The sequence below is a fragment of the Labeo rohita genome, chromosome 16 (genome assembly GCF_022985175.1).
Source record: "Labeo rohita strain BAU-BD-2019 chromosome 16, IGBB_LRoh.1.0, whole genome shotgun sequence".
NCBI classification, from domain to species: Eukaryota; Metazoa; Chordata; class Actinopteri; order Cypriniformes; family Cyprinidae; genus Labeo; species Labeo rohita.
The window spans coordinates 23,138,968-23,283,146 of NC_066884.1; the positions used below are offsets into that span (position 1 = coordinate 23,138,968).

The following is a 144,179-nucleotide window of genomic DNA, read 5'->3' on the forward strand; positions in this document are numbered from 1 at the left end:
TGGATTTTTATCATTATAGGGTGGTTGAGTACACACACTGCCAACACACATTTATGTTCAAACAACATGTGAAAGTGAATTTTGCATCCCATGACCCCTTTAAGCAAAAATGGTCAGGTCAAAGTGTCTGAATAGCTTTTGGTCCCAAATTTTTATCAGTTTTACTGGCAGTCCACTGTATGAAGACTTCTTGGGTATAATATGTCACAGTTTACTTTATTTTGCTATCCTCACTTACATAAATTAACTATAGTGTCCTGCACCCACTAGTAAAAAAATTTCAAAGATTACATCTGGTGGTGGTTTTTGGTTAGACTGGGACGACACTAGCTTCAAAAGTTTGGGGTCAGTAAGATTTTAGGATGCATCAAATTGATCAAAAGTGACAGTAAACAAATTAATATAATTAGCAAGATGTATATTTCAAATAAATGCTGTTCAAAAAAGTATCACAGTTTCCACAAAATTAAGCAGTATACATGTTTCAACATTATCATTACTATCTACATTGTTTCATGAAATTTTTCTTGAGCACCAAATCAGCCTATTAGAATTATTTCTGACTGGTCTTGTGACTATGATTAATGTTTCTGCTGAGAAAATAAAGACTTTTAAGTTCAGTCTTACGTCCAAACACAGAACACCGGGTTGCTTACGAGACACTGTTGACTGCCCAAGCGCAGAGAATATGGAGGACAGCTTACAACCAAACTAACTGAGGGCCGAAACTATGGCAATCCAGGACTGTCAGTCAGCAGCCATGGGTGGGGCCTAAACAATGTGATGTCACACTGCTTAGAGAATCAAAAACGGCATGCCTAATGAGACTGATTTGGTTTAATGAGGATTAAAAAATAAGGAATGAGTGGATTTTTATTATTGTAAGATGGTTGTGTTCACACACTGCCAACACACATTTATGTCCAAACACCATGTAAAAGTAGATTTTGCATAATAAGTGCCCTTTAAAGTAGTGATGGGAAGTTCGGAAAATTTTACCGACTCGGACCTTTGAGTCTCGTTCAGCAAAATGAACGAATCTTTTTTCGAGTCATTTGTTCATTTTAGCAAAATATAATTAAAATGTTACGTGTTACTTCCCTAACACATCTACTGCTTACACAAACATTGATCACCCTACAAACAAGACAAAACTATAATGCTATAAGAAACAGAAAAGATTAATTCATTGTTTACCTGGGTGTTTAGTCTATGATTAGCTCACCTCACCTCTTATCTGACAAGTTTTCGGGTTTGCGTCGTTCGTTCATCACGTGACAGCCCCATAAACTAACCAATGCAGTCTGAAGCGGAAAGAGAATTGATTAGTTTATCTCTCGAGTCTTCGGGTTCGAATGAAAATGAACAAATCGTTCAAGAACGACCCGTCACTACTTTAAAGGTGCTGTATGTATTTTTTGACTCTACCAAAGCATAAAAACTCCATAATACATCTACAAGTATACAGGCTAAGTTCGCATACTCATTTCTCAGAAAAACAGAGCTACAGCCAGGTATTCTACTTTGAAAAATGCTGGGTTATTTTTTTTAACCCAAATGCTGGGTTGAGTTTGGTGCACTTCTTCAGCGAAATATAGGTTTGTATACATTTTATTTCATTTATAAAGTCTTTACTGTGCTGTAAATTATATTATTTTATGCAACGGAACATAAAAGTACAAGATGTCAGTCAGCTGCGGTTTCACATTCATTACAATACCAAATTTAATTTAATTTGATGTTAAATTATGTTCTCTAATCTTAGTACAGTTTATTATAGGGCAGGTACAAGTGAAATGCAAGGCCTGAGGTTCGTAGTTCCAGCATGCTGGCACAGATTTTGGCAACACCGGCACGAGAATTAGCATTTTGGTGAAAAGTGATTACAGAGAATGGTTGAATACATTACAGTTCAAATGCTTCTTTTAAATGTTCAATTTTATTTATTTTTAAAAAGCTTGTTAAACATGTTAAAGTGTATGTAATATTGTAAAATATGCTGTATTCACCCAAATAAATTTAATTTGGTGAATAAGAATTTCTTGCTTAATATTCAGTGTTAATCTTTTGATTATTGCTGTTGACTTTATAATTTTATGTGTGATTTTTAAGCAATAATTGACTTAAAACAACCCAGCATGTTGGGTAAAAACATTTAACCCAGCATGTACTCTGTCCAATATTTACCAGCACTGAGTTGCCAAATCAAACAAGTTGGGTTGTTTTTAACCCAGCATTTTTTAAAGTGTATCATTCATGATGGTGGAGGAAACAAATTTGTCTTTATTACTATCGTAACATTTCACAATGCTTTTCTTTCATAGTCCTGAAATCATAACAATCCCGTAAGCAGTAAAGCAGGTGTGCTGTATATACAGTAATTCCGAATATACAGATGAGAAGAGATAATCGTAACGTTTAGAGGTAGACTTCATCTTTGTGGCCACAAATAAAAAGCTTGTGTGTACTTGTGTGTTTTATAACATTGTTTTATAATCTATCAAAAATCCCTTCAATAGGACTCTTTGTGAACGGCAGCACGCAGCAGGGTGTGAGTGTGTGTCAACATCTGTGTGATATCTTGGAAAGCCCTCTGACATCACCTGTTAAACTCCACTGATGCGTTCTCATTCAAGTAAATTACAGCGTGCCATTTGTAAATCATTCAGGGGGCGGAGTTTGACGCTGAGCCAAATGACAGCTTTCTCTCCACATCAGTGGCTGCTAGGGCAAAGAAAACATTAGGGATCCTTCATTCTTGCTTTTATCCCTTCAGTCTTAACAGGAGATGACATCGACGTTTCTTCCTCCCTTTCTGTTCAACAATATTACGTTATCTTAAGAGGGTATGGGAATTTATGTCTCTTGTTTCTCCCTTACTCACTGCTTCTTACGTTTATGCAGATGACCGCAGTCATACGACAAATTAGTCTCTGTCTTTTCCCAGACTCCTCCCAGAACTGATCCATACACATTCGGCCCAAATATAGAGAGACCGATTCCTCTTTTGTCAAGACTGTGTGTGTTCTGGGTGGGAGGCATATGGCATGTGCTTGCTTAAGGCCCGGCGCAGTTCAAATGATGATGTAACGCCAGGAAACAGGGGGAAATCAACCCCGGCGGTCCTGTAATCCGATCCCTCTTTTTTTTATTTCATTCTTGCCAATATTGAGTAAGTTTATTAAAGCCTAAGACAATGACTTGACACACTTTTTTGGTTCAAAGCTATTAATTTATTCAAAAATACATTAAATCATATATTAAATGACTTGAATACAAATATGTTTAGGGGCTTTAAGTCAAAAATGTCCTGGTGATATGACTGTCTTGATATCATAATGAAGAAATTCTCATTATTGACTAATTTTTAAAAAATATGTCATATCAAACCTGTAAGACCTTCGTTCATCTTCGAAACACAAATTAAGATATTTTTTATGAAATCCAAAAGCGTTCTGACCATGCATACTGACAAGTTCAAGGCCCAGAAAGGTAGTAAGGACATTGTTAAAATAGTCCATGTGACATCAGTGGTTCAACCGTAATTTTGTTAAGCTACACTGTAAAAAATAAAAAACACAATTTGTTGAGTCATCTTAAAATAATTTGTTACCCTGCTGCCTTAAAATTTTAAGTTCAGTCAACTAAAATAAGTTTATTCAGCTTGAGATGTTAAGTTGTACTAAGTAACAACTTAGATATTTGTGTTTGCTAAACTTAACAGATGGGTAAGTAACCCAGCTGCCTTAAAATTTTAAGTTGATTCAACTCAAATATATAAGTTGTCACTTAGTATAATTTAACATTTCAAGTTGAATAAACTTTTTTTGAGTTGACTGAACTTAAAATTTTAAGGCAGCCAGGTTACAAATTATTTTAAGTTGACTCAACAAATTGTTTTTTACAGTGTACACTATAAAAAATGCTGGGTTAAAAACAACCCAGCTTGGGTTATTTGGCAACCCAGCGCTGGGTAAATACCGGACAGAACACATGCTGGGTTATTTTGACCCATCTGGTTGGGTAAAATGTTTTTACCAAACATGCTGGGTTATTTTATTTAAGTCAACTATTGTTTCAAAATTATTATATTTCTGGCTTTAAATGGACTGGAACTTATAAAAAACATACACAGAATTACTAGAGGCAACAGCAATAAGTTTAGCAAAAGCAAGAACACATGGACAAAATACGAGACAAATTGAATTTATTTGGGTGAATGCGGCATAATATTATATAAATTTAAACTTGTTTAACAAGCATTTTAGAAATAAAAATGTAACATTTAAAAGTAGCATTTTAATTTCAGTGTATGTAACCGTTCTCTGTAATCGCTTTTTACTGAAACAGTGCTAATTCTCATGCCGGTGTGTCGCCGAAATCTTAGCCGGTGCAGGGCTGCTGTTCACCGGGTTAATTGCGAACTTCAGACCGCGGCCTCGCATTTCACTTGTAGCCATACCCATAAACACATAAGCTACCCATAAACAAACAGTACTGACATTAGAGAACATATTTTAACATCAAATTATATTCAACTCCGTACTATTATGAATAAAATTGCTTTACTTTATGCAAGGCAACAGGTGTTGCCGTCACGCAAAGTGACCGCTGCTAAATAACGGCTTTATACAACAATTTCTTTTCTTCCGTACTACGCATCCTTACTACCTTTTTGGGCCTTGAACATGTCAGTTGCGTTGCTGTCTTTGCAGTGTCAAAAGCTCTTGGATTTCATCAAAAATATCTTAATTTGTGATCCGAAAATAAACATAGATCTCACAAGTTTGGAACGACATGAGAGTGAGTAATTTATGACAAAATTTTCTCCTCTGACAGAATAAACTTCTAATTTGCTGCTTATTAATAGTTAGTAAGGTAGTTAAGTTTGGGTATGTGGTAGGATTAACGTATCTAAAATATGATCAGAGTAAGGCATTAATATGTTCTTTATGAGTAATAAACAGCCAAAATGCTTGTAATAATAATAGTAGCATAACCCTTATTTGTCATTGACCTGCCTGTCCATGTAATTCTGAGGTAAACTTGAGGTCAAGGTGGGCGACCTGTGCAGGAGTCACCAGTAGGCTCAATGTAATTTGCAGTGAAAGTCCAGTGCATTGTTTGTTAAAGACTCTGATCTGACATCATTGGCGGCTTGGTGACAGACAAACAGAGTGTTAGAGGAGCTGTCATTGATAGGATTAATTCAGGTTGAGTCATGCTGAGGTCGGTGAGCCTGATCCAGTCACAATTGTTTGAGTAATGCTGCCCTACTGTACCGCTGAGTGTCTGTTTACTTCATCAAAGCTTTGACTCCATTCTCTTCTTTGCTGTACTCCTCACCTCTGCCTTTCTCTTAATCCTCCATTCCTTCATCCTCCCCCTTTTCCCAGCTGTCTGTGTGTCTTCAAAATTTTTTACATGTCTGCCGTCCGTCAGGGAAATTCCCTCTATCTATGACTCTGCCATTCCTCACATTCCTTTCATACTTACAAGGACAAGAAGATGAAATGTGCTTGAGTGTGTGTGCGTATGAAGGGGTTTAATGGAGCGTGTCAAGCAAGTGATAGAGAGGCGCTGAGTGGGTGGTATTAGAGGAGTTTTTAGGATGAGGACGTCGTGCTTTATTGAACCTCTTGACCGTGCGAGGCTAATAGGCCATGTAAACATGTATAAATATAGAGCGGTCATTATGACATAAAGTACATTTCATTGACAAACACAGAGGGAAAGTGAATGAGTAAGATGGAGTGGGATTGTTTCACCTTCGAAATGCCAATACCGTTCATACCGTAAACTCTGACTTCCTGTTACATGAGACTGACCTTTAAATAAAAAGGTTGTTTTTCAAGGCCAGCTGAAATAGTTATGTGTATATTCACTTATTCGGTCCAGAGGGCACTTTTCAGTGGATAACTATTAAATTATGTCATGTATTTATGACCCATGAGAGTTTCATTTGGAAGACAAAGTAAGATATTTTTTTAAAAATTGGAGAGATTTTTTTCCCCTCCACTGAACGTCCATTACACCAAAATGTTTAAGAAATTCAAACAATAAATACTGTTTTGTGGCTATTTAATGTGACGTGACAGATCGCTGTAGCGCCTCAGTTCTCTTTATTAGTTAAAGCATGAAATGAACATTAATGAACATCATAAGGTATCTTGTTTCAATGGAAGAAAGACATCAATACACACTATTTTTCACCTTAAAGTCCACTGAGGTTAATCTACTCTCCTGTCTGGTTTGCTTGTCGGACAGAAGTGGCAGATTCTGCATTATGATTGGTCAGATCCCCTGTCAATCAAACTTCCCTTTCGCAGGGAAGGGTCAATTGTGTCACATACTTTTTTATTTCTGCGGAGGACTACAAGATATTTTGAAGAATGTCCATAAAATGTAATTTTGTCATTTTTCTAAATATCTTCTGTGAAACACATTGGTTTGGAATGTCATGAGGGTGAATAAATGATGACAGAATTTTCTTTTTTTTTTATATTCCTTTGACATGCATTTCATGACAAACATTAAAGACTAATAACTTAACCTCAGAAGTTCTTGCTTCCTGTGATCTACATTTAGTCATTGAGCAGAGGCTTTTATCCAAAGGTGAATGATCTGTTACTAAAATTAGACGCCAGGTATATTTTGACTCACCTAAGCTGTAAAATGCCTGTTTTAACTTAATGCTTGACTGATTGACAGGTGAGTAGGCGGTCCTTTGATGTTGTCTGTGCTGGATCTACCAGCAGCTCCTGAAGTGATGAGTGAGAAAGGAACTGAATATGAATGCACTGAGCTAGTGGAGAAACGCACATCCATGTTCAGCAATGGGAACCACTGGCAAATCTGTGGCACCGCAGGCAAAGAGCCATAACCACCATGAGGGTGGCATCAGACCCCACATGATTATAGCTCAGAAGACAAAACACGAGTTACCAAACAATGACTTGCTGACAGCTGGGTCTACCAATGACTCTATAACAGTGCCAATGAAAAGACTGGCATAAGAGGTAGCTGTCAAAGAGGTTTAATGGCCTCCTGAGGGGCACAGTGATAACTGTCCCTCCCTAAAATACCGGTATAACTGCTTACTAAAAACTGAGATGATATAGATTTTGTGTTGTTTGGATTATATTAAGCGATTATAGGCTACTTCACATATTGTCTTCTGGAGCTCTCTTAGATGGGATGACATGAGAAGGATAATTGCTTAAAGGGATAGTTCACTCAAAAATAAAAATTCTGTCATTAATTGCTCACCCTCATGTCGTTCCAAACCTGTAAGACCTTTGTTCATCTTTAGAACACAAATTAAGATATTTCAGATGAAATACGCAAGCCTTCTGACCCTGCATAGACAGCAACACAACTGATACATTCAAGGCCCACAAAGGTAGTAAGGACATTGTTAAAATAGTCCATGTAACATCAGTGCTTCAAACGTAATGTTACGAAGTTTCGAGAATACTTTTAGTGCGCAAAGAAAACAAAAATAAACATAGCTGCAAGCAACGATTACCGGGGTTCAGGCGCTTTAAGACATTTAAGCACATGAAAAATTTTTGGCAAATCCTGCTAATATACCATAAAGATATGATGTTTTTTAACATTTATGACTATTATAGCACCAGCTGTGGTCCGATCTCCTTAAAACCTTGCATGCTTGCTTAGAATCACCTGTCGCATGTGCTTACCAGGTTTTGTGAAGTTTTGAGTTTTCATTTAGGCTTTATAGGCTTTTTGGTAAATTTGGACAGGCCTCTTTTCTAAACGACACCGTTTCTCTATCATATAAGAAATGGTTTAATTGACAGCAGTGGAATGAGAAGTTCTGTCATATGACACATGCATATGTGTGAAAACCATGCAATATACAAATGTTTAAGAAATATGTGATATCGCCCCCTAGTGGCTAATTTCTTTTACATTTCTCACAGACCTTTAGGCCCACGGAGTTTCATTCCGATTGACCTCCGTTAACCTTGTCTAATAAGTGCTCAAATTTCAAGTGCTCATCAGCCTATGGTGGCCATGTTTTTTTTGATATGCGAATGTCCTTAGCTATGGACGTTTTTAAGTTTTTTCCCTCTTCTAGCACCGCCAAATAGCCAAGCTCTGCGACTTTTCTCACATGACCTCAGATTCAGCTCTTACATACGTGTTGTGAGTTTCAACTTAGCTCTGATAAAAAAAAGTTTAACTTTTTCTGATAATTACTGACATTCACTGTCCAGAGAATCTTCCTGCACTGATTTGGTTCCGACCTGGCGAAAAACCTCAGACTAGTGCACAAAAGTATGTTTTTCGAAAAATGCAAAATATTCCAAAATTTCACCAGGATGATGGACTAATCGACATGAGACACTTGAGCCTGCAACAAACGGGTTAGGAGGTATGAGCGAATTCATCCTTTTGATCGCTGTAGTGCCCCCATCAGGCCATATGGGGCGAGCCTTGGTGATGTTGTAGACGGTATGAATACTACCATCCCTTTAAGTTTCAAGTGCTTACGACTTACGGTTTGGTCCGCATGATCAGTTTTATTTGGAGACTGCTGATCCTTGGCCATTCTAACAATTACAGTGGGGTTTCCACTTTAACTTTATTTAAAACTTTCTTCTCTTCCATGTCAGTCTCTGTCATGTGTTCACGAGAGTACCTGCTGATTCACTGATCTCACATGGACTATTCTAACAATGTCCTTACTACCTTTCTGGGCTTTGAACATGCCATTTGCATTGCTGTCTATGCAGGGCCAGAAAGCTTTCAGGTTTCATAAAAAATATCCAAACTTGTGTTCCAGTGATAAATGAAGGTCTTCCAGGTTTGAAACAACATGAGGGTGAGTAATTAATGAGAGAATTTACATTTTTGGGTGAATTATCCCTTTAATGCACAATGGAAATGCCCAGTATACTGGAAAGTAGAGATTAGCTGTCTTTGTTCTTTGAGCCGATTTAGTGTGGGACTAAATGGCACATTTTTGCAAGAGGTACGGATGCTGGTTGGCATTAGTCACACGACTGAGAGCATGAGAATGCCCTCCAAAGGCTTCCCTCTTTCATATCACAGGGGTCAGAATGAAAACCCAGTCAGTGGGGCAGTCTGATGACGTTGGAGCATTCCAGGAGCTTTTGTCTCTTCTCGCCTTCTCTCCGTCAGCTGCCATCAACCGTCCATCGTATCTCATCCTGCTTTATCTTTATTTTTCCTTTCCTCTGTTTTTGAGCAGTGAGATTCCTCCCTTAAAAAACACACTGCCCTCCAGTTAGCCCTCTGTGACGCAGGAGGGGAGCAAAAAGGGGTCCAGTAAGGGGAGGGTCCAGTGCATGTGCAACAGAAGGTCTCCAGTAAAGGAAGGGTGATGAGTTTGGCCTTTGGCCGCTCGTGACGCTTCTCTCTTGTTAGCTATCAGACGAGCCTGACAAAGACATTGAGAATGCCTAATGTCTCCCGGGTGTTTTTTTTAGCTACAAAGAATGTGCTAAAAATAGCCCCACTCAGACTCGTTGTCTTGTATTTTTCTTTTGTCCCATCAGTCTTTAGTTCTTTTTCAGCTGCCCTTGCTTAAATTAGAGAGGGAGACAGAGAGAGAGAGAGAGAGAGAGACATACCATGCTAGTGACCAGACCTGTTTACATATTTCACTCCTGGTTCCATCCGCTTGTTTTTGTTATTGTTTAGCAGCCCCGGTTTATGTTTAGCCCTCTCCTCCAACACCTACTCTTCCGCCGAGATAAAGAGAGATGGAGAGGCGGTGAAAGACAGAGAGATGGGAAAAAGATGGAAGTCAAACAGGCATATACTGCAATAAAAATACATATCTTGTTTCGCCGTAAAACATCTCTTTAAACAAGGATGTTTTTAAAAAAATGTTTTTGTTTTAAGATTTTGGTGATTTGACGGTTTATCACAGTTTTTTCCCCTCACTGTGCCTTTATATTATTCAGACTGTGTAAAACAGTAGCATGATCAGTTTTTATGTAAGTTAGATTGTATAATTTCAACATTTAAAGCAAAAACAGAATCTAACCTTAGCTTTGTGATTTCATGCTACATAAACATATCTGAACGATAAAAAAACGGGCTGAATGAGACGCAAATTCACTCTTGTGACAGCAAGTGGCGCTTATAGAACAGCAGCGTTATGGCGTTTCCTGGCTTACTACTGTAAACAAAGCTGTGCTGGGCTTTTAACTACTACATTAGTATGCATTATATGGAGGTAAGATGAAAATACCATCTAAACTTTTCTGAAGACAGTCGGTTCCCCTCAGAGATACATTCATATAAACCCCACACCCCCTTTTTAGAATTTTCTTCCTACATTTCAGGCATCCTGAAGAAGCAAGATTTTCTCCTCTTTGCGTCCATCTTCAGCATTTCTGGCTTCTGCTAATGGCCAATACGGTTGGTTTATTTGCCCAGTTGAAAAATTAGTTGTGTGTTATTATTAGTTCTAAAAGTTTTCAACCATTAGTCTGAAGTGAATACAGTTAACAGTGATCTTCTCTCAATTAACAACGTTGTATATAATGCTTACGCACTCGTACCAGTTTTTTTTAAAAATTCATACGTTTGCGTAATTGACCATTCGCAAAGAACTTTACAGGTGATCTGACCAATCAAAACGGCCGAATTGGGCATACAAATCAGACAGGAGAGTAGATTAACTTCGGTGGACTTATGCTGCGTTCACGCCATATCGTAATTACCGTAATTTCAAGATGACAACACGTGATGTTCTGATTGAAGCTGTTCACGTCCTCAGACTCAGAATTATGCTTTTTTATGGCAACACTATCAATAGGTGTGTTCGACTTAACGCAGCGCTGCGCAGCCCGATCAAATTCTGACTTGAAGCCGTGCATGCCGGTTAGAAATTTTGTCGGACTTGAGGTGGCACCGACGCCTCATGAATGTCACGTGTGCCATCAAAGTACCGCGATAGCGATTCGAGAGCAGCCAACTGACTCAGCCGCTGCAGTTTCTTCAGAGCGGCTGCAGGAGCTCTGATGACCACATGGCTGTTTCACGATTGGCCAGATTCACCGCATGACAACGATCACGTGTGTTTTGGGTTTATTCAAACATCCTCAAGACCAATAATGCTGACAAATCAGTGTTTTTAGAACAATAAAAGTGTTTTTACTGTAGTCGCAATGTTATATTCAGTCACATTTATTCATAAAACACTGATAAAAGCATATATAACCCCATTTTATTAGTATTTAAATAGCATATATTTATGTTGATCGTTATTCTTGTTCTGATGGCGCGGTATTAAGCGCTTTTGAAAAGTCTGTATTTGATAAATACTGCATTTAATTCACTTCATTTGTGATAGTGCGTGCAAACACCGCGAGAGCGTCACTAACGAGAGTAGAAAGTGTCCGACTTGAGGCCTCCGTTTTCAACTCCACCCCCGACTGCTCTCGGCTACTCTCGTTGATCGCCGTCTATAGCCGTAGATGAAGTCGAACACACCTAATGCCTAAACAGAGCCTACGTTGGTCAGGTGGTACAGCGGTCATGTGGTACAATTCGTAGCTTTGTACCACATGAACGCTTTTTACAAGTTGGAATCTCGTAATTACGGGAATTCCGATATGGCGTGAACGCACCTTTAAACTTGAAAAATCGTGTGTATTAACGTCGGTTGATATAAAATACGTTCTGAAGCTCATTTATGTTTTTTCGTGTTTTAAGCAAATAAGAAAAAACGATCAGGGGTGCGTTTTCCAAAACCATCCTTAGCTAACTATGGTTGTTTGTTCCATTGAAATCTATTGGTACGATGGAATTTACGACCATAGTTGCTTTTGGGAAACGCACCCCAGGTCAGGTCTGTCATGACACATTAAAGAGCCACAAACGGTGTTTAATGTTTGAATTTCTTAAAAAATGAAACATTTAAAAGCTGAGACCTTGTTTCATGAAGTAACCTGCTCTGTCTTATCTTATGTTGTCAGTTTCCTCTTTGCTCCTTGATGTTTTTTTTCACTGCATGAGAACATGATGTGTATTGTGAGAGCGGCATTGTTTGTCAGACATGGCAACAATAACTAGGGAGGACAGGTTTTTGGGAAGGGTCAGTTTAAACCAGTTTACCATTTGAACCGGTGTATCACCCAGCAGTAGTTTTGTGAGAAGAGACTTGTTTTTAAAGAATGTTGTTGTTTTTATGTTTTGTGATAGTTGTTCACGAGTCCCGTGTTTGTCTGGAGCACTTCAACTGCCCACTGTTCTTCAGAAAAATCCTCCAGGTCCCGTTAGGTTTGAGATCCATCTTTTCACACTGAGGACAACTTATACACAACTATTACAAAAGGTGAAAATATTTATTGATGCTCAGGAAGGGAATACAGTGCATTAAGATTGAACTTTTAAACAGGATGATGTGTTTTTTTTTTGTTTTGTTTTGTAAATATAAATTTTTTTTTTCAGAAGCTACATACATGTTTCTCAGAAGACAAAATAGGTCAAAGACTAAACCTTACCAAATTCTATTACATTCATGCTTCAAAACTAAATAAATAAACTAAAAAGATACATAGTCTGAAAATAAATCATATACTTAACTTTTTGCTTCTTATGTAAATGCTTACTGTTTTTTTCCAAGCGAGAAAATGCTTTTTGAGACAGACTGGGAAGTGATGGTCTGAGATACAGACAAGACACACACAATGACAGGTGAGGAAAGAATGTTTAAGCCGGCTAAGAGCGGGACAGTTAGCATTCCTGTGTTTGTATACGTGTGCTTTAACAGACTGAACTGAAGTCTGCAAAATGTTAACATGCTCATGAGATGAACAGATGAGACGCGGGGAAAAGGGGGTGAGTGTGGAAAGACTTGCCCACCCTGTAAAACGTTCCTTTTTGCGTGGGTTGTCCTCCATCTTCCTTCTGTTCTCCTACTTTCTTCCTCTCTCTTGGTCTTTCTTTGACCTGTTGCTCATTCAAAAATGTCATTGTCCTGGTGCATGTTACAAAAATAGTATGTGTTAGTGTAAATAGATGGAGATGAAAAGAAATCGTTGCTTTTGTTTCCTTTTTTCCTAGTTAGCATTTCAATATTTCAAGTATTTCATTTCACCTACTGACCTGACCACAATGCACACTCATTCTTTTTTATACCATCCTAATGTCTTCCAGCAAGCAGCTTGCATCAGAGTGTGTGTTTGTGTGCGTCAGGGTAATATCTGAACACTCCTGCCAAGCTCTAAGGACCGGAAGACAGCTACTGCCGCGAATGATTTACAACTGCTTATTACCATTTAGGAGAATTTTCGTAACCATATTGAGCCAGAGTTTGTAAGTGTGTGTTAAGGAAATAAAATATCATCTGGACATTCCAGTGCGTCAAATTCTAAGAGATCATTTCTGTTGAGTTTTTAGTTGTAATCTAACTCTGTAGGTGTGTGTATGTGTGTGTGCAAGACACTTGGCTCAGTTACATGAACTTTCCTTTTTGTGTGTGTGTGTGGTGAATTATATGGCTGAATATTGATATTGCTTGTTTTTTTTTTATGTTTTATTTAATTAGATTTTTATTCATTTGAGTATATTTTTGTTACAATGCCCAAAATAAACTCTTTTTCAAGTATTCCTGTAAATTATAAAGACATTTTTAAACTTGGAACTTAAGAGAATATTACTTTGAAAAGTTTTATAACGTATTATATTTGTTAAATAACTATTGAAATAGCAGATAACAGTTGAACTATGCAGTTAATTGATATTTATTTAACCAATGTAATAATCAACTCACCAAAAACTGAAGTGTTGAATCATTCAAATGACCTACTCAAAAGAGTCATTTGATTGTGAATCAGACTACACTGGTCATGCTATACGTTTTTGATTCACTTACACTGGTAATGCTGTTTGATTTTTATTCACTTTTATTCACTACCAAGAACCAGTTCATAAGAGTTGTTTAATTGTGAATCAGACTACACTGGCCACCGCTGTATGTTTTTGATTCACTAACAAGAACCAATTCATAGGAGTCAGTTGCTCATGCGCTACTGCACTGGTAGCGATGTTTGATTTAGATTCACTAACAAGATCCAGTTCATAGGAGTCATTTGATTGTGAATCATATTACACTGGTGATACTGTATGTTTTTTTTATTAACTAACAAGAACCAGTTCATTAAAGTCAGTCAGCTGTGAATCAGACTACACCGGTGACGCTGTTTGATTTTGAGTCACTAACAAAAACCAATTCATAGGAGTCATTTGATCATGAATCATAGTACCCTGGTGACGCTATTTGGTTAAGACTGACTAAGAAGATCCAGTTCAAAAGATTCATAGGAGTCATTTAAATTTGGATCATATTACACTGGTGACACTTTATGTTTTTATTCACTACCAAGAACCAGTTCATAAGAGTTGCTTAATCGTGAATCATACTACACTGGCCACGCTGTATGTTTTGATTCACTGATTCACTAACAAGAACCAGTTCATAAGAGTCAGTTGATTGTTGATCAAGGAAATGCTGTATGTTTTTGATTTACTAACAAGAACCAGTTCATAGCAGTCATGTGATTGTGAATCAGACTACACTGGTGACACTGTTTGATTTAAATTCACTGACAAGATCCAGTTCATAGGAGTCATTTAAATGTGGATCATATTACACTGGTTAATTGTACTACACTGGTGAAGCTGTTTGATTTTGATTCACTAACAAGAACCAGTTCATAAGAGTCAGTTGATCATGAATCAGACTACACTGGTGATGCTGTTTGATTGTGATTCACTAACAAGAACGATTTCATAGGAGTAATTTGATCATGAATATTACTACAGTGGTAACACTGTTTGATTTAGGTTCACTAACAATATCCAGTTCATAGGGATAATTTAAATGTGAATCATATTACACTGGTTTGATTGTGAATCAGACTACACTGGCCACGCTGTATGTTTTTGATTCACTAGCAAGAACCAATTCATATGAGTCATTTGATCATTAATTGTACTACAGTGGTGATGCTGTTTGGTTTTTAATTCACTAACAAGAACCAGTTCATAAGAGTTTTTAATTGTAAATCAGATTACACTGGCTACACTATATGTTCACTAACAATAACCAGTTCATAAGATTCAGTTGATCATGAATCAGACTACACTGGTGACGTTGTTTGAGTTTGATTCACTAACAAGAACCAGTTCATAGGAGTCAGTTGATCATGAGTCAGACTACACTGATGACGCTGTTTGAGTTTGATTCACTAACAAGAACCAGTTCATAGGAGTCAGTTGATCATGAATCAGACTACACTGGTGATGCTGTTTGAGTTTGATTCACTAACAAGAACCAGTTCATAGGAGTCAGTTGATCATGAATCAGACTACACTGGTGATGCTGTTTGAGTTTGATTCACTAACAAGAACCAGTTCATAGGAGTCAGTTGATCATGAGTCAGACTACACTGATGACGCTGTTTGAGTTTGATTCACTAACAAGAACCAGTTCATAGGAGTCAGTTGATCATGAATCAGACTACACTGGTGATGCTGTTTGAGTTTGATTCACTAACAAGAACCAGTTCATAGGAGTCAGTTGATCATGAATCAGACTACACTGGTGAGTTTGATTCACTAACAAGAAGCAGTTCATAGGAGTCAGTTGATCATGAATCAGACTACACTGGTGATGCTGTTTGAGTTTGATTCACTAACAAGAACCAGTTCATAGGAGTCAGTTGATCATGAATCAGACTACACTGGTGAGTTTGATTCACTAACAAGAAGCAGTTCATAGGAGTCAGTTGATCATGAATCAGACTTACACTGGTGACGCTGTTTGAGTTTGATTCACTAACAAGAACCAGTTTATAGGAGTCAGTTGATCATGAATCAGGCTACACTGATGACGCTGTTTGAGTTTGATTCACTAACAAGAAACAGTTCATAGGAGTCAGTTGATCATGAATCAGACTACAGTGGTGACGCTGTTTGAGTTTGATTCACTAACAAGAAGCAGTTCATAGGAGTCAGTTGATCATGAATCAGACTTACACTGGTGACGCTGTTTGAGTTTGATTCACTAACAAGAACCAGTTCATAGGAGTCAGTTGATCATGAATCAGACTACACTGGTGAGTTTGATTCACTAACAAAAAACAGTTCATAGGAGTCAGCTGATCATGAATCAGACTACACTGGTGACGCTGTTTGAGTTTGATTCACTAACAAGAACCAGTTTATAGGAGTCAGTTGATCATGAATCAGGCTACACTGATGACGCTGTTTGAGTTTGATTCACTAACAAGAAACAGTTCATAGGAGTCAGTTGATCATGAATCAGACTACAGTGGTGACGCTGTTTGAGTTTGATTCACTAACAAGAACCAGTTCATAGGAGTCAGTTGATCATGAATCAGACTACACTGGTGACGCTGTTTGAGTTTGATTCACTAACAAGAACCAGTTCATAGGAGTCAGTTGATCATGAATCAGACTACACTGATGACGCTGATTGAGTTTGATTCACTAACAAGAACCAGTTCATAGGAGTCAGTTGATCATGAGTCAGACTACACTGGTGACGTTGTTTGAGTTTGATTCACTAACAAGAACCAGTTCATAGGAGTCAGTTGATCATGAATCAGACTACACTGGTGACGCTGTTTGAGTTTGATTCACTAACAAGAACCAGTTCATAGGAGTCAGTTGATCATGAATCAGACTACACTGGTGACGCTGTTTGAGTTTGATTCACTAACAAGAACCAGTTCATAGGAGTCAGTTGATCATGAATCAGACTACACTGGTGAGTTTGATTCACTAACAAGAAGCAGTTCATAGGAGTCAGTTGATCATGAATCAGACTACACTGGTGACGCTGTTTGAGTTTGATTCACTAACAAGAACCAGTTCATAGGAGTCAGTTGATCATGAATCAGACTACACTGGTGAGTTTGATTCACTAACAAGAAACAGTTCATAGGAGTCAGTTGATCATGAATCAGGCTACAGTGGTGACGCTGTTGAGTTTGATTCACTAACAAGAACCAGTTCATAGGAGTCAGTTGATAATGAATCAGACTACAGTGGTGAGTTTGATTCACTAACAAGAAGCAGTTCATAGGAGTCAGTTGATCATGAATCAGACTACACTGGTGACGCTGTTTGAGTTTGATTCACTAACAAGAACCAGTTCATAGGAGTCAGTTGATCATGAATCAGACTACACTGGTGAGTTTGATTCACTAACAAGAAACAGTTCATAGGAGTCAGCTGATCATGAATCAGACTACACTGGTGACGCTGTTGAGTTTGATTCATTAACAAGAACCAGTTCATAGGAGTCAGTTGATCATGAATCAGACTATACTGGTGACGCTGTTTGATTTAAATTCATTAACAAGATCCAGTTCATAGTGATTTATACTGGCCACACTATATGTTTTTGATTCACTAACAAGAACCAACTCTTAGGAGTCATTTGCTTGTGAATCATGTTCACATTGGTAACACTGTATGTTTCTGATCCACTAAGAACCAGTTCATAAGAGTCATTCAAATGAATTTGAAATGTGATTGCATGCAGACTTCATCTTATATTTAATTTACACTAAAATATTAAAATATTACTTCTTCTGCAGTGTTTCTATTGCTGAAATGCTGAAAAGCAGTACAGTAAACACTGGCACAGAAAAGGATGATCTTTAGATTTTAAGAATCAAGAACAAATAAAGATTAATCAGAAAATCAGTTTTTTTTTTACAAGCCCTAGTGTATTTATTGGCTTGTATACAGCACATTTATTGACTGAATATCATTTGGCAGTCCAGAGGTGCAATCCATCAGTGTTTATGTGTGGTTTCCTGTGCACGTGTTTTCTTACAGGCTTGTGTCTGCAGCATTGTGAGACAGATTCTGAGACGTCACTTTATTGCCCAATGATTATCTTCCTGCAGTGTGTCATTCTTTCTCTATCTCCCCCCTTTTGCTTTTCCCATGGAGCCATTAACACACTCAGTTGCTCTCTGACGTCTGTAGAGGGGCACACGGGTTAGGAAAGGTGAAGGGGGTTTGCCAGATTGTAGATGGTCAGGACACACCCCTTTTTTCTCTGCAGTACAAAGAATGGGAGCAGTCAATTAGGGTGAAAGGACGTGAACAACATCCTGTCATAAGAATTATCTTTCTTTTTTTCACTGTATTTATACATCCTCCCACACATGCACACATTCATCTTCCAGCAGTCACTCTCACTCTTTTTTCCTCCTTCTTTCTCAACACCTCTGTCATTGTGAAATTCCCTTGAGGGTTTAGATTGTAAAGAAGTTATTCATTTATATCAAATCATGCTTTTGCAGGTATTTAATGTCATATGCTGCTCTGCCAACTGTTGATATTGGTGTGTGTGTGTTTTTGACTAAAGCTGTGATATGAAGAACTGCACGTAACATAATCATAATTATATGGCCTAAAAGGCTGTGTTTTGAAACACTGGAGAACAGTGTAATATTAAACAAAGTTTGATTTATTTTACTGCTAAGTAATTTAAACATCCTTACTTTTATCGAATTGTGTTATTACCTATTTAGACCAGTAGAAACATGTTCCATAACACTGAATAATAAACAAATAATTATTCATCCCCCAACACACACACACATTGTTAAACTAAAACCTTCAGCATTTCTAAAGGAGTTTTCCATTCGAGAAACTAAATGGTTCCACAAATAATGGTTGTAATTGCACATGCAGTTTGGCAGTAAAAAACAAAGTAGACTAAAACCAAATGATGGTGAACTGCTGTGAGGTTTTGGCTTGGGAAATGAAAGTGTGATTATAATTATGAATGCAGTGCAAAATGTTAGCAAGTGTTACCAAATAAGTGCAGATGGAGACATGAAATATTGAGCTGAGTTAAAATTATTTTAATATGTTACATACTGTACATATGTGAATTTGGAAGACACTTTCATGCAAATTGATTTACATTGCTGATATACTTTTGATCAGTTAATTTGCTCAGTACTGTTTGAGCTACATGAACTTGTATGCAAAAAAACATAAAAAAAGAGTTCTTTCTGGTCCTCAAATCTGATTGGCTGAGAGGAGTGCAATATTCTAGTGATATCGCAACCGTTTCACCATTTGTATCAACCCATTTGTGGTATTTCTAACAGCCAGTGTCATGGTGGACGCACAAATCCACTATAATTATATAAATAATACAGTTTTTGTGTCACAGAATCTAGTTTTAAGAGTTTTTAGGCAAGAATGTACTTGTTTAGGCTTCAAATATACAGTTTGTTAATAAAGATAACATCTATTTGAAAATATACATTTGATGATTTCAGAGATGTGAGCTTCAGGGTGTCAGCAGCCATTCAACACTCATGAACCCACTGAGAGCAGCCTCACCTCGGCCAGATCTTCTGGAATTTGGTGCTGGCTCTGATGTCTCTATATGCCTAGACATGAGATATAATTCATTTTGGGTAAATCTTAACGGACAGCCTTTTGTCTCATTAATCTATTATTTGTTCCAGAGCAAATCATTTTGGCTGAGGGTAAAAGAGACAGCAGTAAAGACTTTTATGTTGATAGAGACTGAAACAGGGTTGTAAACATGTTATTTTTACCTACAACAACAGCTTGTAAGATGCAGCCAACAAATGGAGTGAGCAGCGTTGTCATCGGAAATCACCCTTAACATGAAAGGATAGTACAACAAAGATATCGCTTTTCTCAGTGGACATTCAAACTAATGTTTTATTGTGAATATGAGATGGAGCTGAAGAATGAATGCTGTATCACACTCTCTCAGTTCATCTCTCTCTCATAATACTCTACATAATACAGTGAGCTTTTTATACAGTAATATAATAAACTTTTAATGAAGCAACTCACCATTCCTTTGTTACTAGTTCTAAAGTGATGTTTTTGAATTAGTAACGGAGGCTTGGGCTCAGCAGTTCACTTCCAGAACAAAAATGTACAGATAATTTGCTCACCCCCTTGTCATCCAAGATGTTTGTGTCTTTCTTTCTTTAGTTGTAAAGAAATAATTTTTCTTGGGGAAAACATTCTAGAATTTCTCTTTATATAGTGGACTTAAATGGTGCGCCCAAGTTTGAACTTCCAAAATGCAGGTTAAATACAGCTTCAAAGGGCTCTAAACAATCCCATCTGAGGAAGAAGGGTCTTATCAATGAAATGATTGGTTATTTTCTAAACAAACTGACAAATGTTATACTTTTTAAGCTCAAATGCTCGACTTGTCTACTCTAATGAGATTGGAGTTTTTCGACCTACCCTAACTGTATTGACCCGGATCACACAGAGTTCGCATGCACATCGCAGAGAATAGACAAGACCAGCGTTTGAGGTTACAAAGTATATCAATTTGTTTAGAAAATGATCCCTCAGCTGGGATCGTTTAGAGCCATTTGAAGCTGCATTTAAACTGCATTTTGGACGTACAAACTTGGGAGCAATATAAATGCAATATCACACTTGTAACTGTGCGATATGGCTAAATATGGGCACGCTGTGATTACCTATGGCTGAATCACAGTCATGCCGGTTTACAGCCATATTGCTTGGGTACAAGTGTGATATTGCTATTTTATTTACAGTATATAAAATCCCACAACACATATATTACTTTATAGATTTTGTTTTTATCAGTAATGTACTTTGTGGTGTTTTGTGTTACATTTTCTGCTATTTAGATAATGTTTATTGCATTATTTTAGTTTTGTTGTTATATATTTTATATTTCGAATCTAAATGACTAAATTACTGTTTATTTTAAGTTTATTTTAAACTTTGCACTTCCACACACTTTCATTGTAGGAAAAAAAAAATCACTTTCACAGTATGGAAAAGTACAACCAGGACATTCTGCTAAACTTCTCCACAAACTAAAGGTATAAAAGAACATAAACAATAATTAGGCATTTTTGTGTAAACTCTTCCTTTAAAAATTCATTCGCACTGTTCAAACACCAGCTGAACATTATTTGTAAACTGAAACTGAAAGGAATAGACTCTTTCTTTCTCTGTCTTTCAAGTTTCATTTATTTGAGTTTAACTAAGTTAAACCATCAGTCTGAAAAACAGCTTTTCAACAGTAGTTCTTAAACTCAGCATTTTAACCACCTGTTGAAATTCATTAGTGCCTTAATTGTTCCAATTAAGCTTCTGCCCTCTTGCCTAGGGTGCTGACACATCAAAGGAAACCATTAAAAAAAGACAACAAAAACCATTTCTGAGTTTGTGAGCATGTTGGCCAATGAAACAGTGTGTGTATTATTGCGTGCTGCCGTGTATGTGTATTTGAGGAGGGGAGGTCTGGCAGCGTGTGAATGTGGACATAATGAATGTGTGTGTGAGTCTCATAATGGGGGATATTACAGTAATGAGGTACCAGGATGTCTGGACACTTATTGCTCCCCACCTGTGTCTCACTTCCCCCGTCATCGAGGAGCGTGTGTGCGAACGTGTGGGAGTTTGTGGGTAATGTCTATGAGGTTAGGGACCGGACAGCTCAGACTACCGGTCTTTAGTCCGGTGCGTTCAATGATCGGTGATGTGACGGGCTGAACGTCAAGACCACACACTCACACTCACATACGCATGCATACAGCAGAGCAATCACTGCTGATTGGTAACCCACTAACACACCCACACACATAATCAGACACACACGCCCTTTGGATTAGGGACTATAACAGACTCACCATCAGCCACCCAAGAGACCCCCATCAGGGCATGCAGGCAGAGAGAGTCGGTGAGTGACTAACTTCACTCTTTCTTTTATTCTTTTCCCAGCTGTGTCTTCAAACAGGCCTTTGATGTGGGAAATTAAAAGAGCGAGTGTGTCAATATCTCCCTCCATCCCTCCATCGCTCCTGCACACTCATCCATTTCCCTTCCTTCCATCTCTTCCTCTCTCCCCCCTTTCTTCTTTATGGCTGACCCAACAAAACCAGAACGTGACCCTGCAACCGCATTACCTCCGCACACCCTTGTATGTCTGTGTGTGTGTGTATGAGTGTATGAGAGAGTGGGAAAATTAATGGTTGAGTGCGAACAGTGCTTTTTGCATGCATAAGAGTGAGTGAGGGTGTTGAAACTATCAAAACTGTGTGTGCATATTCAGTCCCCCACTTTGTTGGGTTAAAATCTAAAACGTGTTCAAAAATACACATAAAACTGCTATTTACATATAATGGTGACTATAGATCACTACGGTTTACATTTCTGAATAACAATTCATTTTAATAAAGAAAAAAGTCATAATAAAGAAAAAAGTATTATATTCTTGAATTTTTGGACTATTTCTTAGAATAGTAATAAAAAAAGTAATATTGTTGCCAAAAAGTAAAATATGTCTGCCAAAGTTATGTGGTACAAAAAACAGACCCCTGAAGATCCTCATGACCGTGTGTCTGGGTCACTGAGTTCAATGAGTTTCTCATAGTATCAAATAATTTGACCTTTTTATGACAACCCAAGGTCATGAAATGTCAAAACAATTGCCCAAAAAATTAAATTTATGAATTAATAGTTCCTGATTTTTTTAATGACTGTCATGAAACTGTCATAAAAATCAGTCATGAAATAAACACTTTGAAGTGTAAAAAGTATAAAAAGTATAAAAAATTATATACATTTTTTTATAATGAAAAAACCAACATAAACATGATATAGATGTATATGTGTGTGTGTGTGTGTGTGTTGGTTTTTATGTTATGATTATATATGTATGCATTATGCGTGTGTGTTTGTATGTATATATATATATATATATATACATATGCATGTTTATGTTGGGTTCATATAGAAAATATTTACAGAATTTTTTAGACCTCTTAATATTTATTTACATTAATTATTTAATGACTGATTATATACGATATATATGATTACACCATGATTATGATTGTATGTGTGTTGGTTTTATGTTATGATTATATATATGTATGGATTATGTGTGTGTGCGTGTGTGTGTATGTATGTGTATATATATACATATACGTATATATATACAAAATCAGTCATTACATGTAAACTTCATACTTGAACTTCATACTTAATTGTATGAAACCAACATTAATATAAACTATTTTTTCTTTATCTTTATATGTGTATTTATATAACTACAAGTGACAAAAAAATGAAGAACTGTGAATAGGATCAGAGCATGACACAGGCCGGATTCAAACCCCAGTGCCTGTGAATTACCCACTGTGCCACGGCTCCTGTGATCCCCCACTTTTTGTTAAATAATCATTCCCATACCTTAACGTGTCCCCCCACCCCCACCCCCCGCACATGTTTCAAGTTGTTCCTACACCCCTGAGCGAGTTTTTCTTCACTTTTCGTGAATCTGGAAAGGTCAGCTATTAATGCAGCATGTGTATTTAAGGTTGCATTAACCCCTCACCCATACTTTCTCTCTCTGTCTGGAAACTCCTCTCTGCTTCTGTTGCAACACTGTGCTATGCTTTATTGCATGTGACTCCGTGTTTCCAGTGCCGTGCACTGGTTTCTGTATATGCTAAATTAACCTTCCCCCTCTCCCTCTCTCTCCCAAACTCTGCCTGTCTCTCTCTTTTGCTCTTGAAGGCTTAGTGCTAATGTTCTGCAAGTTCCCTAACTGTTACTATGCAACACTTACAGGCCTTACTATGCAACACCTTTCTCTTTTATTCCTTTTCTCACTCTTTCCTTTACCCTGGAGAGAAAGAAGGGGGAGCGTCAGAGAACGAAAAGAGTGGAAATAGGATGGAAATAACAGACTGCTGTCTCAGGAGCGAAGTTTGAATAAGCGTGTGTATATGGTAAATATGCGCAATGCAGCTGCTCTCCTTACATTACATTATGCAAATAAACTGTTTATTTATTCCTAATATAACGGAGCCGAGAGAAAGACACAACGAGAGAGTTATGAAACTCAGATTGACTGATATAAAAAGAAACAATGGGCTTTTTAAACTTTTGCAGTGATAGAGGGAGAGAGGGGAAGAGATCTGCAGATGAAAAGATAAAGAGATGGACGATTTGATTGGCATAGATCGCGTAGCGGGATGGAGCAGAGGAAGAGAGATAGCAGGAGAGATAGACAGACCTACAAAAATGATATTGCCAGCGGGGAAAAAAAATAAAAACAACAGAAACGTCTCTTTTTTTCTTTCTTTCAAAAAATTCGCAAAAGCAGACAGACAGTGCCGAGGGGCGGGAAGCGCGCTCTGAGGAGAAGGCGAGTGTGTGTGTGTGTACGTGTGTGTGTGTGTGTGTGAGTGTTTTTATGAATGAAGTGGTGACTCAGGATGTGTCATACCCCCGTCTTTATAAAGGAAGTTTTAAACAAGCCTAAACATTTCACTTCGCGAAAAATTAGACTTACCCTCGCATCCTTCTCTCTCTCTGTCTCTCCCTCCATACACCTCTCTGACCCTCGCCGTGTATCTTTCCATCCTCACTCGCGTTTGTTAAAACTAAACAAGTCTTGGGACTGGACAGAGTCAAGTTTTGCTGCCTTTTTTCTGGTTCTCGCTAATTCTGCACTTCTGTCATTCATTCATTTTCCTCCTCACCTCACGCTCGTCCTCTGTAAACTACTGTCGCGAGCCGTTCGCGCGGATACTGAGAGAGAGAGACGAACTTTGGAGCACGTGACAACATCTGGAGCTTCATTTATTTATTAATTTCTACACTTCGGTTTGTTTATTTATTTATTTATTTTCCCGCCTATTTATTTGCAACGTATCTACTTTTTAAAACAAGGACCTGGACAAATATGAAATGTAAGTGTCACATTGTTTATATATTCGCTCTGTTGTATTTTCTAAGTAGGCTACATTAGTGACTACACCGTCGCTAATTTGCTGTTTACAGTGTTGCGGATGACACTTGTTGCTGTAACCGTTTGTAATTAAAACATTAACATTAACTCGCTTAACATAAAACTATGTAGTTGTGTAAGCATCCCTGCTGAGTACTTGAACTGACAAGCCTTTATTGCCATTTACAAACGCGGGGCTTTTTGATGGAAACCTGTACGGGTTGTAAGTGTTAATGGGTAAAGTTAGTTTGACAGGATAACGGCTCGAGGCGCTCGCGGTTAGTTCATTAGAGAAGCATTTATCATGTCGACAGTAATAATGGATCAAGTGTTACTCGCTCAGGGCGCACAGCAGCGTCAGCAGACCGGTTCTTCTCCTAGTGTGATGCAACATGTGTGATTTCCTTCGCCCCAAAAAAAAAAGATGAAAGAGGTGTCCTCTGGCTGAGACTCTCGATATGCTTTTCGGACGTGTGGAAACACGGTCCCACGGGCTCTTGGGACGAACATAGGAGTGGTGTTTGTAGCTGTGCATCAATGATTTGCTCTCCTCCGCAGTGCTGGGCGACTCCTCCTCATCGCTGCTCCTGTCCCTGCTGTTGGCTCAACTGCATCTGTTAGCATCTGCCTTCCCTGCCCACCCTCGGCGGATCCAGACTGACTTTGACAAGCTGACCAATCAGACCAGACACCTCCTGAAGCTGACTCAGGATCTACTGGTGAGTTGATCTGGTGTGACACCAGGAGAGGAAGTTCACACACTGTACTCAGAGATGCTGATGATGATCAGATCTTGATCTTGAGCCTCCGAACAGCTGGGCTACAGTAATGCTCCTTGCAAAGATTTGTGGACAGGAATTGGCTTATCTCTCGCGCTTTCGCTCACACACACACAAACATACGCACACACCGATCGGCTTTTCATTCAGCTGGCTCATATTAGAGCTGAGATAGCAGATTGCGGTAGCTTTGAGTCCATGTGGGAGCAGATAAGGCTCATTACTGTAGCCTCTATCTGACTAAAAAAAACACAGATCCCTGGATTCAGGCCCAGCAGCAGGGCCGACATCCCAGGCTGCATCAAAGCCTTGCAATGTAACGTTCTTAAACTTGCAACCTAATGAGCCTGAACCTACGGGATGGGGGGTAAACACGAGCCTTGTGCTCGTAGACCATCCGAGAGCAAAATGCTGTGGGCTTTACTTGGGTTTTTGTGGTTGCCATGCGATGGAGATCGGTACTTTGAGGGTCTTGAACCCACATTGCACCCCTCACCTCTTCGAGGCCTCCCTTACCTACCTCAGAAACATAAACAGATCCGTGTTCCCATGGTTACTTGGAAGTCCTGTTTACCAGCATGGGTGAAGCACGTGGCACGGAAAGGTGAAAAGTACAGTGCTGCCTTCTATGAAGTTCCACTGTAAATGAAAATGTTAACAGATGTACTGCTTAATGGCGTAGCGCGTGGCGTGATCATTGGTTGGGGTACGATTACAGATTGTTGGAGTCGCTACTAATAGTTCACTCATAAATGAAAATCCCGTAATCATTTATTCACCCTCATGTCATTTGAAACCTGTGTGACTTCTTTTCTTATTTCTTGTGTACATGTGTTCTTAGTACATGTGCCCAGTGTTGTTTTGGAACCCACAAAATTACTTGAAATTAAACTGAAATGAAAATATCTTTGCACATGTGAACTGAAGAAAGAAAGTCATACGGGGTGAGTAAAATGATGACAAAACGTCCGTTTTGGGGTTTCATTTCTACTGCCTTCAGATGTCACTTGTCATGTTTTTGCTGATCTGTTGACCACGCAATGGTTTTTTGATTCCAGTTGACGTTGAGATCATGTGTACAAGGTCATGCTAACTCCAACAATTACTCATTTCGAACACGACAGATTTTCCTTTGAGAACAGAGAATCACCTGATCCGAATCCATCGCTTATAAAACCGAGTCCAGATGCCACCTCCTGTGCTTCAATTAGATACAATAACACAGGGTTGCGTGTGTGTGTGTGTTGTATATAAGGGTGTTTTGCGTCTGCCGCCTTGTGTATGTGCACCAGATGTTACAGCGGAGAACCCTATCAAAGACCCCACTGGTGACAAAAGGGCCCGACGCACTTTGAAAAACATTTTGTTAGTTTTTCAGTGACATGAAGCATTTATTTTGGTTTCTTTTCTTCTTGCACGGAGTTCCACTTTACAGGGGTCAAGCCTAGGAAAGAAAAATAGAATGGGAGTCGACGGAAAGTCCCCACAAGAAAGCTATAAAACCCGATGTGTGCGTGTATGTACAGAATGTGTTACTGTTACTTGTGTGAGGTGGTGAGAGTGTGTATACATGCGATGTTTGTATGACCGTGTGTGCGTGCCGGTGAGAGTGTGCGTGTTGTAAATAGTTGTGGTCTGTGTAGGTGTGGGGCTGCTTGTTTAGCTTTCGGTCTCCACAGCAAAGTGTCCTGATAAAAATCACTCCGATTTATCACGTTCCCGTATTTGCATTCAGGAAGACAGGAGGAGGGAGGGCGCAAGAATCAGTCGAGTGAGGTCATGATCCAAACGGAGAGGGTGGGGGGGGACAGGGGACAAGCAGCCGAGGAGATAAAGAGATCAGAGAGCTCTCTGGATGAGAGGCGCTCAACAAGGTTCGTGTGTGATGATAGTGCCACTGAGATGAAGAGCGATGAGGTATAGGATGGAGTGTGTCATCGTTTGGCTGATATTACGGAGCCTAGGTAGAGAAATGGATGGATTCAGCTGAGGGAGCAGAAGTCCACAAAAACAACAACAAATCAAGGAAAAAACACATCATTCCAAACAGTGTAAGAGTGGCGATGGAAAGTTGGCTTGAGCGCGCTATTATTTTCGTCATGCTAACTTCTGATTGGTCCACGACGTTGTTTTCCTCTGCTGATGGACCTTCGACGACACAAAGGGCGCATTGCACCTGTCACATTATCAGCACTCGTTAGCGTTCACAAACAGCCCTTCGGATGACTCGTAAACAGTCTCCGCTCCATTCACGTGGCAGCCGTATTGGGAACCGGGGATATCGTAACGCATTGTCTAAACACCGGCGGGAGCAAGTTAGGGTCACTCTTCGCCCCTCTTGTGATACCTTAGCAACACCTGAGATTGTTTCTGTCTCCCTCTAGTGCCAGTTGAAGGCAGTGCATCCAGGCACTGAGTGGCCCATACGTCATGGCACCTTTTTTTAGTCCTGACCCTGGAGTTTCCCTGCAGCCCAGTGTTGTCTATTCCACATCAAACTCCTTAGTCACTGCATATGTTGTTATTCTTCCTCTAGAAAACATCCTGTGGCTTCAGGTCACGAACTTTTATTGTCTGGGTTCAGAAGTTAAAGCCCGGGGAACTCTGGGTGACTGCCGTTCCCTGTAATTCCACGGCCGGCGGTTCTGCTAGTGGAAGCCAGTCGTTTCATTTGTGGGACAACTGTTACTCTTTTGTTTTGATTGTTGAGTTCAGAACTTAGGTGCGGACGGAGGAAAGTGCAATGAAGTTTTCATTCAGAATGCAGTTTTTCTTTTCGATTAAAACCTGTTCTGTTTTTCTGTCCTTTCTTTTCAGAAAGACCCGGTGTTTGCCACAGAGATTGATCACCACAGGTTCAAGTCTCTTCCAGCGATCAGCAGCAGAGTCAGTGACCTCAGCACTCTGGAGGTGTGTATGAGGACAAATGGACCTTCACGCTCCCATTTATTATAGTTATTTACTTATTTATCAGGCCCAGGGCCCAAGGTCCTTTAAAGCGTGGGTCCAGTAGTTGCATTGCTCTTTGTATCTGTACATCTCTGTACGCAATGCCATGTTCTTAATTGTCTTACTAATGTTGTTTCTTTCTCTTTTTCTCTCTTGCAGTTCAAGCCTACTCTTTCTCAGCTCTATGCGGACTTAAAGTCCTTTGAGCACCATTTTGAGTGGCTGAACAAAATAACACGCAAGCAGCAGCACAGCTCAGTACCAAAGCTGACAGACATGATCTCCCACATTAAGAGCCTCATACACTCCTTACAGCGTCAGGTAAATGCTCACACACACACATCTTGTAGCAAACAATATGTGCAGTTGTTACCAGATTGGCTTATCCATTGTTTATGAAACCTATCCACATTTTTCTTCAACGTGGAAGTAAGTCAATGGGAGAGATGGTTCATTAGCTATAGGGAAATAACGAGAAGAATAACAACGTGCAAATGATACAATTGTTTGCACTGCAAACCACTCATAATTAAGATAATGCATTCAAATAGTATGGTAAGATACACCAATTTGCAATATCAAGCAGCGAAACGAGCAGTTTTGTACAGCTAAAAATAGCTGGATGCGGATGAGACCGGAAGCCAGACCCATAAAATGTACAAATGGCTGTGCCCACTCAAAAAAAAACAAAGGTGGATAAACTGAAGATGTATTGTATTATACACTACTGTTCAAAAGTTTGGGTTCAGTATGTATTTTTATTAAAGGTATCAATACTTTTATTCAGCAAGAATGTTGTTTTAAAGTGAGATTAAAGACAAGTGATGCTACAACAGTGTTCTATTTTAAATAAATATATATTTTTTTAATTTTCTATTCAGTAAAGAAAAAAGTGTCTCATGGTTTCCAGTAAATATTAAGAAGCAAAACATTTTAACATTGATAATAAGAAATGTTTCTTGAATGATTTCTGATTAAAGATTGGAGTAATGGCGGCTGAAAATTCAGTTTTTTCATCACTGGAATAAATTACATTTTAAAATATATTAAAAAAAGAAAACAGGTATTTTAAATTGTAAAAACATTTCACAATATTACTGTTTTTTACTGAATTTTCAGTTAAATAAAAGCGGCCCTGGCGAGCATAAGAGACTCAAAAACATGAAAAAATCTTACTGAATCCAAACCTTTGAATGGTTGTGTATAACAGGATATATTTAAAATATTTTATGTAATATGTATAAAAGTATTCAAATTAGGACTGTCAAACGATTAATCGCATTCAAAATAAAAGTTTATGTTTACATCCTATATGTGTGTTTATATTCAGAGGTGGACAGTACTCAAGTACATTTAAAAAGTATCTGTACTTTGCATTTTTTACGGCATTATATTTCATAAATAAAAGGTTTTTTTTTTTTACCTTTAATACTTAGCATTAAAAATGTAGCATTTTCTTGTACTCAGGTGAATCTTTGAATTACTTTTACTTGAGTAAAAGTAAGAAAGTACTACATTTCTAATGTAATTAAGTATTAAATTGTATTTAATATGAAACATCAGCAAAAAGTACAATATTATGCTTTGGAATATTGTGAAGTGAAGTTTTGTAAAGAAAAACACACATACATGTATATATTTTAAAAATATTTCTATGTATATATGTTTATACTTGTATATAATTTAGATTATATATATAAATATAAAATATTTTTTCCTTAATATATACATGCAAGTGTGTGTATTTGTATATACATAATAAATATACAGAGTACACACTTTTATTTTGGATGTAATTAATCGTGATTATTCGTTTGACAGCCCTAATTCAAATACATAAAGTCTCTTGGATGCATGGAAGTATAATCAGTGCATTAACGATTGTATTTTTTTTCAATTTCAGATGAATCGAGCGGAGGCTCCCCGGGTCCCTGTTCCCTCTCCCTCGCTCCCACCCAATCCCTCCTTTCACTGGGAAGTGGTTCAGTCCTCTCAGGAACTCCTTCAGCAGTTCAGGCTCTTTTGTGACTGGGCCTCACGAGTGTTCCTGACCCTTAAATCGAGATTACCAGCATGAGGAACCTAAAAAACATTGGGCGGTAAACTGTCTCCTTTACAAAACATCAAAAAATGGCCAGGACTCGATCATTAATATAGTCCAGGGATGGACTGGCCATAGGGTGCTCGGGGACTTTTCCCAGTGGGTCGGGTCAACTGGTTGAAAAATAGTTTTGATGTCAGGGCGGAACATCTGAGTAACAGGAGGGTAGTTGAGTATTTCAACTTGTTCTCTCGTAGCCATTCACAACCTACTCATGATCACTCTCGTTCCAACCACCACCGCTTTGCGCTTCCGAACCAATCATGAGCATTTGATTAACTGAAATGTAGTGCCATAGAATTATGACCTCTCAAAAAAAGTGGTCCTGTCCTAAAAATTGAGCCATATAAAGGGACAGACTAAACCATCTGATACGTCTTAGATAAAAGTGATGCAAATCGTGACAACGATTTTAAAAATCCCTGAATGCTATGTGTGAAGCTGTGGTGGTGGATTATCTGTGGTGGGTTGTGATGGGCCGTGTACGTCCCAGACTGATTAGTTTTTAGTCCCAGTCCATCCCTGTCGCAGTCTGAAGCCTGATCAGTGAAGGAGTCTGATCTGAAAATTCCAGTGCACTCCAGTCGACATCCTGCTTCTGACGCTCCATTTAACCTTAAACCTTCCTTTGCCCTTTCTTTTTTTTTTTTAATACAATTTCATTTTTCAGAACTATTTGTTATTTATGTATTTATTTATTTATTGACTAGTTATTTATTTGATGATATTATTTATTTGGTTTCTTGATAAACGTGTCAACATTCTTTCATTTGCAAGTCAAGAAGTAAAATGTACTCTCTTTCTTATTTTCCCGTATCCATCCGCTTCTGTACCACACACAAAACCACATGTACGACAGCGCCATTTCATGTCTTTTATTAAACTGATTGTATTTTATACAATTGCATTTCCTTTTCACTGTTACCTAGGTTACAATACTCTGCCACTAGATGTAGCAATATTTTGGGAGTGTAATGTATGTCAGTGCTGAAACACTGACCTGAACTTTGCTTGTCTTTCTTTTCTGTTGTTTTTTAGTTTTTGCACAGCATATTGGGGTTTATATTGTTTATTGTCAGTTCTGTGATTCAGGAACATGTTTCGATAAACCTTATTTTAAGCAACATAAGAAAAAGACAACCTAAGCCTTAAAATACTATGTATTGTGATACTTTGGTACTGTAAAGCTGTACATACATGCTGCCGAATGTAAACTGGTATATACAATGAGTGTATACGTATCATATTGTTTTCTATAATATATAAGTGCAGTGCTCTATCAATGTGTTGCAAAATCAACATTACTTTTTTTTCTTTCCCTTCCTCTTTTTTTTACGATTTTGATACAGTATTTACTATTTATTGATATGATTATTATTACGGTTATTATTAATTATAATAATTGTTCAAATTATTTATTTTTGCGAATCAGAAGCAAGACTTCTGTCATGTTTTGTACTTTTTATACTACTCGCCACCAATCATCATCTCTGTTTAGGTTGGTTTCTGTGTCTGCATAGACTGAAAGTTGCTACATGATTGTGCACTAAATATGCAAAAACTGGCTGTGTTTAACTGTGTGCCTTCTGAGAGACAATAAAGGAATTTACATGTAAACTGTAGACATTTGGTTGTTATTATCCATTGTCGAAATATAAATGTAATATACAGTGGTAGTCATACCCCTTCATTTTTTCACATTTTGTTATGTTGCTGCCTTATGTTAAATGCTTTAAATTACTTTTTTCTACATCAATCTACACTTCATACACCATCATTTCAAAGCAAAAACAGAACTTTGTGAATATATGAAAAAAAAAAAATAAATAAAATAAAAAAGCACATTGCATAAGTATTCATACCCTTAACTCAGTCCTTAGCTGAAGCAACCTTTACAATCTCAAGTCTTTTTGGGTATGATGCGACAAGCTTTGCACATCTGCTTTTGGCAATTATCTGCCATTCTTCACCTCTCAAGCTCTGTCAGGTTGGATGGGGGCAGCTGCACATTTTCAGCTTTTTCCAAAAATGTTTGATTGGGGTCAAGCCAAGGCTGTGGTTGGGCCACTCAAGGACATTCACAGAGTTGTCTATAAGCCACTCTTGCTGTGTGCTTAGGCTCATTGTCCTGTTGGAACATGAATTTTCTGCCCAGTCTGAGGTTCTGAAAACTCTGGACTGGGTTTTCATTAAGGCTATCTCTATATTTTCCTGTGTTGAGCTTCCCTTTTACTCTGAGAGTCCCTCAGCTCCACAGCATGAGGCTGCTACCAGCATACTTTACATCTGGGGCTTGGTTTTTGCTCTGATATGCATTTTCAGCTGTTAGACCCTTTTATAAAGACATGAGTTTCTTTCCAAATCATACCTTTTCTCGAAGTGTAGTAACAAATATTAGCAATATGAATGCTCCTGAGCTCCGCACGTCCTGATTTTGCTGAGTTAGATGTGTTCCTGGGTCAACATATTTTGTTGACCCTGGAACAACATTTTAATCCAAAAATTTAATCTTGACCACATCCCTACACCTAAACCTAACCTTACCCATGAGTAAACCCTAAAATCAGTGGAAATGATAGATGAATGACACTGATGTACAAGCACCAAACACTGATTGTGAGCCTAAACTTCACAAAAACTATAAACTGTTTTTCAAATCTGATTGGTTAATCACAATGTTGTTCCAGGGTCAACAAAGATGTTGATCCAGGAACATGTCGTACTTGGTAAAATCAGGTTCTGCCCTGAGGCAACATTTCAACTGTCCTAGATAAGGGTATGAATACTTATGCAATGGAATCATTTAAGTTTTTTTTTCTAATAAATTTGCAAATATGTTAAAAACCTGTTTTCTGCTATGCCATTATGGTGTATGAAGTGTAGACTGATATGGGGGAAAAAGTCATTTAAAGCAGTTTAACATAAGGCAGCAATAACAAAATTTGAAAAAAAAAAAAAATGAAGGGGTATGAATAGTTTTGCAAGGCATTGTAATTATGAATGGTACAATTAAAAAAAGTGGGATATGCCTTTAAAACATAATAACTATTCTTTATTTTTGAGTAGGCCTGCGTATTTTCTTAATGTGGGGTGTAATGGCATACAGTATGAGCACACTCAGCAAGCGATGACGTATGGGTTAAACTACATTAACCACAAGCCATTGCGCAGAGCCAAACCAGTACATAAAAGATAATTTCTTTGTCTACAAAGCTGAATTTAGACTTATCAAGGAAGCGATGTTTGTATAATAACCTAGTGGGTTTATTCCTTTACGTTTTTAAACAAAACCACCGACGATCTATGCACAATTTAATAAAAAGTTCGTCACAGTATTTTTTTGGACCAATGAGACGAGCCAACAGGGGACGAGAACGAACCAATAGCCGACGACTTTACTGAGAGGCGGTCACAGACGGGCGACTGCTGGTTAGTTTGTGCTCTAGATTATTGTTAAGGTTGTGTGGACTATCACTGCGGAGTTCGGCCTTATATAATTACATCAAAAACGGACACTTCACAGCAGTGAACCAAGGCAATAATACATGCATAGAATAATGCACTTATTCCGACAAATATTGTGACGCTTGAGAAACGAAGACATGGCTGGGATGGATTCGAGAAGGCCGGCTCGATACAGCGCAAATAATTCAACAAACAGCCGATAAAACGACCCACTTTTACTTGTATGGAAACTAAGGGGTGAGTTCGCTTTGGCCAGTTGAAGGCGTTTGTCTGCATTTTGTGTTTGGCTTTTTTTTCCATTTCCATGGGACAAGAAGGCAGGAACACACAGATAGATAGCGGGTGAGGGAGGGGGAGTGAAGCAGGAGGAGGAGGATCTTTAAAGGGGAAGGTGGATCAACACTCAGATGGTCTGTTTACTACTGAGACACACTGAGGATCATCACAATTACTCGTGGGAAGAAGTCTTCTAGTTCTCATTTCTACGACAGTCTGTTACCTAGTTTCATATTCTGTTTAGCACAGATTATGTCACTAGCATAACATTTTGAATTAAAAGTTGAATTAATTTCAGAATGTTTTAGATGTGCTTAGTTTTCGCTTTAATGACACCACAAGTTTGTTGCATTATCCAAGGAGCTTGTGTTTCATTGGACGAAGAACGTTTGACCGTCTATACAAAGCAGTTTGCACGACCAGTGCCACACATTTGCTTTATTAGTGACCTTATTTGCATTATAAGATTTCTTCATTTTGTATCCTCCAAAAATTCCAGGCTTAAAATACATGGAGTGTAGTCTCAGACATTCAGGATGAACTGTATATTTTTATTTACAATATGTCAGCAGTTCTCTGCTTTAATATTTGAAATGTAATAGTTAAAAATGTATTAATATTACCATTAATTACGTTTAAGGATTTGATGCTGATGGTCAGCAGGCTTGCCTTTTATAGTGTTTCTAAACGTCACTTAAATTTCAATGGCTTCATGTCCATGGCAGGCAATAATTCATATCACAAAAACATTCTGAACAGAACAAACCATGTTGACCCTCATTTGCCTCAGTGTGTGGTTGTATTCATAGTTTTTAAGCACAAGGAAATGTCAGACGAGCGACGTTGACATCTGCCTAATTTGGCTTGCTTTCACCAAGAGCCAAAATGCTTATTTTTAAGGAATATTGTACCCAAAAATAAAAATTTGCTGAAAATGTACTAATCCTCAGGCCATCTTTGAAACAATTTGGCGAAATTTAGCCTTACATCACTTGCTCATCAATGGATCCTTTGCAGTGAATGGGTGCCGTCAGAAAGAAAGTCCAAACAGCTGATAAAAACATCACAATAATCCACAAATAATCAACACGACTCAGTGAAGCGAACAGCTGGATATTTGTAACATCTAGCATTAAGACATTTTTAACTTCAGAGAACTTTCACTTCATTATGGACTGGTATTTTGGTTAGAAATGATGGTTTGAAGTTAAAATGCCTTAATTATGTATTTGTTTCTTACAGGAACACAGCGTTTTACTTAAGACATTAACTGATAGACTGGAATCATGTGGATTTTTATGCTTTAAACTCTCATTCTGACGGCACCCATTCACTGCAGAGGATCGATTGGTGAGCAAGTGATGTTGGGTCGACCGATATGTGTTTTTCAGGGCTGATACCGATTATTACAGTTTAACTATAAATGTCTGGTGTAAAAATGAAAATTAATCTCAAAATTAAGAAGTAGCAAGGGTTCTGACATTTTTTTTTTTTTTTAAATGCTTTTATGTTATTTTATTGGCAAATCGGTTTTGAAAATGACCAATAACCATAAAAATGCTTACTATCAGCATTGATAATCCGTCGACCCCTAACGTGATGTAACGCTAAATTTCTCCAAATCTGATCCAATGAAGAAACAAACTAATCTACATCTTGAAGATGATTTTCATTAATGGGTGAATCCTTTACATACATGATTATATAGTAGTTGCATTTTATTATCAGCTGTCCCCAACATCTGAAAAGAATTTTCCCATTTTTTTAGTTGTAACACACCAGTTGACAATCACTGTTACTCTTAAATAGTGTTTGCATTTGTATGAATCATAAAAATGTTTACATTTGTTATTACAGTTCTATCCACTAAGAAGGAGACGACAGTACCAGACGTTCTGCCTCAGAAAAGATTCTCTGGCTGAATTCAGAGAGAACTGGCCCAAACTGTGCTAAATGCAAGCCATGGCTGCCATAATTAGAGCAAAACTACAAAACGACTGAGGTTCCTTTACTACAGCCCAACTTTTTCCTCACCAGTTGTGATGGCCAACACTGTTGCTACTCTGGTGGTCCAAACCGAACTCTTACCTTCTCAGACGCCCTCCTCCCTCTCTCCTTTTCCTTCCCTCCTCCCCTCTGTAGAAGATGGAGAGGAGGATGGAGAGAAGGGAGAAGAAGAGGGCAAAGAGTCAGGAACAGTCGGGCTCACAGGTGACATGGTGACATCATCAACACCTCCTGTTGCAGCAGTGGCTCAAAACCCAGAACATCCATTCCAGTGTTTGGACTGTGGGAAGAGTTTTAAGTGGTCATCCAGATTGGCACATCATCAGAGGAGCCATAACAATGAGAGGCCATATCGTTGTAACCTTTGCCCTAAGGCCTTTAAGGGCTCATCTGCCCTACTATACCACCAGAGGTGAGAGCATGCAGGGTCACACAACACTGAATATTGTATATGTATAAAGATGTGATTCTGTGGTGACTGTTTTTGTTCTGTTACATGCTGTTCACCACAAGGTTCTTAATAAAATTGGTTTCGAATGTTGTTTAAGGTCTCATTCTGGAGAGAAGCCGTATAAGTGTGATGACTGTGGTAAAGCATTCAAACGCTCTTCTCTTCTACAGGTGAGCCGTTCCCATCTTTATGATCCAGATACAGTTGAGATCAAAAGTTTACATACATTGCAGAATCTGCAAAATGTTAATTATTTTACCAAAATAAGGGGAATCATACAAAATGTATGTTATTTTTATTTAGTACTGACCTGAATAAGATATTTCACATAAAAGATGTTTACTTATAGTCCTCAAGAGACAATGGCTGTATGATTCTGAGATTCATCTTTCACACTGAGGACAACTGAGGGACTCATATGCAACTATTGCAGAAAGTTCAAACACTCACTGATGCTTCAGAAGGAAAAAACAATGCATTAAGAGGCAGGGTGAAAACTTTTCAACAGAATAAAGATGTGTACATTTTTCTTGTTTTGCCTACATATTATATTTTTCATTTAATATTGCCCTTCAGATGCTACAGAAGATACATACATGTTTCCCAGAAGACAAAATAAGGTAAATTTACCCTAAAGTTCAAAAGTTTTCACCCGCCAGCTCCTAATGCATCGTTTTTCCTTCTGAAGCATCAGTGAGCGTTTGAACCTTTTGTAATAGTTGCATATGAGTCCCTCAGTTGTCCGCAGTGTGAAAAGATGAATCATACAGTCTTTGTTGGAAGGGTTTCAAATACACAAAAATGACTGAAAAGGTAGTAAGGACATCATTAAAATAGTCCATGTGACATCAGTGGTTCAACCATAATTTTATGGAGCTATGAGAATACTTTTTGTGTGCAAAGAAAACAAAAATAATGATTTATTCAACAATTTCTTCTCTTCTGTGTCGGTCTTTGACACTTGTTCACAGTAGGAGAAACATGCACGTGGTGCTGCTGATGCAGGAGCTGGCATTCTGACGTAGAAGATCCATCTCTCTTAGTTTATCTTCCGTATATTCTAGTTCAAATAAGTAAGGCTGGGCAAAAAAAAATGCAAGTCATCGTCTCTGTCGAAATCTTCAGACATGTTTACAAAGACTGTTTTATGAACAACGTACATCTTCTGCTGCATGTTAACAAGACGCAGCGCATCTGGGTTCTACATCAGAACGCCGGCTCCTGTATCAGCAGATTATTTGATCAATGTCCTTACTACCTTTTTGGGCCTTGAATGTGTCATCTGCATTGCTGTCTATGCAGGGTCAGAAAGCTCTCAGATTTCATCAGTTTAGCTTTACAAGTTTACAACAACATGAGGGTGAATAATTAATGACAGAATTTTCATTTTTGGGTGAATAATTCCTTTAATGTGGCAATGCTGAATAAAAGTACTAATTTCCTGTTTACCTTCTATCACAATGGTTTATACATCTAGATTCATCGGAGTGTGCATACAGGCCTTCGCACTTTCCAGTGCTCCTACTGCCCTTTGACCTTCAAATGGAGCTCACACTACCAGTATCACCTTCGCCAGCACACCGGTGAATGTCCGTACCCATGTGACAGCTGCTCCAAAGCCTTCAAGAACTCTAGCAGCCTGCGTCGCCATAAGAATGTACACCTGGGCTTCAAGCCTTACGTCTGTGACGTCTGCAATAAAGCCTTCAGTCAGTCCACTAATCTGCGACAGCACATGCGCATACACACGGGAGAACGCCCGTACGTCTGTGGGGATTGTGGGCGCAGCTTCACACATTCGTCCAACTTGGCGCTGCATCGCATCTCTCACATAGAAGGAAAGGGAAAAAGCGCTGGGAAGGCTGGAGGGGCTGGTTCAGGATCAGCAACTCGAGAGATGGAGGTGGTGCTGACGGAGGATTTGAACACGGTTGGGATGAGCATTTCTGAAATGGTTGGACTCGTTGGTGGACAGGAAGGAGGGGTCGGACAGGTATTCCTGTCTCACAGTACATCCTCGCCTGCTACCTCAGGTACAGCCAATCAGAACATCCTGCCACAGCTGACGCTCACACCTACTTCCTCCACTGTCACGGGCTCAGAGCATATTCACATGAGCAAGGCTGACACAGGTGCTAGTGTTTTGCTGTTTAGTTGTGGCAGCTGTAATGAGACATTTTCAACACAGAGTCACCTTGAGGAGCATCAGACTCTACATCTAGATAGCCTTGGCCCAGCAAGTGCTGGAGGGGTTGCTGCAGAAAATAGCACGGAGGCTGAAGGAGGTGGAGTGTCACTGGTGGGGGCTACACCATTGTTGGCAGACTTTGAAGAGGTTGTTGAAACCACCACAGTTGCAGATAATGGGCAGACGGCGGAGTTACTTGGTCTGGATGCTGTTAGAAATGAGTCAGGACAGGCACAGTATGATCTTCTGCAGACCTTCACTGCATCCGTGAATCAGATGCCCACTGATGCCAGTGTGTCAACGGCACAAGCTACAACACAATGTGCCTACTGTGGGAAAAGTTTCAAAACCAGCAGTGGACTGACCAGACACGTAGCTCAGGTGAGATCTCTTCTGGTAAACAGAGAATATTTAAAAAACAAACCCCCGTTTCTCATAACCTCTTTCTTTTCAAGGCCCATCCTCTTGCTCTATCCGAGTCGCGTTCTCAGTTCAACTGCTCGGCATGTGACCGGTCCTTTCCTCTGCTCTCCTCTCTGCTCAACCACCAGCATTCCCACACTCCTGAGCAGAGGCTGCTTGCTGAGGCAGAGGCAGAAGCAGAGATCGTCTGCCCCTCTCTCTCACTGCCCCTGCCCTCCTTAAAAAGAGATGGAGAAGATGGAGAGAGGGAGATCCATGTCAGTCTGATTGCGGTTACTGAGGAAGGTGAGAGACGAACTGCGAAGCCGTCTGCCAAAGCATCAGGAAAGGGAGCTAGGAGAGGCGGAGGCAGCAAGACATCTGCCACAAATAACGGTAAGAGTGCCGCAGTGGATGCTAAATGATTTTTGGCTTTATATTCAAAATCTGGCATCTCTGATTGTGGTTTTATTATTCTTATTTATGCTTTTAATATGCAGTATGAGGACCTTACATTACCTTACATGGGATAGTAAACACCCTTTTGCACACAGTGTCAACAACTCTCATATTCATCCCACAGCTGTATTTCTGTTTTCATTCTATGCAGAGAGGCCATATCGCTGCTCTGAATGTGGAAAGTCATTCAAAGGTTCATCAGGACTGAGGTACCACATGAGAGACCACACTGGGGAGAGGCCGTATCGATGCACAGAGTGTGGCAAGAGCTTCAAAAGGTCATCACTGCTTTCCATACACCAAAGGGTAAATACAGCTTACATGTTTTGATTTGTTTTTGCGCAGCGGCAGTATTAAAAAATTGAGGTACTGAGGTCATTGCATCATTAAATCAGTGATGTAATGTATTAATTTAATGCCATTTTATATGTTTTGTAATAATATTTATGGGCTCATCCAGTTCACAAGTTCAGCTCACCAACTCTGGTTTGGCCACAGCAGGTAAAGGTTCACATATAATGTACTCACCCTATTGTCATCCAAGATGTTCATGTCTTTCTTTCTTCAGTTGTAAAGAAATAGTTTTTTGAGGAAAAAAATTCTGCATTTTTCTCCATATAATGGACTGATATGGTGCCCTGATTTTGAACTTTCAAAATGCAGTTTAAATGCGGCTTCAAAGGGTCTTATCTAGCGTAACGATTGGTTATTTTCATAAAAATAATACAATTTATAATACTTTTTAATGTCAAACGCTCATCTTGTCTTACTCTGCCTAAACTGTTTTTTTCCGGTTCATGACAGTTAGGGTGTCGAAAAACTCCCATCTCATGTTCTCCCTCAACTTCAAAATTGCCCTATATCGCTGTTTCTGCCTTTTTTGTTAAGGGTGTTTGATCTTCTTTGCATGTTCACTTTGCAAAGACTGGGTCGGTACTTTTGTGGTGATGTAGGATGATTTTGAAATCATCTTCTTCCTCGGCTGGGATCATTTACAACCGTGTTTGGGATTGTTTGAAGCCACATTTAAACTGCGTTTTGGAAGTCCAAAATCGGGGCACCATATCAGTCCATTATATTCAGTAAAAAATGCAGAAATGTTTTCCTCAAAAAACATAATTTATTTTACGACTGAAAAAAGAAACACATGAACATCTTGGATGACAAGGGGGTGAGTACATTATATGTGAATCTTTGTTTTGGAAGCAGACTTATGAAGCACTACTGCAAACAGGAACAAGTATAGACCAATTCGTAGTAGACGGCACAGTTACGTCACTTGCAGCTGCACGTGCATTGTGGTGGCAGAAAAACACTGGTAACAAGCGGACTGAAACCGAAAAATCCACGGAATAAGAGATTAAATGTATTGTTGTGCCTTTGGATGTCAGAATTGGAATGCAAATCATTTTTATAGAATACTGTCATCTGAATAAGTTTGATTAAAACAATAGGTCTACATATTCACATATGCAGTTCATAGGGAACATGTTATTAGCCCTATAGTTACAGCATGAAATTCTATTTAAACCTATAACATTTTACATCTACCTGTTTGTCACAATTCTGACTTTTTGTCTCGCAAGAGTTATATCTTGTATTTCAGATTTTATAACAACAATAGCGAGTTTGTTAATTCTGAGGGGGAAAAAACCCCCCAGAAGTGTGGGATATAAACTCGAGAGAATGACGAGTTGATTTTTCTTATCAGAATTGTAAGATATAATTTCAGAATTGCAAGAATATTCAGAATTTTGAAATATAAACTCAAATTTAATTTTTTTTATTCTTTTAATTCATGGTTTCCATAAACTGCTACTTGAAAACTCTTATTTTCATGTACATTCATAGAGTAGAATATTAAGGGAAGCGTCTTAGGCTACGTTTACACTAGTGCATTTTCGTTTTAAAATGCATAACTTTTGCTACAGTTATGCCTGTCATTACTCCAGGGTTTTCGAACCTCAAAAATGCTGCAGACCCCATTTTAGTTTGACAACTACAGGGTTTTGTTTCAGTGTAAACAGACCAAAACGGAGACTTTTGAAAACGATGGCTTGGCTGCCCACTTTCGCTCTGCGTATCCTTGACGACCCTGAAAACAATAACATCATACTCATGTGGTCATGTGTCATGAGTTTTTGGTTGTGTAATGTACACGGAGATCGTTTCTGAAATGCAGTGAAAACACCAGTGTAGGATTTTTTTTCATTTTAAACAGCGTTTTAAAACAAATATGCACTATTGTAAACTGGGCCTGTGTAGTAATGACGGCAAGAGGCAGAGTGAAACCTGCGCACTGCGCAATATATTTTTTGGGTAATGTTTTTAGCTGCTTTTCACTTTTGGCCAAAAACCAAAAATGCCATTTTCAGCCGATAATTTTCAGCAGCCAAAATTTTGGTGCATCCCTACACTAAAGGAAAGCTTACCAGTGACTTGCATCTCACACAAAGCGATGTAGCGCATGAGTTGTAACAACTACACATATAATACTTTTAGTATGCTTTTATGGTGCTTGTGTGCATGGGGAATGGCCAGTGCAGCTTTGTTTATGAATGACAGAATTTTTATATTTCCTTAATTTTGTTCATGTTTTCTGAGCTGTAAACCAAGATGACTATTAAAACATTTCAAAAACTGTTCTCAACCCATCTAGGTCCACACAGGTGTGAGGGCTTTTCAGTGCCCCTACTGTCCGCTGACCTTTAAGTGGAGCTCACACTACCAGTACCATCTTCGCCAGCACACCGGTGAGCGGCCATATGTATGTCAGGAATGTGGCAAGTCTTTCAAGAACACCAGCTGTCTCCGTCGCCACAGTCAGCTCCATTCTGGGCTACGTCCACACGCTTGCTCCGTGTGCGGTAAGGCTTTCTCTCAGACCTCCAACCTCAAGCAGCACGAACGGACACACTCCGGAGAAAGGCCCTTTCAGTGCTCCCAGTGCCACAAGAGCTTCACCCACTCATCCAATCTGCAGCTGCACCTACGCACACACTCCTCGCGCAAGGACTTCAAATGCCAACACTGCGGAAAAGAGTTTGTCATGCTCTCCTACCTGCAGAGGCACTTGAGAACACACAGTTCTGGGGGTGCAGTAGCCTGTGCGAAGGAAGCAGGAAAGGTGGCTAAAGGTAGCGGGGCTTCGGAGACGGCAATGCTAAATTTAAACTTGAATGTACCCGGAGGACTTACCTCATTGTTTCCCACTGATGGCAATTCCACATTGATTCTTTCACCCCCAAATCTGGACATACCTCCAAACACATCACAGAATTATTTCATGATCCAGACAACTTCAGGGTTGCAGTTGATCCCACTATCCAATCCCACACCAACACAGCCAGCTCCTCCCCCTCCACCCCCTCCTCCCCCACCACCACCTCCACAGACACAGAATTTCCTGCTTCTCCAGTGCCAGTCCAACAACGGAAACCAGCCTAGTCTTATCCTGGTTCCCACCGCATCCAGTACAAACACTCTTCCCACCCCTTCAGAACCACAGACCCTCCCCCTGGTGCAGACCATTCCGGCAATGCCCCAAGTTCTGGCAGCACCCCAAACTCAAATTTCAACAAGTTTTCAACCAGTTCAGACACAGCAGAGATTTATTTTGACCAATAATAATGCTCCCCTCATTACTGCCCAGCCCCAAAGTGCACCGACGATTGCTCGTCCCATTTTAGGCAGCCTCGGTCGTAGCCGGAAAGGAGGAACCAGGCGTGGACGGAAGCCTAAAGCTGTTACCCAAAAAACAGTTCAGACCACACCGGTTAAACAACCATTAATGTTATCAGCTACACCTTCCACATCTACTACAATATCCAGTGCCACTTCTGTTGCTTTAAAGCCAGAGTTCCCACAACTTAATGTTAACGATCCTCCAGCTGTGTCACCTGTCAGCACTAGCCAAGTACATGAAAGCTCTTCAGTTCCTACAGCTAGCATTATGTCAGAGACGCCAAACTCCACACTAACAAACAGTTCCCCCATGTTAAGCAGTGATCCAGAGAGTGTTCCAGTCGTAGAGAAGGCTGTTGAAGAAATCTCAAGGGAGCACTTTGTTCTGTGCCTGAATAAAGAAATGGAAAATGGGGGACAGGGAAATGGGATGGAGGTGAAGGTAGAGATGGAGGGAGGGAGCGATGCAGGGCGGTCTTACGTCTTGCAGATTGAAGGTGAGGGCCAGCAAGAAGAGGGAGGGAGTAGTGAGGGAGGAGAGAAGTCTTACGTCCTCCGTTTTCAGACGGAGGGAGAATGCGAAGGAGATGCAGGAAAAGAGAAGACTGAAATGGTCTCGCTTAACTTGCTGCAAGAGTGGACAGGACAGAGCGAGGGGCATGGAGGTGCAGATGCAGAGGGAAGTGTTGAAGTAGGGAAGTCTTTTGTGCTTCATTTCCAAACAGAGCCTCAGAGCGAGGAGGACATTCAGCCAAACTCGGGCTTCATAGGAGGCCCGGGTGAGGATCTCAGACTTTCTTGCCATCCGGGTCAAGCCTTGGTGCCTCTGGAAGGGCAGGATATGGTATTTGAGCTTGGTGATGAGACAAAAATGGATGGAAGCACCAGTCCGGGGGATAGCGTTCAGATGATTGCACTGATAGAAGGCGAAGGCAACGGTTCTGGGGCAAGGGGGAGTTTTAAAGGTGCTGTTGGGACAAACTCTGGGCAGATGGAGGGAATCTTCCAGTTAGAGGGCGGAGAAGGCATTGTTATAATTGAAGTTAGCACCAGCAGTTTGAGAGAGGGCGGAATAGAGGCAACAGATGTAGGACATACGTTAGCGGAAGGAACTGAGGATAAGCAAGGTAATGATGCACAAGGGGCATGCGAGGAAGTAATGTCAGAAGAGTCGAAACTTGCTGAGGCTGAGAGCATATCGTCGGAGATGGGATTGATTGGAACTTAGGCTAAGTATGGAAAGCTCTAACTGACTGGCTTTAACACAGTTTGCACCTCATGACACTGTTTCAAGTGCAAAATGGCACATTTGTTTACCACATCCAAACTGGATTCATTTCAAGTAATGGTTCTGTTATTCAAAAGTGTTCCTTTTGGACTGTGATTTAATGGTTTTAGAGATTAGGAAGATGAAAATGTAGCTGTAGGACACGACAGGACCTATGTTGAATTTTACATAAATCATTAAAGACCTATTTGTTGTTCCACACATAGACATCCTTAGAACACCACAGTGTCTTCTTCCTAAGCTGTTGTCCCCCCCCACATTGTGGGGATAAAGCATATTGCTTGGTAGTTACAGTTGTTCACCTGGCCCCTACGGGGAGCTATTTCACAAACCACAATCATCAGATACAGCCCAGCCAAAAAAAAAAAAAAAGATTTCTAAATGAAGGAAATCCCTGGTTCTCTTCTACATCCAGGGTGCACTGAAAAGAGAATTTATAAACTAATATGAAAAATGAACTATATTCAGCTACGCTGTCATGTTGACAGTGACTGTACAAAGTGAACTTTTGTAAATAAGTCTACTCTGTTTGTTTTCATTCTTAATATTGGTACTAGGTGACAATTACCAATAAAAATAGGTATGAATGTCAGTATGTGTGTTTGCTGTTTTCTCAGAACTTAACAATATTGATTTTACTTCATATTTGTTTTTTTACATTCATACTTTTGGTAAGACTTCATTGATACAGTTAGTAACTCTATTTGATATTGCTGCAAATCATTTACAGACAGAGATACGCTTTGCTCTGCTATATGTAATACGTTTTTTTAAAAAAAATATAGATTTGACGCGCACATATATGCGTCAAATCCATACAGGACGCATGCGCTCTAGCGTCGAACGCTTATAGACCGCTAGGTGCGCATCTAGACTACGCAGTTTGCGTAGGGTCGTATTCCCGGATGAGGATTGGTTGAAATTACATTCCATGCGGGAAGAACAACGCTGAATCCCTAACTCCCTCAAACACTGCAAGTAACATCGACTAGAGAGAAGGGCATTTTTGCATCACCTTGCTTTTAAAGCACTCACGGCGCCTCTGAATATTAGGTAAGTAGGTCACGCATGCTCTATACATTTCAGCCATTGATTGAGCTTTAAAGAAGGCGGTGTTTACCATATAAGGGATTAAATAAGCGTGGTGACGGAGCAAGCTAACGGTACTGCATGCTACAATAAACCTGTAAAATGCTTCTTGAACAGCTGCTCAGTCGGAGAGACGCAGACAAGCCAGAAGTTGTTTTTCATAAATTTTTGAGATGCAATGTAATATTACATTCTCATGAGGCAATCGTACATAAACCACAAGTCTGTCACGTTAAACTTGTCCTTATTTGCATGTACTCAAGAGAATTTAACGTTTGTTTGCAACTGCATTCTCTGCAGTGTAAAATAATATCAAATTGAGTGAATTTAAATTTCCTTATGTTGATTAATGTGTGTATTTTATGTAATTATTTTTTTAATTTTTGCATTTATTTATTTTTTGGATAATGTCTCTCTCAGGTAAAATGGTTAGATTGGATCTTGGTGATGTATCTCTGCGCAGGATGCAGGAGAAGGACATTGATGCTGTAAAGGCTCTCATCAAGGTGCGATTCGACATCATAAAGGCCTATATATAAAATATATACGTACACACACATTTCAGGCCGCTATCATGTTATATAGCAATATCAAAGAACTTGGCGGATAGAAATAATTATGCACCATGGAAAGGTCAGTGAGGTACATATACGCACCAACACTGAAGAATTTTTTTCTTTATATGGACTCCTCTCGTTCTATATTTGATTGCAGGAAGGATGTGAAGGAACAGAAAACCGTTTGATTCTTTACCTTCTGACTCGTCCGCTCGCTCTTCTAATGCTGGCCATCCTTTCTTCCATCCTCCGCTGTGTGCTGCACTCTTTTATCTTGGCCTTGGTCATTCCTGTCTTCATCTTCATCATCTTTCTCAAACTCACAATACCACGGTCGGTGGGCATCTTGGGCTCCAGCAGGCCGTACTGGGACTACGTGGGTAGCTCTTACCATGCAGACACCGAGCCAGATCTACCCAATCCTCACGCTGGCAAAGCCAAACTGGAGAAAACCAGACGGCGTAAAAAACCCAAAGAAAAGGAGAAAGACAAGACGAGTGAGAGAGAGCAAGTGGATGAGGATGAGCTGAAGCAGAGGTCAAAGGTTGCTGGTGAGGTTTGGGTGGCGGACTCTGATGGGGAGATTATAGGATGCGTGGCTAGAGACGGTTGGAGTCGGGATGGTGTTTGTAGGATCTGCAGGCTGGTGGTCCAGAGTTGGTATCGCAGAGAGGGACTGGGCAGATTGCTGGTGCAAGGACTGGAGTCCAGAACAAAGCAAAGCGGCATACGGCGGGTCTATGCCCATGTGCCATTTCCATCCAAAGTCGGAGAAGCTTTCTTCAGGAGGCTGGGTTATCGTCTGCAGGGCGAGACTGCAGGGACTATGGGAGAGGAAGAGGAGGAGGATGATTATGAAGAGCCGGAGAAGGGTTGGTTGGGTTTCCCTTTAACTAAAGTGTTTGTTAAGGATCTATAAGTCACACTGAAACAGGAACAAAAGGCTTTATTTGCTAGAGAAGGCAACATATCATTTAAGGAATATTCTGGGTTCAATACACATTAAGCTTAAAAGGATAGTTCACCCAAAAATGAAAATTCTGTTATTAATTACTCACCCTCATGTCGTTCCAAACCTGTAAGACCTTTGTTCATCTTCAGAACACAAATTAAGATTACCACGTTGAAGAGCCAGAAAGGTAATAAGGACATCATTAAATAGTCTGTGTGACATCAGTGGTTCAACCGTAAGTTCACAGAGTTACGAGAATACTTTTTAATGCGTTTTAACAGATTGAAAACAAAAAAGTGTAGGAGACTTGTTAGTTCTATTTGAGGTAGGATTATTTCACGATTAGATCATTAATAAGGCTGAAACAATTAGTCAACATTAGCGTCAACGTAGAAAATAATTTGTCAACAAATTTTTTTGTGTTGAGTAGTCGTTTGATCTCATAGTCTAGTAAGAACTAGTTCAGGACTGTTTTGATTATCATAATCAAAACAGGGTTAAACGCAGAGCACAAATTCCGAGTATGGGTCACCATGTCACGTCCTTTCCTTTCCTTATTTTAAGAGAGATTATGTTGTGAATAAAGTAGTTTATCAAAAAAAAAAAAACCTTTATTTTGTTTCTTATCCATTTGACTTACAAAAGGAGATGTTAGGCAGAATGATCTGTCATTGAGTTGTTGTTTTTTTTAATGTAGCTAATTAAATGGTGAATGAGAGTTTCTCTGTTTGACATCTCATTTTGTGTGCCAAATATATTTACTTTAATTATTTTATTTTTACTATTAATTGAATAACAATTGCACTGTAAAACATTAAAAAAAACACAATATGTTGAGTTAGCTTAAAATAATTTATTACACTGCTACCTTAAAATTGAATTCAGTTCAGTCAACTCAAATAAGTTTAGTCAACTTGAAATGTTAAGTTGTACTAAGTAACAACTTAGATATTTGTTTGCTAAACTTAACAGATGGGTAAGTAACCCAGCTGCCTTAAAATTTTAAGTTGATTCAACTCAAATATCTAAGTTGTCACAGTATAATTTAACATTTCAAGTTGAATAAACTTTTTTGAGTTGACTGAACTTAAAATCTTAAGGCAGCCAGGTTACAAATTATTTTAAGTTGACTCAACAAATTGCTTTTTTACAGTGTGTAATCACATTTCTAAAAGCTGAATAGATTACCTTTATTAATTTGTTAGAATATATATAACCTAATATTCCGGGCTAATTGCAAAAGCTGAATAATCAAAGTCACTGATTAAGCAGTGAAATACAGTAATTGACGATTAGTCGATTAATCGTTCTGGTAATAGATTCATTGATTATCAAAATAATTGTTTGTTGCAGCCCTAATCAATAACATACATTTAGAAAATGGATCATGTAATGCCGACTTAAAAGACATTTCAACTCATCCCATGTTTTTTGTGGTAATCTACATTATATGCTGTTAATTGAGCTTAACTCATCTTGAACCTGGAATATTCCTTTATAAAAGCTTAGATTTGAGATTTATAAATAGATTAGTTCTTTTTCACATCGTCCCAGTGAATCACTGACACCACAGACAACCATTCTGGTTTGCCACTGTATGTATGATCTTATATGAATTATTTCTATTGTTGCATAAGAGCATTTTAATGTTTTTGAACCATAAGAAATCATCTCGGGGTTTCAAAGCCTGAGCCATGAAGGTATTAGTTTAGCTTTAACCTGAAAGGACAATCAGTCAGCTGACTTATTGTTCATAGCATGGATTGTTTTTTTGTTTTTTTAAAGAAAAATGGACAAAGATAGTGATACATATGTTTACCTCATTTATTTACCTTATTTATTTATTGTTGTATTTATGAGTGAATTTGAGGGTTTTTGTGAAAACCTTTTGTACGTTTTCCTTGACTGATGAATGAGCTTTTTTAATGTATAAATAAAAGTTTTGCCCTCCAAGTTTCTCATGCCATTCAATTCTGCTAAAACGTCTTAAGTTCCAACTGTACAAATGAATGTTTTTGTACTAGGCATGGTTATCTCTTTTTCTGCTTCACTGATCTTTCTCTACCAATGTGTCTGTGGTTTTGCTGCACTGAAATAGTCTGATAGATTTTACTAGAAGCAAACCTAGGAACAACACTATATAAACTTATTTCAAATTGAGTTCAATCTCTCATATCCAGCCTGTTTGCTTTAAATTTTGCTGCAAAATGCACTGCAAGTACAGTTAATTCCCGCACACTACTCTAAATGTGTGTGTGGGTGGATACAGTTTAGTGACACTGAGTATATTTGAAACTAAGAGCTCATGCTCATGCTCTGTGGTTAGCTTAAAACACCAGCTATACCTTAACCACTCACACTACTACCCAACAGCACCTAAGCCTGTCATTCACCACCGGATGTTTATACAGTTCACAGTGTGGTTGGGTTAATGCTCACCTGCAACAGAAAGCTGCATCGTCATGTTTAAAGCTTTCGCTGCTAACTTACCCAAAAAAGTAACTATTGTTTAGAAACCACACTCTTGTGAAAGAGAACAATTTAAAAATACTTGTTAAGAATACACTTTAAAAGAATATACTGAAGTGCAAACTGAATGCACTTGATTGCATTTTAATTGCAATTTAATGGTAATGCATTATAGTTTAAATTAATATTAAATGCAATCAGCTGAACTTTAGATGGCTTTTAGACCCAATTAAAAATGAAAATCCTTTCATCATTTACATTCTGAAGAATGCTGAAGATAGCCATTAACTTTCACAGTATGAAAAATAAATACTAAGGAAGTCAATGGCTACCGTCAACTGTCTGTTTGCCAACATTCTTCAAAATGTTTTCTTTTGTTTTCAACAGAAGAAAGAAACTTACACAGGTTTGGAAGTGAAGGGTGAGTACAAAATTGATGACAGTATTTATATTTTTGCGTTAACTCTCCCTTTAGGTGCATTTCATATGTAATTTCATAAATACTGAAATTGCAATATAGTATGTTTAAAATATATTAACTTTAAATTTAATATCAAATACACTACAGTTAAGTACTTTACATGTGCTTTAGTATGTTAGTCAGTACATCGAAATAAATGCACTTATTCAAGATTTTTAAAACAACCAATGGAAATGTACTTTTAGGTAAAACTTTTGATTCAGTATTTTAAAAGTGCATGAAAGTTCATGAAAGTATACTCTCTTTATTCTTAAATTACATTTTTTTCTAGTGCTGTCAACTGATTAATTGCGATTAATCGCATCCAAAATAAAAGTTTTGTTTACATAAAGTGTGTGTGCTGTGTATGTTAATTATCTATATATAAATACACACACATGCATGTATATATTTAAAAAACATATTGTTATATGTTAAAAATTTTTATATGTAATATCAATTGCGTGAATATAAATATGTACATGGAAAAATGTAAATATTTTCAAAACATATGCTATATGTGTGTGTGTTTATATATACATAATAAATATACACATAATAAATATATACAAATATTCGGATGCGATTAATCAGTTGACAGTACTACTATTTTCAAAATATTTATAGCATTTTTAAGTTTTTTTTTTTTCTTAAATATGCTTTTAACATTTGAAGTATATTACAAGTGCACATTCAATACAATTAAGTGCACTTCTTTTTCACTAGGGCATTTCTACAATCTGGGACTTTCACCTATTAAAGCAAAAGAGATTACTGATATAACTAAACAGCTTATGGCAATAGACATGCTAGGCCTGTTGTACTCATTTAGCTGATTTTGATATTACTGTCCTCTGAGTATTATGCATTTCTAGGTTTAAATATAGTTTCAGGATGATTTGAACTGCTACCTGGAACTTTCTACAATTTATCAGACCTCTTCGGTGTACTCACATTTAGATCTATAAATGAATCCACTACGAGGAGAACCCATGACCCTTTTTTTTCTTCAGATGGTGTCGTGTCTTTGTCATTCACATGCACAACTCTAATGTAAAACCCTGTTTTAGTACCAGCCACCAAGTTTTCAAAGGCTGCAATTGTGTTAGTCAACTAATGAGCACAATTACTTCATCTTTCCTTTTGGTAGCTTTTGCAAGTCATAGTGGCGGGTTTGTTGTGGAGGAGCTTTTGTTGTAATGCACAGAGCTGCTCAGGCAATTGAACACCTGCTACTATATACCCCTAACCGATGTGTAACTATTATTGTCGCCAGGAAACAGATGTGAGTTCATGACTCTGGAAAGTAAGTGTGTTTGGAGTTGTGGTTGATTTTGTCTGCACGATGGGCTTCTGTGTGTGTGTTTGCGTGTGTAGGTGGGTGTGCTTCGGAAAATATGACTTGGCGTTTCCGGCCAAGATTCGATTCATTTGTTGTGCCCCTTGACACAATATGGTGGTCTTCATTGCCCACCCGAAGCGAGAAACAGGAAAGTGGGCTATGGGTCACCTGTGAGAACCAAATGTTAAACGTTCTGTCACCATTTACTCACCCTCATGATGCTCTTTCTTCTGCAGAACACAAAAGAAGATATTTTGAAGAACTGTTTTTGTCTGTACAATTAAAGTCAATACATTCCTAAAAACAAAGATTCTTTATCGAGATCTATGGTTTCAAGAACCTTTAACATTCATGAAACCTTTCCAAAGTTCTTTGGAGAACCTGTTGTAACCTTCGTTCCCTTTTGGAGCCTTTATTTTTAGGAGTGTATGGTCATAAACAATATTGGACCCCACTGACTTTCATAGTATGGACAAAAAGCACAGCCATTTAGAGGTGCGGAAGCGCACTGCAAGTTTATAATCTAATTAATAAATGTTAAACCTTGCTAACATTGTTAAAAGTACATAGTGAGTGACTGATACCATCACTGTCATGAAAAACACTTGGTTCGCACTCACAGTTTTAAGGTACATGTTTACATGTACTAGCCAGTTGTGGCTATAAATGTCACACAATATGATATTCAAACTCATATTAGACACTTTTAACATTGAATAAAGCTCATAATCTGTACCTGAGATTATCATTGGCATAGTTTGTATGTTGTCGTTCCAGCCACGACGTAGCAGAAATAGAAACCGTTTCTAGAAACTTCCCGTGTCGCCGTCACGGCTGCATAGTTCGGACAAAAACTCGCGTCGCGTGTAGTGCGTTTACACTAGCAGCGACTTCTGTCGGGGCTGGCGACGAGGTTGCTAGCGGGCGTTGTCACTACTGGTTGCCTTGGCAGCGAATCAGGTTTCTTGCCGCTAAATACAAACATTTTGGAGGCAAAAGACTAAATATAATATAAATATAATTAAATCTGTACATACAAACAAAAACGAATGAGAAGCAGAGCCTACTTTTTTTCTTTGAGTATGTTTATCTATGGCTGAGAGAGGAGAACGATCACATGAGCTCTACCGTCTTCTTTCCTATTGGCTGTCGCTCCCGAAAGTCGCTCTTCATTTGCATAAAGTTGAGGGATTCTGAACTTTGTCACGTCGCTGGACACGCCCCATCCGGTCGCCAACGGTCGCTGTAGCTCAATGTCGCACTTGTCGCCGGAATTCACCAGCTCTCCATTGAAATGAATGGGATCGTGTCGCCTTGTCGCTGCGTGTCGCTTGTAGTGTGAACGGGGCTTGAACGGGGCTTCAGCCATAGATAAACATACTCAGTGGAAAAAAGTAGGATCTGCTTCTCATTCGTTTTTGTTTGTATGTACAGATGTAATTTATATTTATATTATATTTAGTCTTTTGCCTCCAAAATGTCTGTATTTAGCGGCAAGAAACCTGATTCGCTGTCAAGGTAACCAGTAGTGAGAACGCCCACTAGCAACCTCGTCGCCAGCCACTAGCGACATGCATCGACAGAAGTCGCTGCTAGTGTGAACACAGCTTTAGGTACACTACACGCGACGCGACAAACAATTTGGCTGTCCACACTGGACGCAACACGACAGAATCAAACATCAAAATGCCATTTCAAAACGGAAACGATCCTCATCTTTACTGGCGTTTTCACTGCGTTTCAAAAACGATCTCCGTCTACACTACACAACCGTAAACGCGTGACCATTCAGGGGGAATACATCATCAAGAATGTTTTATTTATGATAAGTAACTGTAGTAAAATTTACTGTTATTCCTTGGGGTGTAAAAACACTGTAATTTCTTTAATGTAACCACTGTAATGGTTACTTTTCTTAAATGATCCTTCGAAATGAGACGAAACAAATGAGCTGTCAAGGATACGAAGAGTGAATGTGGGCAGCCATGCCATTGTTTTCAAAAGTCTCTGTTTTGGCTCTGTTTACACTGAAACGCAACCCCAGAGTATTCAAACTAAAACGGAGTCTGCAGCGTTTTCGAGTCTAAGTTTTCGAAGGTCAAAAACGCCAGAGTAGTGTAAACATCAGGCGTAACCGTAGCAAAAGTTGTGAATTTTAAAACGAAAACACACTAGTGTTAACGTAGCAGGACAAAAACTCCAATTAACATGGAAAAGATACCTTTTATTGCATATCGCGGTGTCGCATCACGTGTAGTTAGGACACGTGTAAAATTCTGTTCACACTAAGAACGATAACTATAAAGATAACGATAAACTTAACCATATTAGCGTCACCAACGGAAGTCTGTGTATTCTAAGCGATGCTTGTAAGACGATTACTAAGACGATTTTTAGAACTATGTCTTTATCGTCCTGGTGTGAACAGGCCTTAAGACATTCTTCAAAATATCTTCTTTTGTGCTCCACAGAAGAAAGTTATACATGTTTGGAGCAACATGAGGGTGAGTAAATGATGACAGAATTAAATTCTTTTGTCAAATAATAATTAGTATCAAGCGTGTATATCATAATATTTATATTTGTCTTAAAAGTGTAGTCTTTTTCTTGATAACACACATCAAAACAAATCATTAGCAGTAAAAAAAAAAAAAATCATGAGAATCAGCTTTAACGGGAGCAGGACCTACAATATATTCTTTTCTCTGTTTTCCCATGTAATACACACATAGTGCATTGTGGTAAGACCTCAGAAAGACTTGTGGTCGGAAGGTAAATCATGGGAGCAGACAGATCTCTTCCAGATGTTCGAATTCAGACATACACACACATACACTTGAGAGGGAGCTCATTGGGGAGCGGTGATTTCCCTGGCCGCAGAGTGCATGAGAGGGTGAAGTCGAGTGACTGGAGACAGACAAACACACAGGATGCCAACTTTAAAGTCACCAGGAAACAGCCAAAGACAGCTGCAGACAGCAGCAAATTAACAAGCGTGATGTAGATCCTAAACCGGGCGGATTCGCCCGTCCTTCTTGGTACCTGTGCGTTGGTGTGCATGCTTTTGTGAGGGTTAAGTGGCATTTTGGAAAAAAGCCTCTGGGAAGGTGTCTCCAGGGATTGTGTTGACCTCCTGTAGTAAAACAAGGCTTTCACCCCGTTTTTATTTCCTGTGGGAAAAACTAAACAAGTGGAAAGGGTGCGGATGGAGAAAATCTGAGCAAGAGAAAGAAGGTATATGGGAGTGTTTGGGTTGTTTTTTGGAAGTGTGTGGGAAAAATGAAACGGAGGCTTCCCTGACTGGGTGCAAGAGATCTGGAAATTTCCAACTGGCTTTGGTTATGCTGTTGGCAGCAATTTCTGACGCACATTCTGGAGCAAAAAGGTTAGAAAGCACGTCAAACGCTTAAGAGAGTAATATGCGGTTAGGGCAAGGTCAAGTGCTATTGTATAAACTTGGAAAAGTGATACACAGTTTAAAAATCTGATAAATGCATGCATCCATTATGCCATCCAATTCACAATCTACAATGTCTGCCGGATTATCATGATTTACACTGGCTTTTGTTTGTGCAACAAAGACTTGCTCTTTTACATATCTCTTTAAATATCACATGCACAGGTTATTGAGCTGTGTCGCTGTTTAAATGCACCTCAGCCCTCCCAAACAGGTTTGAAAACTGTTTTCACCCAATCAGGGACCCTCTTTCTTACAGCTATATGTGCATGTCATAGATTTTCTATACCTCCCTCTTCCTCAACCCATTTTTAAACTCTCACTGACTTTCGCTTGACTAAATGAGTTAGCAAGTTTCGACTTTCGGAATGATCAGCAAGCTGGACAGGTAAGTGAAAACAAAACAAGTGATAGTGAGAGACAAGGGGGATTTTCTTTTTTAGTCTGTGTAGGCAAAATCAACTGTATATTCATTAGAATTGATAATGATATTTATTAGAGCTTTATTAATTAAGAAATAAATTAATGCTTTGATGTCATTCAGTTTAAGAAGTGCAAGTGCATTGACATGTTTATAGATTTTCTCCAGTTTCAGAAGGTGTAGACTGAAACTGATAGATATTAGTCTGTGAGTGATTGTGGGATTGATTTGATGCACGTTACTATGAGTCTATATTTAAACGCACATGGTTAAGAACTTAACTGAAGTCTCAACTCAACCGACCACTGACAGCTGCAGGTGCCGCGGTCGTGCTAAACAATGCGGTCATTGCAAAATGCTATAGGCGCATAATTCAGTTTCTGAATTATTCAAAAGCTGAGATTGAGAAGCGAAATATTTAAATTAAATCAAACAATATTTTGGGTCCTACTTTATATTAGATGGCCTTAACTACTATGTACTTACATTTCAATTAATCATTTGGTGCAATGCACTTATTGTGTACATACATGTTTTCACATTGTACTTATATTTTTAAAAATACCTGTATGTAATTAATTTCTGTAATTACATTTATAATTACAGTGTTGACCCTTACACCTTAACCCACCCTTAAACTCACCCATACCACCAAACCTGTCTTAAACCTTACCCGTATCCCACCTTAATAGAAGCAAAAGTGTTTTGCAATACAATATGACAACAAAAAGTACATTGTACTTATTGTTTTGATGTAAGTACATAGTAGTTAAAGCCACCTAATATAAAGTGTGATCATATTTTGAATTAAAATATAGTTTAATATATTTAAAAGTTGCATTTGTTTAATTTGAAACAAACTAAAAATTAATTTATATGCACAATATTAAAATACAGAAGTTGTTTTTTATCAATGTTCTACAAAAATACTATTCTAAAACAGTATTTTGGTCTCTTTCACTATACAAAAAATTAATGACAAATGTATACAATTAGTAACAGAGTGTCATATTTTGATATAGTGTGCTCATGACCCAGAGGAAATTTATCTTCCATTATAAGAACGTGCGCTGGGCCCGAGGGAGAAACGAGACGCACCTTTGTTTTGTAGTGAAGAGACGCACCGGCCCTGATTCCCTCTCTTTTGATTTCGGACACCTGCGTAATCGTTCCGGCTGCCACGTAGAGGTGAGGGAAAGATGAACTGATAATGTCAAAAGATGAAACATAATGCTATTATTATAGAGCCAAAAAAACCTTTCCTCTTACTCATTGTTTCTCCATCTGTAACTTTTTCTCCTGTTTTGTCTAAAGCTGCTCTTCTTGCGTCACTTGGGTGCGTTGTGTCCGGGGCTGTGGGGTTCCAATGTGGACGGTGCGAGAATGTGTTACGCAGTGACCTGGTTCTGCTCCTGGTCGCCCTGCTCTAAATGCGCTCAACAGCTTGCCCACTTCCTGTCGCAGACGCCCAATCTCCGTCTCAGAATCTTTGTGTCACGCCTTTACTTTTGTGATGAAGAGGACAGCGTGGAAAGGGAAGGACTGCGACACCTGAAGAGGGCAGGAGTGCAGATCTCTGTGATGACTTATAAAGGTAAATAAGGAGGAAATGGGTGTGTGGTTAACATTATTGTGACATAATGTGGCAGATTGCATCGTGCTTGTAATTTATTAGATTCGGTTTTGTTTCTAGACTATTTCTACTGCTGGCAAACATTTGTTGCACGGAAGGAGAAGAGTTTTAAGGCCTGGGATGGCCTTCATCAAAACTCTGTCCGACTTGTTCGAAAACTCAATCGGATCCTGCAGGTTGCAAATTTACCACAATTTTAATATAACCTTTCTGCTATTACAAGAATATTATGAATACTTTAGTAGCATTTGTGGTAGTAATCCACATGCAGTATAAATGTAAACATTTTAAAGAGGTCAAAGGTCATAGCATATTTGTCAGAGCTAAATGACTTCTCTTCTTTTTCACTGTAGCCCTGCGATACTGAGGATCTGAGGGACGGGTTTGCTCTCCTCGGCCTATGATCACAAATATGAGATTCGCAAATCAATGAACACTGAGAAATGTACTTAATGGGATGAAGAGAAATGGTGCTGTACGACCTGAGACTTGAATCCTTTGACTTGAATCTGACCTAATTCTTATCATGTACTGTATTGTGTGTAGCATTAATATGATTATGTTGGATGTCAAAATAAAAGCTGTTATTTGACATGAATATTTTCAAAGTGTTTTTCTGTCTGGGTTAAACCAGTATGATTCGTAGCTTTAACTGGCCTAGGAAGACATACACTGCCAGTCAAAAGTTATTGAACAGTAAGATTTTTAATGTTTTAAGAAGTCTCTTCTGCTCACCAAGCCTGCATTTGTTTGATCCAAAGTACAGCAGAACAGTAAACAAATTTAAATATTTTTTACTATGTAAAACAACTGTTTGAATATATTTTAAAATGTAATTTATTCCTGTGATTTCAAAGCTGAATTTTTAGCATCATCAGTCACATGATCCTTCAGAAATCATTCTAATATTTTTGACTTGCTGCTCAAAAAAATGTATTATTATGAGGATGGTGAAAACAGTAACATTAAAAATCTTAAAAACTTTAAAAAATTAAAAATCAAAAACTGGAAGTGTACACACTATAGTTTAAAAGTTTGGGGTCAGTAAGAAAGAAATTCATATTTTTTTAAAGGAATTTGTTTTTTTTATTTAGCAAGAATGCATTAAACTGATCAAAAGCAACAGTACAGACATTTATAATGCTACAAAAGATTTCTATTTAAATAAATAAATGTTGTTCTCCACAAAAATATATATAAAACATTTTTTTAACAGATAATAATTAAAAAAAATAATAATTAACACTAAATCAGCATATTATAATGATTTCTAAAAGATCATGTCACTGAAACTGAAGAGTAATGACAGAAAATGACAGAAAATTCAGCTTTGCCATCACAGGAATGAATTACATTTTCAAATATTACTGTATTTATAAACAAAAACAAATAAATGCAGCCTTACTGAGCATCCCTTATGAAAATTATGGTTTACTACAAATAAAGCCAAAAAACCATGGTTACTATAGTTAAACCATGGTAATTACAAATTAGCCATGGTTTTGCTACACTAACCATAGTTAAACTACGGTATTTGTAGTAAAACTGTGGTTATACAAATGGTAGTCAATACAAAAAAAAAAAAAAAAAAAAAAAACATTTTCGTATAGGATAAGAGATTGCTTTAAAAAATATTTCAAAACAAAGTAAAATAAAATGTAATCTGCAAGTTATATAACTTTAGGAAGGTATTTGCAATGTAAGTATTATAAACTATATGTAAATACATTAATATGGTACTATTTAGTCATTTGTAACAGGGTTACACCCACCAAGAGGACCTTGGCCAGGACGTTGATGAGTGAAGCCCCATCCTAGCATCCTAATTTTACCAAACTGGGTAAAGTAAGTATTAGTTGTGAAATTCGTACATACAGCAGTTGTTTACACAGCATATACATCATGTGTATTGTTGAGCCTTTTATGTTCAGCGCGGGGGACTCAGGAAGTGCAAAATGTTTATGCAAATCTGCCCACTCTTTCTACTGTTTATTAACATTTCTTGTTTCCGGACAGTGAGTGGACAGTGCATAGGCTGCTTTCATGTAACATGACTGGTCTATCCGCTTGCGTAGGTAAGTGTTTTCCCCCCCGCAGATATGACGTTTATTAGCGTATAAACTTATTAGAAGATAAACATAACCAGGAAAAAGCACAAACTCAACAACTTACCCCGCATATCTCTCCTGTTCATATTTGTTTGATATAAGGTGCAGCTTTAAATCACTGTGCTTTCAAATGTCTGCGTGTTAATTCGTTTGGTTTTATTCCAGCTACCAAAACATTTTTTTTTTTTCAGACATGTATCCCGTTCAACTTGTGTCCAGTAGGGGGATCTGTTTCCCATCTATGTAGTCCTGGAAACCAAGTCTGACTCAATTGCATTAGGCTGGATCTAAGTTGGCAGTGGTAACTGAAAAGGTGTCAAGTTCTTCATCCAGAAGAAAATAATACTGTTTTGAATCAGACTGTCAGATACTATATTTTATTTATCTCCCTTACCTGGTAGTCCTCTCATTCCATCCCCATCGATTTTTCAGAGTCATTTCACTTAAAAAGCACCTATTATGCCCCTTTTTACAAGACGTAATATAAGTTTCAGGTGTCCCCAGAATGTCTGTGAAGTTTCAGCCCAAAATACCCCACATATCATTTATTATACCATTTTCAAAATGCTTATTTTGAGTGGAAGCAGAAACACGCTGTTTCGTGCATTTCTCTTTAAATGCAAATGAGCTGCTGCTCCCCGCCCCTTTTTCCAGAACAGGACTGTGCTTTTACAGCTTACAGTTTTTATTATCATGTCTACTGCATCGAAAACATGCATTTTAAAGCCATTTCAGTTTAAACTTATATACGGTCACACCGACGGAGGCCACTCCCACGATAGTTGATTGACATTAGCATCTTACCTCAGATCAGCTGTAACAGTCAGACCTCCATTGTTTCAGTGTTGGAGCAAGGATGTAAATTAGACAAGAATATCTGCGATTGAGGTGCTCTGTTGCTGGATGTAATAGTGAGTATAGTAGTTGTCATGTGAATGCGCCTCCCGATCTACATAAACGCATCTATGTTCACGCAAATCATTCGTGATCCAGCTTCACCTACAGCAGAAGTGAGTCTAAGGTTTTTTTTTATGAATCTCTGCAATCACCTTTCCTAACAACGTTAGGAAATTTTGCGGCTAAACACGCTAAATGCGGCTAAAGTAAACAATCTCTCAGAGCAGCTCATCACACCACAGAGAGAAGAGAGAGGCGGGGCCAGCAGAGCTCATTTGCATTTAAAGGAACAATCCCTCAGAATGGTATGATTTTTGCAGAGCTGATTTTGACAAGTTAAAAAGGGTGTTGTTTTACCAAAGTATAGTATAGACTTTTCAGTAAGACCCTAAAGAATCATATCAACTTGGGCATCCATATCAACTTGGGCATCCAATGACCCTTTTAAGAAATTATGGTTTTTGAGAAAAGCATTTCAGGATTTTTCTTCATATAATGGACTTCATTGGTGCCCCAATTTTGAACTTCCAAATGTTTTTAAATGCAGCTTCAAAGTGGTCTAAATGATCCCAGCTGAGGAAGAAGGATCTTATCTAGGGAAACGATCGGTCATTTTTTTTAAAACATACAAATTTGTATACTTTTTAAGCACAAAAGCTCGTGTAGCACAAGCTCTGGGATGCGCATCTACGACACTACGAATCACGTCTAAGTTCATTGTCTGTGTACTCCGGCTCAAAAAGGTAGAGTATGGTGAAAAACTCCATCTCATTTTCTCCTACAACTTCAGAATCGTCTGACATCATTGTACCTTTTTGTTTGTAAACAATGTTTGACTTATATGCGCTTCCTTAGTCTTTGTGCGTTCGCTTTGTAAACACTGGGTCTGTAGTTCCGCGTGACCTTTCGATGTGATTCTATAGTACGTAGCATCATGGACGTTCATCCCAGAGCCTGTGCTACATGAGCTTTTGTGCTTAAAAAGTAAACAAATTTTTATTTTCCAAAAAAAAATGACGATCGTTTCGCAAGACCCTTCTTCCTCGGCTGGGGTCATTTAGAGCCCTTTGAAGCTGCATATAAACTACATTTTGGAAGTTCAAAATCGGGGGAACCAATGAAGTCCATTATATGGGGAAAAATCCTGAAATGCTTTCCTCAGAAACCATACTTTCTTCACAACTTGGATGATGAGGGGGTGAGTAAATTTTTTGTAAATTGCTCTGAAAGTGGAGTTCTTTTTTAAAGGTGCACTAAGCAATTTTTGCCAAACGATGTTGATATTTGAAAGCACCAAAACAAACACACCCATAGCCCAACAGGGCCTCAACCCTATTTTGATATCTCCGCCCCACACATATGTACACAACCCTGGCATAATGACGATTACAGAAACAAGTTAAGATGACACATAAGCATATTTAAACAAAAGCCAACACAGACAAGTTATGTAAAATAATGCAAAATCAATCAATCATTACTCACCTATCAAAAAGAAACAACACAACCCCAGCATTCGATTCGAGCCCTTCCCACTCCTTGAGTCCTCTCCACTGCTGGAAAGTTGCTCTGATATTTACGCAGGTCCTACCTCTTGCCTGATCTTAACCCTTCTTTTTAATGTTTTGTTCCTCTGATATTTTCCTCTTTTTATCTTCCAGTTCTCTCTATCTATAGGCGATCTGCTAATATTCATCCTGTGCACTCATATTGAGCTCTCTCTTCTCTCTATCAATTCAAGACACGCCCCTTACTGCTGATTCGCTACAAGTGTGTTTTGGGACATGGTCCGACACTGCGGTCAAAAGTGTTTTTCAAAAATTGCTTAGTGCACCTGTAAGTAACAGCAGCGTAATATACACCTATACAGCTGTCTATGCTGTTAATGTGACCCAAACAATAAAATAAAAGCAGAAAATCACTCAGTGTTTTGGACTGAATAACATCTATAGCTTAAATATGAAGACACTGAATGCGTAAATGCTTGTGTGCAGCTCGCTCAGGGACAGGGGTCTCTGCTAATGCGGCACTGTCCGTCAACAATTGTGAGTGGGGCTTGTAAAATGTCACATTTTACAGATAGCTCTGAGACACTGGGTATGATTTATGGGGATTAAAAAAAGGAGCGGGTGGTATGTCTCATTATAGGGTGGTTGTGTACACACACACTTATGTTTAAACAACACGTAAATACGAATTTTGCATAATATGTGTCACACGTGTAATAGACCTTTCTCACATTTCTGGGTTTCTCTTAGCGGACGTCGTCATAGTTGGGTAAAATGGACCCTTTTCACAAGCCTGTGATGATGCGTTTTAACGGTCATTATCATCATAAATCCTTTCAACTTTTTTATATTTTGATTTTTAAAAATATGTATGTGCATTTATAACACTATATGGTAAATTTGAGACTGTTCTCTCTTTTTACTGCCAATATCAGTCTCTCTCAATTTTTTTTCCTTTGAATGAAAGCCGTGAAAACACTATCGTGTAGTTTTTCTTTTGTTATTTGAGCAAATGGGAATGCAAAAAATATATTTGTGGTACTCTCCCATTAACCGCTATCGGATTTTACCCAACTATGACGATTTCCGCTATGTGAAACCCGGAAATGTGAGAAACGTCCATCCGAGAGCAGTGAATGGGAGAGTACCACAAATATATTTTTTGCATTCCCATTTGCTCAAATAACAAACAAAAAACTCAATGATAGTGTTTCCCAACTTTCATTGAAAGGAGAAAAATAGAGAGAGACTGCAATTGTCAATCAGAAGAGAGAACAATTGAGAGGGAGTTCAATCTTCAACTGGCTGGCAGGAGCCGCCACTGGCAGGTCACGTGACCTGCCAGTGGCTGGTGGCAGCTGCCAGTCTGATTCTGATAGGTCACGTGACCTGCCAGTGGGTGGTGGCAGCTGGCAGTCTGATTCTGATAGGTCACGTGACCTGTCAGTGGCGGGCTGACTGGCAGCTGCCAGCTGGCAGTATGCCTCAACAAGTTTCAGCAACAACAGATTTTCAGCAGATTTTGTGTTTTGTGCTTAATTTCGTCTTGTGAACCTGTTCAGTTCTTTATTTTTAGCGCGATTAAAGTGTTTAAATGGCGGTGATTCTGACTGGTAGGTTAATGCCGCTTCCACTGGTCGCTCAGTCAGACAGCGGCAAGAGCGCTCCGAGTTCAACGCGTTCTCTACCACTCCTCGTACAAGGAAGTATATTATTTCATGATTATTAATATCTTCTTATGGGTCTTGTCTTTTAATTTGCTGACGTTTTATGGAGTTTTATTATGAATAAAGTGCTTAAATGGCCGTGGTTTCAACTGGCAGCTTATCGGTCTTTGTCAGTCACGTGCGTTTATTATGTGTGATGTCACCGAGGCGCCATTTTGAAGGTATCGTTGCATTGAGCCGTGAACTGAAGGTATACAGAGCCGTAAAGTAAAGACCGTTTAAATCATCATACTGGAGAAACAGAAGCAAACCAAGTAGATATGGGACCGAGATAATCTCAGCAGAAGTTTTAGGAACCGTAACTTATATAATTTGTCATTAACAATTAACACTGATCCTTATTAAGGTTACTTGACCGCAAAAAGTAGAGTGCTGCCGGTGTTCAACCTCGTTGGAAATATGACATGCTCTTGTTTACGGTATAAAAACGTATATTATTTACTTACAAATACACTTATATGTTCTGTTTTTGTCTACCATTGATTTGCACATTCCCTTATACCATTAATACCATTAAACTTTACCCTGTTTGTTCAACATTTATCGTACTTCTTTTGGCTGATAACAAGTACTGTTAAGGAGTCAATCAAAAACACATTTATGAAAATGTCATTATATATACTTTATTATAAATACAACACTGTGTTAAAAATCAGCTTAAAAATGCATAACAGAAGATGTGACAAGCATGATGAACATCAACATACTGCTAAGTGGACACAGTGCAAGTACTACAAAGAAAGTTGAATAATAATAAAATGAAAATAAATAATAAAATTAATAATAATGTGATGATGATGATTTGATGCTTCTGCCAAACATTTCTGATGACCCTTTCTACATGGATATTTGTAAGTGCTAGATGATCTGTCAAATAATTAATAATTTGTAGGTAGAACACTTTCTGGCACACACTTTTACACTGAATGGTTTTTTCTGTGAAAATCTCAAACCAGTCAATCATCGCTATACTGTGTCCAAAGGTAACTACAAACTAATGAGGGATAATTTTGTGCCTGTAACAGTTGTATAAAACAGTGTTTGTGCAGGCAGATCCAATCTGAGCTGCATGAAGTTAACACAAGTATTTAAAACGAAGTGAGAATTTCCCTTATGTCTGACACGAAAAGCAGTCAGTTTTCGTCTGTGTACACCCAAGTTACATTCAGTTTGTGGCATCGAGTGGTGTCTTGTGAAGTTGACTATCTCCTCCAGCCTTCAGTGTGAAGCTGACCATCTCCTCCAGCCTGTGGGTCATCATCTCAGCTGGCTGCAATGTGTTTTTTTTCTTCTTACAGTTTAGTCACACCAACCTATATGAAATACAGAAATACATAAAAAATAAAAACATTACAAATGTATTTTAGTTAGGTATTCAGTTAAGTATTTAGTTAAGAATTTCAGTAGTGAAATAAAATAAATCTTTGGCTGTCTGTTTTAACCAGTGCATCGTTTTAAAAACCTGCTATTCATTCTTAAGGTATTGTTTTCGTTATAATGTACTGATTCAAATTAGTCATCAATAATAATTATTTTACCACTAAATAATAATAATCGCGTATGAACAGGCATCTGTGGTGGGGGGGCGGCGCCGGCGCAACCATCAAACATATTTCAAAGGAATCCTGCGCCATGTCCCTGACCGCATCACTGTCTTTACTGGGTGCTTTTAGGGAATATTTGCATTTATCCACACTTGTCATTACGCCGTATACCTGCACTACACCACTGAATAGCATTGATATCCCAAAACAACATGTGGATATAACATTAGGTACTTAAAAAAGAGAAAATAAGCACAAACTAAAAAATCGCTTACTTACCTTTATGAAAATGTCGAGGGCAAATATGATGATTTTGCGTATCACCGCTGCTATATGCAGGCCATCCGACGCTTCTTGGTTATTTCCGCTGTATGTTGTCTTTCAAGTGGGAGAATTCTGTAGTACGCATACCATGGACACTTTCCTATCCCATGAGGCTCCAGGAGAGGAGGCGTCATATTCGAAAAATGGCGGAAAGTGGAGACGCGGCTCATTTCAAGTGTAAGTACCTCAGGAAAAAACGTTGTTTATTGTGATTAAATTACTAAATATCTAAATATTATCTAAATAAACGGATGACTTATTGAAAGTTTAAACATTGTAAATCGAAATGTTATTTGATAAATAATCTAGAAGCTGTCTATGAAGGCGTGATCTGCGAGCAGCTGACCGACGCCTTCTCTGAGCTGTCTGTCCAATCAACGTTAAAACGCCGAACATTGCCGGTGCCGGTGTTCGTGCAGTGGAGCGGTCTCTTTAAATTTTCGCGCTGTTGTGACGACGCATGACACGTGGATGTAGTACGTCCGAATTCCATTCATACTACCCACATTCATACTATATAGAACGTACTTTTTAACGGTCGGGTAGTACGTTCATATTTAAATGTAGTACCTACTTAAGCAATATGCGATTTCGGACACAGCAAAAGTCGCTTCCTCTGGCAGTTCAGTCAGTCAGCCGCCAGAGCGCCCCGAGGTTAACGCGTTCTTTACTACGGAGCCCCTTAAGGGACATGGTGGTGAAAAAAATCAGAGTGAGTGAAAAAAAATTCAGGGTGGGAGGAAAAATATTTTTCAGATTTTTTTGCGTTCTCTCGCAAAACATTTGCGTTCTCGCAAAACTTTCGTTCCCTCAAAAATTTTGCGTTCTCTCGCAAAGTTTTTTGCGTTCTCTCGCAAAGTTTTTTGCGTTCCCTCGCAAAACTTTTGCGTTCTCTCGCAAAACTTTTTTGCGTTCCCTCGCAAAACTTTTTTGCGTTCTCTCGCAAAACTTTGCGTTCTCTCGCAAAACTTTTTTGCGTTCCCTCGCAAAACCAGTTGAGTTCGGACAAACACTATCTGTTTACTTTACAGCTTGTAGTGGTTCCTACATTGCACGTTCGCAATTGAGCGACTCATAGAGTTTGATTCTGAACTTGGACTCAAGTAGGCTATTATATAAATACATCAAGGCACGATTTTGGTACATTCTAAAATGTAAAACACTGTAGGACCAAGTTCAGTACACACCTTATATACCAGAATAGCTCAGTATATAAACGTAACCCGCTAAATTGCACGTTAAGCGTATCCCCCAGAAAGAAAAATTAACGGGATAATAGAGTATAAAAGGCCGAACTCGGTATAGAGTTTGTTATACATTTTAAATGTAAGAAAGCAGGTAAGCCCCGAATATGAACAGAAAGCTCTCCAATGTACCTTAGCTTAATATAAGAAGACAATGATATAAAAAGCCAACATTTTATGTTTTATTAAAAATAGGCAATTAATGAAGTAATCCATTAAACTAGTGGTTCTCAAACGTTCCAGTAGGTGGCGGCATGTCACTGTCTTAATGAGCAAGGCGTCCCGTCATTCATTCATTCATTCATTCAATAACTAAGCAAATGTTTGTAGTTATGAATGGGTGATTAATCACGGACTCTCCGAATGGTTCAAAGCTGCAGATTAATTCAGAAACGAAACACCGCTGTTGCTTGGAGAGACGCCAGTTCTGTTGCGGATTTCGTTGGAACTATTATTATTTCGTTAAATATAACAAACATGTGTTTAAAATGTAGGCTACATTTAAAATGTCACTTAATATTACCCTTTTTGTTGAACTGCTATATAAAATAAATGTTGCATTTGCAGTCGTTTGGATATTGCATTCTCCTATTTTAAACATGAAAAACAATAACTCGCACAGGGTATTTTTCTGTATGGAAGACAGTTTTATATATATATATATATATATATATATATATATATATTTTTTTTTTTTTACAGTTTTTATATTTCAGCTGTTTGATCGCGCTGGCGCCTCGCAGCCTGTTCATTATTGAAATAATACACAGAATCACCCAAACAGATACAAACTTACACTAGTCAGTTCAAATAGTCTGTATTAGTCTGTGTCGTACAGCGTGAGCACCGGTCCAATCCACTGCAGCACATTTTTGTTCACTATGATTTTTTCATGTCGATATTGGAACGTACAAAGCCCGGTTAATTTAATGGTTTAGCTGCAAATACATTGTGAATATGGAAACATTTGGATTTGTGCTGAAGGAGAGCCATACGTGAGCCCATACTTTCAGTTTCGCTTTAAATTATTTCTTTTAGTTTATTTATAGCTATAAGCTTATACCTATTATTATATACTGCATTATATTATATGTATTCATTAAAAATGAATAAGTTATAGTTTTTTGGTTTTAGTTTTTGGTCTGTTCTGAATACGGTTAAATTTAAAGGATTTGCTGTGAAGTGCAGGGAACTAATGGCCTAGGCTATGTGTGTTTATAATGTTGGTATTATAACACGCTGTAGGCCTGCTGGTAGTATTATTTCTGAATAAAATGGGACTAACAGGCTACGTGACTTGTTTGTTTTATTTTTCCTTTCAAAAACTTATATTTTTTTTTTTTAAACAAGCAGCAAACAAATTAACCATGGTTACTATACTTAAACCACTGTAACTACAAATACCGTCTTAATTCGTCCATTAGCTTCCATTAAGCGTTTTCTGTATCCTAAAGGTTTTCTGTGGGAAGAAAAGCAAGTTGCATTTATGACTGCTTTATTGAGAGTAATGCTATTAATATTAAAATTTTTATTAGTATGAATAGCATTTATTAATACCGAATTGGGCCTCCGCTGTCACTGTTTTAGTACATTAATCCACATTAAGCGTTTTAGGATTTTCCCAAATCGTGCCTTAAACTATAAGCAATTAAATGACTGTATTTCTATAATAGGCCACTTGAGTTCAAGTTCAGTATAAAACTTATATGAACCGCTCCGTTGTGAACATACTGAGCTGAGTAAACAGGAAGTGTTTGTCCGAACCCAACCGGTTTTGCGAGAGAACGCAAAAGTTTTGCGAGGGAACGCAAAAAACTTTGCGAGAGAACGCAAAAGTTTTGCGAGAGAACGCAAAAAACTTTGCGAGAGAACGCAAAAGTTTTGCGAGAGAACGCAAAAAACTTTGCGAGAGAACGCAAAGTTTTGCGAGGGAACAAAAAAAAAAAATCTGAAAAATATTTTTCCTCCCACCCTGAATTTTTTTTTCACTCACTCTGATTTTTTTCACCACCATGTCCCTTAAGGGGTTCCGTACTTTACCACTCTTACTACAAGGAAATATATTACTTCATGATCATTAATATATTCTTATGGGTCTAGTCTTTAATTTGTCGACATTTTATGAGGTTTATTATGAATAAAGTGTTCAAATGTTCTCAACTGGCAGCTTATTGTAGCTTCCACTGGCAGCTCTGACAGCCGCGAGAGCGCTCCGAGTTTAGGCGAAGCGTCAGTAATTACTTAATTGCTTAAGCAACCAGTCGTGATCACGTTCATTTGACCTTTTTAATTGTGGAAAAAAACTAAAACTTAAGTCATACTAAAGAACAGAGTCATAAGAATACATTCATAACAATAAAATAGTGTGTTTCCTTGCAGCGAGAGTGACAGAGAACGCGTTATACTCACAGATCTAAAGCGGTTGAGACTGCCAGCCACGAGCCCGCCACTGGCAGGTCACGTGACCTGCCAGAATCCGACTGGCAGCTGCCACCAGCCACTGACAGGTCACATGACCTCAGTGGCGGCTCCTGCCACCAGTTGAAGATCGAACCCCTACTGTAACAATTTCAAATTTACCGTCCCACCCATAGACGCGGCATTAGAAACACCATCGCATTAGCGTTAACTAGTTTTTTGTAACTTAATGAAAATGTGATATATAATACAAAGAATAGTGTTAGAAATGTACATACATTTTTTAAAAAATCAAAATATGAAAAAATGTCAAGGATTTATGATGATGATGACCGTTAAAACGCGTCATCAGTCTTGTGAAAAGGGTCCGTTGGTCATTTAGCTAATCACTTCAGGGGAAAAAAAATAATGATCACTTCAGAGATGTTTGGTACAGTTGTCTGAACTCTTACCAATTTAATAAGATTCTAATGCTTAAGCCAAAATGTGTCTCTTTATCTTTTCTCTGTCGTACTTTCTCCCTCAGGTTGGTGAAAACACATTTGTCAAATGCGTGTGGATGGCAAACGTGAGAAGCTACTCAAACAGAAAACAGGAGAAAGAAAACAATGGCGAAAAAACGTAAATAACAGAGTTATTTCTGTCTTCCATCTGCTCACATATCAGTAAACATATTGTTGACATATTGTCTCAAAAATGTGTTATTCATGACCGCAATGAGATCAGTAAACAACCTCAGGCACCAGGCACAAGCCTAAATCAACTTATTGCGTCATTTCTATTATTTATCTCCACTTATCAAAACAATGAATTACTCAAAGGACACACTTGTAACACAGCTGTTGTGTTTTCCGGACAGGTCTCGTGTTCATAGCAAGTTGCCTGCTAACTTCTTTTTATCATGTCCCCCTACCGCCCCCTACTGTTTCATTTGTGTTTGACTTCATGGCACTACATTTAAATGTGCCTTTTTGTTGTGTTAAAGATGAATTAATTTAAACACTGAACACATATTCTGGTAGTTTCCAGTTGAACAGGACATCCTAAAACATAAAGGACATCCTAACAAATAAATAATGATAGTGCAAAGCAAATTAGCCAGTTAGTTTTACTATAACGGCACAATTCTTCAATAAGACCCATGAAAGACTGATCTTTGAGAGTGAAAATATAAACATTTTTATTTGCTATTGTGCATTTTGTCTTTTACAGTGATTGGTGTGGACAGATACAGTATAATAGAAGAATATGAAGCAAATAGTGGTTATAGAGGCTACTTTAACATTTAGCACCAGAGCTATGTGTTGTCATGGCCTTTGTGATCCTATTAAAATAGAGTCTTTAAAAACATTTAGACCATCAAACAAGCTTATTTCAGTTCCAAGCACAAGCATTAAAAATGATAAAAAGTGATGTAAAGAGATTATGGACAGTAATGTTTGTGAAGGTCACTGGAACACAGCTTGGGTTTGTTTTAGGAATGTAACAAGTTGACATTTTTAGATTCGACATTTATAGATGCATTTGTTTGAATCAAGAACTCTCCTTTGTTTTTCTCTGCCTTGGTCATCCATCTGAGTTTAGACCCTGTTTGCCCAGGTTTTTGGGTTGCCACGAAGACAGCGTTTCGTAGTTGTCCTCTTTTGGCGTTTTGGCCAACCTGATCTCTCTCTACAGAGTTCAGCTGGAAAAAAAATAAGTGTACTCATCATCTTAATGGACTAGTTCGCTTCCAGAATAAAACTTTCCTTATATTTTACTCACCCCCATGTCATCTAAGATGTTCATTTCCATTTAGTCAAAAAGAAATTTAGGTTTTTGAGGAAACACTCTAGGATTTTTCTCCATGTAGTGGACTTCAATGGGGATCAACGGGCTGAAGGTCCAAATTGCAGTTTCAATGCAGCTTTAAAGGGCTTTACACGATCGCAGCCAAGGAATAAGGGTCTTATAGCAAAACGCTCGGTCATTTTCTAAAATAAAATAAAAATTCATATAGGGTACAATGGGGCTAAAGGCACCCCCTAAAAAAAAAATTGTTTTTCACTGTGCCCGAAGTGTATGATTGCAGAAAAATATACACATTTGTACTGAACATTTATGGAGCAACTGATTTTTTGTGAAAATAAATCATACAAGTTGTTTATTTTGTTTAAAAATCGTATAAATGTGTGAGGTGGCAAGCAGGGCCTTTTACCCTGCACATGGGGTAACATTTTTTTTAATGTCTAAGTTAATACTTGTTCAAAACAATCACTTTAGCAAAGTTTTTACTATTTTCTGCTTATTTTGATAAATAAAAAAAATATTTTTGTTCAGTAAACACACTGTCATTAAAATATGTTAATATAAAACATATTTTAAAATACAGAAACAAAATAATTTTAAAATGTAAAGATTCTGAAAGCACTGAAAGAGCTCCCATAATAATTTAATATAGATTTACAGTAGTAACAACAAATTATATTTTATGATATGATATTATTAATAGCATGTTTTTAAATATTATGGTTTCATTCTAAACATGGCGATTATCTCTAAGATGGACACCCAACATAATATATGATCTTTACCATCTGAATCTAACAATGTCATGTCAACAAATGGAAATGTCAGCCATCTATTAATTACCATGTTAATTAATGTGCCTTTAGCCCCAGCAGCAGGGGTGCTTTTTACCCCAAATACCATATTTTTACATGTTTTTTTCGTTATTAAAAACTGCTATGATAAATCATCATTAAGAAAACCTTTATCTCAAGATATATTCAAGAACTTTCTCATTTGCTACTTATCCTTTAACTGTCACCCCCATTTTTGAACACAGACATAAAAATGCACTATCCAGACTTAAATTTGTATAATTCATGAATGAAAACATTTTGTAATATGATTTTAATGTACATTTTCCATAGTAATGCAATGTCTGATTTTAAAATGCCTTTCAAAGGATGAATTTTGAGATTTTAAGTTTTGAACTGATATATAATTCTTATGATTTCTAAAACATGATAGAGAAAAAGGCAACAAAGAAAGTCATTTGTGACAAAGGTCAGAACTAATATTATAATGTAGATTTTTTTCAAGTTGCACTCTTGACATATATTAATCTATTACTTTTTCTACATAATTTGTAACACAAAAATATGGTAAAATATCTATTTAGGAGTCTTAGTCCTTTCCGACGATGTATAGTTTGCCATGATTAGATTAGGATTTATTTGTAATATAGTGAAGTAAACACAGAGGGGACGGTGACATTTAAAGGGTTAAATCTTCAACATTTTTTAAAACATCAAATATTAAATCAAGCAAGCACAGAATTGACATTGCGCTGCTGCCCACGATCGTGTCAAGGATCAGCCAAATTTGCACGTGTATCTTGAGAAGCAGATGTTTTGGAAAGTGCTATGCCACGTTTTTCTGTGGTTTAGAGGAAGATAATATCATACATGCCTTTAGCACTGTTGTACCCTACTTTTTAAGCACAAATGCTCGTCTTGCACTAGCTGTGTTATCCGCAACTACGACTACACGCATTACGTTGGAAGGTTCTTCTGTTTTCTCCGGTTCAAAAAGGTAGGGTAGGGTGAAAAACCCTATCTCATTTTCTCCTTCAACTTCAAAATCATCCGACATCGTTGTTTTACCTTTTTTTGTAAAGGACGTTTGACTTTCTTTGCATGTTCACTTTGTAAACACTGGGTCGGTACTTCCCACTTTTTCAGTGTGACTACATAATGCGTTGTCAAGCTACTGCAAGATGTGCATTTGTGGTTAAAAAGTATATAAATGTAATTTTTTTTAGAAAATGACAAATCATTTTGCTAGATAAGACCCTTATTCCTCATCTGGGATCGTGTAGAGCCCTTTGAAGCTGCACTGGAACTGCAATTTAGACCTTCAACCCATTGGCTCCCATTGAAAAATTAATATATGATAACAAGAATTATTTATAACAATAAGGCCCATTTAAAAAGCATAAGGTTCCACCCACACTGTCACATGTTGTGTAGTTTGTTACTGAGATATTGAGTGTCTCACCCATCAGGATCTCATCTTGCTGGCACACGGTTCTCACACAGATTTCTTTGTTGATCACATAGACTCTTGGCAGACTGCAGGAGACATGGCATTTATTTTACACGCATCATATCAAACACAAATCTCTTTGTTTATGTTCAGGAGAGGAGAATGTCAACAGCATTTTGAAATAATGATGGGTGTGTTTGTCAGTGTGTTAGCCACCTGTAGAGACAGAATGATTTGATGCATCTCTTTAGTGGTTGATGAACAGAGTACATCCTGGTGCAGGGGTATGTTTCCTCTCTGCACTCTGTGGGACAGAGACAAGACTGTTATTGTCTTCTGTTGACATAAATGGTGTACTCACATACACCGTATATATACAAACTTACCTGGTGGTGGCAAAACAGTGGTATCTGTTTCTGGCAAGAAAAAGAAAAACACAGCAGACTAAAAACACGTACAGGAGACAGGACCTAGTTGTCATGCTTTTTACACCAGTGAATATTTTTCATGGTGGGTTTATTTTTGAAACTCAGTGTCTGTATAGAGACACATAACTAAAAGGTCTTGGCTACATAAAGCGATTAAAAAAATGTTGCCGTTATGGCAAAATGATACAGTTCATTTAATGGACATATTGGGGATAAGTTGTCAAAACAAGGACATGAGAAGAATACCTTTTTGAAATACTATTTGTAATTAAAATAGGTAATGTTACAATAGAGATGTTTTCTACAATGGTTGTCATCATTTTCTAACTTTGATGCCCCCCAATATTTGAAGGCCCCCAAAGATATTTCTGATACTTCTCCTGTTCATCTTTCTTTTGTTTTTAATTTACAGAGATTATTTAATTATAAAATATACTTATAATAATACTTGACTAAACAAATAAATAAAACAATTATAAATAATTAAAATAAATAAATTTCACAATTCCAGAATTGAATGTTCTTGTTTAAACGTTTTATTACTAATGAATTCACATGTACAAATAGCAATTTCTACTCACTTAAATAAATATAACTTTACATAACTAGAAATGTATATTTATTATAAATTTTTACTTGATTTTTGCTCTTCACTTTTCCTAGTCTAAAAACACTAATATATCCAGGTTTTTCAAGACTGGTTGGGTTGAGAATCACTATTCCACAAAAGATGTGTATGTAAAGCAGGGTCAGAAATGAACTTTAACATTAAGGGGCCATTAATATTTCTATTAATATTGGAACTGATTTCCAAGGTAATTTTTTCATTTGTGAGTCCAATTTTTTATGATCACCTTTAATGTCTTTAATATCAAATACTTAAATTTACCTAATTACTTTAATCAATATTTTAAAATGTTGTCAATAACAACAGACTATTTAAAATCTATAAAATCGTAAAATCTATGTATCTATGAAAAAAAACAGGAGATCATAGGGCTGTAATTTTACGAAAAAAATCATTATTGCAGATTATAGCTCTTTATACTGAAATAATGATCGTTAATATCAATATAGAAAACAATATAAAACGTTTTTGTTTTGTTTCGGGCATGTCACATTCTGGTTTCATAGAAAAAGATGTCAGTCCATGATATGATGTTAGCCAAGTCTAATAACTGCCGTTATAATCATTGAAACTACAAAATGAATATTTTATTTACATCATATCTGCACTGTGTTTATGATGAGTGAATTTGGGAGAGTGCGCGCTCATCAAGAGCTCCGACGTTTTCAGCGCTGACTAATCTAAGTGTTTATAATTGGCCAGTGCATTACTAAATTCAACAGAAACATGTTTGATTGGTTATAAGGCACAACACTGCACAAAACAGCATATAAAAGCAATCTGATGCAAACTGACACTTTTCATTCATTTTCATATTTAATTTTAATTGCGACAGCCGTAATACATCGTTTAATTGTGCAGGGGCAATTTTTGCCCCTTTGTCTTGAGTTTATGGGGCATTTTTGTGACATTTTTACCACTAGCCCTCATGTACAGATTATTTTAGACTATTTAAAATTAACAGCATAAATGTAAAAGGTAACATCCTGGAATGATTACTTAATTACATGATTTAAAAACATGATTTGCAACAGATAAACACCCCCATCACAATGATAATGTATAGGACTTTGACTCATTTATAGTTACTGGGGCTTGGTCTCCTCTTTACAAACACACACACAAAAGTTTTCACACAATCGTTTAACAAAACAGTTGAATTAGTGAACAAAACAGTGAATTACCAGGTTGTTGTGCCTGGACAGTAACAAGTACTGTGAGGGGAAAAAAAGCAGAAAGGTTTTGTTGGCTGGGCATTCAAAAAGAATCATTCATTCATATTAATTAAATTAATTGGCTTCTGTTTTGATAAAATTACCAACAAAACAACAGCATAACAGCACAGAGACTGGATAGCTGCCCATCTTTCCGGGTGTTCACAGGGTCCGATCACAGCTCAGGGCCTGGAAAGAGCAAGAAAGGTTATGAGCATGCCTAAAATAACTTTCAGTGTATTCAAAATGATAATTGATGGCATGAAAGCCGGTTTCCACTTCAGCTTAAAAAAAAATAAAGGCCATGCAAAAGTTTGTGGTCAGTAGATTTTGAATTCTGTAATGCACTGAAAACTTTATTATCCACTATAAATTTATGAAATATTATTACAATTTAAAATCTATATGTGACCCTGGACCACAAAACCAGTCATAAGGGTCAATTTTTCGAAACTGAGATTTATACGTCATCAGAAAGCTGAATATATATATAGAACAATATTTGGCCGAGATACAACTATTTGAATATCTGGAATCTGAGGGTGCAAAAAAAAAATCTAAATATTGAGAAAACCACATTTAAAGTTGTCCAAATGAAGTTCTTAGCAATGCATATTACTAATCAAAAATTAAGTTTTGATATATTTAAAGTAGGAATTTTACAAAATATCTCCATGGAACATGATCTTTACTTAATTTCCTAATGATTTTTGGCATAAAAGAAAAATCAATAATTTTGACCCATACAATGTATTTTTGGCTGTGTGACTTAAGACTGGTTTTGTGGTCCAGGGTCACATATTAATATATGTTCAAAGCCGGATTTTCAGCAGCCATTACTCCAGTCTTCAGTGTCATATGATTCTTCAGAAATCATCCTAATATGCTGATTTGCAGCTCAAGAACCATTTTTCATCACTACCAGTGCTAAAAACAGTTGTGCTGCTTAATATTCTTGTGGAACCTACTTTTCCGGGATTCTTTGATGGATAGAAAGCCAACAGAACCACACTTATTTGAAAATGACTAGTGTCATTCGTCCATTCTGCTCAAATGCAGTTTTGTTTTGAGAAACCTGTCATTTATCAGACCGGTCACAGTGTATCAGTGTAACAGGCCGTGTTGTTAAGACTTTGGAAGCCAGCACTTCCACAATGCATCCATTTATAGACATCTTTGAAAGATTTGGACAGAATAAATTAATTCTAAAAGACATCCTGCATGAGAAAACAGAACTGCAGATGTATGAAACCAATTTAGATTTCCATTTGCCTGTGACTCATGCGGATTCTCATTTATTGATGTCACAGAACATGAGTTCTCTGTTCTAAATCGCTCATTAAAGATATCAGTTACAGCTGTTCCATTCGTCCAGCTTTGTCTGTTTCCTTCTCTCTCCCCAAGCCTTCTCCTCAAAGCCTGTATTTCTCGGTGTCCAAGACATGAGCTCACACTAAAGAATGTGCATTCCCACCCCTCTCTGTGGACTCAACAACCTCAAACAGATATGCTTACATACACAGACGCATAAATTCCTGTCATTCGTCATAAACACATATGCATTTCCTCAGAACATAGTTTTGCCTGAGGGACCCATTACATATTCATTACCTGACAACTCAAGTGTAGAGTGCACATATATGCATCAACACACAGCATAGCCTCACATTCTGCATTCTTTTTCATATAAAGTCTGTATTTCGTATACCGTTGCATGTTGTTTCAGGAGGAAAGCAGATTTTTACAAAGTTATCTCGTTAAGATTGTTCACTACCCGCATTGTCTTCTCTTTTACTATGTGTGTGTAAAAAGCATTGACTAGATGATCTGTTATATGATGAGTGTAATGATGTAATATTCTCAAAAGAATTTGTTTTTATAATACTTACAATTTTCCAATCCTCTGCTGCTCCTTGTGTTTTTCTGAATCCTTTGGCTTTTACTTTTCCCCTCCCTTTCTCTTCCCTCCCCTCATCATCCCTCCGCCTGTCTCTCTCTCCCTCTCTCTCTATTAGTCAATCGCTCTTCCCATTTTTATACAAAATTTGGAGTTGTGTGTATAGCCGCCTTGCGTAATATGGAATAGTTTGGCTACAGGTTTTATACTACATTACAAAATGCCATGTTTCGTGTGTTGAATTGATCTGAAATATTGATCATTTCAATGTATTAGGTAAGGAGATGACACAACTGATATTGTCGTGGGGGTTTGTCCCACTCTTATAATTTTGCCTTGGGCCTATTTAGGCAGCCTTGCATTATAGATCTTTGTGTTTTAAATACAAATATGCATGAATTACAGATTTCTTCAACAATGTCATTCTTTTGCAAAAGAGAAATCTGCAACTTTCATTTGTGACTTCACTACTGTTCGTACATGTTATCCGGCAGCAGGGGGCAGCACAGAGCACTGATTGGCTGTTCTGTATTTTTCTGACAGCCAACAATCAACATGCATTTTCATTGTGTAAACAAGAGCAGATTTGACATTAGTCTAGCAAATAAAACGTATTAAAATATTAAAATTAAAATATAATTAAATATAGAATAATTAAAATATTATTATAAGGTAAGTTATAGTATTATTAATAATACATTTAATAACTTTCTTACTGTAATAATTATACTTTTTTATTTTGTTCTTATTCCAATAACAATGCTAAACATCCTTAATTAGATACATTTTCTTGAAAAGCATTCAATTACAAAAGATGAGACGATATTACATAAGATATATGTCTTGAATTCAGTATCCCCTGTTGAAAAATTCAGCATATGCTGGTTAAGTATGTTTTGAAGCATGGCTGCTGGTTTGAGCTGGTTTAAGATGGTTCTTAGCTGGTAATGAGCTGGTTTAAGCTGGTCATGTGCTGGTCCTAAGATGGTCCTGAGCTAGTCGCATAGGACCAGCTTGGGACCAGCTAAAAACCAGCTTGAACCAGCTCGTGACCAGCTTAAACCAACTCAAACCAGCAGCCATGCTTCAAAACATACCTAACCAGCATATGCTGGATTTTTCAACAGGGTCTTGAATTATTTTTTACCTCACCAGCATTTTTTCTTTCTTTAAGCATGAATAAAATTAGTATTAGATTTATGGAGTAAAATGGGATTTTGTAAGTTTAAGGTTGTCTGAAAACAATCATAATCTTTTTAATTTTATTTTAAGTACTATCAGTTTTGGGGCCAGTTTTACTAAACAGGGCAAATTAGCGTTAGAGCACAATTTCATAAAAACGCCAATGGGAGGGGAAAATTCTGCTTGTGATTTACTAACAGTGCGCACATTTATGAACACAGACACAGCCAGATCATTTCCATAATGACCATTACAATCTACCAAGAACAGCGCAAATTACCGCCTGCTTAAGACATGCTTTTTTTGGGAGTTAAATAATGACGCTAATACCAGTAATTTGATGAACGCAAATGTTAATAAATCGTTCATTTTAAAACTCTCCACTCATAAATTTTGCGTTTGAAATGGAAACACCTACAAATGGATATTTAATAAGGTCAAGCACAAAAATAACTGTGTCCCTGCCTGACAGTACTATTTTAACGCCAAAAGACTGTTTGCGCTGGCCCAAGCTGTTAGTACAATTGGCCCTTGATTCTCATATAAATTGATCTTGATTTGGTTGTGCATTGCCAAATAAATCCTTTGTGAAATTTGAATGAACCACCAGAAGCTCTGCATAAATAATGTAAACTATAGGGGTCGACTGATTCTCGGCTTGGCCGATTATCGCCGCCAATATTAAGCATTTTTAAGATTACCGGCATTGATCATTTTCAAAACCAATTTGCTGATAAAATAATTTTAATGCATTTAAAGGGGTCCTATTATGCTTTTTCACTTTTTGAATTTTAGTCAGTGTGTGGCGTGTGTGTTTGAGCATCAAAAAAGATCTACAACATTCCAAATCTCAAAGTGCAGTGTATAGTAAGAGATTTATTTATCTTACAGTTTAGATAGCTTCACTTATAACGCAAGTGTTTTTTTTTTTTTTTAAGATTTATTTTTGGCGTTTTGTATGCCTTCATTTAGATAGAACAGTGTAGTTTTTGACATGAAGCGAAGTGGGAGAGAGAGAAGGGGGTGGGATCAGGAAAGGTCCACGACCCAGGATTCGAACTCGGGTCGCCCGCAGCACAATGGCGCTATATGTCGACACACTAACCACGTGGTTATTGGCGCTGACAATAATGTGAGTGTTTTTTAAAATGCATAAATTTGCACTAGATTAGGCTGGGTTAATCAGTGATGATGTTCTTCGATAATGTTAATGTTCTTTGCTCGTTTTCTGTAGCTGCTTTTTGAATAACTAAGGAATTGTAAGCATTATAATTAGTAATATACAATGTTTTTATTCAATTGTTGTCATGTTAAATACAAATTCATTCATAATAAAAACATTAGGCTGCTTTTAGCCTTAAGCTATAGCTTGTTTCGGGAAACTAAGTATGTAAATAAATAAATTAGCATGATAATATCATATATCAGCGATCTCGCAGGCTGACAATAGGACCCAACACCACTGTAGCATCAACTATACCTTAATATATCCTTAACTATAACACAGCAGACAGAACTTGCTGCTTTGGCAAGGGGCATGGCAACTGTTCGCCTAAACTGTTCCCACTCACAACGCACTGGGACAGACATCACAACACATTTCGTTTTTCAGAAGGCAGCCTTCATCAAACCCGGAACTAATCGAGACATTTGTGCCAGGCTGGGGAGAAAGGTATTTTAATAATGTAAATTATGTGAAAAATGCATTTTTCGCACCACCAAGCATGAGAGCATGTTCTAGTACACCCCCAAAATAAAATCAAGACTTTGAAATCAAGAAAATCAAGAAAGGTTTAGTCATAGCCCTAACTTTAATTTTTTACACTAGACATATATATTGGTTCAAAATATCAGTTTTCGGTCTATTTTTGACCTGTAATAATTGGTATTGGCATCAGCCCTGAAAAAAACATATCGGTCAACTTCTAGTAAATAATATATTTTGGATTCAAAGTGGTGTCGTGTGTGTAGCAACTGATAACATTACAGCTTCAATCATCTTAAATATCCAAAGTAAAAATATATGCCTTTTTTCTAAGGGGGCGCATGACGCTCCACACTAACAGTGAAACTGTAAGTTCATTTTCTTCAATAACAGTGCTGTTATTACCTTGCTAGTGAGAAATGTCATGTAGCTTTTTAGATGCTGAACTTAACCGATAAAAATCGTCAGGACGGCACATTTCTGTGCGAGTATTTGTCCATGCTGTATGTGTGTGTGTTTGTAAGGGAGAGAGAGCAGGAGATTGAGAGTATGTGCTTTCTATACATGATAAAATGTAATTTTGTGTCAAAAATATGGAAGTAAGTTTTTTGTTTTTATCTTGTTGTTTACTATATTTATTTGCTTGGTTAGTGTTGTGGGTTTTGGTTCTTTGTGTGTGTAATGATGCACACATTAAAATGTTCATCAGCCAATCAGATTCAAGTATTCAACCACGTTGTAGAATCCATTTTTCCCGTAAGAGTGGGGGGCGGCCATTTGTAAATCTTAAGGGTCTGGCTTCCAGTCTCATCCAAGTCCATCTATTTTTAGCTGTATAAAACAGCTCGTTTTGCTGCTTGATATTGCACATTGTTGTGTCTATACATATTATTTTAATGTATTATCTTAATTATGAACACATTATGTAGTGCAAACATCATTTCCCTATAGTGGCTAATGAACCAGACGTCCTGCACATATGCATACTTCCGTGTTGAACAATAAGGTGGACAGACCATATTAGGTGTTCTGATTTAGGGCTGGCATGTAAATGTAAGGAAAGTTACCAGCACTGAAAATAAACACAACAAATACTGTTCCCATGGCCCACCACCTCCACAGGGATCACAATCCATTTTAATTGGGGAAAACCCGCAATGCCACTGGGTTGGTGCATTATTGACCTTTAGCTTATCTGGTGCCTTCTTTTGGCCCAGTCAGACAGTCATCATGCAGTTGACACAACAAAGCTGCACGATTTCCCAATTTCCATACTGTGCTATGGGACGACTGTCTAACTAGGTCGACAAACTGAGCACCAGAGGAGCTGATGACAATTTGACATATGGAGGCATGGCAGGAGACAGCCAAAGCTGAGCTAGTCCAAACCTGTGTACACAGCGACCTGACAACCAAACGGTGGAATTCTGTGTGCTTCATCATGCCAAGTGGGGGCAGCATGAGGGAGACACCCTGGGACCTTGAGTTGACCACAAATAGATAAGCGTGCCAGATCGTAAACGCAGTATAATATCCTAACCTGTTTATTGAAGGAATGTATCTCCTCAAAAGAACTTAACTCCCTCCGGTTTCCACTAAAGGGGAATCTCCTCAGTTTCATGGTTTCTTGTAACCTAAATGACTGTATTTGCTCTTTTGGATACTACAATTGGCTCAGTTTCAGTGTCTGTTACACTGGCATCTATAAACTGGATTGAATGACAGTTTATAATAGAAAGTTTATAGTAGTAAAATGTAATCTGAGATGCATCCCAAATCTGTGATATTACAGTAGCTGCCAGTATAAAAAAAGTCTTTACAACTCAGGGTTAGAGTGACCCTCAAATGCGACTTAGAAATTAAAGTAGCAAATCATGGGCTGTTAATTATTAAATACTCACCCATCCATAAGACAATTGTTTATCTTCGGAACTCAAATTAAGATATTTTACATGAAATCCAAGAGCTTTCTGACCCTGCATAGACAGCAACGCAACGCTCAAGGCCCAGAAAGGTAGTAAGAACATTAATAATATAGTCCATGTGACATCAGTGGTTCAACCCGTAATGTTATGAAGCTATGAGAATACTTCTTCTGTGCAAAGAAAACAATATATATATATATATATTTATTTATTTATTTATTTAACCATTTCTTCTCCTCCATGTAAGTCCACGAGAGTATCATGGACTATTTTATTGATGTTCTTACTGCCCTTTAAGGCCTTGAACGTGTCAGTTGCATAGCTGTCTATGCAGGGTCAGAAAGCTCTCCAATCTCATCAAAAATGTCTTAATTTGTGTTCTGAAGATGACTGATGGTCTTACAGGTTTGAAACAACATAGGTGTGAATAATTAATGGCAGAATTTAATTTTAGTGTGAACTATCCCTTTAAATAGTTAACTTTGGGTCATTCTAAACCCTTGTAATCAGAATCCTGGGTTATCTTGTTTTACATTTCACACCGCTCATAGTTTACCTGGGGTTAACAGTTAATCCTGGTATTTAAAAGCTGATGTTTCACACTGAACATTCCTAAACCTCTGGTTAACAATCTCAGTTGCATATAGGGATGGCTCAAAACCATAATTTTGGCTTCGGTATGATACCAGAATGTAATACCTCGGTATTGATACTAAATCAATAACATAGGTGACAAATAACCAGCCTCAAAAGATAAGTGAATTGAAAACAATTTAGTAATATTAACATAATAAACATGTATTAGTTCATTTATCATTTATAACTAATTATTGACCTAGATTAATAAGTGCTGTAATACTGTTAGGTCAGCTTACCTAATGATTGCTTTACCTAATAAATGAAAGTTGCCTTACTAAGTCAAATTCTAACAGTAAAAGTATTCAAAATTACGTTATCTCTCTCTCTCTCTGGTTGTTTTCAGATTTCAGACTCAGATATTATGTGACCAATACTAAACTGGTTCTAGCATGTCATACACGCACATTTGAGGTTTCCTGTTTACTCTTCATCACATCTTAGGTGTGTGCGTTAATCAGTTGTGAATAAAAGTTAATAAAATCTGAATTAATGATAAAGAATGATGCACTCACCTGTCGATCTCTAAATTCATGTTAAAGATCAGGATGAGCAAGTGACCCAATGTTTGGCAAGATTTCACCTTTATCATCTGTTTTGTATGCAAAATAATGCCATATTTAATAGTTTCCAGCGTGTTTGGTGATCCATCGCGTTGTTCTGTCACATTTATCCGTTTCGCAGCAATTTGCCGCCTACAGGTGAACCTCGAAACAGCAGGCGTATAAAATACCGAATTGATCAAAATTATAGTATCGAACCGGTTGAAATAAAATATATACCAGCACTTTTCCACTACCGGTATACCACGCATGCCTATTTGCATATTTCATTGTCAGGGTCATTGATTAGACGAAAGCAGCATGCAACCTCTTTACATAATGGCTCTAACATTGCACATCCTACTATATATTGCATACAGTTTTTCCTTAATGGACCTATTGGTGGTCTCTTTTTCAATTTATGTGTTTTCTGTCAACATTTGACCCCCCCATGAAATGCTAAAACTACATTAGTTTTAGCATTTTCATGCTGTTTATACAGCATGTATTTTGTCCATAACTGTCTTGATTGGGTGTATTGTTAAGCATGTAGTAGTAACATTCTAACACCGCATCATTTTACACTGTAGAAGTTTGACGCCTCAATGTGGGGTTAACACCACAACAGCAGTGCTAACTCTGCTCAGGAGCAGGATTCCATACTGATCTCATGACGAAAACATACCTGTGGGAACTTTTTCACAAGACACAAAATACATACCAGTAAGTACATATCACTGCAGTTTCCAACAGAAATGAACTCTAGAGGCAGTAAAACAGCGAGCACTTGTAATCGTTTTCGTACACAGTTATTATTACAGCTCCATATGTTTCACTTTCTGGATGTAACAAGCTTGCTCGGTACCTCAGCCGGCCCAAAATCAGACTTAGGATACTGAGTCCCTGGGTACAAATCCTGTGAAAAACATGACTCATGATGAAAGCAGAAAGATTGAAAAACAAGCTAAAACAGCATGCTTTCAATTGCATTTTTATGTCACATTCGCTTTTAATTGATACTGTTAGGTAGGTTTAGGTGTAATGCAGATTGTACATTATTTTAAAACATCACTGAGCATTACAGTAGTCAACATTTGAAGTGGATCAAAGCCTTACTTCAAAGTTGTCCTAAAACCAAAACAACACCCGTTCTCATCTTAGGACAACTTTGATGAACTTTTTTTTGATCCACTTCAAATGTTGACTACTGTAGAGTTATAACGCCACTCAATGGACATTTCAAGTCAGAACTGCGGTTACACGTACAAAACCATTGTCACATAAAATTTACCATATGTACATCAAAAACAGTCACATCAAATGTGTCACGAAACATACATGGCGGTACGTATTTCGTGTCTTGCAAAAAGTTCCCACAGGTATGTTTTCCTCATGAGGTCAAGTTGGTTTCATAACCTCGTCAACTGCAACTGTTACATGTTGTTTGAACATAATTGTGTGTTGACAGTGTGTGTACACATCCACCCTATAGTGATATATATATATATATTTTTAAATCCCTATTTAAAAAAAAAAAACTTTCTCAAATCAGATTTACGTAGTTACGGTAGTTGATTGACACGACCGTCTTACCTTAGACCTGCCCCGAATGAGCTGTGAACAGTCCGCCATTGTTTCAACGCTGGAGCAGGAGTAGACAAGAAATGTCTCATAAGCATTTGAGGTGTTCTGTTGTTGGATGTAACTTTGAACATAGCAGTTGTCATTTACTCACGATATCTGAGCCACTGAAGACGCAGTGAATTATATATATTTTTGAAGGGATTGCGCCCCCCTAAATGCGTCTATGTTCGCACGAATCATTTGTGATCCAGCTTCACCTACAGAAGATGTGAGTATAAGGTTTTTTTTTATGAATCTTTGCAAAGTGCCTTTCCTAATAATGTGCTAGTTAGCAAGTTTCACAGCTAAAGTAAATATGGAGGAATGGCTTGTCACCCCACAGAAGAGAGGGGTGGGGTAAGAAGAGCTCATTAGCATTTAAAGGAACATGCAGCAAAACGGGTTGCTGTGTGCAGAGCTGATTTTGACAAGGTAATAAGGGTATTTTTACACTACCATTGAGAAATTTTAACCAAAGTATGTTATAGACTTTTCATTAAGACCCTAAAGAATCATATCCACTTGTGGAAAATGGGCGTCCGATGACCCCTTTAAAAGTGGGGTTAGTACAATGATAACCTGGAGGTAAGCAAAATGTGAAAATCCCTTTTGAGTATTCTGAGTGAGTCATTGAGAATCTTTTACTTAGCTGATTTGTTCACATATTCATTCAGGAAGGAAGATACCTAATACTTCATTCTGCTTTGGCTTGGCCTTATTTGGATGTGTTTTCATTAGACTGTGAATCTGCTGATTTTGCTAAAAGTAATCGGTCTTTGCTGCTGCAAACGCAAACGATCAGTTTCATCTGTTGGGTGCTATTGATCAAAATTAGCCAGCGTGTATATTGATATGTTTGTGCGATGTAATCGTTATCCCTGCATTGTGCTGAGGTTTGTAGCGGGTTCTGCTAAACGCATTGCCGTCCTTGGCTCTGCTCTTACAGTCCAGCTTTTCTCCTGTCAGTTTCATGATCCATTGCGCTCTATCTGTGTCTCCAATCACTCATCAGTTGTTGCGTCCTTCCATCCAGCTGTCTCCCTGTGGAGTCTATCCCTGTCCACTGGTATTTACTGGCCATCAAATCTCTGTTTATGACATTGTGCACATTTGTCTTATGTTTGAGATTCAGTTTTACTAGCTGCAAAATTAATGAAACTAATAAAACTGTTAAGATTAACTCTGTATACACATGCAACATCATGAGACTTATATGTTGTTAAACAGGTGCCATGTCTATAGATGATACTCAGGTACAGTTATATTTTTCAAAAAGACAAAAACTAAAAATCGTCATAGATTATGCACCATTTGGAATTAAATTTAAAAATTAAGAACTGATTGCTTTTAAAATTGCATCAAATTGAAGTTACATTGAGGTGGTAATGAAAACCTTTCCTTTGTCTCTTCACTTAACCAACAAGACTTGGCTATGTTAAACAAGCACTAAAACAACCAACGGGAACTAGTTTAAACCATATGTAACAAAAAATTATGCTGTAATTATGCCAGTGTTGTTTTAGTATTCTTCTTCTTATTATTATTATTATTATTATTATTTTTCTTTTTTATTTCAGTTTAGTTTAAGTCATTTTAGTACTTCAATGTAAACATATTTTCAGTAAATATATATTCTCAACACTTTTCATTTTAAAGTTTTTTTTTTTTTTTTTTTTTTATCATTTTATTTCACTAGATTTTAATAAACAAAAATTATTTTGCAATAGTTTTATTTTTAGTTTACACTAGCTATGTTTCCTTTTCCTTTTTTTTGAAGTATTGCAACACAAATGAGTGACGGAAATGCCAAATTTTGGAAAATTCCAATTTTGTATATACGTAAGTTAAATTTGCAACTTTGGATGCAAACATAGCTAATAACAACCCTGGCCTAAGCTTTTTTTCCCCAGCTAAGAAGAAACAGGAATAACTTTATCTGGTTGCAGATCTGCACTCCTATTGGTTGCTGCTGACTAATTGCTGCTCATTTGCATAAAATTTAGCTTTGTTCAACGTTGTTGCATCATCAGTGGTTTCTATTGCTTGTGTCATGAAAAACTGTCAACTCTTGTTTAAAAGAGAATAATGTCTGTTCCCTTTGTCACACTAAAGCTTCATCTGCTGTCTCTGCAGCTCAGAACATTGATGCAAATGCAATAAATGCAACACTATTGATTTTATGCATCCCTGAACTGTTGGGAAGTTGTTTCCAGAAAGCAGATGGCATAAAACCAGTGTGACTGATGCAACACACAATATTCTTTCGACCTTGTTGTCTACTATAAGAATATCTCAGTACTATCAATAGAGGAGAAAGTAGACTGCATTAGTGCATCTGTGAGGGAACACATTTAATTCGACCAGTTGTCTGTGACCTGCATGTGAAATCAATTCCTTGTACCGAACTGGAGAAGGACAGATCACAATGTTTCATCAGCAAGATGACGAGGTGGTGTGAGGGAAAGTCAAGATGGCATAGAACACGAACAGGGAGAGAGATACAGGGTGCAAAGAGGGGACACAGAAAGGTGCTGATGTGTTCAACAGTCTAAATAGATGGACCTGAGGCTATTTATAAAACCATCTGCAGAAGGGCTCACATAGGCCCCATAGTGAAGGCCAGAGCTGATACAACGGATCTTTAGGATTCATGGAAGGGGTCAGAGGAAGGCTGAATGAAAGAATAATCAAAATGCTAAGAAAGTTATATTAAATGCATGAAATGTAGTCTAGATTATGTAGTCAGATTCTAAAAATGAAATACTTGTAATTTTATTATATTATATTTTAAAATACTGTTACTTTTTTTTTATTGATTACATGATTATATATTCACAAAATGACAGTAAATTCTTCACAAATTTTCAGTGCTCTCCAGTTAATTTTTTTTATATGTTTGGAAAGTGTTCTATTTTTTTGGAGTTGCACATAATTACACAGAATTCAACCATATATGAGGAATATCACACAAGTAGCTGTGCGATATTACTGTAGGTAATCACAGTGTGCCGTTATACAGCCATATCTCACGGCTATGAGTGTGATATTGCATTTATACAATAGTTTGACAGCATGAGTGTGGAAATACATAAGAAACAACAGAGTGTCTTTAAAAAGCCTCTTTTGTGCAAAACTACTTCCTTCTGCCACATATTCAAATCTCAGTTTGACAGTTTAACAGCTGGTCCCAAGCCTCTTTTACTAATTCAAAAACATCACTTTAGAACTAATGAAGGAATGCTGAGCTGCTTCATTGAAAGCTTTTTGTATTAAAAGCTCACTGTATTATGTAGTGTCGAGTATTATGAGAAAGAGATGGACTGAGCGAGTGTGATTACCTGATTTTGATACAGCATTCATTCTTCAGCTCAGTCTCATATTCACAATAAAACATTAGTTTAAATGTCTTTGTCGTACTATCATTTTAATCTGTTAAAGGTGATTTCCGAAAACAGCGCTTCTCAGTGTGTTTGTTGGCTGTCTTACAAGGTGTTGTTGAAAGTAAACAACCCTGTTTTAGTCTCTTTCAAAATAAAAGTCTTTACAGCTGACTCACTCTTGTCGCCGTCTAATGGCAGAATAATGTAACTATAATCACTATCACGGACATACACAACACACCAAATAGTGTTATTAAATACTACTATTATTGATATAAAATATTATTTATTGAAAATTAATATTTAATAAACAACAACAACCATCATACAAGTTGCTAGTCAATTCAGTCAAAAGTACAAAGGCAGCGCTCTGACATACCAACAGTCTCACGGGAGTTCGTGTCATAGTCATGAAATTTTAATCTGTTGATTCATGTTCATGGACACGAATTTCCCCTTTTTTTCATGTCACTCAGCATGATTTTAAATATAATGTATTTTAATAGGGATCGGTGCAGGATACCCCTTCCATGTTTAAATCTTCACAATTGCAAAACTAGAAATATTATAAATATTTATTATTTTGGAGCACCTAACACCACTCCTACCCTAAACCTAAACCTACCCACTTCTCAACTACATAAAACACAGCGAAATGTAAGTACAAGCACAAGTATTTATTGACCACAAACAATATAAAGGTATTACAAACATCTCGTGGTGCATTCTAAATCTTCCGAAGCCATGCGATATTGTTATATAAACAGACTGAGTGAAATGTAACATTTTATCGCTGAAATAATCTTGCTCTGTGGACACACGCAGTCACGTCTCGTTCAAAAAATACACGACGCAAACGGTCACGAAACACACAAGATCCAATGGCATTTTTTAGAATCTAAGCTGATGTAATGACGCAATCAGTCACAAGACACATAAAAGCCAATGCCATTTCACAATCAAAGCTGATGTAAGGCTTTCTTCCTGGGGCACCAATTTTGAATGTGAACAGTAAACAGACAGTTTTACGGCAGATTACGGATGGAGATGGTGATCATTTTGCATGCATTCTTCGCACAAATCAATCGGTTTACCTCGAAACAGCTGGTATTTTTTTTTTTACTTTTAAATGAACAGCGTTTGTTGTCATGTGTGCCTGTTATATCTTGTGTTTTATATATTATACAAATGGGAAGGTTTAGGGGTGGGGTTGGGTTAGGTGCTATAAAATAACGTCATATGGTGGCTAAATAAACCGAAATCATCGAACGTGTTGCAGTGGCAGAAAGAAAAACGTGGTGCAGGCATGAAAATTACTCCCTATTGGAGTTGGAATTCTGATATCACTAGAATATTGCACTCTTCTCAGCCAATCATATTCAAGGACCAGAAAGAACTGTTATATAAATCTAAAGTTCTGGCATGAAACTCTAAATGGCACTGTCCGGTAACTCAATATGACATAATGACATTATCACATGGCACAGCTGATTGGTTCTCTCCTGTTTTGGTAGCCAATGAGCTCGCTACTCAACATTCAATATGACTAATGCTTGCTGTAGCAGTTGCAGCATGCTTTAGAAACCCTTCACCTTCCCCAGCTCCACCTACATAGATCTATATATATTATATGTGCAGCAGCAGTATTGCTTACATGCTCACAGCAGCACGTTGTGGATGTACATTACCATGCCAATCCTTCCGAGAGTTGTCATGACAGAAATGACTATATCTTTCAGAAACATAAAAATGAACAAATTATTATTCATATAATTATTCCCAAACTTTTTGTCAGCTGAACCTCCTGACATTATGTAATTACCTGAATTACCCTAATTTTATCAATAATTTAACAACACCTTCTTATTGTTACAATTCTCTGTTGTTGATGGTCACATGACATGCAGGTAAACAAATTAAATAACGTTTTGTTTGAGAAACGCTGACATAATGTTTAATGCACAATTTAAATCAATGTTATAAACTAGATCAAAACTGATCTAAAAGTAACCAAAAGTAATCAGATTACCTAAAATGAGTAATATGATAGATTACATTACTAGCTACAATTTTCAGTATGCATTTTGTAACAGACTGCAATATCTAAGTAATCCACCGAGCACTGGTTAAAAAAGGCAGGGTGGTCTTGACGCTGCGACAGTGTGGACAGCTGGAAAGTTGGAGTCGGCTACACATATCTGGACTGATCCAGTCAATCCCAAAACAACACTAACCTGACACCCGTCCCATTGTACCTGTGTTTGCTTAACATTTCACATTGCTCTTGTCCTATTTAGAGCAGAGTGGAGCTGTATTTCAACCAGCCTGCCAATATATTTTCTCTGGTTGGATCATCTGACTTGTTATAATGCATGAAGCGAGTGGTATAGCTCATTAACAAATGCTGATGTACGGATATGTGGAAATGCAACTTGAGAAGTGCACATTATATAACAAACTTGAAACGGGGTTAATGAGTCAAACAAGTTTATTCAAACAAGTATAAACAGGTATGCATTGCTATGTACATCAAAACAACTGGTTTGAGGTAGAGACGTTATGTATTCCACCCACATCTGATGAGCATTATTATTCTACATCGCCTCAGTAACTATTTGCCTCTCTGTGTTGAGTGAATACTTACACATTGCACCTGAGAAAAACTGGTTGGTAATTGAAGTATTGTTGGTTTTAGTGTTACCAGCTCAATATAAGAAACACTGAATTATTGTGGTCAAAGGATCAGAATACTAAGCCATTCTTGTATGAAAAATCGTCTACTTAACCATGTCCAGATACTACTACTATTAATAATAATAATAATAATAAAATAATAATCATTACAGTCCTCAAACTTTTGAACAAGGGTGTATAATTCTAAATAGAATTCTAAAATATATAATTATATGTATATAATTATCATATATTTAGAATGTTCTAATTTATAATGACAAATCTTTTTAGTATCTTTCTTTGAAATAAATGCAGCTTAGTTTGATCATTTGTTCTCAAACGCAATACTACTGTTCTCAGACACTGTCCAAGTGTCTGCAAAAAAATTACATCTGTTTGAAAATAGTCTACGTACACATCCAGGTATTTTCTTATGTCTCCAGTTTTATAATAAAACTATTCTATTGATATAAAAAACTAAAAGTGTAAAATATAAACACTAATATAAAATCTTGAAAATACAGTACATCTGTTTATAATATTGCTGTCGTACATTAACTTTATCTCTCCCTCCTTCCCAGTATTTCTTTTCCCCTCTCCACCCCTCCTCTCTCCTGCATCTTCTTGGCCTCCTCTTGTGCCTCCTTCTCTCTCCTCAACTCCTCTTTCTCTGTCTTCAGTAACCAGGGTCCACCGAGGTACGACAGGATCTCATCAGACCCAGGGCGAAGCCGGGGCTGCGGGTTCAGGAGCTTTCTCAGCAAGGTGAGAATGAATGAGCTTAAAGAGTCAAACTGGGAGGGCACATCAATTTCAGTCTCGTTCTCCTCTCTCACTGTGTTTTGTGTCTCCTCTTTCTGTTGGATTCGGATGAACCAGTCTCTGTATTTGCAGTAGGAAGGGTCATCAGAAGTGCTTTCCTCCCAGGGGAAGCAGCTCGTCAGCAGGCAGTATATGAGAACCCCCAAAGCCCAAGTATCCAAACTGGGCTCCACGGGCATCCAGATGTCCTCCGTTTCTTCCTCTGCATCGCTGACTCTCTTGGCGGCCTCCACCTCAGGTACGCAGAAAGGGGAGTTGTACCAGACGGCACGAACCTCGGTCCCCTGTGCTCGCGCCAGGCCAAAGTCACCCAGCTTGACCCAGCGGCAAGCGCGGTCACACAAGAAGATGTTCTCTGGCTTGATGTCACGGTGCACGAAGCCAAGAGAATGGAGATGAGACACAGCCCCACTCAACTGAGACATCACACGCTGCGCACACTCCTCGCTCACCCCCTCCTATAGAAAAACAGAGAGTGAGAGAGTGCTTTTTAATATATGCTGATTGTATAATAATAATAATAATAATAATAATAATTATTATTATTATTATTATTATTATTATTATATTTCCATTTCTGACAACTTTTTTTTTTTTTTTGCTTTTTCCAATAATATTTTTATTGCTGTTTTCCATTGCTGTTACCCTGTTTATTATTTTTATATTAACATTATACATAATATTGTTCATTTATTAGTTGACTTTATTTTTATTTTCCCTTTTTCATTAATATTGTTATTAATATTTCAGTGTATTATATTATATTATATTATATTATATTGAATATTTATTTATTTTAATATCTGGGAACTTATTTTTTCCTTTTTGTTTCAATAATTTTTTATTGCTGTTTTATATTATTATTATTATTATTATTATTAACATTTCTGTCTTATTATTAACAATTTTTGTCTTTCTAATTAATTAATGAATATATGTATGTATGTATGTATGCCACCTTAGTTACACTGTTCAGTAATTATGTTACTATTTGTATATTTTCATGTATTATTATTATATTATTATATTAACATTATACATAATATTGTTTATTTTTTTTTATTATTTAATTTTTCCCTATTTTTAACACCTTATTTTTCCCTTTTCATTAATATTGTTATTGATATTTGTCTGTCAACTTATTATTATTATTATTATTATTACAATTTTTAAGTATTTATTTATTTATGCCGCCTTAATTACCCCGTTCAATAATTATATTACTATTTGTATATTTTCATGTATTATAATTATTATTATTATATTAAAATTATACGTAATATTGTTTATTTATTTGTTGTTTTATTTTTGTTCCAATTTTTAACACCTTATTTTCCCCTTTTTATTAATATTGTTATTTTGTCAATTTATTATTTCCCAATAATATTATATTGGCATTGTATGTATGTATTCTTATTTACCCTTGTTCAATATTAATACTATTTGTATATTTCCATGTATTATTATTATTATTATTATACGTAATATTGTTTATTTATTTGTTGAATTATTTCTTTTTATTCCAATTTCTAACACCTGATTTTCCCTTTTTCATTAATATTGCTATTAATATTAATATTATTAATATTATTATGTTGAATATTTATTTATTTAAATTTCTGGCACCTTATTTTTTTTCCTTTTTTCATGAATTAACTTCATTTTTCTCTTTCTAAGTAATATGCTATTTATTTATTTATTTATTTATTTATTTATTATGTAGAATAATTATATATTAATACTTTTTTCCATTTTAAAAGTGATCTGGTTATTCCATTTCTTATGTTTGTTTGTTTACCTTATTTACTTCTTTTTCAGTGTTATTGTTATTGCCATTTGTTGTTGTTGTAATATTGATTATTTATTTAAGGATTACTGGTACCTTATTTTCATTGATTGATTGATTGATTGATTCATTGCTTTCAAATCATTTGTTGTATGTTTTGATGCTTTGCCAATATTATTAGTATAATATTGATTCTAGTACAGTACTGAAGAAATGGAAAGAGTGATGAGATGACAGAAAGTCAGTGTGTTCTGTATTGATTCTCCTCTTCAACGGTACACTAAGTACTCCCATTAAACAGCAAATGAAAATGTATCAAGGCTGAGGATAGAAGCTGTTGTTTTTGGCAGGAGAGTGGGAACAGTGAGTGAGGATATCAGACAACATCATGTACGTGCCTGCACAATCAAAGATATGTTGTTCCCTGGACAGACGTCACTACAAAAATGCTCCAGTCATCATGCATGCGTGCATCATCATCGTAATTTCGGTTACAGCCTTATAAGGCTTGTCGTCAGAGAGTGACAACCAGGATCATTGTCCCAAGGCCCTGTAAAGGAGGAGAGGTCTACTGACCTCTGACACAATGACATCATACAGGTCGCCGTAGAGACCAGCCTCCTGCGCAAAGACGTAGTGAGAAGGTGTAGAGTAGAAGATGCCCAGAGCCCGCGTTAGAGAAGGATGTGTGCAATAGGAGACGGAGAGATTGTATTCACGCAGGAAAGCTTGGAGGGTGGTCGAGCGACGGGGGAAGAACTTCAGGGCCATCGGGGTTCCTGGAAGTTCAGAGGATGCTAAAGTAAGAGGTGCTTCACTTACACCAAATATACAGTACATCATGTCTTGTTTGTCACAGTTTTATAGCCTAGAGCTCAACATGCACAAAACAACCAACCTCTCTTCTGATGCACCGCCAGCATCACTTTGCCATACGACCCCTCTCCCAGCTTTTTGATGAGTTTGAAGTGCTCTGATGTCACTAGTGATTTCATGGACTGAGCCGTGAGGTAGCACAGCTCATCCAGTTCTTTAGGTGCAGTCTGACAACAAAACAACAGCATCATTTACATAATCATACAATGATTTTCAATCAGTATCCTGTGTGAAGCCTCCACTTTTGTTTTATGTGATCTTTTAAAAAATGTCACACACCAATAACAAAATTCTGATAATTATATTGATTCTTAAATCTCTTAAATCCCAAGAGTCATTTGTCTACCCAGATAGCACACGTACGTCTGCAAGATGTCTGTTAAAGATCTCTTGATCTGGAAAGCATCTGCTGTGTACAAACGTCTGGCAGACATCTGTAAGGTGTCGGTTTTACTTGCATTCTAAATCATAAGTTTCTTAAAGACATCTAATAGATGTCTATTTGACATCTGATAGGAAACGTCCAATAGACGTATTGCAGATGTAAATGCAGACGTCTCCGAGATGTACGTGGGCTATCAGAGTAGCTAGTCTGTTTTCAGTATATAAACAGAACATTAAAGCACGCCCCCCCATCCAATAAATTGCAAAATGCTTTGTTCTTTGTTACACCATTATAAGAGTAAACAATATGTCACGTAACGTCACATTTACCTCAGAAAAAACATATTCGGTGGCCATAAACTCCTTAGTCAGCTAGAAAAACAAACTCTAGAGAGTTCTAGAGAGAACTTTGCTAAATATAACATTTTCAATATAATTTTTTTTACCGTTCTTCAATGTTTAATTTATGTCTGAATAAATCCGTCAAGTTTTATGACAGCCACCATTTAAATGAATTGGAGTAGAAATATAATTAACTGTAACTTTATTATTATAAAATCTTCAATGAGTGTAATTTAAGCGTTTGTATACAAATAAGTAATTTTAACCTTCAATATTACAGTATGTGATAACAGATTTTCGTGTATATTTTACAGCATTAGCTGAGAGATTTTTTTTATTTATATATATATATATATATATATATATATATATATAGTATTTTAATAATTACTTTGATCATTGATGTTTAATATCAACAGATAACCAGTATTGTATATATTTTGTAATAAAATCAGCTGGCTGTGCATTGTTCTCATTACATGACTAATTACCAAATAAAAAATGGCCTTGAAATTAAAGCAAATGGAACTAGCATTGCTATTTAGGAAACTGTCTGCTTGAGATAATGGTCAGTTACACAAAATTTGCGGAATTCTGCAATTAAATGGCATCCATGTATTCCAGAGAGCCGTGTAATAATAATAGCTGAACTTCCCATCTGTCAGTTCTTTCACCAGCCTTCACTTTTATGCCAGACAGAGAATGATGAAACAATACCATGAGCCCATTAACACCTTGATGGCCCTGAAATAGCTCGGGTGTATATTACAAGTGTGTTCTTACGCAACACAAAGCAAGCAGCTCATGTTTACATTACACCCTATGCGTTTATAAGGGACATTTGTTGATTAAAGTTCCCAGAAGTGTGCGTCACACCTGTCCTGTGTGCGTCTGTGTTCATGTTTTTGCTATGTTAGTCTGTGGAACCTTTACTAACACCACACAGCTGAGGAGCAGCAACATGCACCATCAAAGAACATGTAATTGTGTGGTGTTCAGTTACGACTGTATAAGTCTGCTACGTATGTCTAGTAGAGCCGTTGTATGAGTGCGTTGCTAGGCACTGAGAACAGAACCACCAGAGCAGCCTTTATCTTACTGATAGACGTCTCTTGCAGTGGCCTTTATTAAGCTGCCAGTAGTGGACGTGCAGCCTCTAGCTTGCTACATTTTCCATGTAACCTTCATGTCTGTAAAGTACAGTAAGCCTAATGCTGATTTAAAACTGAATTTTAAACAGTTAAAAATGTCTTAACTAAGCATATGTCTATCTGCGAGTTTACATTATTATTGTTATTATTATACGTAATACTGTTTATTTATTTGTTCACTATTTTTATTTCAATTTCTGACACATGATTTGTGTACATGTCAATATATGTGACCCTGGACCTCAAAACCAGTCATAACGGTCCATTTTTTAAATTTATATATCATATAATATAAGCTGATAATAAAATAATAAAAGCTGAATAAATAAGCTTTCCATTGATGTATGGTCTGTTAGTAGAGGACATTTGGCCGAGATACAACTATTTGCAAATCTGAAATCTAGGGTAAAATATAAAATATTGAGAAAAAGATGTCCAAATAAAGTTCTTAGTGATGTATATTACTAGTCAGTTGTTTTTTTTTTTTTGACTTTGGAAGTTTTTATATATTTATGGTAGGAAATGTACAAAATGGTACATGATCTTTATTTAATATCCTAATGATTTTTGGCATAAAAAAATATATAATTTTGAACCAAACAATGTATTTTTGGCTATTGCTACAAACATACCCGTGCTACTTAAGACTGGTTTTGTGGTCTAGGGTCACATATTTAATAATAATAATAATAATAATAATAATTTATTTCCATTTCTGTCATCTTTATTTATTTATTTATTTATTCCACCTTATTTACCCTTGTTCAGTATTATTACTGTGTATATTTTCATGTGTTATTATTTATTATTTATTATTATTGATTATCATTAATTTATTTAATTCCATTTCTGCCATATTTTTTCCTTGTTCTGTTTATTTATTTATAGCAATTTCTAACACATAATTTATCCTATTTCATTAATATTGCTATTGATACGTTTGTCAATATATTTTTATTATTATTATTATTATTATTATTATTATTATTATATATTATTATTAATTTATTTCCATTTTCTGACAGCATTTATTTATTTATTTATTTATTTATTTATGCCATATATTTATTTATTTAACCTTGTTCAATATTATTACTGTGTATATTTTCATGTATTATTAATTATTATTATTGTGATTATTATTATTAATTAATTTATTTCCTTTTCTTCCATATTTTTCCCACATTTTATTTATCTATTTATTTATTTATTTATCTTTATGCAACCTTATTTACCCTTGTTAACAATTATTACTGTGTATATTTTCATGTATTATTAATTATTGTTATTGTGATTATCATTATTAATTTATTTATTTCAATTTCCGCCATATTTTTTCCTCATTCTATTTATTTATTTATTTATTTATTTATTTACGCAACCTTATTTACCCTTGTTCTTTTTTATTACTGTGTATATTTTCATGTATTATTATTATTATTATTATCATCTATTTTTTGTCATTTTTTATTACTCTTTTTTATTCTTTTATGAATGGAAATTTTAAAAGAACAGAATTTATTTTAAATAGAAATCTTTTATAACATTCTAATAGTCTTTTCTGTCACTTTTAATCAAATTAATGCATCCTTATTAAATATGATTTTTATATCTTAATGACCCCATATTTTTAAATGTGCATCAGTTAAATAATACCAAGCAGCAAAAACAGTCTTCAAAAACTGATAATAATAATAATTTTTTTTCAGCATAAAATCAGTATATTAGAATTATTTTCAAAGGATCATGTGACACTGAATTAGTTGCTAAAAATTCTGCTTTTCCATCACAAGAATAAATTCCATCAAAATAAATAAATAACAATATTATTTATTTATTTATTTAAACGTATTAATTCATATTTAATTTTAATTATTTAATTATTTATTTTTGATCAAATAAATGCAGATTTAGTGAGTAAAACAATAACAATCTTAATCAGTAACTTCTGACCAGTAGTATATACATACATTGTGAAACTCAACCATCTTTTCCCATTTAATTGCAGTGACGACCCTTTTCACTTTTGTATTTCAAAATGATTTAGAATGGTTTATCAGTGACATGCAATTGGATATGTGCAGTAAGTGCTAGGAGAACGGCTGGAACGCTTAATATTAGCCACAGGTGTATAGCACAGCTTTAATGGATTTAGCAGGATAATCCTGAAATGTGGTTTAGTCATGATTTACTTATGTAAAGATGCCATTCAAAAGCAACCCATTACTGAAATGATCAGTGAACCATTTCATTTGTTATTTATTAACAAGTAAGCTGGTTTGTGAATGATGGCTTTAAATCATGACTAAATAGCATTTCCGCTATACCAAGTAGGTGCTTGTTAATGTGTGTTGTAATGAAATGAAGAATTTTCCATAAGAGCAGTATTTGACTCACAGTCATTGTCCAACTGTCCAACGCTGCAGGTCTTTCAGGGAGTCTCGGAAACAGTCAGTTATCTCTCACTGTCTCTTTCCCATCTGCACAGGACTGAGATCGGAGTCAAACTGTCTGTTGCTCGTTATCAACATACAACTGAGATCGACAAGCAGTTAATCAGATGTCACGCTGCAAGTGCGAGTGCCCGTTGCTACTGAGTATTTTTATATGTGTGCTCTCTCTCTCTCTCTCTCTGTTGATCCTCAATGAGTCTGTCGGCCTTCACTCATGCTTACCACCTTCCTCTGCTCTCTCTCTCTCTCCCTCGCTCTTCCTTTTTCCCTCCAAAATTCCTCTGCTTGTTTCAATCCCAGATAGCCATGTACTACAACAGTGAGGTATGCAGCCCCTTCCCAGATGTCTCACACTCTCTTTTTTCTTGTACGTCAGCATCCCAACATGTTCCACCTGTCAGTTAATCTATCTGCAATACTCGATTGAGTTCCTGCTGTTCCCTGCAGTCTCTTAATCCACTCTCTCTTGATCTCCCTTCTTCCTACTAGCACTATCACTTTCATACTTAGTAAATTCCTCCTTCTGTTCAGAACAGCAGCTCCATTCAGCAGCTCTGCAGGATCAAGTGAGACTGAAGAAGATAACTACATTTACAGTTTTCGGAATCTAATTACTTCCTAGGCTCTTGACTAAGACATTAACATTGTGAAATTACATAATGTCCATTTTAGGAAGTATTTAATACTGCACAGTCTGTTGGTGCGGAAATGCTTGAAAGGTTAAAAAGCATCCTAGTGTAATCAATTTACTTGTTTTCGAGGGAGCACTGAGAGATTAGTGCCGGTCGCACACATTTTTTGTTCATGTAAACTGTTTAGGATAGTATTAGGATAAAACTGTAAGTATTAGGATAAAACAAATTTGAATAAATCTAGATACAAAATATGTGACATATAGTCTTGGGTGTTAAATACAACCCAGCATTGGGTGTAATATATTGACAAGCTCAGTGGTTGGGTTGTTTTGAGCCAGTTAAATGTTTAACCCAACCTTCTGGGTAGTTTTATCTAACTCAAATGTTGTTTAAACATTACAATATGGCTGGCTTAAAATAAATCCCCCAAAAATTGTAAATTAAAAATCAGACACATAATTACTACAGTAGAGGCATCAGCAATAATCAAAATGTTTATTATTTAATTATTATTTATTTAACTTATTAATAAATGTTCATTTATTTAACATATTAATAAAAGGTCATTTCCAACCTATTTTAGGTACATTTTAAGCAAGAAATATAGTCATTTTTATGCAAGCGTTGAGTTAAATAAAACTACTCAGAAGGTAATATTTAACCAAAACAAAAAAACAAGAAGCTGCTGGTTTAAATTATTGTTTGGATGGGCACCACTTAAAATAAAAATAAATGCAATTGCTTATTGATTGATTGATTATTTTAATCAGGTGTCAGTGGAAGGCTGCATTTATTTGATCAAAAATACAGTAACATTATGAAATATTATTATAATTTAAAATAACTGTTTTATATTTAAATGTATTTTAAAATGTAATTCATTCCTTTGATGGCAAATCTGATTTTACATTTATTTGATCAAAATACAGTAATACTCTAAAATATTATTACAATTTAAAATAACTGTTTTCTATTTAAATATATTTTAAAATGTAATTTATTACTTTCATTGCAAATCTGATTCTGCCTTTATTTGATCAAAAGTACAGTAATATTTTGACATATTATTACAACTGAAAGAACTGTTTTCTATTTAAATATATTTTAACATGTAATTTATTACTTCCATGGCAAATCTGATTATTTGATCAGAAATGCAATAATATTCTGAAATATTATTACAATTTAAAATAACTGTTTTATACTTAAATATATTTAAAAATGTAATTTATTCCTTTGATGGCAAATCTGATTCTGCATTTATTTGATCAAAAGTACAGTAATATTCTGAAATATCATTACAATTTAAAAGAACTGTTTTCCGTATATTTTAAAACGTAATTTGTTCCTTTGATGGCAAATCTGATTTTGCATTTATTTGATCCAAAACACAGTATTATTTTGAAATATTATTGCAGTTTAAAAGAACTGTTTCCTATGTAAATATATTAATATATTTATGTACATATATTAAAATGTAATTTATTCCTTTGATGGCAAATCTGAATTTCAGCAGTGATTATTGCAGTCTTCTGTATCACATGATCCTTCAGAAATTTTTCTAATATGCTTATTTCCAATTATTTATTAATGTTGTGGAATTGTTGTGCTTAATATTTTTGGAAAATATGGCATATTTTTTTCAGGATTTTTGATTAATTGAAAGATTAAAAGAACAGCATTTATATATATTTTTTTATCTTTATTTTATTTATTAGTCTTTACTGTCATTTTTAACAATCATTTTAATGCATCCTTGCTTAATGCAAATATATATATATATAAACAAACAAAAAAACACGTGACCGGTAGAACAGTAGAAAGGTAGTGTAAACATGTATGTGTTCTCTACCAACACAAATTGTTCCAAATAAAGGCAAATTGGAATGCAGAAAACTCAAGCAAACAAACAAACAATAAATTAATTAATAAAATCCTGGTATAAATATCAGCACTTTCAAAGCACTGCTGGATAAGAAATATTTATGAATATAGAAAAAAGAACAGTTAAGAGCCATTACATTCAAATCCGTCCCCTCTTTTTGTTTGTTGTTTGTTTGTTTATTGGCTTTTTCAATGGCATTTAACCTGCACATTGGCAATCTGTTTGAGTGACAAAACTAACAGCTGAAAGCTTGCAAAACCCAATACAACCATCCTCTCCATGTCAAACCTCTGCTCAGCGCTGCCAGTTCACATTCTCTCTTTCGATATCTCACTCTGTTCACCCTGAACCTCACTTCACTCTCTGCATTTCACAACTGACTCATTTCTACATTTTCATCTCAGAAAAATTCCCCTTGATATCTCAGTACAACATGGCTACTGTATATTACGTAAGGCAAACAACCACTGTTATCACGACCATGGCCGTTTCTGTTTCTCCAGCTGCTGTACATGCATGTAGCTGTTGCTAATACAGTCTCCTGTTGACTTCAGAGAAACTTCATCAGTCCCTCTGGTCTCATCTACATTCATCATCTGCACTGCTCTTCTGTCACTGGCCTACTGTTCAAGAATGTGACACATGGTATGTCTGAGATATCACAGAATTAGTTTGACATGTTACCCAATACCCAAAACATGCAGATAGGCAGCGATGAATCATATGTGTTTGTATTGCAATTACATGAGTTTAGCGATTTAGATTAACAACATATTCAAAAGTATTTCAGTTATATTCACTATTAAATTTTTTACTTTACAGTTATATATGGTGGCCTTGAGTTATTCTGTATGTGTGTGAATTTGTGTGTGTTTATGCGCGTTTTCATTTTCAAGTAGTATGTTTTAAAGCAAATATTGTGCTTGAGTGATATAAAATCTGTCATCAACGCATTTTATCTAAAAGAAACATGGCAGCATGCTGTGAGACGACCACCCAGCTCAACATGTTACATGTTACTTTCATGAGGGATACAGATTGTAAAATCATTTTTACAAACTATTAAATAATTAAAATCCAATACACCACACATGATCATTTTTAAATATAAAAGGCCCTTAAATATTCTTTGGAGTTGAACGTGAGACTTGAGTTCAGCTGACACTTGAAAAATACGAAAGTAAGAATGATTACTGCCTACGTTTGCACTATGATAATACATTTCCCTTTAGTGCCATCATTACATTTCTAAGCAGTGTTCTGTGCAATAAACAGCAATAACAGGAAGGCTTGAGAGTATTTGTATGAATATTTTATAGTATATTTACAAAAACAGTGTAGTACAGTGGTTCTCAACCGGGGGCTAAGGCTTGCTAGGGTGTCTGCATGGATGATTTTAAATAATTTAGGCTAAATAATCGTACTTAATTAAATTGCAAATAATAATAATAATAATAAAAGTGCATGTTAAATCAACTAATCGCATCCAGAATAAAAGTTTGTTTTTACATAATATATGTGTGTGTGCTTTATATGTGACCCTGGACCACAAAACCAGTCTTAAGTAGTACGGGTATATTTGTAGAAATAGCCAAAAATACACTGTATGGGTCATAATTATCGATATTTCTTTTATGCCAAATTCATTAGAAAATTAAAACATCATGTTCCATGAAGATATAATGTAAATGTCCTACCGTAAATATATCAAAACTTAATTTTTGATTAGTAATATGCATTGCAAAGAACTTCATTTGGACAACTAAGGCGATTTTCTTAGTATTTAGATTTTTTTGCACCCTCAGAGTCCAGATTTTCAAATAGTTGTATCTCTGCCAAATATTTTCCTATTCTAACAAACCATACAACAAAGCTTATTTATTCAGCTTTCAGATGACCCTCACGACTGGTTTTGTGGTCCTGAGGTCACATATATGATTTATATTACATATATATATTTATTTAATTCTTAAATATATACATAACATATGTGCACTTTTATTTTGGATGCGATTAATTTTGATTAATCAATTTGACAGCACTGAAAAAAATGAAATAAAAATAAATAACACTTTTTGTTATTAAAGACCATAGAATTCCTTAAAAATGAACACTAAAATAATTTGATAATTTGGAAAGAATTGACAAGTGTTTCTGCTGAAGGGATAATTCATCCAAAAATGAAAATTCTGTCATTAATTACTCACCCTCATGTCGTTCCAAACCCGTAAGACCTTTGTTCATCTTCATAACACAAATTAGGATATTTTTCATGAAATAAGAGAACTCTCTGACCCTCCATAGACAGCAACGCAACTGAAACGTTCAAGGCTCAGAAAGGTAGTAAGGATGACGTTAAAATAGTCCACGTGATGTCAGTGGTTCGACCTTAATTTTATGAAACTTCGAGAATACTTTTTGTTCGCAAAGAAAAAGAAACGACTTTATTCAACAGTTTCTTCTCTTCTGAGTCAGTCTCCACCGCACACTTAAGAGAGGACCTTGAAACTTGAACGTGTCAGTTGCGTTGCTGTTTATGCAAAGTCAGAAAGCTTTCAGATTTCATTAAAATATCTTAATTTGTGTTCCAAAGATGAACGAAGGTCTTACGGGTTTGGAACGACATGAGGTTGAATAATCATGTACAGAATTGTCATTGTTGCGTCCTGTGCCATAACATAATGAGGCCTTTGCAAATCATTAGCTAATGATAATAATGATATTAAAGTACAAAGCTTTGACCATTGTGATAATTAACATATAAACTTAGATAATTAGTTAATATAAAATGTTATTAGTGAATTAATACATTATGACACATTTAACTAATAACAATCAATTGATTACTTAACCTATGAATCAGATATAATGTTCATTAGTTGCTGATGCAGTAATCATTAATAGATGGTTTACCCTTACGAAAAAGAAGTTAATTCAAGTGTGCTATTAGTATACTTATTTTAAACTAAAAATATGAAAGTATACTTTCAGTCTACTTTTTATGTACATCTCAGAAATGTGCTTTATATACTTATCAGAAATATCCTTAAAATAACATTTAAGTATACTTGACTTATACTTAGAAAAAGTCTAGATATATTTGAGCTATACTTGTGCTATGAGAATCCGTGTTTTCATTGTTATACATGAGAGATGCTATTACAGATCTTCTGTACAGAATTTCCAAAACACAAGTGAAGAAGAAATCAAAACAGATGCTTCCACACTTTAAAAAATGCAAATACATATTTTCCAATTTACGAAATTTTTTCAAATTTTTGAAATTTGAAAGTTTTTGAAAGTTTTTGAATTTTTTACGATTTTGAGTCTCAGATACTAAAAAAATGCTATTTTCTTGCATCTATATAAAACCCTTGTCAGACCAACAAAATTACGCAAATGTTGTCCCAACTAGTCAAACACAGTTGTCTGAGCAAAGAATTTCATATTGTTGAAATTTTAAGGCTTTGTAAGTTCCCAGCATGCATTGCAACATGAATAAATTATCCAATTACTGTTATAAGATTATTGTTTGCTGTTTTTTGACTTCATTTAAACTTTTTTGTTGTTGTTTTGTCATTATTGTTAGTTATTTGTTGTACTGCGACGTAAAGATCTAATCTTTTTAATATTTGCTGATTGTCACCATTCTTGAGGTTTGTGTATCTAGTTTTGAGGCCTAGATACTTTTGACTACTTATATCCATTCTCTGAACATCTTAATCTTGTAAAATGCTTTACAAACAAAGGCAAAGTTGTTTACATATTAGACTAAATTATGCATGATGTTTTGTATGTTCAGATATTAATATAACGAAATATATACAAATTAATACCTAAGAAGGGACATAGTAGTATACTTGAAATATGATTTAAAGTTCATTTAAAAAAAGACTTGAGTATACTTGTAGTATAAAATTGCTAAACTAGCAGTTTACTGAGACTATACACTGTAAAAAACAAAAAACAATTTGTTGAGTCAGCTTAAAATAATTTGTTACCCTGCTGCCTTACAGTTTTAAGTTCAGTCAACTAAAATAAGTTTATTAAACTTGAAATGTTAAGTTGTACTAAGTAACAACTTAGCAGATGGGTAAGTAACCCAGCTGCCTTAAAATTTTAAGTTGATTCAACTCAAATATCTAAGTTGTCACTTAGTATAATTTAACATTTCAAATTGAATAAACTTTTTTTGAGTTGACTGAACTTAAAATTTTAAGGCAGTCAGGTTACAAATTATTTTAAGTTGACTCAACAAATTGTTTTTTACAGTGTACTTCAAAGTGTACTGAAAATGCATTTAAAAAAAGTATTTAATTAGTAAACACTTGCAGTATAAACTAAAAACATAGATGTAAACTAGTTGTATACTCAGAGTTTACTACTGTTATACTTAAAAGTATACTTTTATATACTAGAAAGTGGGCCAATTTAGTCCCAAGGAGTATTAAAATAGTACACTTAAAAGTATACTACTAGTACGCTGATATCTGTATACTTACATAAAGTATACTTAAAAATAGACTTGAACTTTACTTAAATATACTACATAAACTTGAAGAATACTTCTTTTTAGTAAGGGTAGTTCTTCATGAGTTATACATTAACATGATTTTCTGTGCATTAGTTAAACAATATTTAATGCATATCAGTGCACCTGAATTGTAAAGTGTTCCCTATCCGTCAAAGAAAAAATCTGGTCTCATTTGATTGAGGACATCGCCACTACGTGGGAATTGCGTGCTATAGCATCACTGTGAAGTTAGGAAAGAAAATATCAGAGGATACTTGTCATCTCTTCATAACTCAAATGTTTGTATAGGTTAATATGACACTTGAGTGCCACAGATGTTAATAGCACATAGCAGCCGTTGCTGTCAAAACTATTGACAGAACTCTTAAGGGTGTCTAACGTCACCAAAACGATTTAATTACATTTGTTTACATATATATAATATTCATATGCCAGATTTTACATTTCACAAAGAGTATTAATCAACATTCATACAGTTAGATGCTTTTACGGCTGCTATTCCAAAATCACCTACAAATCGTTGTATTTACAATAGCTTATAAATATTCAAATCAGGGAGCGCGCAAGGGGGCGCGGTCCGTCCGGGAAACGGAAGCGGAAGTGCCGCCATCTCCTCGTACTATCCGAGCAACAGCAGGGTCAGTACAGACGTTATTTGAGAAAGTAGCGCTGTTATATTTGTAAAAGCGGTTATATGACGCGTTACATATTTAAATGCCGAGCACGACTCGAGGGGCGATAGTTGTGAAGGCAAACCGCTGTCGCGTCACTCTGTCACGCACTCACCCGCGTCTCTTTATGAGTTGAGTTAGCATAGCGCAGCGCTCACGTCTCTAAATGAGTGTTTTTAATTTAGCGCCGTGACAGAGGCAACAGCGCGTTCCTTTACTCCCGACTTCACTGATAACAACCCGCTTTCTGCTGTTCGGCTGGATGTCTGGTCGTGTTTGAGAGGAACAACAGAAGCTCAGCGGTAAGTAGCCTCAGCTAGCAGCTCTCTAGTGGACTTGGCAGTGATCTCTTTCTGTTAGTTTGAGGGCTTGTGTGGTGCTGAAGTTACTTTTTAAAATCTGTCTAGCGGCTGGGAATAAATGCTGTTGAATTTGTTAGCTGGGTGGAGGAGTAGAGGGGTTTGTGTTGTTGTCCGATAGCCCCCACTGTCATCTGCTCAAAGATAAACAACACGCCGCTTGAACAGATCTGATGCAGAACTTATTCACCAACTGTCAGATTTCACAAACATTTCCAAGCAACTGTTGTTGTAGATAAGTTCATTGAATGTTGTATATCGCCTCATCAACTTGCTTTTGAAAACCACCTGTTGACCCCTGATTTTACTGTTTTGAATCGAGGTTGAAGTTAAAGCTCTCTGGTTTCATTGATAACAGTTCATTCAGGCTTTTGTACTTTGCTCCTTACATCCTCAAGGCGGCTGTGGGACTGTTATCAAGCCAAAACCTTATGCAACAATGCTGCATGTTAATAGGCCCTATCATGAACTACTACTTATCACCTGCTCTTCATGGATTGATGGACACTTAGAAGTACATTTTTAATATGTTTACCTAAACATAATGTCACTTTAATGTAGTCAAGGGTGCTCATGTAGTTTATTAGTTCAATAATATGATAACGTTAGTAACTCCCGCGTTCCTATGTTATACAATGTGTTTAATGTTAGCCATGTAAAGCATGACACATAAAATAATAGTCAAATATATATATATATATTTTGAATTGGAAGAGTTTATTAAACTTTTAGACAGGAAAAAAATATATGTTTGCATGTGTGTTTCGTATTATTTAATACACCAGAGTTTTATGGCTAATGTATTATATAGTGAGAATATGGAGCTGACATTTAAGGAGGGGAAAAACATGTTAATTTTATTTAGAGGCCCAAATTGAGCCAAAATAGGCAATTTGGTGCAGATGTTATTTATATGGCCAAAATGTAAGATCAAATTTTGATAGATTGTAATATAACTCGATCCTATTTTAATAGCCCTGTGACAGACTACTTGCATAAAATGTATATACACTACCAGTCAAAAGTTTTTGAACAGTAAGATTTTTAATGTAAGTCTCTTCTGCACACCAGGCCTGCATTTATTTGATCCAACATGCAGCAAAAGCAGTAATATTGTGGAATATTTTTACTATTTAAAATAACTGCTTTCTATTTGAATATGCTTTAAAATGTAATTTATTCCTGTGATCGAAGCTAAATTTTCAGCATCTTTACTCCATTGTTACATCATCCTTCAGAAATCATCGTAATGTGCTGATTTGCTGTTCAAGAAACACTTTTATTATTATTAATATTTAAAACCGTTGAGTACATTTTTGTCAGGATTCTTTAATGAATCGAAAGATCCGAAGATCAGCATTTATCTGAAATAAAATGCTTTTGTGACATTATACACTAAACCATTCAAAAACTTTATTTTTGAAAAAAATATTTTTTTGGGAAAGAAATTATAGAAATTATAATAAATTTCTGTTTCAGATTAATGCTGTTCTTCTGAACTTAAAAAAAAAATTTACTCGGCTGTTTTCAACATAAAAATAATAATTGTATTTTTTTGCACAGCAAATCAGCATATTAGAATGATTTCTGAAGGATCATGTGACTGGAGTAATGATGCTAAAAATTCAGCTTTGAAATCACAGAAATAAATTACATTTTAAAATATATTAAAATAGAAAGCAGTTATTTTAAATAGTAAAAATATTTCACATTTTTACAGTTTTTGCTGTACTTTGGATCAAATAAGTGCAGGCTTGGTGAGCGGTAGAGAATTCTTTAAAAACATTAAAAAGTCTTAAAAAAACATTTTTGGCTGGTAGTGTAAATATTAGTTGTCACTCTATATCTTCTAATATTATGTTATAGTAAGATATTTCAATGCTTAGTTTTATAATCAACACTGTTGTTTTTATTCTGGGGGCCGAAACCTAGAATTCAATGCAGGACAGTGATTACTGAGAGAAGTATCAATAAATGGTCCTCAAATTTTTGTTGTGTCGTATTTGATACATAATTAATGTATGTATAAGCAAGTAAGCCTAAATTGCTTCCGTCCAGTAAATGTTCATCTTAAAATATTAATAACAATGTAGTAGTTATGTTTATTTTATATGAATAATTATGGATTTCACACTAAAAAGACACTTGTACCACAACATGAATGTAGACATTTTTACAGCTATGTATTAACCAAAAAAAAAAAGTTATCATTCAGAAGGCATGTAGTCCTCTTTGTTACAGCTTTTTCAGAAAAGTTCAGAATTTCCATGTATCTTTGCAATCCACGTATCAAATGTGATAAAGTATGTTATGCTTTGTATATCACAGCAGGTGTTGAGCTTCAGCTTTGTTGTAGTATCTCTAGGCCTCCACCTAGCTGATGATCAAATGAGCGATGTACAGTGCCTTCAGGCATGGTTTGCTATTACTGCATTTTCTCTTTTGTGAAAGAGCAGAATTGAATGCCTATTGTATTTTAGGCCTCCACAGTGCTGCACCAGCTTTCGTCCCTGTATGTTGTACCTCCCGTTTAAATCTCTGTTCTTCTCGCAGTTATTTCACCCCACATCTGTGCTTCTGGGCCCTCATGTGGCCGCCGTGCGGAGGTTTGGAACAGTGGACAGGCTAAACACTGAGAGACCCTGACCTGAGCGCGCACACACAGAGAGACCGAGAGGGGGGGAGAGAGAACGACACTCCCAGGTATAGTACACTTCACAGGCACTTCCTGGAGCCAGACTCACACGTCATCAGATGCTCTTGTGTTTACAGAGCTTTTAGGTTGGGGAATTCCTGGTGCTGCACTCTCATGGTTACAGAGGGTGCTCTGTACTGGAGATTAAATTTTTTTTAATCGATGTAGAAATGGATGGCATTTGAATAGCAGCCAAAGCATTTCTTTTTTGTTTGATAAACGTCCTGCTGATAACCCTCGGTCATTCTTAGATATGAACGTTTGTTTCAGACTCAGACGATACACTCCCTTTTGAAAAATGTGTAGCCTTTATTTGCCTTTGTACCTGTTCATATTAGTGTTTTATTGACTTTGTTTTACAATGCCCCAGATTTTGCAGAACCTGATAGCCAGCCTGTTGCCATGTCGACATCATCGCTGCGGCGACAAGTGAAGAACATTGTTCACAATTACTCAGAGGCGGAGATAAAGGTTAGACTTTTACCTTTGTCACCCAGCTTTCATTTTCTTCTTCTTCTCCTTTTCACACTCTTCTCCATCTTGGCCATGAAACAGCTTTTGTATTTAAGCCATTTAGTTCCTGATAAATGTTTTGCACTTCTGCCCTTCATTTTTTTTTTTTTTTGATTCAATGAAGCTGATAGCAGTCATACAAAAGGGGCTGGAAATCATTCATTCGTTTTTATCGGTTGTTTAACTGGTGACTGAAAATGCAGAAAACCTTAAATGAATCTCCTCAAGCAATGTATTGCACAGAATCACATGTTTTTTGTGTGGATTTCCTGCTAAAAGAGGAAAAGTGCAGTCACAACAATGGTCAGCAAAATTTTGCAGGCTGTAAATAGAAATCGATGTAATTAAAAAGTTTTGTGTGAGGGTGAGAGAAAAAAAAAATCCTAATACAGATCTCACTTATGAAGAGTTGGTCACACGAACTTGCTAAATTGACCACTTAATTTCTTCAAGTGACTTCTGTGCGATCTATGTTTCATTTCTTACACTTTTTACCATGGACATTTCTCACTGAAATATTGCTAATGGTACTGCAGATTAAGTTTGTTTGGAATAACAGCATACTTACAATACTACTCTAGCCAATACTGTATCTGTAGTAAAATAATATGTATACTTTGTGCAGTTTTATCAGATTTTATGTGTCTGGATCATAATGATGATTTAATATATTCTCCAAAATGTCCAGCATATACATTATACATATATATACATATATACATACAGCATACTTTGTGGGATACGGTATACCACAATGCAAGGCACTGACCTTCAGTTTCTAGCCTTGTGAATGAACCAGAAGCAGTAACGTCTACAATCTTTCTTGTAGAACTGAACATCATACAGTCAAACCAGTAATTATTCAGACGCCAGATATAATTTTTGATATATTTTTTTTGATAGTGGGTGCAGGACAGTATAGTTACGTAAGTGAGGATAGCAAAATAAAGTAAACTGTGACATATTATAGCCAAAAATTCTTTATACAGTGGACTACCAGTAAAACTGATAAAAATTTGGGAACAAATATTATTCAGACACTTTGACCTGACCATGTTTTGCTTACGTTTTTTTTTCGTTAATTGCTAATGCGACCTTTTTACACCACAGGCTGAACAAAATTAAGCATTGCTTAGTAATTGGTCAACAAAGTATTGATAGTTGTGTAAATATTGTCATACTAGTACAGATTGTAATCCATTACACACCTTTCTATCAAAGTTATCTGACATTATCAAGATGAATTTGTTCTAAAACCGTTTAACTCTGAATTCTTGTCATATTTTATAACCATTTTCTAAACTATAGTGAATAAACTGTCATGATGTGAGAAATGTTGAAGGTGTCTGAATATATTTTGGTTTGACTGTATATGTTAAATGTTTTTTTTTTTTTAAATTTCGTATATAATTTTTTTCTAATCATTATAATATATATTTTTACTTGACAGCACTAGCTGAATAAACATGCAGTGTTTTGTGTCCATGTGCCATATTTCTGTTTAATATTTTTATAGTTGCATACAGTATATGGTTTCACAACATTTTTTTTTAAAGGGATAGTTTGCCCAAAAATGAAAATTACCCCATGATTTACTCAGCCTCAAGCCATTATATTTTCTTTATTTTTTCACACAAATACAATCGGAGTTACATTAAAAAATGTCCTGGCTCTTCCAAGCTTCATAATAGCAGTGAATGGGTGTTGAGATTTAATGGCCAAGTCAAGCCACCTTTATTTATAAAGCACTTTTGACAATGCAGATTGTGTCAAAACAGCTTTACAGTGTTAAGTGTGTCAATAATGCAAAAGGAAAATAGTTAACACTCAATTTTTAGTCAAAGTCAGTTCATCATTGATTTAGTCCAGCAGAAGTACAATAAAGTGCATCCATCCATCATAAAAGTGCATTCATTCATCATAAAAAGAAAAACAAAATACCAGTCATGAATTACAAATAAAAAATGAGGATTTGTAAAGAAAAATGGCATAGGATTGATTTACTTCATTGCTAGGACATTGATTTACTTCAAAGGGTCTTTATTAACCCCCCGGAGCTGTGTGGAGTACTTTTTATGATGGATGGATGCACTTTATTTTGCTTCAAAATCTCAACACCCATTCACTGTCATTATAAAGCTTGAAAGAGCCAGGACATTTATTTGTTGTTGTTTTTTTATGTATAACTCCGATCGTATTTGTCTGAAAGAATAAAGTCATAGACACGTAGGATGGCTTGAAGGTGAGTAAATCATGGGGTAATTTTAATTTTTGATTTTTGGGTGAACTATCCCTTTATTAGTGGACAGCAAACAATGCACATTGCACTGTATTCAACAAATATAAAGAGACACTTTAACTTTATTTTATATTTTCCGCAGGTTAGAGAAGCAACCTCTAATGACCCATGGGGTCCCTCTAGCTCTCTGATGTCAGAAATCGCTGACCTGACATACAATGTAGTGGCCTTCTCAGAGATTATGAGCATGGTCTGGAAGAGACTCAACGACCATGGGAAGAACTGGAGACATGTATATAAAGTAAGTTTGATGATTTTACCCTCGCTAGTGGCAGATGTGGTAAATGAGGCTATAAACATAATCTGATTATATTTTACACTCTCTTTCTCAGGCTATGACTTTGATGGAGTATCTGATAAAGACGGGTTCAGAGAGAGTGGCACAGCAATGCAGGGAAAACATCTACGCCGTTCAGACACTGAAAGATTTCCAGTACATAGACAGAGATGGCAAGGACCAGGTACACACAAATAGGAATTTACATTTATACACACACTTGCAAATGACAAGTGTTACCTCTCTTTCAATGAGGAAATAAAAAGAGAACGCTCCGTGTTAGCTTTGAAGTGTCCTTCAACATGTTAATAACAGCTCTCATATGTGATTCACACGCTACAACAATCTCTCGCTCAAGGTCTCCATGTGCAGTCAATTCAAACACCATGACTTTCAATCAAGGTTTTCTCCCACTCAAAAACATTAGTTCAGTCTTCAACTCGAATACTTTCGCCACATAGGACTAGATTAGAATTGCACACATGCTTTGTATAAAACAAAATGAGTTTATAGATAAAACACACACCTTACATGTTGTGTGTATGTTTCAGGGCGTGAATGTACGGGAAAAGGCCAAGCAGCTGGTGACTTTGCTAAAAGATGAGGAGAGGCTACGAGAGGAGAGGATCCATGCGCTCAAGACCAAAGAGAAGATGGCACAGACTAGCAGTGGTAAGAACTACAAGTGCTTTGCTGTAGGAGGGGCTTATGAAAGGGTCAGGGCGGACACTCAAATGTTTGTCAGCACCCTTATAAAAAACACTCTGAGTGCACTTCACAGCTTTGGCCAAGTATGGAGGTTGGCAAGCATTTCGCTCTCCAAGCACTTTTAGCCACCGATAGTCCACCATCTATTGATGCATCATAATGGCTGTCATTTGACTCCTCCCTTAGCATCTTCGGCCCCTTCTGCTCCTGCTTTAGGGGGAGGACTGCACACAGGAGCAGACTCTGAGCAAGCGTGGCCCCAGAGCTCTGGAGAGGAGGACCTGCAGCTCCAGCTGGCACTGGCCATGAGCAAGGAAGAGGCGGAGCAGGTAAAGTCTCTCAGCCAATCAGCTTTTCAGGCTGCAGGTAAAATACACTACTGAGATGGTTCAGAGACAGAGGAAGATGAATAGTTGTTCTATCAGAAACGGAAAGAGCTTTGTAGGCATACTTAATGTGAAATTGTATTTTAGCAGAACTATACGTAAGGGATAATGCGGAGTCAGCTGGTCAATAATGCAGAATAACTCATGACATGGTGATCAGATCTTCATTTTGTGATGACAAACTACTGTACTGACTGTATATTATCCTGCTTATTACACAGAAATAAATAAATTGACATTAATTTGAGATGAGACTATGCTATAAGGTAGCACAGGAAATTGTTTGCCTGAGACACTGGTCAATTATATACTTTGTGACCTTTATATAAACCTATTTGATCGCAAAATGTAGTCTAGACCAATCAGGTATTCCAGATTGCTCTAATGGACTGTGTGACCTTTGAAATATATTTTTACATACTATTACTGATTTACAAGTTGTTCTTAAATGTATATAATAATATAATAACTGTGGCTTCCCAATCAGAGCTCAACAGTAAGGATTTTTTACTGCTTACTGAGTCAGACCATCACAACTTTAGATTTTGGTTAATAATTGTTTTATAACAGTTATTAATTGTTTCGTAACATTTTATCATTTTTATTGGAATTCAATTTTTTTTTTTATTTACACACAATTTTTACATTTGTAATGTAACTTACACTGCCATTTAAAAGTTTGGGATCAGTAAGATTTTTTTTGTAATTATTTATTTATTTATTTTTTTTAAAGAAGTTTCTTATGGCCATCAAGGTTGCATTTATTTTTTTTAAAATCAAAAATACTAAAACAATGTTTTTCTATTTTAATATACTTTAAAATGTAATTTATTCCTGTGATCAAAGCTAAGTTTTTAAGATTATTACTCCAGTATTCAGTGTCATGTTCCTTTAGAAAGCATTCTAATATTATCTATTTTGAATAAATACTGTTCTTTTTAACTTTTTATCAAAGAATCGTGAAAAAATATCACAGGTTCCAAAAAAAAAAAAAAATTGGCAGTTCAACTGTTGCCAACACTGATAATAAATCAGCATATTAAAATGATTTCTGAAGGATCATGTGACACTGAAGACTGGAGTAATGGCTGGTGAAAGTTTATCTTTGCATCACAGGAATAATTATATTTTAAAGTATATTAAAATAGAAACCATTGTTTTATATTGTAATAACATTTTGCAATATTACTGTTATTTTTGTATTTTTAAGCAAATAAATGCAGCCTTGATGAGCATATGAGACTTCTGTAAAAAACATTAAAAGTCTTACTTATCCCAAACTTTTTAATGTAATTTTGGCATTTAATTTTAATTTTTTTAAATCAGTTGTATAATAATAATAATACAGGATGTTTTCAGAGGAAAAAAGTTTGTAAAGACTAAAAAGGCATATACAAAAATATTCCCCAATAGGTCAAGTGGCAGTTCTGTCAACTGGCTCAGCTCCCTCACACTGGCCTCAGGCCATCCTTACTGTTGAGCTCTGCTAATAATAACCATCTTTAAAGCTCCCTAAATCTGCCTTCTTCAACTAACTGCCATCATAAAACAGAAATATGGGCTGTTTCTCTAATAAAGTAGAATAACACACATTAAACATTAGCGCCCGTCCTCTGCACAGTTTCTGCACATTTCCCCTTTCATTCCTTCACTTACACCTGTCCTCACCCTGCCCCATTCCTTCAGACTAGCAATGACCCTCTGGAAGATGCAGAGCTCCGCTACGCACTCACAGTCAGCCAGGAGACTCACCAAAAGGTCAGGGAGCAAAAATTCATCCAGGTCGCAGTGGATGAAGCCTTCCTTTGCTATCCTCTACCCTTGCAAATCAAAGATCAGCCTGAAATAATAATAATAATATATACATCATGGAACTATTGAAATATCTATGAAATACCTAGTAAGTGCTTTTAAAAAGGTTAAAATTTTCCGTTGTTCCTTTGTGTGCGTTGAGTTTACCTTTTGTTAATTATTTCTGTTTGAAGTCTTCTGAAAAAAATCGTTCACTTTTGCATGATAAAATCAATGAGTAATTTCGAAAGTACCTGTAATTCTCAGTAATTGTTCATTCTTTGTAATTCCACCAGAGCTTATCAATGCAATATCAGAGTAGATGAACCGCTCACTACTTCCAAATGTTGTTGATTTGTGTCTAACTCGAGCCATGAAGCACAACTCTGAAGCTGGTGAGACATGGGAGTCAGGTTGCCACAGTTCAGTAGACTCCATTTCCCATCAGCCCACAGAACTTGGTTCACTGTGATGATGTGACGGTGGTGTGTGATTGGCAGGAGGAGCGTCTGCGCAGGGGAGACGACCTGAGGCTGCAGATGGCCATCGAGGAGAGTAAGAGGGAGAAAGCCAAGCCCGAGGAGGTGTGTGATTGTGTACGATTGTGTCAGCAAGCGTTCATGCTGTTCTTCTTTTAGGACGAGAGCGTGAGGTGTACACATGGTAGCGTGGTGTGTTACCGAGGGTTGCGTGTTTGTGTACCTGCCTCTCACTCTCCAAGAGTTACCTGCTCTGTCTGTGTCTCTCACCCTGCGTACGCGCTTTAGCACAACGATGTGTGTGAGCTTGTTTCACTTCCTCTAGAGTTTCCTTCTTGCCATTTCGCCACACTAGTTATTATTGAACCACTTGCAAGTGTAAGTGTCTGTCCTCTCTGTACAAACAAGCTTCCCTCTCACGCTTTTGTTTTCTCGCACACTCCTTTCCGTTCTTACTGACGTGTCTCTCTCTCAGTCGTCTCTGATGGAGTTGAGTGCGGTAGATCCTTGGGGAGCCCCTGCGACGGGCTCCGCGGGACCTTCTCCGCCTCCCGCTTTGGCTCCCGCGTCGACCGCTGGGCCGTGGGGCCCGGCCGATCCTTGGGGAGCCGCCTCCCCCGCCTCTCCCCCGAGTGCCGACCCCTGGGGAGGAGCACCAGCAACAGTAGCCCCGGACCCATGGGGTGACTCGTCCTCTAGAGTGAACTCTGACCCTTGGGCATCCACAGGTGAGAGTGTCGAGGATGTGACCTCCCAGTGTCCTCTGTGTCTTTACCCTGGCTTTTCCTCTTTATCCGTGGTGTCCTCGGATCCTTAACCTCTCCTTGTGTTCCCTCCAGCTGTGACCCCTCCAAGTGCAGACCCTTGGGCTCCCTCAGTGGCTCCGGCCCCTACCCCGCTCTCAGGGTCAACAGATCCCTGGGCAGCGGATGGAGCCGCCCCTGCCACTGACGGTCTGACCTCTGACCCCTGGAGTGGCTCAGTTAAACAAACTAACGGCACAGGTATACTTGCACATGTAAATGCATAGATGCACTGAGCATAGTGTCCAAATTCTTGTCCGGCAGGGACAACGTCCTGCAGAGCTCATCTCCAAATAGTCCCAACATAACTCCCCAGGAGTTTCTTGCTATCCGCAAGACTTTTTTTTAATATCTTGGTTAAGGTGTGTTTAAATGGAGGCTATAGCTAAACTCTGCAGAACAGTGGCCCTCCAAGAGCAGGTTTGGACAACCCTGACTTGTCCAACTTGATTGCTTGGTACTGGTTTATTAAAGGGATAGTTCCATGATTTACTCACCTTCAGCCCATCCTAGGTGTATATGACTTTATTTTTTCAGACAAATGCAATTTGAATTACATTAAAAAAAATGTTCTGGCTCTTAAAAGCTTTAAATTGGCAGTAAATGGTGGTCCAGATTTTGAAGCAAAATAAAGTGCATCCATCCATCATAAAAAGTACTCCACATGACTTTGGGAGGTTAACAAAGGCCTTCTGAAGTGAAGTGATTCATTTGTGTAAAAAAAAATATTAGAGGTCGACCGATACTGAATTTTACCTAAACTGATTATTTATATCCTTTCATATATATAATCAATATCATACGAGGAGTGCCTTTTTTTCTCCAAAAGTCAGCATGATTACAAATGTGATATTGATTTTATACAACAGTTCAATAAACAAGTTAATGTTTAGGAGACTTGCATTTTAGAGACCATATTTCCTGTTTTTTTGCTCTGTTTTGCCAACAAAAATCATTCCAAACACAGCCACAGCACTGTTTTGTGTCTCTGAGCAACATGACTGTTTTTTTCCTGAATGAATCAGCTGTTTAAATGATTTGGTTCAATTGCAATTACTCATTAACAGTGATTTAGTGCCACCTACTGATGGTTTTAATTTTACATTTAAAGTATCTTTTCATTTGTAAATCATTTCAAATATCAGTATTCAACTTAAATGTCAAAAAATTTATGTATTTGTACCTGCAGGTTAAAGCATTCCATGTTCCTCTGAGCTGCATTGAACAGTGTAAATATATCCAAATGCCACTTCAGATGCAGCTTTGATAATGATAATGATTTAATTTGCTTGGTAACAGTCCAAATTTAAGAATTTGACTCAAAAGATTATGCACACACTTAGAAAAAAAGGCTATATAAAGGTAAAAATGGCCATTAAAGGTAAAAGTCAATTTAAACTGATCAGGAAAGATTAATTTCTATCACTGCAGTGAACAGACCACACAGAATATGAAGAATAGCAAAACATTCAGGAGTCAGCTCTCCACGGTAGTCACAGCACAATAACCCACTTGGCAAAATATTATCTAATTATCTGCATCAATAAAATTCCAGAAAATATCAAGATATCTTTTTTTTTGTCAATATCGCACACCCCTGGTTTACGTTATGCCTACATCATGAGAGTGTGTACTACAGTTAGCAGAAGCTAGAGATAGCGGTTTATCTGTATTTTTCTTACACAAATTCATCGATTCACTTCAAAAGGCTTTTAGTAATCCCCTGAAGCTGTGTGCAGTCCTTTTTATGATGGATGGATGCACTTCATTTTGCTTGAAAATCTCAACAGCCAGGAAGAGCCAGGACATTTTTTTTAATAACTAAATGATTAAACACTAATAACTAAACAAAATAAACAATTATATTTGTTTGAAAGAAGAAAGTCATATATACCTAGGATGGCTTGAGAGTGAGTAAATCATAGGGTCATTTTCATTTTTGGGTGAACTATCCCTTTAACTCTTTGCTAAGCTCTGTTTCCTTGGCTGCTTTGGTATTACAGAAGGTTTCATAGGATGAACTGGAGATTTCCAGAAGCAGAATGGATATTACTCTTATGTGAACTGGAAGCAATTTGTCCTTGGATGCAAAGCACCCTTCAAGAAATGATGCTCTTAAAGGACACGTCCACTTCCAAAAAGATTCACATAATGTGCTCACCCCCTTGTCATCCAAGATGTTCATGTCTTTCTTTCTTCAGTTGTAAAGAAATTGTTTTTTGAGGAAAACATTTCAGCATTTTTCTCCATATAATGGACTGATATGGTGCCCCGATTTTGAACTTCCAAAATGCAGTTTAAATACGGCTTCAAACGATCCCAAATGCGGTTGTAAATATTCCCAGCCGACGAAGAAGGGCCTTATCTAGCTTAACAATTGGTTATTTTCATAAAAATAATACAAAACTGTTTTGTTCCAGTTCATGACAGTAAGGGTATGTCGAAAAACTCCCATCTCATGTTCTCCCTCAACTTCAAAATTGTCCTATATCGCTGTTTTACCGTTTTTGTTTAGTGTTTGATCTTTGCATGTTCACTTTGCAAAGACTGTGTCGGTACAACAGCGATGTAGGTTGATTTTAAAATGATTTTTGAAGTTGGTGGAGAAAATACGATTGGAGTTTTTTGACATACCCTAACTGTCTTGAGCCAGAATACACAGTTCAAGGAGAGCAAGACGAGTGTTTGAGGTTAAAAAAGATTTAAATTGTATTTTTTTAAATGAAAATAACTGATCGTTTCGCTAGATAAGACCCTTCGTCCTTGACTGGGATCATTTATAACCACATTTGGGATCATTTGAAGTCGCATTTAAACTGCATTTTGGAAGTTCAAAATTGGGGGACCATATCGGTCCATTATATGGAAAACAATGGTGAAATGTTTCCCTCAAAAAACATAATTTCTTTATGACTGAAGAAAGAAAGACATGAACATCTTGAATGGCAAAGGGGGTGAGTACATTTTATGTGAATCTTTGTTTTGGAAGTGGACTTCTCCTTTTAAAAAGTAAATTTTTTTTCCCATCATTTATTGCTATCCCATTAAATTGGTGCTAGATGATGATCTAAATATTTAAATAGGCAGGAACATTATAATATACGCAAAATGCATGGTGTTATTATAATTTGGTGGACAGCAACAATCGCTTTTGATAGTTTTGTTCAATGATGTGTTTAAGGCAGGCTTCTTTTTTTGAACAACTAACAAGATCATATGTGACCCTGGACCACTAAACCAATCATAAGTAGCACAGGTAAATTTGTAGCAATAGCCAACAATACATAGTGTGGGTCAAAATTATTGATTTTTCTTGTCCAAAATCATTAGGATATTAAGTAAAGATTGTGTTCCTTGAAGATATTTAGTAAATTTCCACTATAAATATATCAACTTAATTTTTGATTAGTAATATACATTGCTAAGAACTTCATTTGGACAACTTTAAAGGTGATTTTCTCAACCTTTTGGACCCTCAAATGCCAGGTTTTCAAATAGATGCATCTCGACCAAATATTGTCATATCTTAACAAACCATAAATCAATGGAAATGTATTTATTCAGATGATGTATAAATGTCAATTTCAAAAACCCATATGACTGGTTTTGTGGTCCTGGGTCACACATTGTTAATCCTTTACCTGCAATTCTTTATGCCTCATTCTTTTCCACACACAGCAGACCCAGAGAGAAGAGGCTCCTCAGTGACAGGAGGTGATATTGGAGGTGGAGGCAGCACAGGCTCTCCAGTGCCCTTTGACCTTTCATCGCTCGGTTCCTCCTTGCCTGTTAGAAAAACGCCAGAGTCGTTCTTGGGGCCAAACGCAGCGCTTGTGGATTTAGACTCGCTTGTATCATCAAAACCCAAACCTAAACAACCGCCACCGCCAAGCATCTCCTCCACATCTCACAACCCCTTCCTACAGACACAGGGTGTGTATTTAAAATGAGCCACATTTAGAAAGAACTTATGTTTTGTTTATCCCTCTAACATTAGTTTTCTCCTTACACTTTAGGTCCCTCGTCAACAGGTATGGGAGTGACCCCAGGCAGTACCATTTCCAGTAGAGGGGTGTCTCCGACCCCACCTTCTGCTTCTAATCCTTTTGGCGCGACCCCGATGGCATCCATCTCCCCTCAACCTTCTTCGCTCGGCCTGAGCCAGCTCCGCACGAGCCCCATTCCCCAGAATCCCATGCTGGGTCACATGCCTCCATCAGCAGTGGGAATGGTTCAGCCGGGGATTGGCATGCCAGGAATAGGGGTCCCTATGGTGGCCCCTGGTATGGGCATGGGAATGGTACAGTCCAGCCCAATGGGCATGCCTTTTGGTGGAATATCGCCCATGGGTCCCGCAGGAAATCCATTGCTGATGGGCCCTGGAGGCCCTGCGCAGCCTGCACTGATTTTGGGCGGGCCGTCGGGGGTGGGCGGAGCAATGGGAACGGGAGGATCCATGGGAGGTGGAACCACAGGCACAGGCACCAATCCTTTCCTTTTTTGAGAGATTTCACCCCCTTCTGTCCACTAAACAACCAATCCAAACCTGCCCTACCAACACAAACAGTTTGTGTTTGACAAAAAAAGAAATGTGTGTACATCTCTATATTTAATGAAAAAGTAAAAACAAAAATGTGTTATTTTCTTTCACAAAACAGCATTTCAATTTTTTTTTCGCTTTATTTTACACAGTATTTGAAGTCTATTTATTTCCCTATTGGTTAATTTTTTTTTCTGACAGACATGGATGATTGGTGGGTTCATTCAATGAATGCAGGCTGTTAATATTGTTATATTATTAGGATGATTGTTCAGAAACAGGAAGATGAAGATAAGGGAGGAGGAAAACAAGCCACTAATGAACTCAATCATACACCCCTTTCTCCCCCTTTCATTGATGACCCTCTAATGAAGAGTGCATGAAGGATGACTGACGGGATCGCCCTGAACGGATTGAGATGAATTCAGCTGTCCGTTTTATTCACAACTCTAGTAAAATCATTGAATAGATGTATTGCTTTTAATTTAATTTAATGTGTAATTTTGTATAATTTATTTTAATCGAATGTCTCTGACTCCTGGGATCGATTAAACCAAGGAAAATCGCACTGGAAATCGCCATCGAAACAGATGCCTGCTTGGTCTCCTTTGACCACCTGCGAAATTTCAGTCCACGTCTCGTGGTACACATGAAGAGATGCTGTGTGTGTGAGAGAGCGAGAGTTTGAGTGTGTATGATGTGTCCAGCGTTTTCACTCGGTCCTCTGCTGTGCTTTTAATGGGGTTTTATCAACATAGTGTCACTTTCAGCACTCATTATAAAGGTCCTTTTTTTCACAAATTTATTTTTGCAGTTGAAAGAATCAAAGCATTAATTTGACACCTGTTCACGTGAGAAACAGCGCCTGTCTTTGCATTTCACTTTAGCACCTTTTTTCCTTCAACATTTACACAAACGGGAAAGTGTCAACGCTTCTGGAACTGAAAAAATGAAAATTATCTGAATGATTTTATGGGAAATCATAAAAAAAATCGGGGACTGAATGATCCATGCTGTTATTCTTTATTTACTTTCAATGAATTATTTTATATATATATGAAGATTTTAGAGATATTTCTCTAATATTGGCTATGGTCAAAAATTGTGTGGTGTTGACTGTGAACATTCACATTTAAAATAAAATGGAGCAAAAAAATCAAAGAAATTTAAGAAATAAAAAAAAAATCCACAAAAAAAAAAGTCCACGCTTTATTTTGTTGTGTCTTTGGTTTGCTTTTAAATGGCAATTAAAATTAAAGGGATAAAACACAAGCAATATCCATTCAAAGAGGTAAGTATAGTTGGAATATGTGAAAGTCAATGATATGTGCCAAACTTCCTGCTGCGAGCTGGTGGCGCTATGACTATAACAGGATGTTGGCATGTAGATGTCTTCAAACCAGGGCTTTGATCAAACATGAAGTTTTGTGCAAATTGAACATGATATGTTTAAGTTAGTGTAAAACATGACACATCCTGTTGCCAACAGGTGGCGCTATGATTATAACTAAATATTGGCCTTTAGATGCCTTCAGGCCAGGACTCTTAGCAAATGTGAAGTCTAGTGCAGATTGGACATTGCATGTTTAAGTTTGTGTAAAACAAGTCATTTTTCCTGTTGCCAGTAGGTGGCGCTATGATTATACCAGTTTGTTGGGCTTCAGGACAGGACTCTTATCGAACGGGTGACGTTTGGGGCAAATCGAACATTGTACGGCTGAGTTATAACAACTTACTTTTACATAGTGAAACATCGAACTTTGTCAGGCCGCCTCAAACACGCCCTTCAACGAAAACTCAAGATCTTCACATTTTAACATCGCAATGGCCTTTAGAGTACACTGACCAAATATAATGTTGATGTCATTTAATCTCTAGGAGTTCGTTAGAGCATAAATCATGCCACTTCCTGTTGTCAGCAGGTGGCGCTATGACTATAACAGAATATGGGCACAGGCATGTGTTCAGGACAGGACTCTTATCAAACGTGAATTTTGGTGCAGATCAGACATTGTATGCCTGAGTTATAACAACTTCCTGTTTAATGGCGAAACATCGAAATTTGTCAGGCCACCACGGACACGCCCTTTAACGAAAACTCAAGACCTTCGCAATTTAACGTCACAAAGGGCTTTAGATTACACTGACCTAGGAGGAGTTACAATACAATGCCTGAAAATGGCAAAAAGCCAGAGAAAATGAAAAATAACAGACTTCCAGTTGGGTTTTGGACATCGTAATGGGACTTTTTTTGTAGGTATTGGTGTGTTACATGTGTCTACCAAATTTCGTACATGTACATGAAATGTAGGTCGAAGGGCACTTCGTTCAAATTTTATAGGTGGCACTATCAAGCCATTTTGCCACACCCACTTCTGAAACCCATATCAGATGTAAATTTTCATCACTTTTTGCATGTGTGCAGTTTCATGAGTTTTCAAGCATGTTTAGGCCCTCAAAAATGGAATTCATTTTGGAGAAGAAGAAGAAACAGCAATTCCAATAGGGTCCTCGCACCAGCGGTGCACAGGCCCTTACGATAGACATCAGACGTTTTCTTTTCTTTCTTTATTTTTTAATTGAAGACAGGCGTTAGCTCCCTAAGGGGATTTGCTATGTGACAAAATTGAATAATATAAAGCAATAAATGTCATAATTGATTTCAGTCAAAATACACCCATACGTATTGTCATAATATACCTCAGTGTATTGTTAAACGGCAGTTATTCTCCCACAAATTGTTAGTGTACATGCAATTTGTTGAAAAAGTGCAATCTTTGCTCAAATATTTCTTTCAGTATCTAAAGTGTCAGGAAAGCCTGTATCAGCATTCAAAAACTGAGCCATTGTCAACTGGTGAAGGCTTTGGAAGTGCTAACGGTATTTACATATTATAATACGCTGATGTAAAAGGCAGCCTGGCGTGGACTGATCCACCCCAACCTTCGAGGTCTGGAGCAGTTCATGAACAAACTTGCATTGTACATTTTGGTTGTCCTCACAATTTGGTGCTGGTTATTATTGTTCTCCAGCAATCTGACATGCAGTTGACTATAGCAGCACCACTGTGCTGTATCAATCATATAGCAGAACTAAACTAAAAGGAAACAAACAGCTGAATAATCCTTGTTATGATGCTGCTGCTTTTGTTCCACATATAAATGAAACAAGTTAGCCTCACCTCCTTTTTGACAGATACTCGTGCCTTTTCTCAATAATTGGTTCATGTTTACTTTGTATTTAAATGTATCTGCTAATGGAATTATTCAATCAGTGAATCCCAATCGAAATCATCCTGGATTTCCTCACTGGTGGTTTTCTTCAAGGGTAGACGGCCTGTTGGTGTCAGTGGTTGAGTTTGAAGTGCTGCATAAAGACATAATGACATCATTTTAGGATGCTTGCACAATTCGACCAACATATCAACACTCGTTGTCTTTCTGAATGACAATAAGAGCACTTGAAGAGATCACACACACACAAATGAAAAATCTATTAGGGCTGGGCGAATCGCTCAATAGATTAGTCTAGCCTATTTTCAGTTAATGAACACTGTAGTGCGCATCCCATCCAATAAATCACAGTAATCTTTGTGATTTGTTACTTTTGATATGAAACAAAGTCTCAGATTAAAAATTCTGTCCATTTTATTGCAACAGTCAAAGAATATATGCCGTTTTGGCGCTGTTTAATGCGTATAGTGACAGATCGCTGTAAGGTTAGCGCCTCAATTTGAGAGAAGAACACGTAAACTGGTCATCTCCTCCGCTTTGATACAGTTACAGCACGACGTAAACATGAATAAACATCCTAAGGTATGTTAAAAGAAAGAATACAGCTTATCGAAATCCGTACCTGTCTCATGTAATCGTTCATTCAGTGTTTCATCCGCGAAAAGATGTCAATATAACGGCTTGTAAACAATGGCCACGTTCGCACAGCAATAGAATACGGTTGTCAATACCTTATTTGAGTCCTTAAGACGGTTACGTTCACACACAGTACAGTTATTTACGGGTGTGACAATACTTTTTATTTAATACTAACAGTTTTACGGACATGGCCATCTTTGATACTGCTTTGGTCTGTGTTGATATGGTTACTTGTAAGGAATACAGGCTTTACTCCTGTTGCACGTTCATACAGACAATATTCGAAAAGCGACTGTAAGCTACTGTGTGAACGGGACATTTCGAGACTCACACCTGTAAGTAAATGCAGTTGTCAATCCCAAAAACTGACAGTGTGAACGTGGCCAATATGTCACCTAAAGTCACATTTACCTCAGAAAAAAACATACTTGGTGACCATAATCTAGTTAGCCAGCTAGAAAAAGTCTGGAGAAGGGAATTTTATTAAATATATGCATCATATAACATAATCATCATTTTTACTGTTCTTCAGTATTTAAGTTTAAATCAATCCGTCAAGCCACCATTTAAATGTTTATATTTCAAAAAAATTTTAATATAACTTTTAATATAATTATGTATTTAAAGTTAAAGTTAACTTTTAGTGTACTTTGGTATTCAAATTTTAACCTTCAGTATTATAGTAATGTGGTACCAACTGACTCTCATGTATATTTTACAGTATTAGTTGATTTTTTTTGCTTGAGAAAATTTGCCATCCCTCATGAAAATTAACCATGGTTTTTACGATATTAACCATAGTTTAACCATTGTATTTGTAGTAAAACTATGGTTATACAAATGGTAATCAATATGGCAAAAAACCATGGTTACTATAGTTAAACCATGGTAATCACAAATTAACCATAGTTTTGCTACAGTAACCATAGTTTAACCAAGGTATTTGTAATTAATCTGTGGTTATACAAATGGTAATCAAAACACCAAAAAAACATGGTTACTACACTTTTACTATAGTAACACCATGGTAAATCTTCGTAAAAAATGTACTGTACATGATATCCAAAATCATCTATATTGAATCGAATCAAATTGAAATCAGAATCTAATTGAATCACAAGCTTGTAAAGTATAATTGAACTGAATCGTGAAATGTGTCAAAACCCAGCCCTAAAATCAATCATCATTTACTCACCCTCATGGCGTTCTAAACCCATACATGTCTGCAGAACATTATAGAATAAACATTGAAAATGTCTATATTTTTTTGTCTATACAATGAAAGACGCTGCATCGGGTCTATTAGAATTCTACACAAAATGCTATATTTTATTATAATATGGATGCGATTGTGGCTGCCATCTGCTGCCAAATGCGGCTTTACCGAGCTCAATGGCTCCGGCCCAAGCTGATATAAACAAAACGCTACTGGCTATTTAAAAAAGGGGGAGGAGCTGCTTGATATGTCCTGCCCTCTCTTTCTGTTTCAGTTGAAATTACGTCAACAAATAGAAATAACGCTGAGTGTTTCAAAGCATTTCAGTGGACCTTTAAAACATTCTCCAAAAGATCTTCTTGATGTTCCACAGAAGAAATCAAATCATGGAATGGTTTAAAACTACATTAGGGTGAGTAATCAAATGACAGAATTTTCTGAAATGAACTATCCCTTTAAGTTTGGTCCTGTAAGGATTTAAGGGGACTGTCGACATACCGTTTGGAGTCAGAGGCTGGCTTGTTGTAGCTGAGCTCTGTGCTGTCTGGTTCTGGGTGTGAGGGGTCAGGGTTCTCCTGGGACTTTGGAGAGGAGGTTCACCGGTGCCAGGATGGAGATGGGAGGAGTAGATGAGTGGAGAGGGTTGAGTTAAACTAGCCAGGCTGGGAGAGTTAGTGGGCGGCATATTGATAGGAGGTGGGGCCATTTGTCCAAAAGAGGGCCCACCAGAAGATGAGCTAATGAGACCCTTCTGAGTGAAGAATCGGTTGAGTGAATCGCAGAGCGAGGTGAACAGCGTTGAATCCAACGCCCAGTCACAGAGCTCGGCCTGACGCATGCTCTCTACCAGATCTGCAGGAGAACACAGATAGAAACAATTAATTACAGTGATGTTAAAATAGTGCATTATATATCATTGTATAGTTGAGTACAGACCCGGGTGACTGGTCAGATCAATGTTAGCCCAGTCCAGACTACTAGCAATTCTGAAACTCTCTCGCAAAGAGTCAGCATTACTGAACCAATCTGCAGGAACAACTGAAAGAGAGCAGGAAAAAGAGGATCAGGTCATCAGGACACTCTTATCCCATCAACACGTCACTAACTGAGCAGTTGTACTCACCATTGCTGTTTGGCAGCTTCTCGGGCTCAGTGTTGGAGTTTAGATGGAGGTTAGAGTTCTGGTTTGGGTTTAGGTTGTGCATAAAGCTAGAGTTGTTATTGGGTGTATTTGGGTTAAAGGTGCCATTGGTATTGAAGTTTGGGTTGAGAGTAGGGTTGGGGTTGGCGTACTGGTTAATGTTGGGGTTTGGACAGGGGCAGGGAGAGAGAGGAGGCAGGGTTGGCGTGTGGAGCGGTGTACTGTCATGGGTAAGTCCAAGTAAACTGGAAACGTCCGCTATGAGAAAGAGTGAGAGCGAGATTATGAATCATTAAGCACACTAGGGCTGCCCCCTAATAGTCGACTAACCATTAGGTTTTTTATTAGTCGCAGAAAAAAAAATCCACAGGGTGACGGACAAATTGTTAACAGCTGGTTTATGTGGTAATATAGGACATCCAAACACTCACCTATCATTCTTTTACCTTAAATACAGAAAAATGTGTGCTGTTCAAGAGTCCGTGCGGAGTGTGGTAGCTGAATAGTAGTGCGCTCACTGCATGACAAATGGAGGCCACGGTGCATTCACTTGCTTTTAAAATACTCCGTAATTTTTGGTCAGATAGATAATAGTAATACACAGGGCTCAACGCTAAGGATTTTTTCTACTGGCCCGGTCTACTGGCATGACACTAAAATTTTACACACCATATGAAATTGTACAATTCTCGATTCCAATTTCGATACCACACCTAAACCGACTAGCCCAACTAAAGTCCAAACATTATTTATTCAATTTTTTAAAAATTATTATTAATATTTTATTAAAAATGAAAAGGTGCTTCTGGGAAAAACAGCAGAAAGAACGCAAACTCAGTCTTTGTCAGCAGGTGGCGCTTATTTACTGAATATAATTTACTGAGCTGGCATATTTGTTAATTTACAAAAAATGATGGTAACATGGTGGATATTTAAAATTGTTCTTTGGTAGCGTTTTCATTCTGTAAAATTAACGGTTGCATGATGGCGCTCTACGACCATTGGCATACACGCTTCCAGGGAGAGTTCAAAGATACTACAAACAATAAATACATAAAATTATGAACGTGTTAATGTGTATTTATTTTTGTTCACAGTTTAATAGTATTTAATGATTATGAGCATATAAGCATTTAAAAACAAATTAATACCATTTATGAAACCATAAAGCTGACGCGGAGGTATGTATAATTAAAATATAAAGTAATTTAAAGTGCTATTGCTATTAATTTTTATTTTTTAAAATAAGGTACATGTAATATAAAAGTACATATGTGACAAAGATGGTTTTTGCGAAGTGTATACGTCACCGTCCAAATCCGTTCACTTAATTTCGTTCACTCCTTCTGATATAGTCCACTCAACGGCCATTCACTTTATAGGGATTAGTGAATGAGTGAACGAGTGATACGATTTCGGACAGAGCTAGTGATATTACATTTCTATGGTTACCTCTGTAAACAAAGCAGCTCCGTGCTTATGAACGCTACTTTAAATACATCATACATGGGCAAATGAAAAGAAAAGTTTGTGTGCAAGCCCAGAAAAAGAGATCGGTTGAAATATGTCCAGTCGATCGGTGCATCTGTCTCCACTGTATAAATTAAAATAATTAATTAAAAGCTAAAACTTTTGTAGGCTATTTGTCCATCAGAGATGCGTCTCTCTGTGATTGCTTAAAATGTTATATCAAGGTTAAAAAACACATGCAATTGATAAACTTTCGTGACGACGCGGCAGTGGCCCGATCGGGCCAGTGACATATTCGTCAACTGTCCAGAGCGTCCCGGGCCATCGGGCACTCCTTATTGTCGAGCCCTGAATACATCTTTTGAATCTGTAAAGACTATGTTTATTTTTGTGCACGCACAGTAACAACAAAACGTTGCGCTTTTGTAAAGTAATTAAAGCAAACAGGATGCACTTTCTGCCGTCTCAGTCTCTGTGAACTTGAGCGTGCAACTTCAAAACCCTGTGTGTACTTGTCATGACATGAAAATGACATGTCTATAGAGAGTGAAATGTCTACTTTTGAATCAGCCGATTCAAATAGAAAACAAATATTATGTCATCCGTATTAAATATGCATACAGGTGCATCACTACAGCGGAGATGACAAGTCAGTACTGCCTTTATCTCTTAAGCCAAAAACAAAGAAAGTTTATCAATAAATTAATCAAACATTAATGCAGTCTCCTTGCTTTTTTCCCTGACACATGAATAATTATTTTATCTGCCACGGTGATGGCAATTTTTTTTTGTGTGGTTGAGCGCTTATTAGGCTATGTAGACAATAAAAGGCTCATTATTATGATTTATGTGGTTTATTAATAAACGTGCTACTAATCATCGACTAATGCTTAAAATAAAAGACTGCTAGTCAACCAGAAAAATCCTTAGTCGAGGGCAGCCCTAAAGCACACCTACACAGACACATCTACTTGATTTTGAATCAAAACTGTTTCTGATAAACCAAAGTAAAAGAGTGGCATAATCAGATTTACTTACATTGTGAGGTGACTCTATCTCTCACAGAGCGACAGAGGGACTGGAAGGAGTTGTACAGATCTGGCAGGTTTAAATCAGCAAAGGAGAATCTGAGAGGGGCATCAGCATGAAGGTTCGAAGGAAGAGATGTAGGTACCGGAATGCTTGGACGTTGCTGTGTAAACAATGTCTGAAGAGATTAATTTAAGAGTTACTTGGATACACAATATAATATACATCACTGATATAGTTCACCTAAACATGAAAATTCTGTCATTAATTACTCATCTTGTTCCAAATCCGTAAGACCTTCGTTCATCTTCAGAACACAAATTAAGATATTTCTGATTAAATACGACCTTTCTCTGCCTTGAATGTGTCAGTTTTGTTGCTGTCTATGCAGGGTCAGAAAGTTCTTTTATTTCATCAAAAAATCTTAATTTGTGTTCTGAAGATGAACAAAGGTCTTACAAGTTTGGAACGACATGACAGTGAGTAATTAACTACAGAATTTACATTTTTGGGTGAACTAACCCTTTAATGGAAGTTCAGCCAAAAATTAAAATTCTGGCATTATTATCTCATCCTCACACAAAACTTATTTTCTTCCACTAAGCACAAAATTGAGTTCAAATCACTTATTTTTTTGTCTTCTGTTTTTTTTTTTTTTATTGTCATATGTATTGTAATAAGCAAATCCAACCTGAATTGAAAAAGGAGAATTTTTGAAAAATGTTCAAGCAGCTCTTTTCCACAAAAAACAAATCAAAGTGGTTTAACTTTCAACAAAGACAAAAGCAACCACACTAGGGGTAATGATTTGCTAAGCAAGCCACCGAAATGCCAAAAAAGCGCAGACGGAGTGGAAAGTTTGTGCAGGCGATCTACTGACAATGCACAAATTAAACAACACAGACACAGCCAGTTCATTTCTATTATGAGCAATGCAATCTACCAATGCAAAGTAAATCCTGACAGTATTTTTTTAATGCCAAAAGAGGGTTTGTGCTGGCACAAGATGTTAATAAACTGGCCCCGGCTCTTAAGTTGACACCTTTTTAATATGGGACCTCTGTTTGATGTCAGTGTTGATTACATTATATATAAGAACCAATGAGATTAATGGCAATATAAGCACCATTTTGCAGTTGGCGTCTATTTTCTAATAATTCAATGTCATCTTTCAGTGATAATGTGACTTGTGATTTGTCTGTTGACGTCTGCAGGACAGAAAAAAATCACCTCTAAACATTTTATCTTTTTTGATATTTTGTTACATATGTGCATTACAATATGAAAAAAAATATCAGTTGCTACGTCCATTTTTAATCTTGACTTTAAAGGGATAGTTCATCCAAAAATGAAAATTCTGTCATTAATTACTCACTCTCATGTTGATCCAAAACGGTAAAACCTTCGTTCACCTTCGGAACACAAATTAAGGTATTTATGATGAAATCTGAGAGTTTCCTGACCCTGCATAGACAGCAATGCAACTGACATGTTCAAAGCCTAGAAAGTAAAACAGTCCATGCAAATTAGTGGTTCAACCATAATTTTACAAAGCTACAAGTATACTTTCAGTGCGCAAAGAAAACTAACGACTTTACTGAACAACAACTTCTCATCCGTGTCAGTCTTTGACATGTTGTGCGGTGCTGCTGATGCAGGAAATGTTATTTTGTTTACTTTTTGCACAAAAAGTATTCTCATAGCTTCCTGGACTATATTTATTATGTCCTTACTTCCTTGCTGGGCCTTGAACGTGTTGTGTTGCTGTCTATGCAGGGTCAGAAAGCTCTCGGATTTGATCAAAAATATCTTAATTTCTGTTGCGGAGATGAATGAAAAACTTAAGGGTTTAGAACGACATGAGGGTGAGTAATTAATGACAGAATTTTCATTTTTGGGTGAACTGTCATTGTCAAAAGAGCTATCAAGACTTTTCTTCTTTCTGTTCCATCGATAAAAATCTAAAAATACCGTATAGGTTTTCAATGACATGAGGGTGAGAAAATGATAACAGAATTACATAACAGAACTATTCCTTTAAGGTGATGTATGCATTTAAATTCACAACTGAAAGTAAATATAAAGTCTATCAGTCACTAGCTCTCTCTTCTTTACCTCACACTCTCATTTCCTCATTTTTAGACCTCAAGCTCTGCTATAAGAGGATCCTAATCCTTCAGAGAAATAAAAAAGCAGAAGAAATGACTTTGAACCTTGCAGGGAGGGGGAGAGAACATGCTTTTGGTGTCTGGTTGAGGTGGGAGTGGCTCTGCTTGACTGACAGGCACTTGGGCCACTGAGGATGGATCCTGAAACAACGGATGTCGGTAAGCGAAATACTGATCTCACAGATGTGATGAGTATGCTTTATGTGATGTACTCTTACCTCTTCCTCTTTGGGATAAGGACGTTTGACTCCTCTGGGTTGAGCTGAGTCAGGCGGTACATCCATAGTCCAATATGACCCCTAAAACAAGTGATTATTTTAGCTTTAGTAGTAGTAAGCAAAACAGTGGATTTGGGAGTGTTGAAACAGTTAATGGCTGTAATAATCCTTTCTGTTTAAAATGAAGACATCTCAGATATTAATGAACAAAATAATAATATAATTTGGCTACATCACCTTCCCAGGATCACTCTGTGGTCGAGGAACTTTCCGGAAACATTTATTAAGGGACAAATTGTGTCGAATTGAGTTCTAGGAGACAAAACAGAGATGTGTCTATATGCATCTATGCATTTGACATGCATTATTATACAAAGTAAGTTTTTTTTAAAGACATTAATTATTTTATTCGGCAAGTCTGCATTAAATTGTTCAAAAATAACAGTAAAATACTTACAATATTACAAAAGATTTCTAGTTTCTATTGCTTTTCTTTTGAACTTGCTATTTGTCAGAATCTTGAAAAAATGTGTGGTTTCCACAAAAATATTAAGCATTAATATTAAATAAAAATATCAACATTGATAATAATAAGAACGTTTCTTGAACAGCAAATTAGCATCATTTCTAAAGAACACTAAAGACTGGAGTAATAACTGATGAAAATTCTGTAATTCTGAAAATTCATTTTAAAATATATTAAAATTGAAAACAGTTGCTTTAAATTGTTATAATATTTCACAATATACAGTTAACATCTCTTTAAACATGCCCAGATTCCTCAGATAATCAGCACCATTTCCCGCTAAAAAGCATATCATCACGTATCTATCATCACTCTTGCCTTTAAGTGTGAAGTAGAAGAGATTGCAACACAGTTCCTGTAAAATATCACTACACGCCTACAAACTGTCATTTCATACTGACATCAAATCTGCTATAAATCTGTCTGATGAATCATATACAAATTTTAAGTACACAATACTTAAAGTAGTCTGTTCAGTTTGACACCTCAGTAGTAATACACAGGTGTATTTTGACAATAGGATACATAGGATCAATCATTATTTTTAAGTATTTTTAGTATAGTACTTTTACCATATATCATGATTTAATAACATATAATTTAATAAATATTACGGATATTTTTGAGAAAACAAAATATATAGAAGTTTTTTGAGGGGTTCAGAGTGATCATTTACAACCTGAACCTTGCCTTGTCAACAAGACAAGATGGTCAAATTATCTGACATTTTAAAATATAGAAATAATAATAATAAAAATATTATGGCAAATACTTTTAATATGTAATCTTTCTATAAGGTTTCTTTTCAAGAGTTTCATTCCTTTAATGAGGATTTTTTTCTTTATTTCAGGAAAGTTGTATCATCCGGACATGTTTAACTTTCTTTATATTTCTATATTTTAAAATATAGAATTTTTTTTTTTTTAAATATTATGGCAAAATACTTAATAAAGTTTTCTTTTCATTCCTTTAATGAGGATTATTTCAGGAAAGTTGTATCATCCTGACATGATTAACTTTCTTTATATTTCTATATTTTAAAATATAGAAATAATTAAAAAATACTATAGAAAAACACTTAATAACCTTTTTTTTTTTTAGGAGTTTTATTTCTTTAATGAGGATTTTTTTCTTTATTTCAGGAAAGTTGTATCATCCTGACATGTTTCACTTTCTTTATATTTCTATATATTAAAAAATAAATAAATAAATAAATAAATAAAATATATTTCTTTAATGAAAATTTCTTTAATGAGGATTTTTGTTCTTTAATTTTTATCTTTATTTCAGGAAAGTTGTATCATCCTGATGTTTGACTTTCTTTATATTTCTATATTTTTATACTTTAAAATATAGAAATAATAAAAAAAAAACATATTATGGCAAAATACTTAATAAGGTTTCCTTTTCAGGAGTTTAATTTCCTTAATGAGGATTTTTGTTCTTTATTTTTTATCTTTATTTCAGGAAAGTTATATCATCCTGATGTTTGACTTTCTTTATATTTCTATATTTTAAAATCTAGATTTTTTTTAATATTATGGCAAAATACTTAATAAGGTTTCCTTTTCAGAAGTTCCATTTCTTTAAGATTTTGTTCTTTTTTTTTTTTTTTAATTTATTTTAGGGAAGTTGTATCATCCTGATGTTTAACTTTCTTTATATTTCTATATTTTTATATTTTGAAATATAGAAATAATGAAACAAAATATTATGGCAAAATTCTTAAAAAAGTTTCATTTCTTTCAGTTTCTTTTTTCTTTCTTTTTGTTTGTATTTGTATTAAAAGTTAAGGATTATCCTGATGTTCTGATGTTTAACTTGGTGATATACATATATACTTGTTTATTAAACAAATAAAATAAATGACGATGTAAATCCAAACCACAGACCCTGTTCGAGCACAACTATGCCTCAACACAATATTTAGCATCAGGAAGTGGTCATGTAGCAGGTAGTAGTCTGGCCTTTACCTTCCATCCTCTTCCTGCTCTGCTGTAATAAGGAAATGTATTGCTGATCCATGTATAAATATCATTCAAGCTCAGCTTCATTTCAGGAGCAGAGCTTATAGCCATGGCTATGAGAGTGGCGTAGCTGTGAGGAGGCTTCACTTTGGAGTTAGTTCCAGGGGACGGTGTAGGTATGGGAGGGATGTCCTTCTCTCTTCCCCGTTCTTTTTTTCGCTCCACTCTTTCTTTCCCTGATCTCAAGGTGCTGATTCCCAGCTGAGGAAGCCAGTCAATGCTGGTCAAACTGGAGTCCAGTTCAGAAGTCATGCTGAAGGGGACGTCTGAGGTGCAGAGAAAACAAAACATTATGTAATACCGTGTGTTAACCCATGCGACCCAGCCAAGATGTGAAACCAAGTCAATACCGCCATAAGTTTGCACAACAATATGATTTAAATGTATGTTGTAATAGAAAGCTTAATTTAAAAGCCATTACGTAAAGATCTGACGAACAAACAGCGACTTAATAGTTACTGCAAGCTGTGGATCAAATGTTGGATACACGTCCATGCCTATTATTTCGAAAATAGCCTACTGTACGAGATTAATATGCGTGTTTAAGTACAAAAGATGAGTGGAAACATACCTCTGTTCTGACAAAAGGCCACAGGCTTCACACTGTGTTAATTTTTAATGCTGTCATCTGTTGCACCGAGACATCTGAGGGATCTCAGCAAACGCTTGTTTATTCTTCGTCCTTCTTGTCTTGTATCTATCGCTGCATTCATTCGCTACCTGAAGCGTCTAAGTTAACACGTTTTGTATGAAAGTTCTGTTTTGGAGAAGAAGAAAAAACTGTCGGAAAAAGTTCTTCCCTTTCTTTCTCTTTCTCCCTCCCGTTCTGCCAGTGTTGAACGTCATATACTCCACCCTCCTTTTGACATTTGAGAACGCGGTGTTTCTCCTCCTCTCATGGCTGCTATGGCAAGCCGTTTTAGCTTAAAATATTCTAAGTGTTACTCGTCGTAATTGCATTTATACTAGTAATAATTGAATTAGAGTGCTCTATAATTACATTTTTACTAGTAACAATGGCAATTAGAGAGCTCTCTAATTCAATTCTTACTAGTAACAGTTATATTTAGAGAGCTCTGCAATTGTATTTTTACTAGTAAGTTCTGAATTATAGAGCTCTCTAATTTAGTTCTTACTAGTAACAATTAGAATTAGAGAGCTCTCTAATTCAAATTTTACTAGTAAGAATTAAAGTTAGAGAGCTCTTTAATGCAATTATTACTAGTAACAACTGAATTAGAGCTCCCTAATTCAATTATTACTAGTAAGAACTGATTTAGAGAGCTCTTTAATTTAATTACAGAGCTCTGCAATTAAACATATCTTTAATGTGTTTTTTTACTAGTAAAAATTGAATTATAGATCTCTGTAATTGCATTTTCACTAGTAAGAATTAAATCAGAGAGCTCTCTATTCGGAATTGTTACTAGTAAAAATGTAATTGAAGAGCTCTCTAATTGAAATTATTACTAGTAAAAATTGATTTAGAGAGCTCTCTAACTGGAATTGTTACTAGTAAGAATTCAACTGTAGAGCTCTCTAACTGTAATTTTTACTAGTAAAAATTCAGTTGTAGAGCTCTGTAATTAAAAATGAATGGAAGTCAATGGAGACATATGACTAGTTAAAGTTCATTTGTAGAGCTCTCTAACTGGAATTGTTACTAGTAAGAATTGAATTAGAGAGCTCTCTAATTGGCATTGTTACTAGTAATAATTGAATTAGAGTGCTCTATAATTACATTTTTACTAGTAACAATGGCAATTAGAGAGCTCTCTAATTCAATTCTTACTAGTAACAATTAGAATTAGAGAGCTCTCTAATGCAATTTGTACTAGTAACAACTGAATTCTTACTAGTGACAATTGAGATACAGAGCTCTACAGTTGAATTCTTACTAGTAATAATTACAATTAGAGCTCTTTAATGCAATTATTACTAGTAACAACTGAATTAGAGAGCTCTTTAATTCAGTTAGAGAGCTCTCTAATTCAGTTTTTACTAGTAAGAATTCCATTTAGAGAGCTCCCTAATTCAATTATTACTAGTAAGAACTGATTTAGAGAGCTCTTTAATTTAATTACAGAGCTCTGCAATTAAACATATCTTTAATGTGTTTTTTTACTAGTAAAACTTGAATTATAGATCTCTGTAATTGCATTTTTACTAGTAAGAATTAAATTAGAGAGCTCTCTTATTGGAATTGTTACTAGTAAAAATGTAATTGAAGAGCTCTCTAATTGAAATTATTACTAGTAAACATTGATTTAAAGAGCTCTCTTATTGGAATTGTTACTAGTAAAAATTGATTTAGAAAGCTCTCTAACTGGAATTGTTACTAGTAAGAATTCAACTGTAGAGCTCTCTAATTGTAATTTTTACTAGTAAAATTCATTTGTAGAGCTCTCTAACTGGAATTGTTACTAGTAATAATTGAATTAGAGACCTCTCTAATTACAACTGTTACTAGTAAGAATTGAATTAGAGAGCTCTACAAATGAATTTTAACTAGTCATATGTCTCCATTGACTTCCATTAATTTTTAATTACAGAGCTCTACAACTGAATTTTACTAGTAAGAATTATTACTACTTATTACTAGTAAAAACGCAATTATGACGAGTAACACAGAATATTTTAAGCTAAAACGGCATGCCATAGGCTGCGCTTGTAGGGTTTACTGTTGAGTAAGTTCCTGTTTCTCTGCTGAAACAGGAGCACCAGACGGGAACCCTCTGTAATAATTTCCATTCAGATTTTCTTGGTCCTATGACACACTGATCTTAAGATCCCGGTGGATTTCACAGTTGGCACACGTGTAATAAAGCAGTGAGGTAAAAAAAAAAAAAATGTTATGTATCACACATACATACCAACACCACATGCATAATCAAGAGGCTGACGTGGAAAGTTTTATTTCATACTGAGGGAGGAATACAATCATTTGGTAACGATTTACAGCGAGGTGTTATGCATTAATATCACTTTACATCATGAACTAACAATGAAGTATGCATTTTCAGAGTTTATTCATTTTTATTTTATACATATAATACACATTTAGGCCGTATGCTAAAACACACTGTGAATGCTTTATAATCAAACATAAAATAATCAAAAACATGGAGTTTCCATTTGTTAACTACAACTGTCTTGATCTCACAAAATTAGAACCATTTAAAAAAATTCTAAATTTCAAAAATTCTTTTCTTTGGCAAGTAAGTTTATTTGAATACGCACACATGCTCAGAGCTCACGTGACTCCAACAGGTTCAGAAAGCGGTTTGTGCTGATTTCTAGTAATTTCATGTAATTATGTCTGTAGGGTGTGGTGTGTGACTGGCCCTACAGAGAGCTGAAGAAGGCCAGCAGGCCTGTATCAGGGGAGGGGTGAGCCAGGAGCTTCTGGATCTGTGTGCGAAGAAAATGAAAGAGGACAGGTCAGAACATGAACGGAACAATAGCCGAATGCAAACCTAATCACTGCAAAATCCCAACCTCCTCAGCAGCTCCTCATAAAGGCACAAACGAACCTGACACAAACAACCAGGGATGAGAAAACCCTTGCTGAATCATATTATTTCCACAAGTTCTTAAAAAAAGGATAGTTCCCCAAAAGTCCAAACACATCTTTTTTATTTTCATCAGCTGAATACAAGATGTTTAATAAAATATTCAAGCTCTTTTCTTAACACTAAAAGAGAAAAGAAATAAAGACAACTTTTGTGCAATATGTATTTACAGTATCTTTGTGTTAAATATGCATTAAAATTCTTAAATTTAAAGAATTCTCATTTAAATATTCTTTTTTTAATAAAAAAAATTTAAAGATCAAATGTGAAATTACTGCATTATAAAAGTGTATTTAAAAACTTTAATTTTAGGTGGGATTAATCTAAATTAATTTCAGAAAAAAAGTGTGATTAGTTAATTTTTTAATCGATTGACAGCACTACTATAAATATAAATTCGTAAACAAATTATATACAGATTATATTTGAATTCATAATATGAATATAAAAAAATATATGCATTTAAATTCATATATATTAGTGCTTTCAATCGATTAAAAAAATAGTTAATTAATCATTTTTCTGGAATCGTGATTAATCGTGATAAATCCCACCTAACATTAAAGTTTTTAAATATACTTTTATATACAATAATTTCACATTCCATCATTCAATTAATGTAAAAACAACAAAAAGACATTATATTTTTAGTATTTGTTAAATATATTTTTTTGTGACTGAAGGTGAGTATAACTGATACCAATATTATTGATGACTAGGAAACTAATAATCATTGACTATAGTCATTCAACATGACAGAGCTATCAATTTTAACATGTATTAAATTATAAAACTTTAAATTGAAGTGAATTTAAAGGAACACTCCACTTTTTTTGAAAATAGGCTCATTGTTCAACTCCCCTAGAGTTAAACAGTTGTGTTTTACCGTTTTCTAATCCATTCAGCCGATCTCCGGGTCTGGTGGTAGCACTTTCAGCATACCTTGGCATAGATCATTGAATCTGATTAGACCGATAGCATCTTGCTCAAAAAATGACCATTGTCATTTTGTCAATATTGAAAATCTTTGGTCATTTTTGAGCAAAATGCTAACGGTCAAAAATTAAATAAATACAAAAATACAAAAATTAAATAAAGTTATTACACACTTAATACTAAATAAAATATAGACAAAAGTTAAGTTATAGAATTTTGTTCTTTGATTAACAGACATCACAGCAGCTGGGTTATTAGGTTACTTGGTTGCTATTACTTTAAGAGCTGCCGCTGCTGAACGTAATACGGATCTGACACGCATGCTAGTAGTTTCATTCCCTCTTTAAAGGGTCATGAAACCCCCCTGTTTCAGCACTGGTTAGTTCTCACCATAGTTTTAAAAAATGTTGCAAAAGTGGGCGTGGTGCGCTGACAGACAGTTTCATTTCGCTCCCATTGAGTTAACAACACAAATAAATGCACAGGCACAAACTGTGACGTCAGCACAAAGTAGATTTTAAACCCGGAAGATGAAAATAGAGCAAAAAAGCTCAAAATTAACCAGTTTTCTCCAACAATTAAAAGTAATGGATGCTAACATTGTCATATATGATCTGAAAAGTCTTTTCAGATTATTTTCAGATATTTTAACACCATTAAATTGGACAAATTAATCGCCTGTGTTAATGCACTAATTTTGACAGCACTAATGTAATTATGTTTATAAAATATGCAAAAGAAAAAATCTGATGTATTTAGAGTGCCTGAGTATTAGATGATGGCAGAACGCCTTTAAGGTTCAGCAGACAGGTGAACAGGTACCTCTTTAAAGTTGGGGTGCTTGGCATCCTGCACTAGTTGTAATAATACTCCCTCTGTAGTGGTGAGAAACGCCCCACTCTGCTTTAGTCGTGACAGTGCAAAAAGACGATCCGTCTGACTGAAAATGACAGACAGATATAGAAAACCCTGAGAATCACTTAAGAATTGGCTCAAAGGACAAAGCAGATTCTACACAACCACCTCAACAAATATACACATATCTGTAAGCAAACACAGTAAAATTCCTCCTGTTTCTATAGACCTTTAGAAAAAAGCTTATAGATGCCATCCATCACTTGACTTGAGTTTGTGTTTGAAAAGATGTGGGTGTGAGTCAAGATAGGGTATGTAGGAGTCTTGTGTTTGCAATGATTTAAAACACATTTTTCATACTTTGTGACATAACACAGTGGTTTTTGATTTTATAAATTTTAAACCAAATAATTATTATACCTTCGAGAGGAGACAGCATCTGCCACAATATGAACCTCCATGCCTCGCTCCAGGAGATCAAAGGTTGTGCACTACAGCAGAACAAGAACAAGGTCATGAACAGGAGATAGCAAATGTGTGGCTGATAATAATAAGTGCCATGGAAACAGTTTAAACATCCATTTGACGTTACCGCAATGCACGCTTGAGCCTCGATTCCACATAGTATGACTTGCTGAGGGTCTCCCAGGCTCTTGAGTGAGCTCTGCACACTCTCCGTCATCATGGAGAAACTGGTTTTTGTATGAGGCTTCAAGCCCTCAGCTCCTAGCTCAGGAACAGTGGGGCCCAAACCTTTAGGGTACTGCTCGGTTAAAATCTGAGGGATGCTTAAAATTCGACATGCCTGGAAGAGAAACATAAAGTTGAGGTCAAAAGTTTACATACACTTTGCAGAATCTGCAAAATGTTAATTATTTAACCAAAATAAGAGGAATCGTACAAAATGCATGTTGTTTTTTTATTTAGTACTGACTTGAATAAGATATAATAGATGTTTACATATAGTCGACAAGAGAAAATAGTAAAATTAATAAAAATGACCGTGTTCAAAAATTTATATATGCTTGATTCTTAATACTGTGTTGTTTCCTGAATGATCCACAGCTGTTTTTTTTGTTTGTTTGTTTGTTTGTTTGTTTGTTTAGTGATAGTTGTTCATGAGTCCATTGTTTGTCCTGAACAGTTAAACTGCCAGCTGTTCTTCAGAAAAATCCTTCAGGTCCCACAAATTCTTTGATTTATCAGCATTTTTATGTATTTGAACCCTTTCTAACAATGATTGTATGATTTTGAGACTCATCTTTTGACACTGAGGACAACTGAGGGATTCATATGCAATTACTACAAAAGGTTCAAATGCTCACTGATGCTCCAGATGGAAACACGATGCATTAGGAGTCAGGGGTGTAAACTTTTGAACAAAATGAAGATTTTTTACATTTTTCTTATTTTGCCTAAATATCATATTTCTTTCATTTATTATTGCCCTTCAAAAGCTACAGAAGATGCTTACATGTTTCCCAGAAGACAAAATAACTTAAATTGACCCTGATCTTCAAATTCAAAAAGTTTTCACCCCCCCATCAGAGCATCAGTGAGTGTTTGAACCTTCTTTAATAGTTGCATATGAGTCCCTCAATTGTCCTTAATGTGGAAAGATGGATCTCAAAATCATACATTACAATACAGTCATTACTGGAAAGGATTCAAATACACAAAAATGCTGAAATAAACTGACTTGGTGGGACCTGAAGGATTTTTCTGAAGAACAGTGGGCTGTTTAACTGTGCAGAATAAACAAGGGACTAGGGATACAGACAATGCATAGAAACAACTGACAAGATGACGTAATGACAGCACATTTAATATACGGGTGACTATAAACTGTGTTGTATGGCAACTGCAGAAAAATGATGGTGCAGGTTGTACCTGTAGCAATCTTGCAGCATTGCTCACGACGTTTGTGAACTGAAAAATATTGGGTCTGAACTTTTCTTGCATGTCACACAGTAGCAACACTGAGCCTTTGGTGGAGAGTCTGCCAATTCTTGCCACTGAGAAAACAAACAGAGCAATTATGTCACGAATCACTGTCTTTGTGCATGCACTGTAATACAGTGGTTCTCAACCAGAGGCCCTCGGAAACTTCCATGGGGCCCCAATAAGTCTTAAAATATATTTTGTTATATTTACACAATCTTAACTGAAATAACAAAACTGAGAGAGATAAAGTTTAGAGATAAAGTTGTATAACGTAAAAATGACATCATATTTGTGTTTTATTACAACAGACGTACCAATAAAAGTACATAAAAAGCTTAAGAGCTAGTGTTGTAATGCATATTTCGTGACTAAACTGTTATGAGTGCCTGACTGTGCCATCTAAATGAAATCAAAAGAAAATCTTTTATGAAAATAAAAATACTACATGTCTAAAAACAGGAATTTGGTTTTGAGTCACCATCATTGTAACAACAAAAGTGAAAGTACATAGGCAGTGCTTCTAATGCCCTGCATATAAATAATGCATTGAATCTTTCCCACTTATACATAGATTGCAACTGTCATACTGTGCTGATTTAGAGTTCAATGGCATTCAGAGGCCAACGAGCAGTAACTGTTACTTACTGTTTGCAGAGCAATATGGGGAAGTCGCAGACCGCAAAGATCAAGTGTAGACAAACCAGGTCACCGTTACCCGTGTGTATGTGCTTTATATAAGTGTCCACCCACTGCTTTTATTGGTTTTGAACTGTTGTTGAAATTTAGAGAAGTTCATACTGTAATGAGTAAGCCGAGCACAACACCAACACAATCATGAATGACAAAAGACAGCAGCACATAAGATGCAGAAAAGAGACTCGTTACGGCACAAATGTATATTTTAATATCTACGTGTGCCCTTGAAATATATACTTCCTTGATTATTACAATAATGCAAAACAATTTGCTCGCTCTGACATTAAACAAACCTCCAGGTAGAGCCCACTAGTGGCGTTTCGGTCATGAACGAATCTTGTAATGAACGAATCATTCTCACTCGCCGCATTCAAAGACTGATTATAGCAAGAGCCAATGGAATTCGAGTAAGGGATGTGAAGGAACATTTCATTGGTTGGACTTGCTGAACGAATACGCCCCCTTCACTGAGCGAGTCAGTGTTCTGAATCATCTCATTTGTGAACGAACTGAATGAATGATGAATCGGTTGAGTAAATGATTCACGGGTTCACCCACAAAAATACACTTGTCATCACACTCTGGTGTATCGAGACAACTTTTTTTTTTAATGTAATAAAAACGAAACATACTATACAAAACTAGTCACAAGGGTCTTTTTTTTAAAAAATTGAGATTTATACTCATCTGAAAGCTGAATAAATAATCTTTCCACTGAGATACAATAATCTTTGGCTGAGATACAACTGAAAATCTGAAATCTGAGGGTGCAAAAAAAAAAAAAATATTGGGATAAATCATCCTTAAAGTCAAATAAGGTTCTTAGCAATGCATTTTACTAATCGAAAATTAAGTTTTGATATATTTACGGTAGGACATTTACAAAACATCTTCATGGAGCATGATCTTTACTTAATATCCTGATGATTTTTGCCATAAAAGAAAAATAATTTTGACCCATACTGTTGGCTATTTCTACAAATATACCCTATTTAAGACTGGTTTTGTGGTCCAGGGTCACATTACACGTCAGATTTAATGCATATAAAAAAAGAAAACAATAAATACATAAAAAAAGAGAAGAAAACACGGAGAGAAAGGCTTTTTACGTAAATCACTTGTACTTATTAAACAGCTATATAGAATTTTTTTATTTTGCTTTTAAATTTTTACTTTTTTTTATTATTGTCCAAATATATTTTAATATTAACT

General features: G+C 36.6%; 9 protein-coding genes across 14 annotated transcripts; 5 read left to right on the plus strand and 4 right to left on the minus strand.

Annotated features, from left to right (window-relative positions):
- The first annotated feature begins 24,395 nt into the window (after positions 1–24,395).
- il11a (interleukin 11a) lies at positions 24,396–32,295 on the plus strand. The gene is made up of 5 exons (XM_051131311.1): positions 24,396–24,806; positions 25,403–25,563; positions 28,441–28,533; positions 28,732–28,893; positions 30,476–32,295. The coding sequence occupies exons 1-5, from the start codon at positions 24,800–24,802 to the stop codon at positions 30,647–30,649; spliced, it is 597 nt and encodes a 198-aa protein (XP_050987268.1). The 5' UTR covers positions 24,396–24,799; the 3' UTR covers positions 30,650–32,295.
- A 1,778-nt stretch (positions 32,296–34,073) lies between these two features.
- znf628 (zinc finger protein 628) lies at positions 34,074–45,506 on the plus strand. Its single transcript, XM_051131309.1, has 7 exons — positions 34,074–34,375; positions 36,272–36,833; positions 36,970–37,042; positions 38,350–39,441; positions 39,516–39,858; positions 40,073–40,227; positions 42,581–45,506. Exons 2-7 carry the CDS (start codon positions 36,457–36,459, stop codon positions 44,831–44,833), a joined length of 4,293 nt encoding a protein of 1,430 aa, XP_050987266.1. The 5' UTR covers positions 34,074–34,375; positions 36,272–36,456; the 3' UTR covers positions 44,834–45,506.
- A 279-nt stretch (positions 45,507–45,785) lies between these two features.
- Positions 45,786–48,733, plus strand: nat14 (N-acetyltransferase 14 (GCN5-related, putative)). The gene is made up of 3 exons (XM_051131310.1): positions 45,786–45,946; positions 46,403–46,488; positions 46,697–48,733. The coding sequence occupies exons 2-3, from the start codon at positions 46,408–46,410 to the stop codon at positions 47,456–47,458; spliced, it is 843 nt and encodes a 280-aa protein (XP_050987267.1). The 5' UTR covers positions 45,786–45,946; positions 46,403–46,407; the 3' UTR covers positions 47,459–48,733.
- A 6,841-nt stretch (positions 48,734–55,574) lies between these two features.
- aicda (activation-induced cytidine deaminase) lies at positions 55,575–57,850 on the plus strand. Its single transcript, XM_051132007.1, has 5 exons — positions 55,575–55,607; positions 56,663–56,828; positions 56,955–57,234; positions 57,334–57,449; positions 57,627–57,850. The coding sequence occupies exons 1-5, from the start codon at positions 55,588–55,590 to the stop codon at positions 57,675–57,677; spliced, it is 633 nt and encodes a 210-aa protein (XP_050987964.1). The 5' UTR covers positions 55,575–55,587; the 3' UTR covers positions 57,678–57,850.
- A 12,348-nt stretch (positions 57,851–70,198) lies between these two features.
- On the minus strand, positions 70,199–77,334 carry mfap5 (microfibril associated protein 5). Its single transcript, XM_051132011.1, has 7 exons — positions 77,235–77,334; positions 75,450–75,534; positions 75,316–75,345; positions 73,462–73,491; positions 73,292–73,379; positions 73,088–73,161; positions 70,199–70,727 (listed from the first exon to the last, which is right to left on the minus strand). The coding sequence occupies exons 2-7, from the start codon at positions 75,493–75,495 to the stop codon at positions 70,624–70,626; spliced, it is 372 nt and encodes a 123-aa protein (XP_050987968.1). The 5' UTR covers positions 75,496–75,534; positions 77,235–77,334; the 3' UTR covers positions 70,199–70,623.
- A 13,371-nt stretch (positions 77,335–90,705) lies between these two features.
- On the minus strand, positions 90,706–98,994 carry sbk3 (SH3 domain binding kinase family, member 3). Its single transcript, XM_051132005.1, has 4 exons — positions 98,667–98,994; positions 94,415–94,559; positions 94,093–94,295; positions 90,706–92,188 (listed from the first exon to the last, which is right to left on the minus strand). The coding sequence occupies exons 1-4, from the start codon at positions 98,670–98,672 to the stop codon at positions 91,469–91,471; spliced, it is 1,074 nt and encodes a 357-aa protein (XP_050987962.1). The 5' UTR covers positions 98,673–98,994; the 3' UTR covers positions 90,706–91,468.
- A 7,367-nt stretch (positions 98,995–106,361) lies between these two features.
- Positions 106,362–122,499, plus strand: epn1a (epsin 1a). Of its 2 annotated transcripts, XM_051131994.1 has the most exons (13): positions 106,362–106,749; positions 109,360–109,509; positions 109,872–109,972; positions 112,396–112,554; positions 112,646–112,774; positions 113,142–113,262; positions 113,485–113,627; positions 115,371–115,442; positions 115,976–116,059; positions 116,430–116,682; positions 116,794–116,958; positions 120,436–120,690; positions 120,774–122,499. In XM_051131994.1, the coding sequence occupies exons 3-13, from the start codon at positions 109,904–109,906 to the stop codon at positions 121,259–121,261; spliced, it is 1,938 nt and encodes a 645-aa protein (XP_050987951.1). In that variant the 5' UTR covers positions 106,362–106,749; positions 109,360–109,509; positions 109,872–109,903; the 3' UTR covers positions 121,262–122,499. The 2 variants fall into 2 exon arrangements, with proteins under 2 accessions (XP_050987951.1, XP_050987952.1); XM_051131995.1 differs by lacking the exon at positions 115,371–115,442.
- Positions 122,500–123,740: 1,241 nt separating this feature from the next.
- On the minus strand, positions 123,741–135,811 carry foxj2 (forkhead box J2). 4 transcript variants are annotated; one of them, XM_051131997.1, is made up of 10 exons: positions 135,536–135,811; positions 134,911–135,230; positions 132,649–132,723; positions 132,412–132,492; positions 132,239–132,334; positions 130,035–130,203; positions 127,509–127,784; positions 127,322–127,423; positions 126,884–127,237; positions 123,741–124,663 (listed from the first exon to the last, which is right to left on the minus strand). In XM_051131997.1, exons 2-10 carry the CDS (start codon positions 135,214–135,216, stop codon positions 124,560–124,562), a joined length of 1,563 nt encoding a protein of 520 aa, XP_050987954.1. In that variant the 5' UTR covers positions 135,217–135,230; positions 135,536–135,811; the 3' UTR covers positions 123,741–124,559. The 4 variants fall into 4 exon arrangements, with proteins under 4 accessions (XP_050987954.1, XP_050987956.1, XP_050987955.1 ...); XM_051131998.1 differs by having other exon boundaries at positions 123,744–124,663; positions 130,035–130,188; XM_051131999.1 differs by lacking the exon at positions 132,239–132,334 and having other exon boundaries at positions 123,743–124,663.
- Positions 135,812–137,863: 2,052 nt separating this feature from the next.
- On the minus strand, positions 137,864–143,331 carry isoc2 (isochorismatase domain containing 2). Of its 2 annotated transcripts, XM_051132010.1 has the most exons (7): positions 143,261–143,331; positions 142,917–143,040; positions 142,218–142,342; positions 140,920–141,132; positions 140,748–140,818; positions 140,295–140,412; positions 137,864–138,375 (listed from the first exon to the last, which is right to left on the minus strand). In XM_051132010.1, coding segments are annotated over exons 2-7 (594 nt in total). In that variant the 5' UTR covers positions 142,918–143,040; positions 143,261–143,331; the 3' UTR covers positions 137,864–138,309. The 2 variants fall into 2 exon arrangements, with proteins under 2 accessions (XP_050987967.1, XP_050987965.1); XM_051132008.1 differs by lacking the exon at positions 143,261–143,331 and having other exon boundaries at positions 142,917–143,247.
- Positions 143,332–144,179: the final 848 nt, after the last annotated feature.

Bases quoted from the DNA above. Each gene is read 5' to 3' on its own strand.
- il11a (XM_051131311.1), top strand. The intron at 28,534-28,731 runs GTGTGTATGAGG...TCTCTCTTGCAG, and splicing joins GTGACCTCAGCACTCTGGAG to TTCAAGCCTACTCTTTCTCA. The intron at 28,894-30,475 runs GTAAATGCTCAC...TTTCAATTTCAG, and splicing joins TACACTCCTTACAGCGTCAG to ATGAATCGAGCGGAGGCTCC.
- znf628 (XM_051131309.1), top strand. From the start codon at position 36,457: ATGGCCAACACTGTTGCTACTCTGGTGGTCCAAACCGAACTCTTACCT. The intron at 36,834-36,969 runs GTGAGAGCATGC...ATGTTGTTTAAG, and splicing joins GCCCTACTATACCACCAGAG to GTCTCATTCTGGAGAGAAGC. The intron at 39,442-39,515 runs GTGAGATCTCTT...TTTCTTTTCAAG, and splicing joins TGACCAGACACGTAGCTCAG to GCCCATCCTCTTGCTCTATC.
- nat14 (XM_051131310.1), top strand. From the start codon at position 46,408: ATGGTTAGATTGGATCTTGGTGATGTATCTCTGCGCAGGATGCAGGAG. The intron at 46,489-46,696 runs GTGCGATTCGAC...ATTTGATTGCAG, and splicing joins CTGTAAAGGCTCTCATCAAG to GAAGGATGTGAAGGAACAGA.
- aicda (XM_051132007.1), top strand. From the start codon at position 55,588: ATGATCAGCAAGCTGGACAG. The intron at 55,608-56,662 runs GTAAGTGAAAAC...ATTTTGATATAG, and splicing joins ATGATCAGCAAGCTGGACAG to TGTGCTCATGACCCAGAGGA. The intron at 57,450-57,626 runs GTTGCAAATTTA...TTTTCACTGTAG, and splicing joins AACTCAATCGGATCCTGCAG to CCCTGCGATACTGAGGATCT.
- mfap5 (XM_051132011.1), bottom strand. From the start codon at position 75,495: ATGGGCAGCTATCCAGTCTCTGTGCTGTTATGCTGTTGTTTTGTTG. The intron at 75,346-75,449 runs GTAATTTTATCA...TTCCCCTCACAG, and splicing joins GTTATGCTGTTGTTTTGTTG to TACTTGTTACTGTCCAGGCA. The intron at 73,492-75,315 runs GTAATTCACTGT...TTTTCTTGCCAG, and splicing joins TGTCCAGGCACAACAACCTG to AAACAGATACCACTGTTTTG.
- sbk3 (XM_051132005.1), bottom strand. The intron at 94,296-94,414 runs GTTGGTTGTTTT...CTGAACTTCCAG, and splicing joins GGCGGTGCATCAGAAGAGAG to GAACCCCGATGGCCCTGAAG. The intron at 92,189-94,092 runs GTCAGTAGACCT...GTTTTTCTATAG, and splicing joins ATGATGTCATTGTGTCAGAG to GAGGGGGTGAGCGAGGAGTG.
- epn1a (XM_051131994.1), top strand. From the start codon at position 109,904: ATGTCGACATCATCGCTGCGGCGACAAGTGAAGAACATTGTTCACAAT. The intron at 109,973-112,395 runs GTTAGACTTTTA...TATTTTCCGCAG, and splicing joins ACTCAGAGGCGGAGATAAAG to GTTAGAGAAGCAACCTCTAA. The intron at 112,775-113,141 runs GTACACACAAAT...TGTATGTTTCAG, and splicing joins ACAGAGATGGCAAGGACCAG to GGCGTGAATGTACGGGAAAA.
- foxj2 (XM_051131997.1), bottom strand. From the start codon at position 135,216: ATGACTTCTGAACTGGACTCCAGTTTGACCAGCATTGACTGGCTTCCT. The intron at 132,493-132,648 runs GTGATGTAGCCA...CACTTGTTTTAG, and splicing joins CACAGAGTGATCCTGGGAAG to GGGTCATATTGGACTATGGA. The intron at 130,204-132,238 runs GTTCAAAGTCAT...TAATCTCTTCAG, and splicing joins TCTCTCCCCCTCCCTGCAAG to ACATTGTTTACACAGCAACG.
- isoc2 (XM_051132010.1), bottom strand. The intron at 141,133-142,217 runs GTACAACCTGCA...TTTCTCTTCCAG, and splicing joins ATGCTGCAAGATTGCTACAG to GCATGTCGAATTTTAAGCAT. The intron at 140,413-140,747 runs GTATAATAATTA...TGTCATTTTCAG, and splicing joins GATGCTGTCTCCTCTCGAAG to TCAGACGGATCGTCTTTTTG.